This window comes from Tursiops truncatus, chromosome 10 (genome assembly GCF_011762595.2).
Source record: "Tursiops truncatus isolate mTurTru1 chromosome 10, mTurTru1.mat.Y, whole genome shotgun sequence".
In the NCBI taxonomy this organism is placed as follows: Eukaryota; Metazoa; Chordata; class Mammalia; order Artiodactyla; family Delphinidae; genus Tursiops; species Tursiops truncatus.
The window spans coordinates 99,614,515-99,757,625 of NC_047043.1; the positions used below are offsets into that span (position 1 = coordinate 99,614,515).

The window sequence follows — 143,111 nt, forward strand, 5'->3', positions numbered from 1 at the left end:
CTCCGCAGCACGTGGGATCCTCCCAGACCAGGGCTCGAACCTGTGTCCCCTGCGTTGGCAGGTGGATTCTTAAGCACTGCGCCACCAGGGAAGCCCTAGAGAGCCTAATTTCTGACAATATTCTTTGAGGCTCTTGATCCAGCCAGGCCTCCGTAAGCCCCTACTTACACACTGCCCTTGACACACAGCTCATCACCTTCCAAAGTAGCCCCTTTTGTTCCTGAGCTGAAACTTACCTTGCTGGAACTTACACTGATTGGTTTAGTTCTTCCAATCGGAAGGGCAGCAAAAAGCTCTAATGACAAAAGGATATGGTTTCATATCCCAACTCTGACATTTACTCTTCAAGTCTCAATTAAAATTGCAGTGATAATACCTATGTTAGAGGGATGTTGTGGGAATGTAAGAACTATTATTAAGTGCTTTACTTTTGTTATCTTGTCATATTGTCACTGTTATATTTGTTACCAGACGGTGAGGCTCCAGACATCAGGGACCTCAGATTCTCCAGCACCCAGCAGTGGTTGGCACAGAGCAGAAACTCAATAAATGTTTGTTCAAATAAATTTGACCTCCCACCTACAGACAGCTATTTGGGGACAGCTGATCTGTCACCCCGAATCTTCTCTTCTTGTCCCTGCCCTCATCTTCACCATTTCTTTAGGTAACACAAATGGTTTTTCTTCTTAAAAAGTGTACTAACTCACTTATTCTGTGAATATTTATCAGTTACAACCAAAGGAATGAAAATAAGATCCCGTGGTACAAAAAACCTAGACGTTTAGGTTTCTAACACAGTATTCAACTATTTTACTTAATGTTTTTCTCAAGAAACAAAACAAAACCAATCGCCCTAAAATTTGGAAATGAGATCCCTTTCTCACAGTATCTCTTGCTGTCTGTTGGGAGTGGTGTGGGCACACTTGGCAGTCACAACAGGCTGCTGAAATGGGACGAGCAGGTAATAGGAAACAGCTGCTTGGCCTGCACTGTCTCTAAGCCCCAAACTGGTGACAAGGTGCCGCAGACGAAAGACAGGCAGTTATGGTCTGGGTGGAGGGCCCACAAGCAGTGATGAACTCCTTGCCAAGTTCACCAGGCGAAGCAGCATCAGCTCGGCTGGCCACTGTGCACCAGGCAGCACGCCCCGCACACGCTCTCTGTCTTCAGAGCTGTGTGCACCCAGAGATGCTAAGGGAAAGGCTCACTGTCCTCTGTGTCCGGCAGTAGCTTCATAGCTCTAGTCCAGGATGCTACCCACACAGTAGCCAGAATAACCTCTGACAGCAGCAACTAGACCAGCAGTCAGCAAACTACCCTGTAAGTATCAAAATACCTAAAGGCTTTGTGGGCCAGGTGGCCTCTGCCACAACTATGCTGCTCTGCCACTGCAGCCTGCAAGCAGCCACAGACACTACGTAGACGAATGGGCAAGACTGGGTTCCAATAAAACTTTATTTATAAACAACAGGCATTGATCTGGACTTGGCCCTCAGGCTATAGTCTGTGGCTCACTGGTGCCTCTGTTCAAAACCCTGTAGTGGCTCTCACCCCCCGCAGAGGCAAACCCAACTCCTAACCTCGGTAGCAAGGAGTGGCCTGGGCAGGTCCCCCAGCACAACGTGAGCTCATTCCTGCCTCAAGGCCTTTGCACTTGGTGTTTCCTCCGCTTAGAACACCCCCGTGCCCACTTCTCATTGTCACATGACTCATCATTCCCGTTATTTAGGTCTCAGAAAGGCCATCCCTTCAACCCTCCAAAGTGACCCTCGCCTCCCTCCCTAGTAGCTCTTTATCAGAGCACCCTGTTTTATCTTCTGCATAGCACGCATCACAGTCTGAATGGATCTCTTCTCTTTTTGAAATTTTTTTACATTTATTTATTTATTTTTATTTTTTTGGCTGCACCACATGGCTTGCGAGATGTTCCCCAACCAGGGATTGAACATGGGCTGAGGCAGTGAAAGCCTGGAATCCTAACCCCTAGGTCGTCAAGGAACTCTGGAATGGATCTCTTCCCTTTGTCTGTTTACTTTTTCATAGTCCTTCTGCCATAAGCTCAAGAAGGGTAGGGAACCTGATGTCCAGTGCCTCTGTCCACAGGGCTGGATGGCAGCACATGCGTGGAGAGTGCGTGAACAAATGAGCGGACGGGCAATCCAGTAGCCTCCTAAGCGGTTCCCCTCATCCTCCCATTCCTTCGATTCCATAGCCCTCTGATGACAGAGGTATCTTTTAAAATGAATATCAGATCACGCCCTGCCACAGCTTTAAACACTCTAGTAACTTCCCACTGCTCAAAATCCAAACTCCTCACCACCGCTCCAGAGGCCCGGCACAAGCAACTGCTGCCTGTCTCTCCCAGCCCGACTCCCTGTTCTGAAGACAGGCTGCCCAGAGGGTCCACTGATGTGACCCCAAAGGATACCACTTGGCGGTAGAGGTGTTTTTGCATGATCAGAAAACATGTTACATTCCAGGAATTCACTTCGAATCAAAAGATGAGGCTATGAACACCTGACTCATGAGAGGCCGGGAAGTCATCCAGTTTCCTCAGATCACCCCGCCCAGGTCAGGCTCTCGCTGGGACGTGCTCTGGGCAGAAAGAGAGAACGTGATCTCTGCAGACTGCTGCCAAAGCCCAGAGGGGTTGAGATCGGGGTGTGTGGGGATGTGGAACATAGAGCTTTTAATGCTTTTCTGGCCTGACTGGAAAGATGAGTGTGGAGCTGTCAGGGGAATGAGGACGCAGAGTGGGCAGCCTGGTGCTGTGGGCTCCTGTGCACCACGTAGATCACACTGCACCCTCCGCTGCTGCACTCAACTCCATGAAATTGGATAGCAGAGACGAGACCATGTGGGCAGCCCACATGGGTCTGATATAGCCTATTGCTTGGCTGTATTGAGATGAGAGATTAGAAAGCCACTTTATGGCTTCTTCTCAAATCAGTCTAGACAGTAACATCTAAGTGGCTAAAAGTAGTACAGATTCTCTCATGGATGCTGCATAAAGTAGGTACTCGACATTAGAAGAAGATAACAAAGGTATTTTCATTTCAGGTGTGTGTCGGGGAATGAAGCATCTGTTTTTCTGAACTGACACTCAACATGCAGTGTTAGTAAGACACAAAGAGCACCCACTTTGGGGCATTTTTAAAAGCCGGGCCAGTGTACCAGGCATCACAACCTAACAGGCTTATAAAAGTGACTACTTCCTGTTTCTGACCTCCCATCCTATTTGATGTCTACTTATTTTCACTTTATCTCACTGCCCTACTGTGAATTCTTATCGCCTTGCCCTGAATTCCTCCCCTTTTCTCATGATCTCTAGCTTTGGCCCCGCCCTGACTCCCGGGTGCTGGCTCTCCTTCTAAGGGTTAGCCTAGCTTGCTCACCGTAACTGGTGCCTGAGAGATAAGCCCTGGCCCTGAGCCCCTGAGCAGGGAGGAGAGGGACCGCGCTAACAGAATAGACATGGTCTCCCCACCCAGGGCATCTGCACCTCTTCTACAACATCCCATCTGTCGGTTACCCTGCTCTACCAGGACACCTCCAGGGCCAGGAAACTGACTTCCTGGGACTGTCCTTGCTGCTTTCTGACAACTCTATCAGAAAGCACGAGCTGTTGAGCTGTCGACAGGCTTGAGAGCGGCCCTGAAGCCATCTGTTTCCTGCAGAGTGCTGACGCAGGGGTGTGAGCTCCGAGGCGGCTGTCAACATCCATTTTGCCTCCCACTTGCTGAGACCAACACTGGAGCCTGCGACATAAGTTAATCACTTCCACTTCTCTACAGCACAGGCTGCTGTGCTTTTTCTGCCTCTGGCCATTCATGCACAGCAGATAACCACAGCCACAGCACCGTGTGGAACACAGTCAGGATTCTGAGCGATCCAGATATAGCCCGTTATCACTGCGGTTACAGTGTGTGGGCTCATTGAGAAGTTATGGGACATTTTATCAATGAGGGACGCTGTCCCAGAAACTCTGGTGTTGTTCATGTGAACGAACGGAGGTGAAGATGAAGGCCGTGGAGATAGGGGGGCCAGCTTATCTGGCATGTTTTCCCAGTGAGGTCAGACACCAGTGCCACGCCATCTCCCCGGGTGGAAACAAACCATAGGATGCCAGAGCTGGACGCCCTGGGAAGCTTTACAGAGGGAGAAATGAGACCCAGCAAGAGGACAGGACTTGCCCAAGGTCCCTCAGGGAGACAGTGTCAGAGACTCAGGTCTATAAGCAGAAGAGCCCTGCTGCCCTCTGCAAGCAGCATCAGGCTTTCAAAGGAGGAGCAGGATCTTTGAAGGTGTGAATGTTTTGCTTTTCTGCCTTTAAAACATAAAGAGGTCGGTAGGGAGTCAGGAATGAGGTGTTTCTTTAGAATCCCAGTTGGAAGCATGACTTTTCATTTACGTCAAATGTCTGTATTTTTAAAAATAATTTCACTTGGGGCTTCCCTGGTGGCACAGTGGTTGGGAGTCCGCCTGCCAATGCAGGGGACGTGAGTTCGTGCCCCGGTCCGGGAGGATCCCACATGCCGCGGAGCGACTGAGCCCGTGAGCCATGCCAGCTGAGCCTGCACGTCCGGAGCCTGTGCTCCGCAGCGGGAGAGGCCGCAACAGTGAGAGGCCCGCGTACCGCAAAAAATATATATAAATAAATAATAATAATAATATCACCCATTTTCAGTTTCAGGTTTTTCTTGCGTACATGTGAAAAATAAAACGACAGTGATAAGTATTGGTTCCATTAGAAGAAGCATGCTGAGAACTATTAAATGAAGATAGTTTTATATCAATGGCATTACATGATTCAAATAGAAAATTTGTTAATTCCAGTGATGTTGGTTTTTTAAATCCAATTCATTGAAGTTCATTCAGCCAAAGGTGATATGACATTATTGTGAAGACTACTGTAAATTTAGTTTAAAGTGCAACTCTAGAGAAAAAATCATCGTTTTTGAGGTGATAACATAAAAATTTTATTGGCGTACAGCATCATGATAAAACAATATTCTACTTAAATAGAAATAAATAAGATAAAAAGCCTAAGGAACAGAAGCATACTTAGAGTTAACTGTGGTACACACATACTTCATAGTTTTCTCCAAAATAAGCTGCGATATTAAATATACGAATATTTGTATATCCCCATAATTAGAGTAACAGAAGTACACATATTCTCATGATAAATGATAAAAACAAAAAATTCCCAGTTCACAACTCTAATTACTGGAGAGTTCAACATATCCGTGCGATCCACAGGGAAGGAAGATACATTCCCATACTCACTGATCTGTCTATAACTATGTACTGAGCACAGCCCCATCCATTCCTTCAGCAGTCCTGTTCCAGGTGCAGGGGCTGCTGAGGTGAACCAGACATGCAGCTCCCACTTCCACAGAACTTACGTTCTAGTCAGGGGAGGTGGATAATAAACAAATAAGAACACAGAATATAGAGAATAGAGAGAAAACAGAATATTGAATAGAGAGAATTTTGGATGGTGGAGGTGCTTTGAAAAAAAATAAAGCAGATTAAGGGCACAGGAAGTTCTGGGGACATGGGCTGTTGTTGATACAGGGTGGCCAAGGGACATATTGCAGAGAAGCTAGTGTCTGAGCAGAAATCTGAAGAAATAAAGGAGCAAGCTTCAGGGGCATTTGTGGAGAGTCCTGCAGGCAGGAAAGAAACAGTGCAAAGGGCCTGAGGCAGGAGTGAGCTTGCAAGCAGGCAGCTGAATATAGAGTGTGGAGTCAGGGAGGAGACGCAAGCTGGTGATGCTGATTTGCGAGTTGTCAACCTATAGGAGGCATTTAAAACCTTCTACATGAGATAGGATGAAATCACCAAGGGAGTGAGTGTGGTCGGAGCAGAGGAGTCGGGGGAGAGACAGCTTCAAGGAGAGAGTCAAAGCAGTGTCCACTGCTGCTGAGTGGTCAAAAAAGAATGAGGAGTGACCATCAACCATGGGAGTTAGCAACTTGGAAGTCATCGCTGGCCTTGATAGACCATCTCAGTGAAGTAACAGGTACAGAAGCCTGATTTTGAGAGTAGGAGGAGAGTAACTGGAGAGAGGAGGTGAGGACAATTCTTTTGAAGACTTTTGCTGTCAAGAGGAACAGAGAAACGAAGCACTAGGGGTTATAGGGTCAAGACAGAAGACAGCTGTCAAAGTTCCTGGAAATGCAGCCACTCCCCAACCCCACACCCCCATCACCAGGAGAAAAGCCACACCCCAGAGCTCTGAGTGCTCCTGCAAGGCCCCCTCCCTACCTCTGAACACTAAGAGCCTTGCCACTGCCATCCATCTGCTTGGAGACCTTCAAGGCCCATCTCAACATTTCTATGTGGTTGTTGAAGAAAGATATTAATCATATATATAATATACAATAAATGTACCAAGACAACTGACTGTAAGCAGAAAAGGAACAAGCAAAGTGCCCTCTGAAAGAGAACAATGGAGGCAAATGATTTATATTAGAAGGCTCGGAGAAGGCCTTTCTGAGGAAGTGGCTTTAAAGGTAAAATCTGAAGGATAACTAATAATTCACCACACAACAAATGATGGGAAGAGCACTGTGAGTGGAAGAGCGTCTGCAAAGGCTCTGAGGCGGGACATGGCATCACATGCTACAAAACTGGAGGAAGAATGGGTCCAGTGAGAGAGGGGTATGGGGCCTGAAGGGAGGCTGGAGTCAGATTTTGCAGGGTCCTACAGAGGACCCCTGTGTGAAAGAGGCTTTTGGTTTTTATTTTTCTTTCCAAGTACAACGGGCAGCCACTAAATGAGCAAACCATTATGTCCATCTAAGTGCCCACTATTTTATGCTTGAGAAGAAAGGAAAACAGTCAGAAGCAAGAGAGGAAGCTTCCTTGAGGAAATGAGGACAGACAGGGCCTCTTCTACTTCCACTCCTTGGTTCCCATGTAGTCTACCTGGTGGGGTAGACCCATCACCAACCATATAATGGCTGCTATTTCAAAGTGCACATTGAACCTTAAAAGACAGTGCCCCAGAGTGAAAATGATTAATACATAGGAAAAAAAAGAAATGAATAGAAGTGTTCCTTAAGGAAGCCAAGACACTGAGCTCACTTTAAAAAAAGACTATAAGTCAACTACTTAAAATGTGCTTGGGACTTCCCTGGTGGTCCAGTGGCTAAGACTCTGCATTCCCAATGCAGGGAGCCAGGGTTCGATCCCTGGTAGGGAACTAGATCCCACATGCTGCAACTAAGTGTTCGCATGCCACAACTAAAGATCCCTAATGTCACAACAAAGATCCAGAATGCGGCAACGAAAATCCCGTGTGCCGCAGCTAAGACCTGACATAGCAAAAAAAAAAAAAAATATATATATATACTCAAAGAACTAAAGGAAACAATGAGAATGATGTGTTGACAAATAGAGGCTATCAATACAGAGATAGAGATAGAAATTAAAAGAGGAACTAGAGAGAAATTCTGAAGTTGAAAAGTACAATAACTAAAATGAAAATTTTATTAGAGAGGTAAACAGCATATTGGATCTGGTAGAAGAAAGATTCAGGAAACTTAAAGACAGGGCAATTGAGATTACCCAGTCTGAGGAGCAGAAAGAAAAAACAGTAAAGAAAAATGAACAGCGCCTAAGAGATCTGTGGAACAGCATTAAGCATACCAACAGATGTATAATGTAAATTCCAGAAGGAGAGCAGAGAGAGAAAGGAACAGAAAGAATATCAGAAGTAATAATGGCCAAAACTTTTGCAAACTTGATGAAAGATATAAATATATACATCTAAGAATCTGAGTGAACCTCAAGATCCTCACTGAGACACGTTGTACTCAAACTGTTGAAAGCCAAAGGCAGAGTCCTAAAAGCAGCAAGCAAGAGATGACTCATCACGTACAACATTCGCAATAAGATTAACAGCTAATTTCTCTTCAGGAATCATGAAGGCCAGAAGGCAGTGGGAAGATATATTCAAAGTGCTGAAAGAATAAAATGGTCAACCAAGAATTCTATAGCCAGGAAAACTATCCTTCAAAAATGAAAGAGAAATTAAGATTTTCTAGATAAACAAAAACAGAGAGTTTATTGCTTGTAGACCTACCCTACAAGAAATGCTAAAGGAGATCCTTCAGGCTAACTGAAAGAATACTAAATTGTAACTTGAGTCTACAGAAGAAATAAAAAACACCAGTAAAGGTAATTTCATAAGTAAATATAAAAGTCAGTATTAAGGCATTTGTGGTTTGTAACTCCTCTTTTTTTGCTGTATAATTTAAAGGACAACTACATAAAAAAATTTCTTAAAATATATTAATGGGCACACAATGTACAAAGATGTAATTTGTGACAATAAAAATGTCTATATGCTGTCTACAAGAGACCCACTTTGGATCCAAATACACAAATAGGCTGAAAGTGAAAGGATGGAAAAAGATACTTCATGTAAATGGTAACTCAAAGAGTTGGAGTGGCTATACTGATATCAGACAAAATAGACTTTAAGACATAAATTGTAACAAGAAAGAAAGACATTAAATAAAGATAAAAGAGTCAATCTACCAAGAAGTGTAACAATTATAAATATATAGAACCTAATAACAAAACCCCAAATTTACAAAGCAAAAACGGACAGAATTAAAGGGAGAAAAGACTGTTCTACAATAATCGTTGGCGATTTCAACACCTCACTTTCAATAAAGGATAGAACTACTAGGGAAAAGATAAACATAGAAAAAGAAGACTTGAACAACACTATAAACCTATGAGACCTAACACAAACAAAACACTCCACCAAACAGCAGAAAAATACACATCCTTCTCAAGTGCACATAGCACATCTTCCAGCAGAGAACATAGGTTAGGCCATAAAAAAAGTCTCAACACATTTCAAAAGAACAGAGTCATAAAATGTTTATTCCATGACCATAATGGAATGAAACTTGAAATTAAGAACAGAAGGAAAACTGGAAAATTCATGAATACATGGAGGTTAAACAACACGCGCTTAAACAACCAATGGCTCAAAGAAGAACCAAAACCTATCAGATGCAGTAAAAGCAGTGCTCAGAGGGAAATTTATAACTGGAAATGCCTACTTTATTTATTTTTTATGTTTATTATTTATTTATTTATTTTTTTCTTACTGGTCATCCATTTTATACACATCAGTGTATACATGTCAATCCCAATCTCCCAATTCATCACACCACAACCCCCACCCCCTGCCGCTTTCTCCCCTTGGTGTCCATACATTTTTTCTCTACTTCTGTGTCTCAATTTCTGCTCTGCAAAGTGGTTCATCTGTACTGTTTTCTAGGTTCCACATATATGTTTTAATATACAATATTTGTTTTTCTCTTTCTGACTTACTTCACTCTGTATGACAGTCTCTAGATGCATCCACATCTCTACAAATGACCCAATTTCATTCCTTTTTATGGCTGAGTAATATTCCACTGTATATATGTACCACATCTTCTTTATCCATTCATCTGTCGATGGGCATTTAGGTTGCTTCCATGACCTGGCTATTGTAAATAGTGCTGCAGTGAACATTGGGGTGCATGTGTCTTTTTGAATTATGGTTTTCTCTAGGTATACGCCCAGTAGGGGGATTGCTGGGTCATATGGTAATTCTACTTATAGTTCTTTAAGGAACCTCCACACTGTTCTCCAAAGTGGCTGTATCAATTTACATTCCCACCAACAGTGCAAGAGGGTTCCCTTTTCTCCACACCCTCTCCAGCATTTGTTGTTTGTACATTTTCTGATGATGCCCAGTCTAACTGGTGTGAAGTGATACCTCATTGTACTTTTGATTTGCATTTCTCTAATAATTAGTGATGTTGAGCAGCTTTTCATGTGCTTCTTGGCCATCTGAATGTCTTCTCTAGAGAAATGTCTATTTAGGTCTTCTGTCCATTTTTGGACTGGGATGTTTGTTTTTTTAATATTGAGCTGCATGAGCTGTTTATATATTTTGGAGATTAATCCTTTGATGATTCATTTGCAAATATCTTCTCCCATTCTGAGGGTTGTCTTTTCGTCTTGTTTATGGTTTCCTTTGCTGTGCAAAAGCTTTGAAGTTTCATTAGGTCCCATTTGTTTATTTTTGGTTTTATTTCCATTACTCTAGGAGGTGGATCAAAAAAGATCTTGCTGTGATTTATGTCAAAGAGTGCTCTTCCTATGTTTTCCTCTAAGAGTTTTATAGTGCCCGGTCTTACATTTAGGGCTCTAATCCATTTTGAGTTTATTTTTGTGTATGGTATTAGGAAGTGTTCTAATTTCATTCTTTTACATGTAGCTGTCCAGTTTTCCCAGCACCACTGATTGAAGAGACTGTCTTTTCTCCATTGTATATCCTTGCCTCCTTTGTCATAGATTAGTTGACCATAGGTGTGTGGGTTTATATCTGGGCTTTCTATCTCGTTCCATTGATCTATATTTCTGGTTTTGTGCCAGTATCATATTGTCTTGATTACTGTTGCTTTGTAGTATAGTCTGAAGTCAGGGAGTCTGATTCCTCCAGCTCCGTTTTTTTCCCTCAAGACTGCTTTGGCTATTAGGGGTCTTTTGTGTCTCCATACAAATTTTAAGGTTTTTGTTCTAGTTCTGTAAAAACTGCCATTGGTAATTTGATAGGGATTGCATTGAATCTGTAGATTGCTCTGGGTAGTATAGTCATTTTCACGATATTGATTCTTCCAATCCAAGAACATGGTATATCTCTCCATCTGTTTGTATCATCTTTAATTTCTTTCAATCAGTGTCTTATAGTTTTCTGCATACAGGTCTTTTGTCTCCCAAGGTAGGTTTACTCCTAGGTATTTTATTCCTTTTGTTGAAATGGTAAATAGGAGTGTTTCCTTAATTTCACTTTCAGATTTTTCATCATTAGTGTATAGGAATGCAAGAGATTTCTGTGCATTAATATTGTATCCTGCAAGTTTACCAAATTCATTGATTAGCTCTAGTAGTTTTCTGGTGGCATCTTTAGCATTCTCTATGTATAGTATCATGTCATCTGCAAACAGTGACAGTTTTACTTGTTCTTTCCAATTTGTATTCCTTTTATTTCCTTTTCTTCTCTGATTGCCATGGCTAGGACTTCCAACACTATGTTGAATAACAGTGGTGAGAGTGGACATCCTTGTCTTGTTCCTAATCTTAGAGGAAGTGCTTTCAGTTTTTCACCATTGAGAATGATGTTTGCTGTGGGTTTGTCATATATGGCCTTTATTATGTTGAAGTAGGTTCCCTCTATGCCCACTTTCTGGAGAGTTTTTATCATAAATGGGTGTTGAATTTTGGCAAAAGCTTTTCCTGCAACTATTGAGATGATCATATGGTTTGTATTCTTCAATTTGTTAATATGGTGTATCACATTGATTGATTTGTGTATATTGAAGAATCCTTCCATCTCTGGGATAAATCCCACTTGATCATGGTGTATGATCCTTTTAATGTGTTGTTGGATTCTGTTTGCTAGTATTCTGTTGAGGATTTTTGCATCTATATTCATCAGTGATATTGGTCTGTAATTTTCTTTTTTTGTAGTATCTTTGTCTGGTTTTGGTATCAGGTGATGGTGGCCTCTTAGAATGAGTTTGGGAATTTTCCTTCCTCTGCAAATTTTTGGGAGAGTTTGAGAAGGATGGGTGTTAACTCTTCCCTACGTGTTTGATAGAATTCACCTGTGAAGTCATCTGGTCCTGGACTTTAGTTTGTTGGAAGATTTTTAATCACAGTTTCAATTTCATTACTTGTGATTGGTCTGTTCACATTTTCTATTTCTTCCTGGTTCAGTCTTGGAAGGTTATAGCTTTCTAAGAATTTGTCCATTTCTTCCAGGTTGTCCATTTCATTGGCATAGAGTTGCCTGTAGTAGTCTCTAATACAATACAATCCTTTGTATTTCTGCCATGTCTGTTGTAACTTCTCCTTTTTCATTTCTAATTTTATTGATTTGAGTCCTCTCCCTCTTTTTCTTGATGAGTCTGGCTAATGGTTTATCAATTTTGTTTATCTTCTCAAAGAACCAGCTTTTAGTTTTATTGATCTTTGCTATTGTTTTCTTTGTTTGTATTTCATTTATTTCTGCTCTGATCTTTATGATTTCTTTCCTTCTGCTAACTTTGGATTTTGCTTGTTCTTCTTTCTCTAGTTCCTTTAGGTGTAATGTTAGATTGTTTATTTGAGATTTTTCTTGTTTCTTGAGGTAGGCTTGTACAGCTATAAACTTCCCTCTTAGAACTGCTTTTGCTGCATCCCATAGGTTTTGGATCATTGTGTTTTTATTGTCATTTTTCTCTAGGTATTTTTTTTTTCTTTTTTTTTTTTTGCGGTACGCAGGCCTCTCACTGTTGTGGCCTCTCCCATTGTGGAGCTCCGGAAGCGCAGGCTCAGCGGCCATGGCTCACGGGCCCAGCTGCTCCGCGGCATGTGGGATCTTCCCAGACCGGGGCACGAACTCGTGTCCCCTGCATTGGCAGGCGGACTCTCAACCACTGCGCCACCAGGGAAGCCCTCTAGGTATTTTTTGATTTCCTCTTTCATTTCTTCAGTGATCTCTTGGCTATTTAGTAACGTATTGTTTAGCCTCCATGTGTTTGTTACATTTTTTTCTCTGTAATTGACTTCTAATCTCATAGCGTTGTGGTCAGAAAAGATGCTTGATATGATTTCAATTTTCTTAAATTTACTGAGGCTTGATTTGTGACCCAAGATGTGATCTATCCTGGAGAATGTTCCGTGTGCACTTGAGAAGAAAGTGTAATCTGCTGTTTTTGGATGGAATGTCCTATAAATATTAGTTAAATCTATCTTGCCTATTGTGTTACTTAAAGCTTGTGTTTCCTTATTAATTTTCTGTCTGGATGATCTGTCCATTGGAGTAAGTGAGGTGTTAAAGTCCCCCACTATTATTATGTTACTGTCGATTTCCTCTTTTATAGCTGTTAGCAGTTGTCTTATGTATTCAGGTGCTCCTATGTTGGGTGCATATATATTTATAATTGTTTTATCTTCTTCTTGGATTGATCCCTTGATCCTTATGTAGTGTCCTTCCTTGTCTCTTGTAACATTCTTTATTTGAAAGTCTATTTTACCTGATATAAGTATTGCTACTCCAGCTTTCTTTTGATTTCCATTTGCAGGGAATATCTTTTTCCATCCCCTCACTTTCAGTCTGTATGTGTCCCTAGGTCTGAAGTGGGTCTCTTGTAGACAGCATATATATGGGTCTTGTTTTTGTATCCATTCAGCGAGCCTGTGTCTTTTGGTTGGAGCACTTAATCCGTTCAAGTTTAAGGTAATTATCGATATGCACGTTCCTATGACCATCTTCTTAGTTGTTTTGGGTTTGTTTTTGTAGGTCCCTTTCTTCTATTGTGTCTCCCACTTAGAGAAGTTCCTTTAGCATTTGTTGTAGAGCTGGTTTGGTGGTGCTGAATTCTCTTAGCTTTTGCTTATCTGTAAAGCTTTTGATTTCTCCATCGAATCTGAATGAGATCCTTGCTAGGTAGAGTAATCTTGGTTGTAGGTTCTTCCCTTTCATCACTTTAAGTATATCATGCCATGCCCTTCTGGCTTCTAGAGTTTCTGCTGAGAAATCAGCTGTTAACCTTATGGGAGTTCACTTGTATGTTATTTGTCATTTTTCCCTTGCTGCTTTCAATAATTTTCTTTGTTTTTAATTTTTGCCAATTTGATTACTATGTGTCTCAGTGTGTTTTCCTTGGGTTTATCCTGTATGGGACTCTCTGTGCTGCCTGGACTTGGGTGGCTAATTCCTTTCCCATGTTAGGGAAGTTTTCGACTATAATCTCTTCAAATATTTTCTCTGGTCCTTTCTCTCTCTCTTCTCCTTCTGGGACACCTATAATGCGAATGTTGTTGCGTTTAATGTTGTCCCAGAGGTCTCTTAGGCTGTCTTCATTTCTTTTCATTCTTTTTGGTTTATTCTGTTCCGCAGCAGTGAATTCCACTGTTCTGTCTTCCAGGTCACTTATCTGTTCTTCTGCCTCAGTTATTCTGCTATTGATTGCTTCTAGTGTAGTTTTCATTTCATTTATTGTATTGTTCATCTCTGTTTGTTTGTTCTTTAATTATTCTAGATCCTTGTTAAACATTTCTTGCATCTTCTCGATCTTTGCCTCCATTCTTTTTCCAAGGTCCTGGATCATCTTCAGTATCATTATTCGGAATTCTTTTTCTGGAAGATTGCCTATCTCCATTTCACTTCGTTGTTTTCCTGGGGTTTTATCTTGTTCCTTCATCTGGTACATGGTCCTCTGCCTTTTCATCTTGTCTATCTTTCTGTGAATGTGGTTTTTGTTCCACAGGCTGCAGGATTGTAGTTCTTCTTGCTTCTGCTGTCTGCCCTCTGGTGGATGAAGCTATCTAAGAGGCTTGTGGAAGTTTCCTGATGGGAGGGACTGGTGGTGGGTAGAGCTGGCTGTTGCTCTGGTGGGCAGAGCTCAGTAAAACTTTAATCCACTTGTCTGCTGATGGGTGGGGCTGGGTTCCCTCCCTGTTGGTTGTTTGGCCTGAGGTGACCCAACACTGGAGCCTACCCGGGCTCTTTGCTGGGGCTAATGGCAGACTCTGGGAGGGCTCACGCCAAGGAGTACTTCCCAGAACTTCTGCTGCCAGTGTCCTTGTCCCTTGGTGAGCCACAGCTGCCCCTCGCTTCTACAGGAGACCCTCCAACACTAGCAGGTAGGTCTGGTTAAGTCTCCTATGTGGGTCACTGCTCCTTCCCCTGGGTCCCAATGCACACACTACTTTATGTGGGCCCTCCAAGAGTGGAGTCTCTTTTTCCCCCAGTCCTGCTGAAGTCCTGAAATCAAATCCTGCTAGCCTTCAAAGTCTGATTCTCTAGGAATTCCTCCTCCTGTTGCCAGACCCCCAGGTTGGGAAGCCTGATGTGTGGCTCAGAACCTTCACTCCAGTGGGTAGACTTCTGTGGTATAAGTGTTCTCCAGTTTGTGAGTCACCCACCCAGCAGTTATGGGATTTGATTTTATTGTGATAGCGCCCCTCCTACTGTCTCATTGCGGCTTCTCCTTTGTCTTTGCATGTGGGGTATCTTTTTTGGTGAGTTCCAGTGTCTTCCCGTCGATGACTGTTCAGCAGTTAGTTGTGATTCCGGTGTTCATGAAAGAGGGAGTGAGAGCATGTCCTTTTACTCCGTCATCTTGAACCAATCCAAATGCCTGCTTTAAAGAAGAAGAAATATCTAAAATAATCCAACTTTCCACCTTAAGGAAATAGAAAAAGAAGAAAAACTAAACCAAAGCAAGCAAAAGGAAGAAAATAATGAAGGTAAGAGCAGCGATAAATGAAATAGAGAATCAAAACACAATACAGAGAATCAATGAAATCAAAAGTTGGTTCCTTGAAAAGATTAAAAAAAAGCAACCGACAAACCTTTAGCTAGAATGACTAAGAAAAAACAGAGAAGACTCAAATTACCAAAAGCAGGAATGGTGGAGACAACATAGCACAGTGGTTAAGAGTTTGGACTGTGAAGCTAGACTGCCAAAAGCAAAAATAAAAGTGTGGACATCCTAATGACATTACAGAAATAAACAGGATTATAAAAGATGCCTATGAACGACTGCATGCCAACAAATTAGATAACCTAGATGAAATGGACAAATTCCTGGAAACACAAACTACCAAAACTGGCTGAAGAAGAAACAAACTTTTACAGACCTACAACAAATAAAGATATTAAATCAGTAATTGAAATCTTCCAGCAAAGAAAATCTCAGAACCAGATGGCTTCGTTGGTGAATTCTACAGTGTTCAAAGAAGAATTAACAAGAACAACCCTTCTCAACTCTTCCAAAGAACAGAAGAGGAAACACTTCTTAACTCATTCTATGAAGCCAGTATTACTCTGACCAAAGCCAGAAATAGACATCAAAGAAAAGAAAACTAAAAACCAACATATCAATATGAGTATAGATGCAAAAATTCATCAACATAATACTAGCAAACAGATTCTAGAAGCATATTAAGAAGATTATATACATAACCAAGTTGAATTTATCCCAAGAATGCAAGGGTGGTTCAACATACAAAAAGTAATCAACCAAATACACAATATTAATAGAATGAAGGGGAAAAAAACCCAACTGTGATCATCTCAGTTTATGCAGAAAAAGGAGTTTACAAAACCCAACATCTTTTCATGATAAAAAATGCTCAACAGGGCTTCCCTGGTGGCGCAGTGGTTGAGAGTCTTCCTGTCGATGCAGGGGACACAGGTTCGTGCCCCGGTCTGGGAGGATCCCACATGCCATGGAGTGGCTGGGCCCATGAGCCATGGTCGCTGAGCCTGCGCGTCCGGAGCCTGTGCTCTGCAGCGGGAGAGGCCACCACGGTGAGAGGCCCAGGTACCGCAAAAAAAAAAAAAAAGCTCAACAAATTATGAATAAAAGGGAAATTCCTCAACATGGTAAAGGTCACCTATGAAAAACCCACAGCTAACATCATAGTTAATGGTGAAAGACTAAATGCTTTCTAAGATCATGAACAATACAAGGCTGTCTACTCTTACCATTTCTATCCAATATTGTATAGGAAGTCCTGCCTAGGGCAATTAGTAAAAACAAAAGACAGCTAAAAATGGCAAGACTTCCCAAAGTGATCAACGGATTCAGTGCAACCTTTATCAAAATTCCATCTGCCTATTTTGCAGAAATGGATGAACTGATCCTAAAATTCGTATATAATTGCAAGGGGCCTTGATTAGCCAAAACAATCTTGAAAAAAATACAAAGTTGGAGGACTCACACTTTCCAATTCCAGGACTTACTACAATGCTATGATAATCAAGGCAGTATGCTAATCACACACAAAGGAGGGAAGTTAGAACCTTACCTAATAAAATATTTAAAAATGAACTCAAAATAGATCAAAGACCTAAACATAAGAGCTAAAACTATAAAACTCTTAGAAGTAAACATAGGATTTAATCTTCATGACCTTAAATTTGGCAATAAATTCTTAGATATGGCACCAAGGCACAAGCAACAAAAGAAAAATATATAAATGGGACTTCATCAAAATTAAAACTTTTGTGTAAGAAAGGGTTCTATCAAGGAAGTGAAAAGGCAACCTATAGAATGGGAGAAAATATTTGCAGACCATATATCTGACAAAGAATTAATATCTAGAATATATAAAGAACTCCTACAACTCAACAACAACAAAACAACCCAGTTAAAAAAAGGGGCAAAGGACTTGAATAGACAGTTCTTCAAAGAAGATATAGAACTGGACAATAAGTACATGAAAAGATGCTCATCATCATTAATCACTAGAGAAATGCTAATTAAAACAACAATATGATATCACGTCACACCCACTAGGATGTCTATGATTTTAAAAAATGAAAAATAACAAATGTTACTGAAGATATCAAGAAATTGGAACTCATATTACACACTGCTGGTGGGAATGTAAAAGGTGCAACTGCTGGGAAAAAGAGTATGGCTGTTCCTCTAAAAGTTAAACACAGGGACTTCCCTGGTGGCACAGTGGATAAGAATCCTCCTGCCAATGCAGGGAACACGGGTTCGATCCCTGGTCTGGGAAGATCCCACATGCCGTGGAGCAGCTAAGCCTGTGCGCCACAACTACTGAACCTGCACTCTAGAGCCCGCGAGCCACAACTACTGAGCCCGCATGCCTAGAGCCTGTGCTCCGCAACGAGAGAAGCCACCGCAATGAGAAGCCTGCACACTGCAACGAAGAGTAGCCCCTGTTCGCCGCAACTAAAGAAAGCCCGCGCACGGCAATGAAGACCCAACGCAGTCAAAAATAAATGAATAAATTTAAAAATAAAAATTAAGAAAAAAAAGTTAAACACGGAATTACCATGTGAACCAGCAATCCACTTCTAGGTATATACACAAAAGAACTGAAAACAGGTGTTCAAGATAAAACTTCTACAAGAATTTCATAACAGTACTATTCACAATAGCCAAAAGGCAGAAACAACCCAATATTCACTGATGGATGAATGGATAAACAAAATGTTCTATATCCATACAATGGAATGCTATTTGGTCATAAAAAGGAATGAACACTGATCCATACTTCAACATGGATCAACCTTGAAAACACTGTGCCAAGTGAAAGAAGCCAGATACAAAAGGCCATATCTTGTATTATTCCTTTTATACAAAATATACAGAATAGGTGAATCCGTAGAGACAAAAAGCAAATTAGTTGTCAGGGGCTGGGGTAAGGAAGAAGTGGGGATTGACTGCTGAATGGGTATGAAAATGTTCTGGAATGAGATAGTGCTGATGGTCGCATAATATTAGGAATGTACTAAGGTCACTGAATTGTAACTTTAAAAAGGCTAAAATGGTGAATTTTATGTTATGTGACTTTTACCTCAATAAAAAACACAGCACCCCAATCCTGCAGAATATCACTCCTAGGCTGGCATCTTAACTTTGCTTCTAAGAGGCCCTTCCGACATTCTACTGGGCCAACAGTAGCTTCTGGTGACACATTCCCTGGGAAGATCAGTGGGTCCTGGGATCATGTGCCCATTGCTGTACATCCTTTGTCATTAAGTGAGTCCCTTGGTATAAGACAAGGTAATGTGGGATCTTATGAAGATAAGTCAGACTCTTTGTAAGTTCTCAGATGGTGGTGCTGGCTGTCACCCTGTTGGCAGGAGAGGCAATGAGAAGCAGATGCTGGCTGTCGGAATTTGGGTCTGGATACAATGCACTGTAAAGGCCTGATGGGATAAGGGTGAGAAACCAACAGTGCATCTTTCAAAAACAGAAGTTCAAAACAAATGACAATGAAAACACAATGACTCAAAACCTATGGGATGCAGCAAAAGCAGTTCTAAGAGGGAAGTTTATAGCAGTACAATCCTACCTCAAGAAACAAGAAAAATCTCAAATAAATTACCTAACCTTACACCTAAAGCAACTAGAGAAAGAAGAAAAAACAAAACCCGAAGTTAGTAGAAGGAAAGAAACCATGAAGATCAGAGCAGAAATAAATGAAATAGAAACAAAGAAAACAATAGCAAAGATCAATGAAAGTAAAAGTTGGTTCTTTGAGAAGATAAAATTGATCAACCTTTAGCTAGACTCATCAAGAGAAAAAGGGAGAGGACTCAAGTCAATAAAATTAGAAATGAAAAAGGAGAAGTTACAACTGACACTGCAGAAATACAAAGGATCATAAGAGACTACTATAAGCAACTCTATGCCAATAAAATGGACAACCTGGAAGAAATGGACAAATTCTCAGGAAGGTACAAGCTTCCAAGACTGAACCAGGAAGAAATAGAAAATATGAACAGACCAATCACAAGTAATGAAATTGAAACTGTGATTAAAAATCTTCCAATAAACAGAAGTCCAGGACCAGATGGCTTCACAGGCGAATTCTATCAAGCATTTAGATGAGAGCTAACACCTATCCTTCTCAAACTCTTCCGAAAAACAGAAGTTCAAACCCATGTAAATCTGCCTAACTGAGGTATCTTAGGCAATGCTAGCACTGTGGGCAGCGGACCCCTGGAAAAGTGAGATGTCTTTCTACTTCTAAAAAAACCAAAGCTCCATTTATGATGCAACATGGTTAGCACCTATCTATGTACACTGTCTCCACTGATTCTTTTAGAAGTTCTTCAGGATGAATGTCCTCACTGTGCAAATGTGGGAACTGTTGCCTATAAGTCGAAGTAACTGCAATGTGATCACAGGACTAAGTGGTGGAGGTGGAGGTGAACAGGGCTGTTACACTCCATGATCCATGCTGTTTCTTTAATGAGGTTTCGCAAATACATGGCACATCTGCTACCACCACCTAATCCAGTGCTCCTGGCACATATTATTAATCAATCATGGCTTCCTTTCCCTCTGAGTCTGGACTCAGCTTTACCATCCTCTGCAAGACAGCCACTTTAAAAAACTGGCACTTAGGATGAAAACTCCTCTACTGTCCTAGCATCACACACCACACTGCCTCCTTCTATCTGAATCTACTTTTGAGCCAACAGAAAGTCCTAGGTCTATCCAGAAGACCCCTCTAGGATGTGGCCACTTCTTACCTGGGGCCAGAATGATGTGTGGTTGTGAAGCCCGGGAAGCAGTGGGCCAACTGAAGACAGAGACAAGGGTCAGGAACTGAAAGAAACAGGAGGAAATAAAGGCAGGAGGTGAGGGTCCCAGCCCCACATCTGCTTCATTTCCAGGAGGAAGCAAGTGGCTCAGGCCTGGCCAATCAGTCCCAGGAACTGAAAGCAGCACATGACCTGGGGCCAGGCCCATCATAATGAATCCTGGAACTCTGTTTGAAATTTGGGGAAAGGGGTAATACGGCTAAGTTGTAGAATGTCCCCTTGGCGCTTCTGTGGCCATCTTGCCAGCATGAAGGGAGCGCCTGGCTGAGAACAGAGTCAGCACAACTAAAGCAGAGTCAAGGGATAGAGCGAGAGAGAGTCCTGCTGATACGACTCGAGCCCTGCATGCAGCCATGTCTAGTCAGCCCCTCCTGCGGCTCCTTTCTTTTTCCTAAGCCTGTTGGAGTTATTTGTCAATTGTCAATGAAAAAAATCCTGGTCAAGACAATCTATTTGTCTTCCATAGCTGTTCTTTGCCTCAATTATTGTTGAAAAACATGTGCCTCATCTTCTGTGTGGATTGAGCAACTCTTCACTCATCTTTGCCCAAATCACTACCCCTGCCCCACTCTTACCGCTGTGCGCCAACCTACAGGCCCCTCCTGGGCTATCTGCTCAAACTCCCCCAGGTTTATGAGATAGCTGCCTGGTGAGCCTCTGTGCGTCTTTTGGAAAACCTCCTTGTTCTAAGACAGGAACTATTGTGTTTGATACCCAATGTTCCCGATGAAGAAATCATGACATCAAATCCTCTCAGACTGCAGTGCCAGGAAAATATAGGTACTATTAATCACACAGTTATTCAGTGATGGGGCCAGGATTCAAACTCAGCGTGTGTGGCTCCCAAGCTCACTGCCACCAATGAAGTATCCTGTCCCTATTCAGTAAGTGGCTATGGCTGTTGTTACTAACAATGATAATCAGTCGCTCCAACATAATGGCCTGATCACCGGCCCTACCCCGTCTTCCAACTACTCCAATTCGCTTTATAAGAAATAATCTACAGCTGGATAAGAAGTAAAGTAGCCATGTTAGGACCTGTACTCCAGAATGGAGAAAGCCACCTGAGGCAGACACAAAGTTTCCTTGTTCCATAGCTATCTTTTTCAATATAATAAGCTTCAAAAAACCAGTTTTCCTGGGCATATATCTGGAGAAAATCAGAATTTGAAAAGATACGTGCACCCCAATGTTCAACTATTTACAATAGCCAAGACATGGAAAGAACCTAAATGTTCATCAACAGAGGAATGGACAAAGAAGATGTGGTATATATATACAATGGAATATTACTCAGCCATAAAAAGAAGGAAAAAATACTATTTGCAGCAACATGGACGGACCTAGAGATTATCATACTAAGTGAAATAAGTCAGACAAAGACAAATACCATATGATATCACTCATATGTGGAATCTAATTTTTTAAAAATTATACAAATGAACTTATTTACAAAACAGAAACGGACTTAAAGATACTGAAAACAAACTTATGGTTACCAAAGGGGAAATGTGGCAGGGGGAGGGATAAATCAGGAGCTTGGGGTTAACATAAACACACTACTATATATAAGATAGAGAACCAACAAGGACCTACTGTATGGAACAGGGAACTCTACTCAATATTCTGTGATAACCTATATGAGAAAAGAATCTGAAAAAGAGTGAATATATATATACGTATAGCTTAACTGAATCACTGTGCTGTATGCTTGAAACTAACACAACATTGTAAATCAACTATACTCCAATAAAATAAAATAAACAGTTTATTTGGTACAATAAAAGCTGGGTCAATCCATACTTTATTACCTGGCTATCTCTCATCTACCAATCTTACCTGGGCATTGTAGGTGATATGAATTATGAACCTAGGAGCTAAGAAATGTGTGGGTTCCAGGCCTAGCTCTGCCATTAGACATGTACAGCTTCAGGCCACTTTCTTCCCCTCTCTGAACATCACTTTCCACATCTGTAAAATTGGAAGGTGGGTATGTGTGCAAGTGTGTGTGAGGTCTGACTAGAGTGATATTTCCCAAAGTGTTTTCCAGTAGGCATTTTTCAGAAGTTAAAAAAAATCCCCCCCATCCCCCGGTCCAGTAATTTTGGGAACACTGGGTGGGACAAAGTTAAACACCACCATATTTACTGCAGGACTTCTCGGAAACTTGAGTCTGCTCTTATGCATTGTGACTCTGACAGGAAGGCAGAGCACACAGCAGTTCCCAAACTTACTTGAGAGAGGAAATTTTTCTAGGTACACTCTCTTACTGGGGAGTTGTTCTGTGAAACAGAATTTAGGAAAAGTTAGATTAGGGGATCTGTAGGATCCCTTTCAGCTCTGAGAAGTTTTAATTCAAAATTCACTATTTTGGCCTAGGGCTCTGTGAGGTGTTAAACTACATCCTGAATCATGAAAGAAAAAAATAATTATGGTCAGTAAAGTTTAGATGGAGTTCAGTTGTAATTTATAGAATTCCAGTTGCTGAAAATGAGAGAACCCATGAGTGGATGGATGGTTACGATCCAATAAACCAAACATTCAATGAACTTGGACCATGCCAGTCAACAGAAGGAGCTATATTGTAAGCTGACCTCGTTACAAGTTTCCCTTTTGGAAATTCGAGGATATACAGGTTACCCTTTCTGTACTCCCCGAGTCTGGGAATATATAGTCACAAATTCATGGCTTGAGGAAAGTGACTTAGAGACTCTGAGCCGTAAAATCAAAATGGCTTTGAACCACTTCAAAAAGGCACCATTTCAGAAAGGAAAAAGAACTACCTGTTAGCATGCATGTTGTCTGTAGGAAAGCAAAGAAGCACAATGAGCTAACGAGCATCTCATTGAACCTGCCTGGGGAAGAAATTAATTCTGTAGCAGCCCTGATTACTAATTGTAAACACGTGCACAATGCAATTTACATTCTATTCAGGGCGCTTTCTTCATTGTCTTATTTTGATAAGTATAAAAAGTACTCATAGAAAAGGACTTCATGGATTCATTCTTGACTGAAGTCCTCTAAATCTATTTTCACTCAAAACTGAATTCTCCCATCATGGGGGTTTTCAAGAGGCAGCTAGGTGTAGGGCAACGGGCGTGGCACTAGAGTCAGACATTTACTCGATGAATCTGTACTGGGTGGCCACTACGTGCCAAGCACTGGGAATACAGCAGTGACCAAAGAAGCCAGAAATCCCTATCCTGATAGAGTTGCCATCCTGGCTCTGTCACTTATCAGCTGTGTGAGCTTGGGCAAGTCATTTAATATCTCTGAGCCTTAGCTCATTATAGCATGGTCACAGGATTGTTGGGAAAGCTATATGTCAGATTTTGTACATGGAGTGTCAAGCCTAGGGCCAGGCACCTAAATGTCTTCTAGAAAGGGCAGTCAGGATAATGGCTCTTGCAGCCAGAGGGGGAGAAGGGAGTTCAGATAGATCCAGGGAGGCCTCACACTGCAGGCAGAGTCTTTGAAGAAGGTGCAGGATGAGCAGGGGCATCTGGGAATAATGTCTCAGCTCCCCAAAGAAGCCCCACTTGTGTTCCCTGCCTTTCAACCGATCCCCTCCCTTTTCCCAGGTCTGCCAGCATGAGCAGCTGCTGGGCTTGGTGACCTCTTAACCCCAGGGCCTGCCTGCTGGTCCACGTCCTCACACAGCGAACCAGATTCCCTGACAGAAGTTCAGCCCTCACTGCTCTAGCCCCTTGGATACTCTCCGAGGTCACAGGCCTCACTGCAGCCTCACTGCCAGCCCAAAGGCATCCAGGAGGTGGTCAGCACAGATCCAGTCCCACTCCACCCGAAGGCCGTTCACCCGCACATCCTGCCCAGCCTGCCGCCGTCTTGCCTCATGTCCTTGAGCTGCTAGCTTCCCCCTCTGAGTCAGGTTCTCCTCTGTAGACTGAAGGGATTTGTCCAGACTGCCCTACGGATGTCTCCCAGTTCTGGGGTTCTACAAGGTTCCTCTCACAGGATACCTGGCAGAGATTTGGAATTAGTCAAACTTCAGTTTTTCCATTATTACTTGCACTTTCGGAGCTCAGTTTTTTTATCTGTAAAAATGGGGTTAATAATCCCTACTTCTAAATCAAGACTGTTGACACGGTGGAGAGAACATGGATCTTGAATCGGACAGACTTGAGTTTGAATATTGGTGTCACTATTTGCAAGGCAGGTCACTTCTGCTCTCTGGAAGCCTCAGTTTCTTCATCTGCAAAATAGGCATATGGCACCTACCTTGAAGAATTGCAGAAGTGAGGCAAACTATGCATCATACTTGCACATAGTAGATGATCAATAATTGGCAGCTCTTATTATTATTGTGGTTGTTATTTGCTCTAAAATAAGTGCCTGATTAAAAGCTGATACCGTCCCCAATTTCCACCACCATGCTCACCCTCTCTGGGTCTCTGAGGCTGGGGTTCCTCCTGCCTCTAATCAGTGATGGGGCTTCTATGGCTGAAAGCTACATGCAGAGGGGTCTCAGTGGCTGCAACAAATTCCTTTTAGGCTGCAGAGTCCATGGTCCATGCAACACTTCCTGTTGAAAGGTGTGTTCTCAGATACATATGATGTGCCCTCAAATACACAATACCCTACTCGGCCTCTTCTTCTGGGATCCTAATTCTGGTTCATGCTTTGTAGTGGATATAAAGCCATCCTTTCTTTAAGAGATTTGAATCTCAAATTTTCCCATGACCTCACCCATCGCCGCCATTTGTCCCATGCTCTGCTGTATACCTGGGACTGTCCGTTCAGAAGAGCACGTGACACCAAAAGGGACTAGCATTCCTGAATCTCAGGGTTAGAGGGGGATGAATGGTACTTAGTTGAAACCCTCTTCTGGTGCTTGAACTTTCTCTACTCCACCCTCTGCTGAGGGGTCCTTCAGCCTATCCTTGGTTACCTCCAATGACGGGGAAGTCACTAAACACAAAGGTGGTCGTTTCATCACCTACTCGGTTGCCAGTTAGCTGCCTGGCTTGCTTGAAAAAGCATCGATCAGCAGTGAAAGAAAAGCTTCTCTCACAAGTAAGTCACCTGTGAAATGTAGTTCCGAAGAACAATATTGTTTTCTTGTCCACCCCCCTCCCTAACTCTGAACTTTGTGGCCACAAAAAATAGAGATATGACATTTTTCTCTAGAATAACAAAACTCTGTTAATGTGTCTCTTTTATTCACCCACCCGCTAGACATTCCCACAAGGAATCTACTTTAGATGCCCAGAGAGAATGCATTTCAACTCTAAACATAATTAGCTAGCTTCCAGAAGGAGGAGGAGAGGCATTTATGGGCATAGATAAATCATATCCTTGGCCAAATACCCTCTGCTATTTTCCAACAGGGAACCCAGAGCAATTTCAGAACACAACACTGTTTTCCTTGTGCAGCTTCAGAAACCGAGACGCAGAGAAGTGAAGGTCGCCCAACAAATCAAGGGCAAAGGTATGAACTAAATCCCAGGAATCCAAGACCTCCCGGCATAGTAATTGATTCGCTAAGATAAATGTTTGTCTTGCTAACTAGGGAAATTTATTGTGGTCTTTACAGAGGGATTCTTGAGGCTCAAAATTATAAACAGGGAAACAGGGCCTGGTAATAAGTTGAGTGATTAATTGGCAGAGAAAGCTTTCAAGGAGGGAAAGGATCAATGAGCTGAAAAAAAATCAAACATCTTTTAGGAAGTTTCCCTGCTCTCTTGCATTGTTTTAACTCTTCATGCTCGGTCTCATCATTAAACATTTTTGAAGTGGGTTTTTATTTTGTTTCTTGCTTTTTGCTTTTTCAGTTATTCTTCTGGTAAGGTTATTTGATTACATCTCCCACTTAGATTATTTCTTAGGTTAAACTGAACTTAACCTTTGCCCAGTGAAGCAGAACAGAGCCTTGCTTATCTGAAGTAAATGGGACCAAGAAGCCATGGAAACATAACCAGAAATGGCTGAGATACAGCACATTTTGTTTATTTGCTGAGGAAAGGGGAATAGTGAGGGTTAGTGTTGAGGTCATGGGACATAGGAGCTGTGACAGCTCTGAGGGAGCCCCCTGAAGAGTGGACCCACTCACAGCAGCAGCTCCTTAGAGGCAGCAGGTCCCCAGCAGTAGGACTGAGATGATGGTTACCTTCCCAGCTCTGCATTGCGCCTGCTGTGTGACTTCAGCAAGCTGGGCAACCTCTCTGAGTCTCAGTTTTCTCAGCCAGCTCTGGCTAACCTGGGAAGCTCCGTGGGGGTAAGGGCTGTGTCTGTTGTGTTAATCAGTGTTTTCTTAGTGCCTAGTGGATAACAGGCACTTGCTAAGTGTCTGCTAAATGAATGAATGGAAAAGGGTCATTGTGAAGATTAAATGAGAGATTGTAAGTAAAAGCCTAGGACATTTTAGATGCTCTTTAAACAGTAGTTCTTACATTGCCAGACTCCTTCCATCAGCGTCTAGGCTGGAAGGAGTCTGGTGGTGCATCGTAGAGCAGCCCCTTGTCCTGCGGATGAGGAAACTGAGGTCTGTCTGTTCATTCATTTAACACACACACGTGAGGTGCCTCCTAGCTGTCAGGCACCATACTGGGGGTATACCAAGACAGATAAAATCTCTTATGATGATGAAGCTCATGTCCGAGTGGGAAGAGACAGTAAATGAGCAGACAGGTGTATAAACAAGAATACTTTTACATGCCAACCAAGTGCTATGAGAATAAGAAAGCAGGTGACATGACAGAGAGGGTCTGACAGTGGTGGCTGGGGGCTGCATTAGATGGGGTGACCAGCTGGGGCCTCTCTGAGGAGGTGACAGAGGAGTACAGACCTGAATGACCAGGAGACAGTCAGACTTAACTCGGAACCCAGAGTGCTCTGGATCACTGCTGCTTGCTTGGTTTATTTTGGTGTTTGTTCTCATAGGTCTTTTTTCAAGGGGAGGGGATATGACTCTTATTCTGATATAATTTTAAATTATAGAAAAGTTCTGAAATAGAATAAGAAACTCTCATCTTCTAGATTCACCAACTGTTAATGTTTTGCCCTCTTTACTCTCTCTCTCTCTAAACATATTACATGTTATACACATATACATACACACTCACACACGCATACTTTTTTCAGACCATTTGAGAGTACATATTGCAAACATAATGCCCCATTACCCTATACTGCAGTGTGTATTTCCTAAAATAAGAACATTCTCGGGACTTCCCTGGAGGTCCAGTGGTTAGGACTTCACCTTCCAATGCAGGGGGTGTGGGTTCGATCCCTAGTTAGGGAGCTAAGATCCCACATGCCTCGCCGCCAAAAGACCAAAACATAAAACAGAAGCAATATTGTAACAAACTCAATAAAGACTTTAAAAATGGTCCACATCAAAAGAAAAAAATAAATCTTAAAAAAAAAGAACATCCTCTTACACAACCACAGTCCGTATTTAAATTTTGTCAATTGCTCCTACAATGACCTTTTAAAATGACATATATTTTTCTGGGTCCAGGATCTCATACAGCATTTAGTCCTTACATCTCTTTAGTCTCCTTTAATGCGGAACACTTCCCTAGCCATTCTTTGTCTTTCTCGACCTTGACATTTTTTAAGCATGCAGGTCAGTTACTTTGTGACCTGTTGCTCTATTTGGGTTTCCTGATGCTTCCTGAGGAGCAGATTCGGTTATGCCTTTTTGGCAGGAACGCCACTGAACGTACACTCTGCCCTCCTCAGCACTGCACAGCGGGAGGCACGTGGTGCTGGTCTGTCCCAGGGTGGGTGATGCTAACTTTGACTGCTGGGTGAAGGTGGTCTCTGCCAGGTTTCTCCACTATAAAGTTACTATTGTCCCCTTTGTAATTAATAAATCATTTGTGGGGAGGTACTTTTAGAATATAAATATTCTGTTCCTCAAACTTTCACCCATCAGTTTTAGCATTCGTGGCTGATTTTCTTACTCCATCTTTCCTTCTATGCTTATTAGTTGGCATTCTACTGCAAGGAAGAGTTTTTCCTTCTCTTTCATTTATTTACACAATAATTTATTTCCTTATAGCACTACAAACCCATTGGCTTTTACTTTATTCAACAGGTTATAATCCACTACTGCCAGATTTGTCTCCTATTTGGCCAACAAGAGCCCCTTTATCCCAGCCCCTGTGTTTTTCTGACGTGTCCCCATCATTCTTTAAGCATTTCCTTGCTTTCTGGCACAAGATGTTTAAGACTCATCTTGCATTTTCCCTGCACGAGCCATGGAATAAGCCTTTTCTCCAACAAGCCTTTTGGTATTAAAAGACACTTAGAGTCCAAGCTCCAGGTGCCAGGTAGGCTCCTGCTACCAGTGCATTATTGCTCTTAGGCTCTCGCAGGGGACAGAGCTAGAAAGCTTCTAAAATGTTAATCTGCAGGAGGCACTGGGATATTGTTAAAGTGCAGATTCTGATTCAGTTGGTTGCATTTACCAGCTGGTGTCAGGTTCTGCTTTTCTAACAAGCTTCCAAGTGATGCTGACGCTGCTGGCCCACAAGCCACCTCGTGAGCACCGAGGATATAGGACAATGGTTCTCAAACTTAGGCACGTGACAGAACCTGCAGGGTTTGTTCAAATACATACTCCCGGGCTCTACTTTTAACGTTTCTGATTCAGTAAGTTTAGAGTGGGGTTCCCAGGTGATGCTACTATTTCTGATCTGGGACCACACTTTGAGAACCACTGATCCAGGACATTGGCTCTCAAACGTGGCTGTATTGGAATTCCTGCTGAGTTTTGTTTTGTTTTGTGTTGTTCTTTTTTGGCTGCGTGGCATGCGGGATCTTAGTTCCCTGACAGGGATGAAACCTGTGCCCCCTACAGCGGAAGCGTAGAGTCCTAACCACTGGACAGCCAGGGAAGTCCCCTGGTGAGTTTGTTTTTTAAAAATACTGATCATTAAGGCCCCAGAGATGATGATTTAATTGGTATAGGATGCGGCCTGGGCACTGAGAATGCTATGACTTGCGTAAGTGTTTCTATTGCTCAGCACAAGTTGAGAAGATTGTTCTAGAAGGAGGTAGGAGTAAATACAAAGGCCTTTGAGAGGGAATGAGCTTGACATTTTCAAGGGTCAGCAAGGAGGCCAGTGTGAATGCCAGAGGAAGTGAGGTGAGAAAGGTGGGCAGGGGTAGGATCAGGGTGGGATGAGATGGGTCAGGTATGCAGAGGTCACTCTGGTGAGATGGGAAGCCACTGGAGACTTTAAGCACAGACGACATGACGTGAATGCCTTAACCATGACCCTCATCTGACAGTCCCGAGGCCAGCCCTCCTTATGCAGGTCCACAGGCTTTCTATCCAAATGAGTTAGAACTGTGACAAATAAAGGATGAATTATCTTCACAGCCTTCTCTTAGGGTTCCCTATGTTTTAAGTACTGCCCATGGATTTTGTTCAGAATTACTTTCCAGAGCTTTGAAATCCTGAAAAAGTAAGTGTAGGCGTAGTAATAAGGTATTACCTCATGGAAGAAACACTTGGCAGATAGGGGCCATCTCTAATTGTTGATAAACACACCCAGGAGCGCTTTGCTTTAAGAAAACACAATGTGTGTGGCACAATGTCAACATACTTAGTGTTACTGAACTGTACACTTAAAAGTGGTTAAGATGATAAATTTTATAGTTTTTTACAATTAAAAAAAGATAATATTCATCATATATGTGAAAGACAAATCTACAAAGCTCTGAATTCTCTAATTTAACTTTTTTTTTGTTCTTCAGGAAAGTTACCATAGGTATTTCACTACCATATGGAAAACTCTATCATACCATTAAGAATAATGAAGAATTTAAGCCAAGAAAAAAAAATGTATAAAACCATGAATTTGGGAAATGGATAAAGTTGAGAGCAACCACTCACTTTAACAAAAGGATTCTTCATGTGAGGGATTTTGCCTCAGGTTCACCTAAGCAACAGTGTCCCTCCAGGGCACTAAAAACAGGATTCACTTGACATGCAGCAGCTGCGGAAACATAACCAGCCTGGAGACAGAAGCTGATGAGAGGCCTTCTGTGATGTCAATTCCAACAAAGTGAAAATAACTTTGAGATTTCGCTTATCTGCTCTATCCCCTCAAGGTCATTGCACAATATGAGTGTGCTTGGATCGGACAGGATTCCTGGGACACAATTCACATTCTATTTTGATTCTGGCAGTTGGTAACCTTTCTTCTAGGAAATGGAACAACAACAACAAAAAAAACACCTGTTGGTGATATTCATGTCCTGAGCATGCGAGGGCAGGGAGGCTGCCCAGGGCAAATTGAGCAGAGGTGGGTGTGGCCCTGGGTAATTTTTAGCAACACTCCAGGGCCTGATAGTTGATGGCAGCCTGCAACCAGCTCTGTCAACCTGCCATGAAGATGACCTGTCCTTTCCCTCGGTTATTTGAGCCCTGGGTTTTTCCTGGGCAAGAGCTGACAGTGATGTCATCGTCTCGTGATGCTGCTGGGTGACCTTGTTCATAGACCTGGTTCCACTCATTTCTCTTGTACCCTAATATTGAACTGAGAAAAACACTGCTGAGAATCAAGGAGGGAGAGGGTCAAGACTCTGCACAAGGGAAGACCCCTTGACCTCTCATCTGATTTCCAAATCCTTTTCATGATTAGCTTTTATCCGACCCACTTTCTAGCAGTCCTCAGCCTGGAAAAGCCTTTAAGGAAAAACAATGCAAAAAGAGATCAATGAGATTATTATTTTTTTAATGCTGTAGGAGACTCAGCCAGGCAGAAACTATGAACTCATAAAGAACAGCTTTGATCCTTATTATAAGACAGAGAAATATTTACGACTGGTCTTTTGTACTATGGACCAACCACAGAGGCCTGAAATGCAGACAGGAGGAGACAAGAACGGTACTTGGAGCCGCTGGCTTAATTAAGGAAAACAAAGATATTCTGGGCTGCTACTGCATGCAGGCCCTGAGCCAGACCCTGGGTGGATGCCAGTGAATGCTTAGCCTCTTCATGAGGTGGGCACGGCTACCATCCTCGCTTTATGGAGGAAGAAACTGAAGAGCAGAGGCCAGACCTGTTGTTCACCTAGTAAGCAGTGTTATGGGGAAATGAATGCAAGGCTTCTTGACTCCAGATCTGTACCGTTCACCTAGCACACAATTGTTGGCTTTCGAATACTATAACCAAGAGTTTTTCAAGAACTCCAAACTGAGGCTCTTTTCATCAGTAACAGAATGATCGCAGCCTGCCCCCCAACACACAATGCTTAAGCTGAAGGGACACTGCACAGATGAAGGCACTGAGACTGTGAGCAGGTAAGAGGATCTGCTCAACAGCAGCAGCATCTGGACTCAAACCCTGATAAGAGCTCTCTCCGACCACCTGTCGACCACATGCACACACAGGACAGAGTGCTGACAAAAGGCATGTTGTTTGGGATGTGGTCTTGTCAACAATCTCATTTTAATTCAGTAAGATGTGGGCACGAGGGACATTTCACCCTACAACTTAGTCCCTGGGGCCTAACAGCACGCTGTTTTCTTTCCTTCTTTGATCCTGGCAGCAACAGATATTGTTGGGTTAGAGCTCCACTTATTTAAGGAAATAAGTGGCGCAGGCTTTGCTGGCCAGCACGAATCAGCGCTGACTGCAAACCAAGAAACGTGGAGGCAGAGAAGCAGAGAGCACAGCGCCACCTGCTGCTGACATCTGAGATGGCAGTGGAGGCACGCCCTGAGCTGGGCGCTGCATTAGGAGCACAAGCCCATGGCCGGGTGGTCAAATTCTCCCTGCATTTCCCTCATGTGAGGCCAGAAAGGGTGCGAGTCTTGCCAAAATTCACAAAACACGGATGAGAGAGCTATTTCCACCTTTGTTTTTCCCACCAGGCCACCTGAGGGGAGAGCAGTCATTTCCCCTCAAGGGAACAGACTCCCAGCCGTCCCCTGCCTCAAGGAGGAAGATCCCTCCCTTTGAGAAGGGAAGGCCCTTACTGGGGGTAACACCTCCCACGAGAGGGAACATGCCTCTGGCTCAGGCCCTCCATCTCTCTCCAGAAGAGAAGAGGAAACACAAGGAGAAGTGCCTGGTGCACAGCCCCAGGTCCTGCTTCATGGGTGTGAGATGCCCAGTGAGCCACGAAATCACCACTGGAGCCACGCACATGGCAGCTTTGCACGTTGGCTGCTCCACTGTCCTCACCAGGCCACAGGAGGAAAAGCAGAGCTTACAGACACAGACAGCACTAAAAGCACTCTGAACCAAGTTGAGTGGGAAACCATACCAATAATCAAGTTTTGAATTAAAAAAAGAGAGAGAGACAGACAGACAGACAGAAAGGGAGGGAGGGAGGGAGGAAGGAAAAGGAAGTGAAGTGTTAGTGTGTGATCAGGAGGGACCGTGCAGACTACACATCACACAACGCCAGGGGCTGTGTGTGGGCCCTCAGGTCTTCCCCCTCCTGCTGCTGGTCTCCCTGCAGACCCCTGACCAGGCAACACTGCTCTCGCCTCAGAGCTTCTGCACGGCTCCCAGGGGCCTGGACTAATGCTCCTTCCTGCTGCTCAGATGTCTGTTCCAACATTACCTACTTAGACCACCTTCCACTGAGTCGCGCTGTGTGCTCAACACCTGACCCTCCACGTGCCTCACAGCACTAGCACTGTGCACTGTTTGTGTTTTCAGTCCTCCATGGACAGAGCCTGGCACAGAGAAGACATTTGAGAATAAATTTTAATTGACTGAATTGAATTATTTCACATTCATGGTCCTCCTGGAATCTATCTGGGGAGAAAGTGTGGGGATAGTTGAAGTAAGATGAGTAAGTGACCAGAGCAAACTGAACAGGCCTCCCAGTACTGCCTCCTTCTCTGTGACTTCTGAACCGGGGGTCTGTGATGTGTCTGCAACGTTCCTGGCTCCGTCCTGGGCTTCTTACAGAAAAGCTTTCCAACCCTTACAGGCTGACCTTAGGGCATAAGTAATTTGCCCAGCTGGCCCGTGGCACAGCTGCGATTTGTAGCCAGGTTTATCTGACTTGACCACATCTCCAGACTCTGTGGTCAGTCTTCCAACCCACCAAGGGCAACTCCGGGAGTCCTGTCAACACCTAGAGCCCAGATCCCCATAGCACTGTAGGTGGGTAGGATGACTGCCAAGAAAAAATTCCTCTGTTGTAATCAATATCAGAACCTGCGCTGGGGCATGCTACTTCTACATCCAGGAAACTTCTAGAAGCAGGCAAGAAAATAAGAACCTACGTGCTCCAGGTATTAAAATTGAGCAATGGATCTAAAAGGAATTAAAACACTTGGCGGACTTCCCTCGTGGCTCAGTGGTTAAGAATCCGCCTGCCAAGGCAGGGGACACGGGTTTGAGCCCTGGTCCGGGAAAATCCCATATACCGCGGAGCAACTAAGCCCATGCAGCACAAATACTGAGCCCGCGCTCTAGAGCCCGAGTGCCACAACTACTGAGCCCGCGCGCCTAGAGCCAATGCTCCGCAAAGAGAAGCCACCACAATAAGAAGCCTGCACACTGCAATGAAGAGTAGCCCCTGCTCGCCACAACTAGAGAAAGCCCACATGCAGCAATGAAGATCCAACTCAGCCAAAAATAAATTAATTAATTAAAAAAAATAAAACGCTTGGCTTTCTTGTTTTCTGGTGTTAGTTTTCCATGTAAATTGATAAATAGTTAGGTATCTACTGTTGGCATATACTGCTATTCTCAGGTAAATGGTAATGGGGGCAAGATGGCTAGAAGGGCAAAAAGTGTCCAGTTGTGGGCAGGACATCACAAGTATCTGGAAAACAATGTGCAACGGTACTTTGAAAGTACCATTTGCCCTGAATGGATAAAGAAGTTGCAATATACATATATATATATATATATATATATATATACACACACACATATATATTTAAATGATGGAATATTATTCAGCCACGAGAAAAGAAGAAATACTGCCATTTACAACAATGTAGATAGACCTTGAGGGCATTATGCTAAGTGAAATAAGCCAAACAAAGACAAACACTGCATGTATCATATGTGGAATTTAAAAAAAAAAGGAAAAAGTCAAACTCATAGAAAAATTGTTTTCAAAGGCTGGAGGGTGGGAGAAACAGGGAGAGGTTGGTATAAACATACAGACTTTCAGGTATGAGTAATATCTGACAATTTAATGTAAACCATGGTGACTAAGTTGACAACACTGTATTACATAATCTAAATTTGCTGAGAGGAGAACTTAAAGTTCTCATCACACAGACATTCACACAAAAGATGAATATGAGGTGATGGATGTATTAACCAGATGGTGGGAATCCTTTGACAATGTATACTTATATCAAGTCACCACAATGTCCACTTTAAATATCTTACAATTTTGTCAATTATGCCTCAATAAAGCTGAAAAAAAGAGTACCATTTAGCCTTTCCACCCATAGTATTGTCACTGGCTTTCTTATGGTTTACTCAGCTATTCAGCATTTATTGGGGACACACTCTTGGCCAAGCCCTGGGCTGGGGTTGTGATAATGGTCCCTGCTCACAAAAAGCCACTTGTTGGGTGGGGCTCGCTGTTTCTCACTCATATCATGCAAGTATCCCACCCTCCTCAGAGCTCTGAGGACTCCAATACCTACTCTCAGCCAAATACCCTCTTGCGTTGCAGGTCCCCACCTTGGCCCCCCAAGAGGACTCGTTACTATCAGGCCCAGTCATGGAACACATCTAAGCTCCTTACACACTGACCGACCCCGCTCAGGGTGCTCGAGGGCCTCCTACTAGATTCCAGAGTGATGGCTTCAAATCATAATGTCTGCTATGAGGTGTGTTCCAAGAAATTTGTTACTAATAATCAAGTATCAAAATGGCTTATTTTTGTAGAAGTTAGAGGAGACTACAAGTTATTCTTACGTAGCAGGCATTCTTTGTCTCCAGCTCCCATCCACTCTTTTCCCTGGTTCCCTTTAGAGAAGTTACCCCTCTCCACCCTCAGACCACATGGCCCAGGCAGGGATAATCTGACTCTTAGTTCCAATCAGAACCCTGTATTCTCTTGGCCACGATGACTAGTCATGGACCAGCACGTGAGCCAATCGAGAATGAGATCACTGCAGCTGGCAAGCAGGTAGGCTGTAAGCCTGGATCTGCTACCAGGCAGGGCTTGCCCAAGAATGAAATCCACATAGCTCAGCAGAGCTGAGGGACAAAAACATCAATGAGCCTCTGGTTCCTGCCAGGATGACTCCTGGAATTTTCAGTGACTCTCCCTGTCCAGTGCAGGTGAGCATTGCTCACAGCTGGCAACTGCTCACACAATGGAACATTCCTCCCCTCTGACTACAGGCTAATATCAATGTAGGTATATATTACAGGCATTTCTTGTTTATTGCGCTTCACTTTATTGCGTTTTTTTTTAACAAATTGTTTGTGGCAACCCTGCATTAAGTTTATTGGCGCCATTTTTTCCAACAGCATTTGCTCAGTTCATGTCTCTGTGTCACATTTTAGTAATTCCTGCAATATTTCCAACTTTTTCATTGTTATATTTGCTATGGTGATCTGTGATCAGTGATCTTTGATGTTACTGTTGCAAAAAGATTTAGACTGGCTGAAGGCTCAGAGGATGGTTAGCATGTTTTAGCAATGAAGTATTTTTTAATTAAGGCATGTATATTGTTTAGACCTAATGCTATTCCACACTTAATAGACTACAGTATAGTGTAAACATAACTTTTACATGCCCTGGGAAAACAAAAAACCTGTGACTCGCTTTACTGCAGTGGTCTGGAACCAAACCTGCAACAGCCCCGCGGTCCGACTGTATATGTAATAAAAGGAAGTGTGAAAACAGCCTAGTTTGGGCAGATCTACAAAAACCACTATTTAAAATGTGTGAAAATTGCCCACTTGTAGCTAATGCTTTTAGTCTTACTTGCGATACTCAAGTTACTCAGATTTCAATTTGGGCACATTTCATCTCAAAGCTGAGTGTGTAGTTCCACGTTCTGTCTGTCCATCTTTCTTTGTGGGAAGCCGTGACAATTCACGACAATCTCTTTCAGGAATCCACCAACGCGGGGATCCAGGTATGGCATCTGCTTGAGAGGTTTCCAAAGGAAAAATGGGTAGAAGGCTCCCCTTGAGTTACGTTGACACCGCGTTGCAGAAACCACCAGTCACCGGCTCCAATGACAACGGGCCGTCCAGCTGGCCAGAGCTCGGTGTGCTATGTGGCACCAGAAGTCCAAGGTATGGCACCGGGGGCCCTATCAGAGGGCAGCGCCCCTGCAGACCTGGAGAGAAAGCCTTGATGGGGATCTGTGGCAGGACGCTGCTTGAGCGGCCCCTGCTGTGGACTGGGTCCCAGCTCCAACCCTCCAGGCAGGTAGCGTGAGCTCCAAAAGGGCTCACAAAACCCCCATCTGGTAACACGCAGATGGTTATCCTGCAGTTAAATCTTTTGTTGCCCCCTCCCTGTATCTTAGCAGACAGGAGTAAGTGGACATTTGTACGGGGCTGCTGAGTTTTATGTGCACGCGATGGCAACTGTGTCTGACTGTAAGGTTCATGGTTTTCAGAAACGTGTGCATGTACACAAGTCCTCACAGCCAAAAAAAGTTCTGCTGTAACCTATCAATTTTAGGAGAAAAAAGAGAAAGATGACCAAGAACGGAGTAGAAGAAGTATTCAGGAATTAGGCACAGATATCAGATGCCACTAAAAATAAATGCAACGTGGAGAGAACCGCAGAGTGGCCGTCATGGCTGTGGTGGACATTAGGAGCCAGAGCTGCACCACACGCCTGGCCCACTCACTCACACAGGTACTTCCTCAGACCCACAGACAAGCAACGAAAGCTCATGGAGCTTCAGTTTCTCGTAACATCCTGCAGGAGAGCTGCTGCAGGGATTAAATAGGAAGACGTACACAAAATGCCTTTGCCTGGTGTACTCTGTTCGACAAAAGGTGGCAATTATTACATGTATCACCATCATCAGCACTTAGGCAAGCATTCTACTCAGACAGGGTGATCTAAAGGATCAACCACTTGCTACCATCAGAACCACAGTCCCATTCCTTCAACAGTGAACAGGCTGCTATAAACAGGTTGCGTCCTGGGACTACTGAAGCCTGTGGTCAAAGTGCGGCTGGCAGAAGTGAGTGGTTCTCTCCTGTCTACTCACGTAAGGTAAGGCATCTGTCAGCTTGCCCACACTTGTTTTTTTCTTCTCCACTAACTTGCAGGAACAGGCACAAGAAATAAAATGAAACTTTATTACACAACGCCTTAAAGAAAGCATCTTTCTTGCACGTGGCTTAAAATATTGTGCATATGTTAAGCATATTGTGCTAGATAATGGATTAACAACCACTGAAGCCTGGCCTTAGAAATAACCCGGCCAGAGAAAAGAGAACCAGCCTCCCATGTTTCACTGCAGTGCCAGTGTTTACAACGAGAGCCCCACCACCACGACCGCCCACCCATGGTGCTCTTCTCTGTGCTCTCACGGCATCCCATACCTGCATGACGCCATCAGCCCTGACCTCACTGTCCTGCAGTTACTGGCTTCAACAACTGCCTTTCCAGAAGACTCCAGGAAGGGAAGCAAATGGACAAAACTGTCGTTCCCAGGACTCAACTTGGTGCCGCAAACACAGTAGATGCAACACAAAAGTGTACAAATAAAGTGAATGGAACACATGTGCTTATTTGAAAGAATTCACAAGACAGGAGACTGCATTAAAAATCAAAAAAGGAAACATCAAATTTAATTTAAAGAAAGAAACCCAGAAATTGTCCGAAAAAACAATGGAGCAAATCACCTCCTGAAAAAGTTCTGCATCTTGGTGATCACATTTATTGGAAGGGTTGGACAAAAATAAAAATGCCGTTTAGCTTAAGAATTTGTGAGTTATCTGCAAATCAACTTATTTCAGAAGTGGAAGAATTCTTGGTTATTTCTTAAAATCAAAACGTACGCCGGTTTCTCTTTTGAGTATCTTCTACATTTAAAGAGGCAATCATACAAAATCTCCTATTTTCCACACAGGATAAATTCTTTGTTTCAACCAACTCTCAATGGTGGGGCAACTAGCACAACACCGTCTCCCCGGACAAAGAGCATCGGAATATTCCGTTTTGTTGACTGGAAGAGGAAAAAAAACACAGAACACATTTATACAAATTTGTAGTAGTAGTATTTATTTTTCGAGAAAGAAATTTGAAAACAAAAAACCACAGATTCACCATAACACAAACAAATTGCTTAAAAAACCTGTTCACTTACCTTTGTGGCACAAAGAACCATCTACTAACTGTTTCTTTTCCTGGAACACAACTGGGGCAGAGGCGTCCGCTATCCACCCAGCCCTTTCTGCCCCTCTTCTTGGCACACAGCTAGACCACATTTCTCATGCTCCCTGCCAACCAGATGGTGCCACGGACTGGGTTTTAACCAATGGAAAGTGAACAGAAGTGATGAGCAACCTCCCACAAAGGCGCCTCTGTGTTCTCCTGCGACCATGGACTCAGATTATGGAGAACCCTGGGGACGGCAGAGCCAGGAAGCCTGGGTCCCTGACTGAGCACCTGGAAGAAAGCTACTGTACCGACCTAAAACCTCACTAAAGACCGTTGTGTGGGTACAAATAAAATCCTACTGTGCTAAGCCCTCCTGTGTTGCTTCTATGTGCTACTGCACTCATATACAGAATGGATACCTTTTGCATTAGCCTAGGGAACAAGCCTTAGGCTGTAAGGAAACAGATATGGAAGGTCTGAAATTTTCTCATGCCTCGGCAAAACATTAAGTAAACGTTGACTCCAAAGGTAGCCCAAAAGATGTCCCAAACCTACAGGTTCTGGGGAAGAGGCTGGAAAAAGCCCAAAAGATGTCCCAAACCTACAGGTTCTGGGGAAGAGGCTGGAAAAAGCCCAAAAGATGTCCCAAACCTACAGGTTCTGGGGAAGAGGTTGGAAAAGGCCAAACGTTAGTAGTGTTGCTGTTAACCTGATGCACTGGGCAGGGCAGTGTAAGGAAGAGATGAGCTTAGGTGAGAACTAGCTGGTTTTCAAGTAGAGATTACAAGAAACAGCATTCATGATGTCATAAAAGCCAACTGTTTTTAGACTCCCAACTGTGGACAATAAGCAGGAAAAATGCGTTAAGGAACAAAGCGGCCCTGTAAATTTTCTCAGGTAAACAAGCTCAGCCCTGAGGGGAAGATCAGATTAAGGGTGTCCCTTTCCCACCCAAATTTACTTTAGCAAATGACCCAAGGTAGTCAACGTTAATTTGTGGGAGAGGTAGTTACACAAATTAGAGGTGAGGAACTAAAGAAATAAAGGTGTCTACAAGTTCTGTACAGAAAAAGACTTTGAGGTGACTGGCCCAAAGAATTGATTGGAAATAAACAGATCAGAAATATATGAAGTCATAAGTTTTTAAAGAAATGGTATTGCCAAAGAACCCATACATAGCCTGGCTGAAAAAAGCCTTTGACAATTTGAGTCTTCCAGCATAAGTGAGACGTTTCTGTGAACGTTCTGCAGCCTCCAGATTTAGCAAATAAAAATACAGGTCACCCAATTAAATTTGAATTATAGATAAATGAAAAAGAATTTTTTTTAGGATGTCCCAAATATCACACAGGACATACATGACCTAACCAAGGGATTTCTTCTACTACTGCCTCCCCAGGGGATCCATCAGTGCGAAGGACCAGTAACTGCTCTACGTTCCTGTTCTTTCCTTTTCTGAAAGGTAGTTTTTATGGCAGCAGATATCCTTGTCCCTGCTGTGCTACAGTGGAGGTGGGTGGGGCAATGACAATTAATTTATCCTTTTTAGCTTACACGAATCTGTACCAGAACTGACCACATGTAGGTCCGACAAAGAACTCTCTCTCCACCAGGCAGAAAATATTCGTAATAGCTATGTCTTCAGAACTTTTTAAAAATGTAAGAACCATGTTTTATGAGCTTCTTGGGTACTGGAACTAACATAAAAGGAGAAGCCCCAACAGTAAATTCAAGTAGTACCTATAAATGTAGTATGCTAAATCAAGTACACTTATGTGTCATCCATGAATGTATCTAACTCTTTCCCAGATAATACACTCTCAGGGCAGTGGTTCTCAAGTTTCAATGTGCATAAGATCACCTTTAGGGCTGTTTCCTGGCTCCATGCCCAGAGATCCTCACTCAGTAGGCCAGGGTGTGGCCCATGAACCTGCATTTCTAACACACTCCAGGTGTGCACATACTCCTGGTTTGAGGAACACACTCTGAGAATCACTCTCAGAGAAACAAGGATCACGTCTGCTGTCTGCTACTAGGAAGCAGCACTGCCTTCTGGTTTCCTTCTAGTTGCAAAAGGCAACCTAGTCTTACCATAGCCAGTTCAGTGAAGGAGTCAGCGCTCATCAAAATAACTGATACATTTTACTCAAATCCCTCACTCAGTGGTCATACTTCTGAACTAAAAAGTTCCAACCTTACCTTCATATGGAAACCACTTCATCTGAAATGATTCTCTATTAATTCAGTTATAGTTTTCTGGAGACACAAGTAAGCAGCTTCTATGATCGCCCCCAAGGATCCCTGCCTCCTGGTGTTCACCCACTTGTGTAACCCACTCCTTCTGAGTGTGCGTAAAATTTGTGCCTTGCTTCTAACTAGTAGAATCTACAAAGTTAGTGGGTGTCACTATCATGATTAGGTTACATAAGATAGTCACTTCCACCTTGCTAGCCAGCTCTCTTGCTGGGTTTGATGAAGCAAGCTGCCAGTGGTAGAGGCCCTGCAGCAAGGAACTGAGGTGCTCTCAGTCCAAAACCCTCGAGCAAATGAATCCTCTCAACAACCACGAAAGTGAGCTTAGAAGCAGAACCTTCCCCACTTTAGCCTTCAGATGAGAACCCAGCCCTTGTGCAGCCTTGTGAGAAACCCTGAAGCAGAGGACCCAGCTGAGCCTGGACACCTGACCCACACAAACTGTGAGCTAATAAACGTGTGTACTTTTAAGCCACTAAGTTTTCGGCTGACTTGTTATATAAAATTCTGAGATATAACGTCCAAATAACTGAGAAAATCATGAACAGAAACAGGGAATTGAGAATGAGCTCATTTTGAAGGTGAAGAACACCAGAAGTTTAGTTTTATATGTACTGAGTTTGAGATAACATCCAACGTGGACATAGTTTCAATAAGAATATTGGAAATGAGAGAGTGAAGCTCAGAAAAGAAAAAAGCTGGAGACACAGATTTATCCATTATCATAATGGCCACCAATCACCACTTGCCACCAGCTTTACAAGCACCAAATTCACTGCAACCTGTAATCCTGGGAGGAAGGCACAATTATTGTATTGGCATTTTACAGAGGAGGTCCCTGAGGCTTAAAAAATTTCTAGAACTTGCCCAAGGTCACATAACTAATCACCAGCATCCAGGATTTGAACCGAGATCTGTTAAGCCAGAGCTCAAGCTTTCATGCTGTACTATTATTACAGATTGATGGCTTATAACAAACAGTAATTACTAATTGACATCTGAGGGGGGAAAAAAAGCAGATTAAAAAAAAACCCCACGTTCAGAAGGAGAAAGAAAACTAGCCACCGAGTCGGGAGTGGTTGAAAAGAGGAGGAAAGCCGGGATAAAGCAGAACCACAAAACCCAAAAAAGGCTGACATGTGAACACTTACTATGTGCCTGTCGCCACCTGAAGGCTTTTCACGGAATCTCTCAATGAATCCTCAATAGCTGTATGAAGTGAGTCGTATTACCATCCCCATTTTACAGATACAGAAACTTAGTCACAGACAAGTTGGGTAACTGGTACAATTATATAGCTGGTAAGCAAGGGAGTCAAGGTGTGAATCCAGGCGGTCCTGAGGGCCAGAGTGGCTTCTCAATACTTAAAAGACTGAACAACAAAATGTGCCAATATCTGGAAGATCTGCATAATGCAGTGAACCAATATTTTCCAAACGACCAGAGCTTGATGTTACAAAATAACACATGTATAAAAAATCCATTCCAAGCGCAAGGTAGACCAATGAATTTGCATATAACAAGAAAATGAAAAGTTCACTGATATAGTTTCAGATTCTACACTACAACTAGCCTTTAAGAAACTACCGCTTGCTGAGTTTGGGTATAGTATCAAAGGCAAGTATCCACAAGAAATACTCCTCCCTTTCCAACTACCTATCTGTGTGACATTCACAATATAGTGCAACAGATTAAATGCAGAAACAAAGATGTGAGTAACTAGCTGTTGTCTATTAAGCCAAGCATTTGCAAAACATAAAACAAAGACACTTCTCACTGAATATTTTGTTTTAGAAAATATAGCTATTATTCATAAAAATGTTACTTATGTCAAAATGTAATCGATTTATTATTTTTAATTAGTTAAATATCTTAAAAATTTCTCAGTTTTAGTTTCTAGTAAGTATTGATACGTAAGTCCACATCAAACAAAACACTGTCCAGTATTACTGTTATACACCAGCACACAGAGGCATCTTACACAGCCATATCTCAACGAATCTTGGCAACCCTACGACAGAAGTGACTGTATTCCTGCTTACCAGTGAGGAAGTTACATCTGCAAAGGTACTTCCCTTGTCCAACGTACCCCAGATAGGAAGTGGCCAAGCCAGCACTGGAAACCAGGTCTGTCCAACCCCAATGCCTTTGGTTTTTTTAATTGCTACACTCTACTGAGTCCATGAATAGGTATCAAAACACAACAGGCTTTCCATAAATAACTGTTGGATTCTGAGAAGAACTGACATTTTAAAAGCGATGAATGGAACTGCAAGACTTACTTTATATATCTCTTCATATGTTTCTTCATCAATTTCTATCGTCGTCACAGTTTCTTCCACATCTCCCAATATCATATTTAAATGCTGATCATAGGCCTGAAGTGGGAAGGTGAGGGACCAAGAAATGTAATAAGCAAATTAGGAAATAATAAACAGGGCTTATAATATGCAAATCACTCAATTACAAGTAACACATAATACTTACACCACAAAGTTTTACATGCAAATAAAAAATAATCCTGCTGTGCTAATATACTGTTTCTCTGCCAATCATCTCCATGTTAACTTAATTGACCTGATACAAATATAAAACTGTTATGGTCAAAACTGAATTACTCAAAATAATTTGAAATTATTTTTAAAGTGCCCACCCTATTTGTTATCTAAGGCAGTCACATAAGTATTTATAATATTTAATTATGAAAAAAAGCCAGTTCATATACCTCTCAGTATACTTCTTTCAATTCCATCTGTAATAGCGTGACAAGAAAGATACAGTAAAGGAAATAAAATTCTTTAACTGCTAAGATGACAGCAATGCAGTCTCCTAACAGCACAAGACCCTGTCACTCAACACACCCTGTCCTAAAATAAACACCACAAAGTAAAGTAAGTAGAGGAACACCCTGCACATTATAGCCTCACCAAAACTCACCAGAACACCAGCTTTTCGGCACCTGTGGGCTCGATGGACAAATATTGCAACTCAGATATTCAGGGATGTCCTCAATCCAAGCTCTAAGGCTCATGCATTGTACTAAAATGTGAAGCTCCAGGGGGTGGGAGGGAGGGAGTGGCTTGTTTAGAACCCACTTATGCTTACTTCTAGCCAAGTGTTAAATGGTTCACCAGCTCACATCAAAATAAAAATAGCCAATTAGCAACACGGGGAACTGCTAGGCAAAGCAACAAACGGGGGCAAAGATCTACAGATAAGGGCCAGAAAACAAAAGGTTGAGGGTCATTCAGTACAGAGACAATTGAGTGTAGGCAGGGAACTGAAGAAACCTCCAAGAGTTAAGGCAACACGTCTGTCCTGGGGTGTTTGTCTACTTGCCACTGGCCCAAGAGATTAAGTTCAATTCTATTTTTCTCTGCGAAGTTGCCACTATTCCATTACCCGGGATTCTTCTTCCTTTCTGTAATTTAAGACTACTAGGTCCCCACTTCCTTTCCAAGCACAGGAGGTTCTCTACCTTTAGGTTTCATGTTAGGTAGAGTCATAGTACTTAAGAGGGGGTTGAAGTCAGACTGCCTAGGTTCCTAGCCTGGCCCTCTTTTTACTGGCTGTGTCACCTTAAGCAAAGTAACTTCATCTTTCTGAGCCTGAGCTTCTTCAAACGTCAAACGGGATAATGAGTATCTACCCTCATAGAATTGTTACAGAGATTAAATAAGATATTACATGCAAAACACTTAGAGTAACAGTACCTGGCATATAAATAATGCTCAATAAAAAGTAGCTATTTTTAATCACTTTAGGGTAGAATGGTAGTTATAAAAACAACTTACTCAGGAAAGTAACGAGTTATCAAGAGGAGGCAAAACCTTTAGTATACTTTCTTCATGAATAAATGGGACCACCTCAAGGGACCAATCCCATAGAAATATTTGCAGATATACACAAAGGTCGATGTATAAACATGCTTATAGTAGTAAGAAATGGAAAACAATCCTAATATCACTGCTACCATATACAGAATTCTACAGTCATTTAAAAAAATAAAGGAGATTTATATGCACTCATGATCAATAATTTCCAAGAACAATTAAGTGACAAAGAAAGGTATCCCCAAAATGTATAGCAAGATCCCATTTATTTTTTTTAGAGGTGGTGTATATAGTGCAAATATATACATACGGACACACATTCTTGTATATATGTGTAGATATATAGAAAAGACCTGAAAGACTATAGACTCAAAAGAAATGGCACTTTCCCTTTTACTCTATGTATGTCTGTGCTGTCTAAAATTTTTCACAACAAAACACAAATTTATATATATGTCAGTAATTTAAAGAACACTTAAATGAGAATGGAGGACAAATAAATGTTATTTACAAATAAACAGGATAAAATGAAAGAAATGAAAATATTCTTTAATAAACACACCATTTCCGTTAAGAGAAATAAATGTTAACAATATGAATAAAACACAGTTGCATTTGGCTTTTGGAAATATGGCTGACTTTCCACCTCCTCCTTGTCTACATTCAAACACTCTTCCACAGTGGACAGTTTTTACATTTCAAAGGGGTGGGACAAGGGAGCAACGGTAAGGAAATAATCTGATTTCAAGGTGATTTAGTAAATTTACTCACATGTAACCTGCCTCGAAGCTCTCTGTCATTTCTCATTTTCACATAGATTCGTTCATCAAGACTGAGCCTGATGAGATCCAGAGGCTCTTCTACAGTGTTGGTAGTTTGTTGCTGATAAAAGAAACAGGTTTAGTAATACAGTACTAGAGAGTAAAGTGTATGAACCATCAGTGCCCTGCATGACTGTGGGCAAATTACTTAACCCCTCTATGCGTCAGTCTCCTAATCTGCAAAATGTGTATAACGACAGTGCCTACCTAACACTGTTGTTGTGAGGCTTAAATGACATATTTGAAGGCATCGAACAGTGCCTGACACAGAGTAAGTGCTAGATCAATGAGGGTTGAAACATACGTACACAGAAAGGAGTTACATGACAAAATAATCATGACGGCACTCTGTTCCCTCAAAATCCAAACTGTCTGACCCCATTTCAGTGTGTAGGGAGTCACTCTCTCAGAGACTTCAGGTTTATCTCAAATATCATTTAGTAATTTGAAGAACTTACATTTAATGACTACCACATACTAGTCAGAATGCTAAGCAGAGATGAATGTTTGAGGGAGGATTATGAGTTCAGTACAGGGCAAGTTGAGTTTAGGGTGCCATTTGGTCAGTAAGATGAATATATTTAGCAGGCAGTATAGAATACTGGTTGAAAGCATTGGCTTTGGAGTCAGGCAGTGTGGGTTCAATTCCTGACTCTGACACTTACGAATTGGGATTAAAAAATCATGCCATCTCTAATTCTCAGTTTCCTTGTTTACAAAATGAGGAATCCACAATCTTCCCTTCATAATTCTTGTGAGGATTAGAGCTAATGTATTTAACTGAAGTATCTGATATATTTTAAATAGTATCTGGCAAACAGAAAAGTACTTATAAACGGTTCTTTTTATTACTATTAAAGAACTGTTGGAAACAAGTCTCAAAGAGACCAAGGCTAGGATGACCGGGGTGCATATGGAAGGGATGCTTGAAGCCAGGAAAGCTGATAAGATTATTCAAGGAGAGCTGCTTCAGTAAGTACATAAGGCCAGTGGAGGAAGGTGACTGAATGTTACAGGCTCTACAGCCCTAACATAGAGTAAAAGGGGGAAAAAAAAAAGAAGAAAAAATACTGACTCACGTAGTCCCCATCCCCAGTTCAAGAGGTGTTTGTTAAGGACCAGCTAACCAAATACTAGATTACAATGATACAGAAGTCAGTCCCTGCCCTCAAGTTCATTCTAGTTGGGAGAGGCATATAAATAAGTAATCATAACACTGTAAGGATATATACGTGACTGTGCCCTACTACCCACTGTCCACCCTTTTCATCCCGTAGTTTTAAACACTGCCTTTTCAAAGCGGACTCCCTGATCATTCGATTTATTCACTCAATAAGTATCTGTTGAGTGTTTCCAGCACCGTTCTAAACCCCGAGGACAGAACAGTGAACAAAACTCTTGCTCTTAAGGCACTCACATTCCAGTTGGGGGATACAGGCATTAAATAAAGAAGCATATACTTAATATGAACCAATAACATGCTAGGAAGAAAAATAAAGCAGACTGGAGAGTGCCGTTTGATGCCAGGTGGCCAGAGAAGTCCTCTTTGAAGAGATGAGATTTCAGTAGAAAGCTGAACAAGCTGTAACCTGATCCACAAAGATATCTGAGGAAGAGCATTTTGGAAAGAAAGGAGAGCGGGTGAGAAAGCCTGCAGGACCATCAGTTATTCTGAATACCAGTTCCTTGCTTGTTACCTTCATACCACATCACAGCCCCGCATATCGCGCACACTTATGTTTACTTTTTACCCGTCCTTCCCCGAATATAAACTTCAAGTGGGGCCAGGGACCACGTACGTCAATGCCAGTGTCCCTGGTGCTCAGAACGGTGTCCAACCGCACAAAGACGATGCTCACTAGGTGTTTGTTGACTGCAACAACTGCTGCGCTCAGTAACGATAACAACTCCTTAACTGTACTATCAGGCTTTCTATCAGAATCCCGACAGGTCCGTGAGGCAGGCAAGGATAATTATTCCCCACCCTACGGAAAAAGGTGAGACTCAAGAGAAAGGAAGCGACGAGAGCGAGGAATAACTAGTTTCCAGCGGACTTCGAACAGAAAAAAAATCTCAGGGCCTCAGGCAAAATTGGGAGGAGGCGCGGTTAACCAAGAGGCAGATTAAGGCCGTGAAGACCCAGAAAGAGGCGGCGTAATTGGCCACCTTGCCGTCAGCTTGGAGAAAGCAACCCTGACAGGCAAAGTGGGGCAGAGCCAGGCCTGGGCGTGGGAAAGCCGCGCCGAAGCGAGTTCTTCAGAAGACACTCACCTGATCCACGTCATCCGCCATCTTTCAAACCCTGCGCTCTTTCCCGCCTCTCGCGAGAGCACGAGAACCCCCTCCGGTCTCTGGAAAGGCGAGGACGCAATGCACCGGAAGTAGAAATAATCGGTTTTGCTGCTTCTTGCTTCCTACAGTTGGCATTGGTCCTTTGGGGCTGGGGCGGAGCTTTATCAGGGGCGCCGACGTTGAGGCGGGGGGAATTGGGTACCTGGCGTCTCAGTGAGGGGGCGTGGCCGCGCCTCGCCCCGCCTGGGGGCGGAGCCAGCGCGCGGGCTGCGTCCCTTGGCGGCGAGGTACGTCCAGCGTCCGCCAGTCCTGCCCAGGCAAAGATGGCTCGGAAGCGCACGGCGGGCAGGGAGCCGCGGGGAAGCGAGTTGCGCGGCCACGTGGCCGCGGGCAGGGGGCCGCGGGGACGTGAGTCACGCAGCCAGACGGCCAAGGGCGAGAGCAAAGCCAGGCGCGAGGAGAAGGAGGCGGGTGAGAGCGAGGCCGAGCCGGGCTTAGGGGGAGAGGCTGGAGGAGGGCGGGAGGTAGGCCGGGTGGGGGAGGGCGAGGCCGGCCTCCTGCAGGTGCGGGCGACGCAGCCCCGCGCCCACCTGGGCCAGCGAGACGGCGTTCCGGTGACCGCGGGAGGCAGGCGTCATGCGGCTGCCCCGGGCCTCCCCGACGTCGCTGCGCCTTTGCCCTCCGTGCCGGGAGCGATGCGCCCTGAGCGGTTCCGCGGAGCCCGGCCGGACCGCGAGCTCCCCTGCTCAGCCTCTTCCTGCTCCGCGTCACCCGCAGGATCAAGTCCGGCCTCCTGGTAGATGCAGAGGGTGCATAGGCAAGAGGCACTGCGATTGTTTTGTGTCCCCACCAGACGAACGGACCAGGACTTGGAGTGCTGGAGTGTGCTGATCTCCTGAATAGTACCTTCAGCCAAATCTCACCTCAGAGCCCCAGCTTCGGATCCCACCTGACTTCTTCACGTGCATATCGAATAGGCTTCTTATATTTGCCCTGGGCAAAGTAAAACTCTTGATTTTCCCCAGTTAAACCTGCCCCTTCCCCACTTTTCCCCTTCTCAGGAATTGATCCCTTCACTTCTTTAAGCAGACCCCTCCTCTTCCTTACACGCACACCTCCAGTCCTTCAGCAAGTCCTGTTAGTTCAACCTCAGAACCATATCTCCAATCTCTCCACTTCTCTTTATTCCCGTGGCCGCACCCCCTGCCCAAGCCACCCTCACTTTTCAGTTGAGCGACTAGCGATTGCCTCTTCACTGGCCTCCTTACTTCTTTTCATCCCTCACCACGGCAAGAGTTCTCTATGCAGCGGCGCAAGTGATCTTAAAAAAAAAATCAGATCTTGCCATGCTCCTGCTTCAGATCCTCTGTGGCTTCCCATTGCTCTTGGCATAAAATCCAGATTCCTCACCATGGCCTACAAGATCCTACGTGATATGGCTCCTGCTTCTTCTGTTGTCTGCTACCACTGTCTTCTTTGCCAGATACCCTCCTTGTTGGCCTCCGTTTGGTTCCTCAGATACGCTGTTATTTTTCACTTGAGCCTTTGCCTTTGATGTTCCTTCTCCCTAGAACGTTCTTCCGTGGCTTTTGCCATGGCTCACTTCTGTTCCTCCAGGTCTCAACCCAGGCACTCCTCAAGTATCCTGCCTAAGGTGGTCTCTCCCAGGTACCCCTCGTGACAGAGGCTCTGACAGCCTGTGCCACATCTGTAATGATCTTGTTCATTTATTTGCTTCCTTTTTGACCTGTCTTACCAGAATTTAAGCTTATGTAAACATGTCTTATTTTTTTGCTGTATCCTATCTTGTCCTCCCCCCTTCTCTGCGTATACTAAGTACTCAATAAATATTATAAATAATTGCATAATGCATGCTGTAGAACGGATTTCTGGGGTACCTGATATAACTGGGTAGACGATTAGCCTAGGTCACCATCAAGGGCTCCTGTGACATAGATTCAGTAATTCTGTGATTCTGTACATATTTTAAGGCCATCATTCATTAGGAAATAGTCAAATGGTAACCATTTCTAAACTTAAAAGGTGATTTACCTCACAGTTAATACTACAAGTTCCATTTTATTCGTTGACTCATTCCTATAACATTTTATGAGTACCTAATGTCTGCTGCACACGAGCTAGGTGACATGGGAGATAGAGGTTTCTTGGAGATCAGAGTGGAGTAGTGTTCACATTTACCAAAAAAATATCCAAGACAGCGTGTGGTTTCATGGGATAAGGTATAAGGCTTTCTGACTTCTGAAGGAATAATGGGGAGAAATTGGGAAATGCTCTCTGAAGAAGTTATGTTTGGTCTGCAACTTGAAGAATAGGTAATATTTCAGCAAACGGCTGTGAAAAGGGGTTGTCATTCTAGTCAGAGGGAATGTATTCTGAATACGTGGCAATTAAAAAATTTTTTTGAAATCAAAAGGTATTGGAAATGCCACCAGCCTGGGTAGCATTCCTCCCAGCTAAACACTTCACCTTGGCACCAGGTTGGTATAGCTCCAACATTTAGTAGTTATATGTGTTTGGGTTATATATGAGAGGCAAATAATTTAGCCTCACTGGACCTCGTCTGTGAAACTTAATTCTAACCTGCTGGGTGGCTGTGAATTTTCATCCGGTAAGGCTCCTGGTATGGTCCAGGTGAAGTAATCAGATGGGGTAGCTCATATCAATTCAGCCTACACGTAGGCAAGGATGCACTTAAGCTTCGCTCACGCTCTGCGAGCCAGTGGAGCTGCAGTAAGTTTCCAATGTAGCTTCCGGGAAGAGTTATCAGCTTTGATGTGGTTGGGTAGAGGAGCAATTTGGTTGTGGTTTTGGCCGCAGGTGACACTGATTTGGCGACTCTCCAGTGTACTGTCTAACAGCACCATAGTGTGGGTTTTACCAGAACCTCAGTGCATGCACATGAACGTGACACTTGGCTGCTTCCAACAGCTGGGGACAAAGAAAATAGTCTTCCACGTTATATCTTTGTTTCCATTAGGGCACTTCTGGTTTCTCCATATTTAATCTCAATGTTAAATCCTTCATCCATGTAGTTCATTAACTCCTTCAACAGCTACTTACTGAGCACTTGCTATTTTCAGGCCCTGTGCTAGGCACTGGAATTATAGCGGTGAACAGGATAGGCAAGGTTCCTGCTCTCATGATGCCTGTAATCTTTGGGGAAGGGTAGGTAGGACAAGTAAGTTAAAAAATAAATTCACATGGTGATAAGAGCTATGAAGAAGGTAGGACAGGTTGCTGTAATAAAGCTGACATGGGGACAGGGAAGAAGCGGCTGTCAGAATTAGTGGTCAAGGAACTCCTGTGTGAAGACTTGACACTTTGAGCCAATTACTGACTGTAATGAAGGAGCCTTTTGTAGGACATTGTGGGGGAAGAGAGCTCTGGACAGAGGAATCAGTAAGTTTAAAGACCCATAGGAGGGAATGTTTTGGAATTGAGGTGAGAGACGTGAGTAGGACCCTTAGGTTGGAGACCAAACTAAGGAGTTTGCATTTTATTCTTAGTGCTATGAGGTGCTGCTGGCAGTTCTAAGCAGGTGTTTTTTTTTTTTTAGTAAATCAGTGGCTGGCCAATCAAGCCCCAGTGGTTAATTCATGCCCTGCTGAAATTACTTGGTTAAGGTCAAGGAGGCTGGTTAGACAGTTGTCCCTCGGTATCTGCAGAGAATTGGTTTCAGAACCTCCATGTATACTAAGATGTGCGGATGCTCAAATCCTTTACGTAACAGTGTAGTACAGTCAGCCCTCCGTATCCTCGGGTTCCACATCTGCAGATTCAACCAAAGTTCAGTCCGAGGTTGGTTGAATCTGTGGATTCAGAACCAGGGGCATATGGAGGGCTGACTGTAGTAGACAGCTCTAGATCTTGGAGAGTCCTGGAAAATGGCCTCTTTTTTTTTTTTTAATTATAGTTGACTTACAATATTAGTTCAGATGTACAATAGTGATCTGATATTGGACTGTACTCCATATAAAGTTATTATAAAACATTGGCTATATTCCCTGTGCTATACATTGCATCCTTGTAACTTACTGCTTTTATACCTAGTCCTTTGTACCTCTTAATCCTCTTCCCCTATCTTGCCTCTCCCCCCACCCCTTTCCCCACTGGTAGCCACTAATTTGTTCTCTGTATCTGAGTCTGTTTCTGTTTTGTTATATTTGTTCATTTGTTTTATTTTTTAGATTCCACATATAAGCGAAAACACAGTATTTGTCTTTCTCTCTCTTATTTCACCGAGCATAATACCCTCCATGTTGTTGCAAATGGCAAAATTGCATTCTTTCTATGGCTGAGTAATATTTCTAATTCCTTTAGATGGTAGGTTAGGTGGTTTGAGATTTTTTCCTGTTTCTTGAGGTGGGCCTGTATTGCTGTAAGCTTGCCTCTTAGAAGGAAGCTTTTGCTGCATCCTGTGGATTTTGTAAAATTGTGTTTTTATTTTCACTGTCTTAAGGTATTTTCTGATTTCCTCTTTGATTTCATGATTCATCCATTGGTTTTTTTTGTTCTTTAGTAGCATCTTGTTTAGTCTCCATGTGTTTGTATTTTTTTCTTTTTTCTTCCCGTCACTGATTTCTAGTTTCATACTGTTGTCATTGGAAAAGATGCTTGATACATTTTCAGTCTTCTTGAATTTGTTGGGACTTGTTTTGGGGCTAGCATGTGATCTATCCTGGAGAATGTTCCACGTGCACTTGAAAAGAATGTGTATTGTACTGTTTTGGGACAGAATGTCCTGCAGATATCTATTAAGTCCATCTGGTCTAATGCGTCATTTAAGGTCAGTGTTTCCTTTTTTCCCCCATTTATTTATTTATTTATGGCTGTGTTGAGTCTTCGTTGCTGTGCACGGGCTTTCTCTAGTTGTGGCGAGTGGGGGGCTACTCTTCATTGCAGTGTGTGGGCTTCTCATCGCAGTGGCTTCTCTTGTTGCGGAGCACGGGCTCTAGGCGTGCGGGCTTCAGTAGTTGTGGCACACGGGCTCTAGAGCACAGGCTCAGTAGTTGTAGTACACAGGCTTAGTTGCTCCGTGGCATGTGGGATCTTCCCAGAACAGGGCTCAAACCTGTGTCCCCTGCATTGGCAGGCAGATTCTTAACCACTGTGCCACCAGGGAAGTCGCAGGGTCACTGTTTCCTTATTGATTTTCTGTCTGAACCATCTGTCCATTGATGTAAGTGGGGGTGTTAAGGTCCCCCACTATTGTACTGCTGTCAATTTCTCCCTTTATTTCTGTTAATATTTGCTGTATATATTGAGGTGCTCCTATGTTAGGTTCATATATATTTATGAATGATATCTTCTTGTATTGACCTCTTTATCATTGTATAACGTCCTTTGTCTTTTAGTATAGACTTTGTTTTATAGTCTGTCTTGTCTGATACAAGTCTTGCTACCCCAGCTATCTTTTTGTTTCCATTTGCATGGAATATCTGGATAATAGCCTCTTGATACTGTGGCACCAAAAACAAAAAAAAAAAACAGTAAAGAATAAAGAAAAAAATGTCATCCGTATGTCTGCCATCCAGAAACAGCCACCACTAAATAATAGTGTATTTCCTTCTAGTCTGTGTATTTTTTTGTGTGAAGTAGAAAGTATACTATTAAAATAATTTTGCATTTTTAGCATTTTATCATATATCATTTTCCTTTGTCTTAAAAGATGGCTGAATTACATATCATTGTGTGACTGTACCATAATTGATGCTTATCTAATGGATAGACATTCAGATTTTAAAAATTTTGGATATTATGAATAATGATACTATGAACAGTTTTTTGATTCACAGTTTATTTCCCTTGTTCTCACTTTTAACTCCTCAACCTCTCTCTTCAAAACACAAAAATACACAGCTGTGCCTTTTAACCAACCAAGTGATTTTGGTGAGGAAGAAATAGTGCTTCTGGAGCAACCTCCCACCTGCATCTTTAGATTAGTAAAGTGGAGTATTTAACATCTTTGCTTATTAACAAAGGGCTAAAAACCACTGTAAGATCTAGAAATCCTGTTTTTAAGGGTGCCCTATGAAACTGTCAAGTCATAAATAAACTTTTAAGCAAATTCTGGCCTTGAAATAAGAAATCTGTTTCCAGATTATAAATAACTAATTTTGAAATATTTTGTTTCCATTAAAATGTTTAAAACCTGGGAATGCATAAATTTCTCCTTTTAGAGAACATTTTAAAGAAACAGAACTGAATCAGTGATTTTAACCAGCATTAAAACAAATGCTGTTATAAGGTGAAATTTATTAAAATTAAGTTATGATTTTGTTTAGATCAAAAGGGAGAGTCTTTTTTCCCCATGCAAAATTGTATTCTTGGGGAATATAAATACCTATCCAGAGAGTCAGCAGGACAAACCATAGATGAAAGGAATGAATTAATTTGATATTTTAGGTTAATATTGCAGCTCCTTTTGGAACCTCAGTGAAGGCTAGGGTATTTTTATTTTCCATAGTTAATTGAAGCAGAGTTCTGCAGCAGCAAAAGAAGATGATTTAAGATAATTTGCATGAATATATTTATAATAAAATAGAAAATATTTCCCTGTCATATTAATACATATTATAAATATATATAACGGTAATATATGTTAATAAGCAGACCATGCTTTTAGATACCCTAGTTGAACTAAAACCAACTGTTTATGCATTTTTTATATTTCCCTTTAACAAAAAAAGGAAACAATAATTATTTTGAGAAAATAAAGTTATTTTTGAGTTACTGCTAACTCATTCCAACCCTAAGTTTACTGAGAGTGGCACTGAGGTGAGACTGGAAAGATTTCATAATGTATGTGTTTTGAGTAGTGTTTGGGTTTGAAAGATGACAGGAACTTAGATTAGGAGAAATCAGTTGTGCTAAAACTGGACACTCGGACATGTTTATGAACTTGAATCATTTCACTTAATAGGAGTGGATTATCCCTAAAATAAATAATTAGTCTTGGCAGGTAGTAAATAAGCAAGGTGTTAATTAATGGATTGTGAATTTTCCTTGCTGGATATTAGCTGAAATTTAAGGTTTGCAGTTTAGGTTGTATGAGTCATGTGGTGGTGTGTCTGTAGTCTTAGGAGGAGTAGAATACAGTGCTGATAAAGGAGGAGTGTAGAGTGTAGACCGGCTGGAGGTGGGAAGAGGCTGAAAGCTGGTTGCTGACCCAACATGGGATGGTGACGGAGGTTTAGAGGGAGGTTACCAGAGAGGACTTCTCATGACCCTGCCCATGAAGCTACAGTGTCTCCACCTTTCCTTTTGTCCCTTATCTCATGTTCTGTGTGGTCATCTAGATGTCTTCGAAGATGAGAAACCTCCAAAGAAGAGTGTTCGCTCAAAAGTTTCACGAGGAAAGAGGAAGAGAGGCTTCGGTGATTCTGGGGGCCCAGCAGATGGTCCAGCAAGAAAGAAAGCGGCCAAAGTGACTGTTAAATCCGAAAACCCTCCGGTTATTAAGGATGAAGCCCTCAGTGATGGGGAAGATTCCAGGTGAGATGGCTGAAAACCTCTTGAGCAGGTCTTGATTGTTCCCATCAGGGAAGTGTGACTAAGAAAACCTACTCCTTTTGCTTGTCACTGGGATCTGTGGAAAAGGTGGGATCTTTAAACTCTTCTAGGTAGAGCTCAGACCACTAGTAAGAGCTGGGAAGAGTCTTGGCAATTATATAGTTTACCTCCCAAACTTTTCAGATGAGGATGACAGCTTTCAGAAAGTGATTTGTTCGTGGTTACACAGCTAGATGGTGGCCAAAACCAGGATGAGACCTCAGTCTTCTGACTCCTGGTCCAGTACTCTTTACACCACACGAAGACGTTTCATACACGAGGCATTTCCCTGACGTCTGGCCATGTCCTGTCCTGCTCTCCTCAGGTGCACTCCGCCCCTGCCCAGCTGGACTTCCCTCCTTCACTTGACACGTGCTCACGCTCTTCCTTCTGCCTGGAACGGTTTCTTCCACCTTCAAGATGCAGAGCAGAAGTCATCCCCTCCACAGTCTTAATTGATTCCTCCCCCTTTTCCTCCTCGGACTTCTTGCTGCATCTCGTAAGAGTGTAACTGATCCGCCTTGTGTTACACTTACTTGTTTCCGTGCCATATACCACTGTGAGCTCAGACGGCTGGACCCACACTGGTTCATTTGTTTATGCCCCGTGGTGTCTAGGGCAGGGCCTTTGACAGTGAATGAACATATTAATATGTGGTGAACAATCAACACTTGATCATCTGCCTCCTGGGGAAATTGGGGAGGGGGGAGGAAGAGGACAAACAGAGAGGCAGTCGTTTCTTCTTTGTTTCAGAAATAAACCCTCACTCTTAGTGTCAGCTTTTCCAGCAACCTCCAGTCCTGGCTCAGAAAGTAGGCCAGGACAGGGCAGCTGTGGGAAGGAGCGCAAGGAAGCGTGTGGATTTTCCACCATCGTTCATCTCTTAGACTTTTCCTGCGAATGCCTCTGAGCTTACTGCTTCCCAGTTGCCGCTCCGCACTTGTTGAATTCTTTCTGCATAGAAATTCACAAACAGATAGACCAGGATGTTGCCAGGGAAAGCTCTGGTCCCCCTTTCCCTCTCAGTTAAGAGTTGCCATTTCTGCCACTTTTACTCTAAGGGGACATTTTTGTTGCTGTGGTGTTGAGAGGAAGTGGCAGGGTAAAAAGGGAGTGTTTGTCTTTTTAGAGCTGAAGCCTGAGGCTTGTTATTTTAAACGTCTGTGCTAAAATCTTGGGTCATATTCTCACTGGATACCATGTGTCCAGTCTTACAAAAGCTGTAAGTAACTCAATTCCCTGAACATATTTGATGTGTGAATTTGCACAATTTTATTGCATATTAGCAACCGTTGACTCTTGAGCCAGTATTTAGCCAGCTCCGTATCTACGTAGTTCTCTCCTTACCCTTCCAGTTGTCCGTGTTCCTTATGACACACCTGTGTTCAGTTACATCCCCACTTACTTAGAAGTTAAAATTGTACCAACCTCGGTCTCCTTTCGTCTTATTTCCCAGAGGTGGGGAAACAATCTTCTGAGTTGGCTCATGGTAGGATCCGCAAATGTGACTTCTCTCCTCTTCTTTCTGGCGTCTGGCTGCACGTGTGTGCACACAGACATCGCAGCTTTTACTTCTGAGACTCACATTATTTTTGTGGTTTTTTTCTAACTTGCCCTGTATCATTTACAGACACAGCTGTTTCCCTTCACACAGCTCTAGATTGTAGGTTCATCATGTTCCTCCTGTTTTGACAGCACATCTAGTGTGCGACCTGTGATCAGAGCACATCTTGATGGGAACTTGAGACCCGGGCTAATGGAGGAAGTGAGGCTCAGAGCTCACAAATCATCAACTAATTGCAACAGTTTCTCAGTAAATAGAAGGAGTCCTTACAGTTGAGTTTAGTTTAAACATAGCCCTAGGATGTCTGAGCTTTTCTTCATCTTCCCTCCTGTGATCTCTACACAGGGACTTCCCGAGTGCCCTCAAGAAGGTGCACCGTCCAGAGAAAGAGGCTGCTGCGGACAAAGGTGGGGGTGAAGGGGGCGACGAGGAAGAGAGTGAGGAGGACTGGGAAGAGGTAGAAGGTAAAGTGTCTTCCTCTGTTCTCAGAACTGTTTGATGCTGTTTTTCTGTTTGATTCTGTTTGGAGTCATGTCACTGCAATCCTGTCCTTTTCTTTTGAAACTAATAAAAACAAAGTTGCAGTAGGGGACTTGCTTTTGATGTAAGGAAAAAGTCATGACCAGGTTAGCAAAGAACGTTGTATATTCTCTTCCTCTGGTGGTGCTCCATGGAGGGGATCGTGAGATAGAGAAGCCGCATCATCTCATAGAGCCCGGGCTTTGCGGGTGCTCATACCTGGCTCAGAGGCCAGCTTTGCCACTTGTGCAGCTGGGTGAGTGAGTAACTCCAGCTGTCCGAGCTGAGTTTTTCCACTGGTGACAGTTGGTAAACACCGAACGCTTACCGTGAGCTGGGCACAGTCTAGGCTCCAGGTTGTTGTGGGAAAATGTGCTGGGCCTGGTGCATCACATACTCACAATACATAGCCCCTAATGTCACCATCCCTAGCGTGACTTTTCTTTCCCAGATTTTTATTTTGAAAGTGTTCAAACCTACAAAAAAATTGAACATGTAGTCCATACACTGTTCACCTAGACTCATTAACTTTACCATTGTGCCGTTTGAATGTACCAGCATCTTTCCTTCTGTAAATCTGCATTGTGGAACCACGTGAAAGTAAGTCACAGACATCCTGACTCTTCACTTGTAAATGCTTCAGCATGCATTTCCTAAGAGTAAGACATTCTCCTGCATGGTGAAATACCATTATCATACCTAAATTAAGTCCCTAATTGTTATAAAACTATCCTTTATAACTGTTTTTCCTCTCTCTTTTTTTTTTTTTGCTTTTCATAGCACTGGGTTTTTGTTTTGTTTTGTTTTGTGTTGGGGGAGTCCTGGCCTCCTGTTTTGTAGAATGTCTCATATTGTGGTTTGTGATGGTGGGAACCTTGTTTGAATGCCCCCTGGATTCCTTACAAACTGTAAGGAGACCAAAGACTTAGTTATATTTAGATTAAACATTTTTTGGCAGGAACACTTCAGAGCTTTGTACTTCACAGTGCATCCATTCAGAGGCATCTAATGTCAGGTTGTACCGCTGCCGATGCTAAGTTTGATCATGTCTGTGGTACTGCCTGATTGTGCCAATGTAAAGGTACATTTTCCTTTTGTAATTTACCATCTCTAGTGGGACTCTGATTCTGTGTGAATATCCTGTTCCCCAGTCACTTTCTACTTAATGGTTTTAGCAAGCGTCAATGATCTTGACTGAATCAAAGATTATTATATTGAGCACTGCAAATATTTTGATTCTGTCATCTCATGTATATTTATTAGCTGACTTTGATCTGTAAAGAAGAGCTCTGCCTTTTAAGAATTGTATTTATTTATTTTGGGTATCACTATGGACTTAAAAATTCAATGTTATCAGTTATCATCATTACATTTTCTGATCTTTGGATTGTCCCACATTTGGCGAGCAGGAGCCCCTTTGAGCTAGCTACCTTACAGAGTCCTTTTGACATGACTTCATTAGTTTCTGAGAATGTTTTTGTTCTTTGGCACAATAAGATGTTCCAGGATCTCTCTATACTCCCTTGCTGCACACCTGGAATTGGCCTTTTTTTTCTCTAAGAAGCACTGGTTCATTTTAGTAGGAACAGGTACATAGAAACCAAGGTCTTGGCACTGGGTATTGTCATTGCCAGTGGGGTGTCATTGCTTCTAGGCCCAGAGCTGCTTTGAAAGGAACTTTGCTAATGAAGTTCACAGTTCAGCAAATTTAATTTATTTCAGCTGGTGTTTATAAGCAGTGTAGCGGAGAAAGATGAAGATGCATGCCTTGCTGTGTATTCAGTACAAGTTTACAGTTGAATGGGGAAGTCATGCCTCTCTACAAAGCAAATTTTTGTGAGCGTTACCATAGTGATACAGAGAATAGGAAATTGCTCCCTAAGTCTCTTCTAAATCACACACAGATGAGCATTAGCTCCATGATACCAGGGGTCTGTATCTAATTCACCTCGCTATCTCTGTGCCTAAGGTTCTTCTTCTGAGGGTTGTTTCTCTGGGTTCTTGTGCAGGTTAATGAGACAGTTAGATTGTAAGAGCACAGGGCCTGGCATTTCCTAGGAACTCAGAACATGGTCTCTACGGTTTCCTACCTCACACCCATTCCTCACTTGCTCCGTCCCAGCAGAACCTCGATTTTGTTTGGTACAGTATCTATTATAACGATAATTATTATCATTGATTTTAAAAATTACTGTTTATAGAAGTTAGTGAGCCCGTGCCGGGTGACGTGGGGGAAAGCGCAGCCTTCTCTACATCCGCTCTGCCCCTGAAGCCCGTGGAGATAGAAATTGAAACACCGGAGCAGGTGAAGGCAAGAGAAAGAAGGTACGATTAAGCACTTGCTTCTAGTTTCTGTCACGTATCATCACTGGCAGCTGCTCCTCAATGAAAAACACATAGGAGACCCGGGCTGAGTGTCAGAGCTGTCAGGAGCGTTAGGGGAGAGAGCCCTGGGCTCACCTTTAGGACTGAAGGAGACACCTTTGTGTCCTGGCTAGGGCAGGAGGTGTGCCAGGGGCTCTGCAGGTTGCCCGTCATCTTACTCCGTCTTTAGGACAGTGTGCGAATGAGGAGCCGGAGACTCAGAGAGGTTAAGTAACATTTCTGCTGTGAGTGGATGCGCCACGATCTGCGTCCCTCAGGCTGACCCGGCATTGCTGTTCGTCTCCCCATGTCACTGCAGGGCCTGCGGCAGTGCCTGCTGCAGCTAGGGGCCCCCACTCCTCTCCAGGGTCCCCAGGCCCTCGGCAGCCCCTGGCAGCCCGGCCATATGGAGTGCGTCTCCTGGTAGTTAATTGGTTCCTGAGGCCCCCGTGTGATGGGCACGTTATTAGGCCTGAAGGAGGGAGACAATAGCAGTCAGGAAGCCTCAGGTTTTCCTCAGGATGCTTGGGACACAGACATGAGAGAGATTTTACAGCAGAACAGCATCGCACAAACAAGCGTGCGCTAACTTGACGTAAGGCAGTGTGTGCTGAGGAGCCGGTCAGTCTTGGGGGCGGAATAGTCAGAGGGGACGTCCTGGAGGGCGGGCTCTGAAGCATGCTTGGATGGCGGGTGGGCGCAGGTCGAGCAAGGGGAGGGAACGTCCTGGGCCAGGGCTCGCGGGTAAGGAGGAGTGGGAACAGCCAGCCTGCAGGTCTGCTGAGTAGCACAGCCTCAGTCATTGCAGCTGAAAGGCGTTGACCCTTCATCCTCCGAGTTTTCAATGTGCATTGCAGTGAAAAGATAAAAACGGAGTTTGAGACGTATCTTCGGAGGATGATGAAACGTTTCAATAAGGAAGTCCGTGAGGACACACACAAGGTACGGCAGGGAAGGAGGAGGGCGGTACGCAGGGGAACTGGGCTTTCCGTCAGCCCTGCCTCTGGGCTTCCACTCACTGTGTGACCTGGTGAGTTTCTGACTCGGTCCTGAAGTGGGGGTGATAACAGTGTCTGCCTGGGGGGATGGGCGTGAGGAGTAAGCAGATAGCACATGTAAAGCACGTAGCTCAGTGCCGGGCGGGCAGCAGGGGCTAATACCAGGCACTGTCCTCCCATCCCTTCTCTCAGCTGTTTAATAACGTTGGTTCTGATCTCAGCTAAAGTTGCTGTGGCTTCTGGCTTCAGCTGGTACTTCCTGAACATACACCGGGGCCTTAGCAAGGTGCTTGGTATTGTGGGGAGAGAGACTTGCATGAAGCTTGTTTCCTACCATTCAGGAGTTTCTGATCTCACACAGGGAACAGGAAAGACATCAAAACAGGGAGACTCGAGACATAGCACAAGGAAAGAGATCAGTGTGGGCCTCAGTAGCCGAGGAAGGCCTCATTTAGGAGAGAGGATGGGGCGGGTCAGGAGGAAGGATGGCACAGGGAGACGCAGAAAGGCCGAGTGGTGGCCGGGCTGGTGGGACAGCCGGGGGCCTGTGTCTAGGAGGCAGCATGCGCTGGAGGCCCATGGAGAGTGAGGCAAGGGCAGACTTTGGTTTTCCTCTGACCGGCAGCAGGCAGCTAGGGAGAGTGTAGTGATGCGGAGGGTGGAAGGGGCACTGCCTGCAGCAGCTGCAGAAGCCGAGGGGTGCAAAGAGCACAGAGTCAGGGTGGAGAGACGAGGGGAGAGCTGGCCTGGCGCCCTCACAGGCCTGGGCGCCGAGCCGGGTGGCTGGGTTTCTTTTACCCCTTGGTGTTGGAGGTGAAAGAAAGGCGAGGATGACTATGACTCCAAGATGTGAAGCTTAAGTGAGGGGAGAAGGGCGGAGCATGGGCTGCAGCAGGCCGGCTGTAGGCAGGAAGAAGGGGGACTGCCTTGAGGGGAAATGATGCAAAGCTGAGTGGGAGGAGGAGCAGACAGCCTCGTGGTTGTTTCCGGAGGCTGGGGAAGGCTGGGGTAGGCTGGGGTGGCGCGCAGGCGTGGGGACATGTGTGGGTCTGCGGCGGAGGCATTACACACACCGGGGTGGGGTTGAGGTGCACACGGCCTATCCCATCCGAGCTGCGACAGCGGCTCTCCCCCATTCCGTTTCCTCCTTTTTGGAGCAAACACCAGACTTTGTAACATTTCATCCACAAATCCTTCAGGCTGTATCAGTACCTCTAAAAGATAAGACCTCTTGAGAAAAAGGAAGTTTGTATTTTGCAGCTTTGAGATGTGATTGTTTCTTTGAGGGAAGGAGTACCTAGAGAGAAGAGGGGATGAAAGACAGAGTCTTGGGAGATGGCAGCGTTAGTATTTTTACTTTCTTGTATGTAGAAATGACAACAAATATTTCCTGTCCGCAAAACGTCTTTGAATTTGGCAGCAAAAATCCCACTGGTTTTCAGCCTTCCCTTTTCCCTCTCCCCAGGTTCACCTTCTGTGTCTGCTTGCAAATGGCTTCTATCGAAATAGCATCTGCAACCAGCCAGATCTGCGTGCCATCGGCCTCTCCATCGTCCCAACTCGCTTTACCAAAGTGCCACCTCAAGACGTGGACGTCAGCTACCTGTCAAACCTGGCGAAATGGTAGGGCCTTCAGGCCTGTGCTGCAGAGCGTAGTGTAGGATTTGTGTCTCAGAGGCTGGGTGCAGGTCAGTTCCACAGACCCTCCTTGAGGGGCTGGGAAGGCTCCCCAGGGGGAGGGTGTGAGTTGGGTCTTCAGGAGTTGGCCAGACAGGCTGGGAAGAGGGGCACTGGCAGGCGGGGCTCCCAAGACACCCCGCTCTGTGTTTTGGCTGTAGAAGAACAGAGTTCCTCTTTGCCCTGACATCTGACGCAGAGGAATGCCTGATTTCTCTCCAGGTTCATTGGAACATTTACAGTTAATGCAGACCTTTCAACCAATGAGCAGGATGGCCTGCAGACGACGCTGGAGAGAAGGTTTGCTATTTACTCTGCGAGAGACAGTGAAGAGTTGGTCCACGTGAGTGACTCCTGGCAGCACTGTTTTCATTAGGTCTGTTAGCTGGGGAATATGGCAGTCATGTGCCACATACCATTCCAGCTGTTTTACATATATTTCCTTGCTCAGTTCTCATAAAATAAAAACAGGTACTGAAGCTCAGAGAGGCTAAATCACTTTCTTAGGGTCATTCGGTTGGTGAGCATTGGAGACAGGATTGGGCCCACGTGTGAGTTGAAAGCTGCCCTCTCTCCTGTCTCTTACTTGGTGTCCTGGTGTATTAAAGCACTTAATTTTTGGTCAGCTGCCCTCGAATTGTTTACAGTAGTCAAAAATCGTGTTTAAAAGTCCCAAGGAAATGTTTTTTCAAATTGGCTGCTGAAATCCTTAAGAAAGTGTTTCCTTACCTTCCAAGCTGGGTGAAGATGCTGGCAGGTGGCCGTGCAGTGAGTAGGGTTCTGTCCAAAAGGAGTCTTGGCGAAGAGTTTGTGTGTAGACAGGCTTTGTCGCATGCTTAAAATACCCTTAGGTAAGGCTCTGTCTCAATAAAACAAAAATAGGTAGAAATGTGGTTTTATCCCTGGAAGATTTCTGTTGATGCATATACTTGTGTCTGAACTTCAGATTCCGTTTAGGGAAAGAGACTTTTTGTATCTTTAGAGACCAAATGACTGGCATCTTACGTCTCTTCCAATTTGGCTTGAAAAAGTGTGGGTATCTGGACAGTAATTGTGTGGTGATATCACCACCCAGAGAAAAACACTCGTATTTCAGTGTCATCCTCCCAGACTTTGTTCCCACGTATATCTGTGCATATACTGTTTTGTTTGTGTAGTTTTATTAAGCAAAGAAATAGTTTTTTTTAAAGAAGTAAACAATTCAGTGATACTCGGTGCATTTTCAGTGTTGTGCATCCACCACCTCTATCTATTTCCAAAACACTCTTACTATCCCAGGAGGAGACCCTGTACCTATTACACAGTCACTCCCATTCTTGCTCCTTTTCCCACCTCCCCAAGTATCTGGCAGCCACCCATTTGCATTCTCTCTCTATGGATTTACATATTTTGGATATTCCATATAAAAGAAATCACAGTACAGTCAGCATTCCTTATCTGCAGGTTCCACATTGACGGATTCAGCCGACTGCCAACCAGATTTATATCTGCAGTTGGTTGAATCCGCAGATGCAGAACCCAAGGATAGAGGGAGCGCCAGCTGTACTCTGCCATTTTGTATAAGGGACTTAAGCATCTGCGGATTTTGGTGTCCGGCGGGGTCCTGGAACCAATCCCCAAAGATAACCGAGGGACGACTACATATGACCTTTTGTGTCTGGCTTCTTTGACTTAGCATGCTTTCAAGGTTCATTCACGTTTGTAACATGTATCAACTTCATTCCTTTTTATGGTGAATAATATTCCATTGTATGGACAGACCACATTTCACTTATCCATTCATCAATTGATGGGCGTTTAGGTTGTTTTCCATCTTTTGGCTGTTGTGAAGAGTACTGCTATAAACATTGTGTGTACATATATTTATTTGGGTACTTGTTTTCAGTTCTTTCGGGTATATACCTAGAAGTAGAGTTGCTGGGTCATATGGTAATTGTATGCCAAACTGTTTTACATAGCAGCTGCACCATCTTACCTTCTCACCAGCAAAGTACAAGGATTCCAGTTTCTCCAGATCATCACGAACACTTGTTATTTTCCATTTTTTGGATTATAGTCATCCTTACAGGTGTGAAGTGGTACTCACTGTGGCTTTGGTCTGCATTTTCCCAATGATTAATGATGGGTTAATGTCTTTTCATATGCGTATCGGCCATTTGTTTATCTTCTTCGGAGAAATGTCTGTTCAGGTCCTTTGCCCATTTAAAATTGGGTTCTTGGGCTTCCCTGGTGGCGCAGTAGTTGAGAGTCCGCCTGCCGATGCAGGAGACATGGGTTCGTGCCCCGGTCTGGGAAGATCCCACATGCCCCGCGGCTGGGCCCGTGAGCCATGGCCGCTGAGGCTGCGTGTCCGGAGCCTGTGCTCCGCAACGGGAGAGGCCACAACAGTGAGAGGCCCGCGTACCGCAAAAAAAAAAAAAAAAAAAAAAAATTGGGTTCTTTGTCTTTGTTATTGAGTTGTAAGAGTTCTTTATATATTTCGGTTACCAGACGCCTATCAGATATATGCTTTGCAAATATTTTCTCCCATTCTGTAGGTTGTCTTTTTACTTTCTTCATGAAGTCCTTTGATGCACAAAAGTTTTAATTCTGACAAAGTCCAATTTTCTATTTTTCTTTTTTTTTTAAATTATTTTATTTTTGGCTGCATTGGGTCTTGGTTGCTGTGCGTGAGCTTTCTCTAGTTGCGGCGAGTGGGGGCTACTCTTCGTTGCGGTGCGCGGGTTTCTTAATGCGGTGGCTTCTCTTGCTGCGGAGCACGGGCTGTAGGTGTGCGGGCTTCAGTAGTTGTGGCACACATACTTAGTTGCTCCACGGCATGTGGGATCTTCCCAGACCTGGGCTCGAACCCGTGTCCCCTGCACTGGCAGGCAGATTCTTAACCACTGTGCCACCAGGGAAGTCCTCTTTTGTTTCTTGTACTTTTGGTGTCATATCAAGAATTCATTGCCAAATCCCAGATCATGAAGATTTCCTCCTGTATTTCCTTCTAAGAGTTTTACAGTTTTAGCTCTTACATTTAGGTCTTTCATCCATTTTGAGTTAATGTTTTTATATGATGTAAGGTAGGTGTTCAACTTCATTATTTTTGCACATGGATATCCAGTGGTCCCAGCACCGTTTCTTGAAGAGACTAGTCTTTCAACTATTCATTGTATTTGTTGTATTATTTTCACTATTTATTGGAAGTTTTTCAATGGGGATGAATGGTCTTGGCACACTTATCAGAAATCAATTGGCCATAGACACTTGGGTTAATTTCTGGGCTGTCTGTTCTATTCCATTGGTCTACATGTCTGTCCTTATGCCAGTGCCACACTGTTTTGATTACTGTGAATCTGTAGTAAGTTTTGAAATCAGAAGTATGAGTACAACCTCATAATGCCATTTTGGCTATGTGGGGCCCTGTGCAGTTTCATGTGAAATTGATGGTCTGCTTTTCCATTTCTGCAAAAAAGGCCATTGGAGGGGCTTCCCTGGTGGCACAAGTGGTTGAGAGTCCGCCTGCCAATGCAGGGGACATGGGTTCATGCCCCGGTCCAGGAAGATCCCACATGCCGTGGAGCGGCTGGGCCGCTGAGCCTGCGCGTCCGGAGCCTGTGCTCTGCAATGGGAGAGGCCACAACAGTGAGAGGCCCGCGTACCGCGAAAAAAAAAAAAAAAAAAAAAGGCCATTGGAGTATTGATAGGGTTTGCATTGATTCTGTACATTGATTAGGGCAGCATTGCTATCTAGTCAATATTAAGTCTGTAAACATGGCTTTTTCCTTTTATTTGCTTTTTAAATTTCTTTTAGTTGTATTTTGTAGTTTTCAGTGTACCTGTCTTTCATATCCTTGGTTTTTTCTAGGTATGTTATTCTTTTCGATGCTGTTGTAAATGGTATTGTTTTCTTAATTTCCTTCTCAGATTGTTCAGTGACGGTGTATTAAAAAAACGGCTGATTGTGTTGATCTTATACCTTGCAGCTTTGCTGAGTTCATTTAACGGTTTCTTGTGCATTCTTTGGGATTTTCTATATATAAGATCTTGACCTCTGTGAATAGAGTTAGTTTTACTTCTTCTTTTCCAGTTTGGATGCCTTTTGTTTCTTGTTCTTGTCCAGTTGCTCTGGCTAGAACTTCCAGCACAGTGTACAATAGCAGTGACAAAAGCAGGCATCCTGTCTGGTTCTTGATATTGGGAGGGAAAGCTTTTCACTCTTTCATGACTGAGTATCTTGGTAGTTGTGGATTTTCATATACATTCTTTATCATGTTGAAGAAGTTCCGTATTTCTAGTTTTCTGAATGTGTTTTAATCATGAAAGTGCTTTGGATTCTGTCAGATGCTTTTTCTGTGTCAAATGAGATGATTTTGTGATTTTTCTCCCCTTCATTCTACTAACGTAGTGCATTGCATTCATGGATTTTCTGTTGATTGATTGATTGAAGTATAGTTGATTTACAATATTGTGTTAGTTTCAGATTACAGCATAGTGATTTAGTGTTTTTTGCAGATTATATTCCATTATAGCTTATTACAAGGTAATGGGTATAATTCCCTGTGCTATACAGCAAATCCTTGTTGCTTATCTATTTTATGTATAGTAGTTTGTATCTGTTAATTCCATACCCTAATTTGTCCCTTTCCTCTTCTCACTCCCCCTTGGTAACCACAAGTTTGTTTTCTATATCTGTGACTCTGTTTCTGCTTTGCATATACTGTCATTTGTATTTTTTTTTTTTTGGTTCTACGTATAAGTAATATCATTACCATATTTGTCTTTCTCTGTCTGACTTATTTCACGAAGCATAATATTCTCTAGGTTCATCCATGTTGCTGCAAAGCATTTTATTGTTTTTTGTGGTTGAGTAATATTCCATTGTATGTATATACCACATCTTTTTAATCCAGTCATCTGTTGATGGGTACTGGGGTTCCTTCCATGTCTTGAGTATTGTAAATAGTGCTGCTATGTTCACTGGGGTGCATGTTATCTTTTTGGATTAGAGGTTTTTTTTCCAGATATACCCGGGAGTGGAATTGCTGGGTCATATGATAGTTCTATTTTTAGTTTTTTAAGGAACTTTCATACTGTTTTCCATAATGGCTGCACCAATTTAAATTCTTACCACCAGTGTTTGGGGATTCCCTTTTCTCCACATCCTCTCCAACATTTGTTATTTGTAGGCTTTTTGATGATAGCCATTCTGACAGGTGTGAGGTGATAGCTGATTGTGGTTTTGATTTGCATTTCTCTAATAATTAGCAATGTAGAGTATCTTTTCATGTGCCTGTTAGCCATCCGTATGTCTTCTGCCCATTGTTTGATTGGGTTGTTTGTTTGTTTTTGTTTTGCGGTACGCGGGCCTCTCACTGTTGTGGCCTCTCCCGTTGCGGAGCACAGGCTCTGGACGCGCAGGCTCAGTGACCATGGCTCACGGGCCCAGCCGTTCCGCGGCATATGGGATCTTCCTGGACCGGGGCACGAAACTGTGTCCCCTGCATCGGCAGGCGGACTCTCAACCACTGCGCCACCAGGGAAGCCCAGGTTGTTTGGTTTTTTTTGTTATTGAGCTGTGTGAGCTGTTTGTATATTTTGGATATTAACCCTTGTCAGTCTCATCATTTGCAAACATTTTCTCCCATTCAGTAGGTTGTCTTTTCATTTTGTTAATGGTTTCCTTTGTTGTGTAAAGCCTTTTAAGTTTAATTAGGTCCCATTTGTTTATTTTTGCTTTTATTTATTTTGCCTTAGAAGACTGATTCAAGAAAATATTGCTACAATTTATGTCAGAGTGTTCCGCCTGTGTTCTCTTCTAGGAGTTGTGGGGTTTTTTAAAATTTTTATTTATTTATTTATTTATTTATGTCTGTGTTGGGTCTTCGTTTCTGTGCGTGGGCTTTCTCTAGTTGCGGCGAGTGGGGGCCGCTCTTCATCGCGGTGCGCGGGCCTCTCACTGTCGCGGCCTCTCTTGTTGCGGAGCACAAGCTCCAGACGCGCAGGCTCAGTAGTTGTGGCTCACGGGCCTAGTTGCTCCGCGGCATGTGGGATCTTCCCAGACCAGGGCTCGAACCTGTGTCCCCTGCATTGGCAGGCAGATTCTCAACCACTGCACCACCAGGGAAGCCCTCTTCTAGGAGTTTTATGGTTTCAGATCTTACATTTAGGTCTTTAAGCCATTTTGAATTTATTCTTGTATGTGGTGTGAGGGAATGTTCTAATCTCATTGTTTTACATGTAGCTGTCCAATTTTCCCAGCAACACTTGTTGAAGAAACTATCTTTTCTCCATTGTATATTCTTGCCTCCTATGTCATAGATTAGTTGACCATACGTGTGTGGGTTTATTTCTGGGCTCTTTATTCTGTTCCTTTGATTTATATGTCTGTTTCTATGCCAACACCACACTGTTTTGTTTACTATAGCTTTGTAGTATAGTAGTATAGTATAAAGTCTGGAAAGGTTATGCCTCCAGCTTTGTTCTTTTTCCTCAGGATTGCTTTGGCAGTTCTGGGTCTTTTGTGGTTCCATATAAGTTTTAGGATTATTTATTCTAGTTCTGTGAAAAATGTCATGGGTATTTTGATAGGGATTGCATTAAATCTGTAGGTTGCTTTGGGTAGTATGTTCATGTTAACAATATTAATTCTTCCAATCCAAGAGCATGGGATATCTTTCCATTTCTTTGAATCATCTTCAGTTCCCTTAATCAGTGTTTTATGGTTTTAGCAAATAGATCTTTTTACTTCCTTGGTTAAGTTTATTCCTAGGTTTTGTGTTTTGTGTTTTTTTGGGTTTTTTTTGGGGGGGGGATGCAATTTTAATAAACAGGATTGCTTTTTTTACTTTCTCTGTCTGATTATTTCATTGTTAGTGTATAGAAACACAGTACATTTCCGTATATTAATCTTACATCCTGCTGCCTTGCTGAATTCATTTATTAGTTCTAATAGTTTTTATGTGGAAACTTTAGAGTTCTCTATATAGAATATAATGTCATCTGCAAATAGTGATAGTTTTACCTTTTCCCTTCCAATTTGGATGCCTTTTATTTCTTTTTCTTGTAGCTAGGACTTACAATATTATGTTAAATAGAAGCAGCAAGGGTGGACATCCCTGTCTAGTTCCTGAATTTATTGGGAAAGCCTTCAGTTTTTCACTGTTGCGTATTATGTTGGCTGTGGATTTGACATGGTCGGCTTTTATCATGTTGAGTTATGTCCCCTCTGTACCCACTTTGGTGAGAATTTTTATCATGAATCGTTGTTGAATTTTGTCAAATGCTTTTTCTGCATTTATTGAGATGATCATGTGATTTTTATCTATTTTTTTGTTAATGTGGTGTATCACATTGATTGATTTACATATTTTGAACCATCCTTGCAACCCTGGAGTGAATCCAACTTGAGTGTGGTATCCTTAGTATGTATTGTTGGATTCAGTTTGCTAATACTTTGTTGAGAATTTTTGCATCTATATTCATCAAAGATTTGGGGTTGTAAGTGTCTTTGTCTGGTTTTGGTATCAGGGTAATGGTGGTTTCATAGTATGAATTTCGGAGTGTTCCCTCCTCTTCATTTTTTTGGAATAGTTTGAGAAGGATAGATTTAAGTTTTTGTTTTTGTCTTTTTGTATGTTTGGTAGAATTCCCTAGTGAAGCTCTCTGGTACTGGACTTTTGTTTGCAGGGAGTTTTTTAAATTATAGGTTGTATTTCACTTCCAGTGAATGGTCTGTTCAAATTGTTTCTTCTTGACTCAGTTTTGACAGGCTGTATGTTTCTAGAAACTTGTTCACTTGTTCTAGGTTGTCCAATTTGTTGGCATACAACTGTTTGTATTCTTTCATGATTTTTTGTTTTTCTGTGGTTTCAGTTGTTTCTCTTTTATTTCTTATTTTGTTTATTTGGGTCCTCTCTCCTTGTTGGTGAGCCTCGCTAGAGGTTTATCAATTTGGTTTATCTTAAAAACAAAAACAGCTCTTGGTTTTATTGATCTTTTCTATTGCTTTTTTGATGTCTTTTATTTCCTCTCTGATCTTTATTATTTCTTCCTTCTGCTGACTTTGGGTTTTGTTTGTCCTTCTTTTTCTCATTCTTTTAGGTGGTAGGTTATCTTGTTTGAGATTTTTCTTGTTTTTGTGGAAGGCCTGTATTGCTATGCGCTTCCCTCTTAGAACTGCTTTTGCTGCATCCCATAGATTTTGTAAGATTGTGTTTCTATTTTCATTTGTCTCAAGATATTTCTGATCTCCTCTTTGATTTCATCATCAACCCACTTGCTTTTTAGTAACATGTTGTTTAGTCTCCATGTGTTTGTTCTTTTCCTGTTTTCCTTTCTATGGTTGATTTCTAGTTTCTTACCGTTGTGGTGAGAAAAGATGCTTGAAAATATTTCCGTCCTCTTAAACTTGTTGAGGCTTGTTTTGTGACCAAGTATGTGTCTATCGGTGAGAATGTTCCTTGCTGGCTTGAAAAGAATGTATATTTGGTGTTTTTCTTATTTAGTGTCCTGTAGATATCTATTAAGTACAGTTGGTCCATTGTGTCATTTAGGACCTCTGTTGCCATACTGATTTTCTGTCTGGATGATCTGTTCATTGATGTAGGTGGGATGTTATAGTCCTCTATTGTTATTGTATTCCTGTGAATTTCTCCTTTTACGTCTGTTAATATTTGTTTTATATAATTAGGTGCTCCTGTATTGGAAACGTATATGTTAACAAGTGTAATACGCTGTTGTATTGATGCCTTTATTGTTATGTAATGTCCTTCTTTGTCTTTCTGTATGGTCTTTGTTTTGAAGTCTGCTTTGTCTTTTGTTAAGTATTGCTGTGCCCGCTTGCTTGTTGTTTCCATTTGCATGAAATATTTTTCATACTTCGCTTTCAGTCTGTGTGCGTCTTTTGCCATGAAGCGAGTTTCTCGTGGCAGCATCTTGTAGGTTCTACGTGAAATTCACTGCTTAGCTGCTGCACCTTGTTGAGGTGCCACGTGTGGCATGCGCTGACACTGTCTTCCCAGCGTGCCCCATCGCCCCTGTGTGTGCACTGACGGGAGTCTTCACAGTCCCACCTGGATCAGATCCTAGGCACCCCGTCTGCCTCTGCGCGGCTAGACCCAGTCTCTGCACTGATCTCACGCCAGGCCGCGGTGTGGAGTGAGCAGGGCCAGGGCATTCGCCCCTTTGAATTGGGAAGTGCGGGGAGGTGGCCACCACCAGGGCAGGTCTCTCTGTCCTGGTTGTTAGCAAGCCAGCCCGCATGCTCCTCTTGAGTAGAGTCTAGGCTTCTCCAGCCCTCCTGTCTGTCTCAGTGGGCTTCCCAGCAGGAAGGGGACTCCCCAGGGCAAGCGGACACCTTCTCTTCCTGACAGATCCCTCCCAGGAGTGCCGGTCCCAACCTGGTACCTTTCTTTTTTGCATCCTACCCGATTACATGGAGATCTTTCTTGCAGCTTTGGTTATGGGAGATCTTCTGTGAGTTTCCAGTTAGTTTTCTGTGGGAGTTATTGCTCGTGTAGATGTGTTTTTGGTGTGTTTGTGGGGGGAGGTGAGCTCCACGTCCTCATACTCTGCTGTCTTGATCCCCCTCTGTTGGGAGGGCTTGATTTTTGACTCAGTCTCTCAGAGTCTCTGTTTTCTCTTGAGTTAGTTTTGGTAATTTGTATGTTTCTAGGATTCGTCCTTTTCACTTGGCTCACCTTGTATTTAGTGTAGGGGTCATACAGTTTTGTAACTTAAATTTTTTCTTCAGTGACGTACTTGTGAAAGGTGGTGACCACGCGTCTCTGTGAGGCACAAGATCGCTTCCAGAGTGCTGTCGTGTACCTGACCTTATTCAGTCTTCCCTGTGGTCTTGTGAGGAGGACGAGGTGGGGATGTTCCGGATGGAGGTTCTAGGTTTAAACCATCATTCAGCCGCCTGCTGGTGCTCGGTTTCCCTGCCTTTTACACCCGTGCCCCTGCACCACCCACACACAGAGAAAGTGAGGAGCCAACCAACACTCGTATGGTGTGCACTGTGCCAGTTAAGAGCGTGTGGTCAGCCACACTGTAGGGGTGAGTTCTGTTTTCCACGTTTTCCCACTGATGCCCTTTTCCTGTCCCAGGATGCAGTCCAGGCATTAGTGATCTTGTCACCCCAGCGCCCCTGAGGAGTGCTTTTTAGGAATTTTGTAGAGTTCCTCAATTTGGGTTTCTTTGATGTTTTCTCATCCGCCATTTTTAACTCCAGAAGAAACAAGGCAAAAGTAGTTATATTTTTCAATATAACTGGCTTTTCACAGAAAACCTGCCTTCCTGTTTCTGACTTTTGCTCTTGCTTTCCGAGGAGGGAAGATGACTGTAGTGATTCATGAGGACGCCAGGACCCTGAGGTCTGTGTGGGAAGATCTTGCTCACGTGCTGTCCCACTGTTGTTGTTTTGGAGGTTAATTCCCATGAGGAGGCTCCCATCCTTCCAAGTTCACAGAATTTTTAGAGCTGCAGCCTCTGGTTGAAATATTCGCTCTGGGGAGGTTGAGTGCACGGGAGGGGTTCTCGGGCCTGATGATGATGATGCCTTTTCTCTCGAAGTGGTATTTTGCTTTACTGTTTTATCAGAAACACAACACATGTTGAAAACAGAACAATCAGAAGATAGGTAAGCTGGAAAAAAACCAAACACCTATAAACACCCATAACCCAATATGGGTGCTTTTCCAAATACACATACATGTTTATGTCTGGACACGATTTTTTCTTACAAAAATTAACATAACTCATTAAAAAGCAAACATTTATTTTCCTTTAATATATGGTTACCTTTCCCCATTTTTCTACAAAGATAAATCTCTACAGCATCATTTTAATAGTGTTGAGGGTTCCAGGCTTCTACTGTTAGACAAGTTGGTTGTTTCCCTTTTATAAATAGGCACCACAACAAACAGCTTGGAATTATGCAAATGCTTCATTCTTCCCTGAGGATAAGCATGTTGTTCTTTTTCATCATAGATATTTTTACTGATTCTCCGGGCCCTACATCTCCCTACCCGACTTGTACTGTCTCTACAGCCAATTCCTCTGAAGTTATCAGCAGCGAAGGTGAGGTTCCCGGGGCTTTCAGAGAAAAGAGTAGTTGGTCAGGGAGGAGTGAGAAATTATGAGACTTAGAGCAAACAGATCTGCTCATTAGACGATTTTTAAAAATCAGTCTTCGTGGACCAGGGTTCCTCTGAGCCTGCCTGGCACAGGCCCTGTGCTGGGAAGACTGGGCGCCTGGGTGGGTATCTAGCAGCCGGGCTTTGCGTGCGTAGAGGGGCCTGCGAGAGCCTGGGCTCCTTCGTGCTCTGGTTTCTGTTCTGTAAATGGTAGAATAAAAAGGTACTGGTCATCCTCAGCAGTGCGGAGAGAGGACGGTGAGGACTCAGAGCTCTGCCGTCATCCAAGGAGGCTGAACACTGTGCTCCTTGGGGTGCTGGCATTGTCCGAAATTCGGTCCAGGAGTCAAGTTTAATAATTTCTGAATTCTTAATGCTGTGACTTTGTTTGCAAAATGCCTTATGTGCAAGGTGAGTACTATTGCTGAGGAAACTGAGACTCAGAGGTTACATAATTTATCTGAATCACATAAAAAATGAGAAAGCAGAAGTGGAGTTTGAACCCGGGTTTGTTTCCACATCCTGTGCTCTTTTCCCTGTGCTACACTTTGTATTGAAAAGAATTAGAGTGTGGCCTTATTTAAGGAGCTGCAGAATTTAGTGACTGCTTTCTTACAATCCTGGAGGGTAGCCAGCCTGTCACTGTCTGAGCCGGGAATGTCTTGTGTATGCTGGTGTTCCAGTGTGACTTAGCCCCATTAGATGCCAGAGTCTTTATTGCATCACTAGCAAAAAAAGAAAACACAAAAATTTCCTATTCTGTTTAAGGGAAAGAAACCTTCCAAGGAGAGATCCACAGAGGGTCCTGGAGGCTCCTCAGAAACTTCTAGCCAAGTTCCTGGAAAGCCAAGCAAACCAGAGACCAGCAGAGGAAGCAGACGAGAGGACATGTCTTCTGAGGGCACTGGCAGTGCACCTGACAAAGCGAAGGGGAGCAAGGCGGCTGCCACCAGGAAGAAACGGAGAGAGCCCTCCTCCAGCAGGAAAGAAGAGGGCAAGGCCGGGGGGCAGACGGAGGGGACCCAGAGGCGTTCGCGGGGCCGGGAGCGGCAGGCGGCCGCCAGGGTGTCTTACAAAGAGGAGAGCGGGAGTGACAAGGCCAGCAGCAGCTCTGACTTTGAGCTCTCCAGCTCGGACAGCCATCGCCCATCCGACGAGGATTCTGAGCCAGGCCTTCCAAGGCAGAGGAGGGCCGCCGCCCCTCAGAGGATGAAGGTGGGGTCCAAGAGGGAGTCCAGGTCCCAGCGTGGAAGCGACGGTCAGCCCCCTGGCTTTCCAGAAGCGTCTGTAAGCGCTTCCAGCAGTAAGCGTAAGAGAGGCAAGCGTAAGATGCCCGTGGATGGTGAGGAAGCAGACGGCCGGAGAGCAGCTGGTGTGGACCAGTGGCTGGAGGTGTTCTCTGAGCAGGAGGAGAAGTGGGTGTGCGTGGACTGTGTGCACGGTGTAGTGGGCCAGCCCCTGACCTGCTACCAGTATGCCACCAAGCCTGTGACCTACATCGTGGGCATCGACAGCGACGGCTGCTTGCGCGATGTCACACAGAGGTACGACCCTGCCTGGATGACGGTGACCCGAAAGTGCCGGGTTGATGCCGCGTGGTGGGCCGAGACCCTGCGACCCTACCAGAGCCCGCTGGTGGAGAGGGAGCAGAAGGAGGACCAGGAGGTGAGGCCTTGCGCACGTGCACCTGCTGGATGCCCAGCCCCGTGTTGTGTTTTTACCTCAATTAATTGTCACAGCAACAGTACAAAGCTGGGGTTATCGTAGCCTTAATTTTACCAGCTAAACGTTTAGAGTCTGAGAGATGAGCCAACCTGTATTTGAACCCAGGTTGCTCTGGCTTCAAAGCCTGTGTACTTTCAGTTATTGCCCAGTTATAAATTTGGAGCTTTACGTCAGGTAAGTAGTCCTGAGTGAAAGAGGAAAACACGCAGTAACATAATTGGTCCCCCTTCTCAGCGTGCACACACGCAGAGGTGTGCACGCCAGCACCCCTGCCCCGACCCGGCACACTCAGCTCCCAGGAGGAGGGCTGAGGAGATGGCTTGTCTGTTGAGGGGCACCCTGGGGGGCGGCTTCTGGAGCAGTAGCGCGTCCCTGAGTCGTGGGACAGCCGTGGGCCCGGAAGAGGGCCGGGGGCTTGTGCAGGGCTGCCCACAGCGCAGGGTGGGCAGACTTGCTAGAGAATTATTCCCACTTCCCCGGGGCAGGGAGTCGTCCCTCTGCACTGCATCGCTCAGGGTGTGGCTCAGAGGTGACAGGGTCGTGGGAGTCGTGCAGAGCGTGTTGTGACTGACCTGGTTCAAGGGCTTGTCATGCAAGCTGGCCAAGCGGGGTCCCTCCTGCTCCCCACTTGCCGCTCCTCCCTTGTCTGTCGGGGTTTGAAGAGATGCTGCGGGGAAATGCAGGAGACCTGGTGAGTGGGATGCAGGTGAGAGCAGTGGGCTTGCCTGCGAGGAGCTAGGCTCCTTGAGGCGGCGGGGAGAACATGTGTTGATCGTAGTGGACGGAGAAGGTGTGAGTGCTCATTCTGGTTTCCGGGGGAGCCGAGCCGCTGAACCCGTGTCACAGAATTGTGGTGTCACTTGAGGTGAGGCCTCCTCCCGAGGAAGGCTCTGCTCGGGCCGGCCGAGGTGTCAGAGGGTAGGGCTGACTTTTCTGTTGCTGCGAGCTGCAGGATTACCGGCCCCTGCGGAGCTTCCGAGGCACCTAAACCCGTGGGACAGAACGCCAGGTCACAGCGTGGTGCGGCGGCCCTGGGGCCCCGAAAGCCCCACGGCACCGTCAGTTACCTGGGCAAGTTCGGGGGTCACCGCCAACCTCCCTCCCTCTCCGAGCACCACGCCCAACGTCGTCTCTCGGCCTCTGCAGTTTCAGGCGAGGCACCTGGACCAGCCTCTGCCCACCGTCATAGGCATGTACAAGAACCACCCTCTGTACGCCCTCAAGAGGCACCTCCTCAAGTACGAGGCCATCTACCCCGAGACGGCCGCCATCCTCGGGTACTGCCGCGGAGAGGCTGTCTACTCCAGGTGAGGAGTCGCCCGGCGGCCTGGGATTAGCAGCCTTCGCCGGGCTGGGGTTCGAGCTTCACGGTGTGTGCATGCCGTTTGTGGGCGGGGGGCATGGCAGAGAGGTTGCGGCCTGGAAATGAAAACCACGGGGATTACAAGATCAGCAGGGGGCTTCCCTGGTGGCGCAGAGGTTGAGAGTCCGCCTGCCGATGCAGGGGACACGGGTTCGTGCCCTGGTCCGGGAAGATCCCACATGCCGCGGAGCGGCTGGGCCCGTGAGCCATGGCCACTGAGCCTGCGCGTCCGGAGCCTGTGCTCCACAACGGGAGAGGCCACAACAGTGAGAGGCCCGCGTACCGCAAAAAATAAATAAATAAATAGAAAAAAAAAAAAAAAGATCAGCAGGGGGAGAAAAGCTATGGGGGGAAAGATACGTAGGACAGATAAGGATTATATGGGGTAATAAGAAAACACCCCCCAAAACAGAAGTCAAAAAACATGCAAAAGGAAGGAATAAAGGATTTGATAATGAAACTTAAAATGAGCAGATATTTTAATGGGGACAGAGTTTCAGTTTGGGAAGAGGAGAAAGTTCTGGAGATGATGGTGGTGACGGTTACATAACAGTATGAATGTACTTGATGCCACTGAGCTGTAGACTCGGAAGATGGTTCAGAGGGTAAATTTTATCTTATGTGTGTTTTTTCCCCACAGTAAAAACATTGCCAAAGAAGGGGGGGAAGGGAACAGCATAGAAAACAAAATATATACAAAGTTAAAACTGAGAAAAAATGTAATAAACTTAAGGTGAGTCAGCATTAACAATGGAAGAAATGGAAGAAATGTTAATAGAAAGAAAATAAGTGATTTTTAGAAACTCTAAAAAGACCAAGACCAAGATGCAAGACCACAAAATAGAGGATGTTCTTAATAAATGAGAAAAGGAAGACAGAAAAGGAAACTTAGGGAAACTCACAGGAGTAGGTGGCTCAAGTCCTCTGCCTGAGAGCTACTTCCTGCAGCTCAGCCCCGAAGGGAGTCATCCCTGACCCTCCGGTTAGGGTCACTGTGGGAGCTTTCTGTCCCCTGGCTGGTCAGGGGCCCAGCTGCCGACAGTCAGCGTCCAGGGCCTGGCGACCTCAATGGAGGATACAGCACAGGTGTCCTCACGTGCAGGGGACATCTGGTGGGAAGGGGGTCCCTGCCTGGAGAAAGCTTTCGAGGCAGACTTTTCCTGTTTTTAATGTAATAAAATATACAGAACGAAATTTACCATGTAACCGCTTTAAGAGTCCAGTAGTAGTAAGTACATTCACATTGTTGTGCAGCCATCACCACCATGTGCAGAACTTTTCTGTCTTCCCAAACTGTCCCCATCAACACTAACCCCCCTCCCCCCACCCAGGCCCTGGTAACCACCCTCTACTTTGTCTCTATGAATCTGACTCCTCCAGGCACCTCATGGAAGTGGATCCTACAGCATTTGTCCTTTTGTGACTGGCATCCATGGCATGCGTTGATGGACACTTGTGTTGCTTCCCCTTCTGGCTGTTGCTTTTAGTGCTGCTATGAACATGGGTGCACAGACATCTCTTGAGACCCTGCTTTCAGTCCTTTTGGATGTATATGCCCAGAAGTAGGATTTCTGCATCACATGATGATTGTTTAACTTTGTAAAGAACCTCCGCACTGTTCTCTGCAGTGGCTGCATCATTTTATGTCCCCCAGCAGAGCATGAAGGTCGCACTGTCTCTACATTCTCGCCAGTTCTTGTTTTGTTTCTTGAGTAGTGTCCTAATAGATGTAAAGTGGTTAGAAGCTGAGATTTATTCTGAACGGGCTGTCTGTGCCCACTTCCCTCTGCTATCCTTATGAATGTCCAGACGATGCCCACCTGCTTGCCCCTTCTCCGCTCCTCCCGGAAGACCACGACTGTGACAGTCACTCTTTCAGGCAGAGATGTGCCCCTGCGGTGGGTACGCGTGTGGAGCCCTTGGCTCTGGTCCCGCCAGCAGCTTGTGAGGCAGGGAGGCAGCACTCACCGTTCCTGATGGATCGGGGGTCACCCCGCTAGGAAGGGGCACAGAGGAGGTGTGACCCTGTCCGGTGCACTGTGCTGGACGTCAGCCTCAGCCCGGGGGTAGGCAAAGGGCCGGATGTCCGCACCACAGGGAGCTTAGTGCCCCTGCTCCTTGGAGCCCTACTGAAGGGCGGGCCTTGCTGAAGGCTCAGCAGGAAGCAGCTGGAATGTGAGGCAGGGTGTGGCTCTAAGCTCTGGAAGGAGAGCGAAGCCAGAGCCAGGTGGAACCGATTGCTCTGTGTGCATTCATCCTAACCTGTGTACTTTGTCAGCTTACTGTAGTCTCCGTGTTGTTGTCTTCTGGCTTCCCCACCCCTTCTCTGGACACTCGCCCCTCCCTCCCCGTCTCTGGTATTCAGGAGCAGACCAGACCCTGGGGGGCTTGCACCTGTGCTGCTTGGCTTTCCCCCCCCCCCCCGCCCCCGGCTGCTGGGCCCTTCGGCGGGAGGAGGGGGAAGGCACCACGGGAAGCCATTTAGTTTGGGATTTGTGAGTGGATGCAACCCCCAGCGAGACAGCAGGTGCCTGTTAACCGTGGGCCTGACGCAGGCCCCTGGTGCCCCGGGAGACGCTCCAGGGCCGAGCTCCCCCTTCTCCTGGGGGGCCAGAGGAGGCAGCTGGGCCCTGCGGGCTACTGGGCACGGGGTGCTTCAGTGGGCGTGAACCCTGTCTTGTCTCCCGTTGGCTCCTTAGGGACTGCGTGCACACCCTGCACTCCAAGGACACGTGGCTGAAACAGGCCCGAGTGGTGAGGCTTGGAGAAGTGCCCTACAAGGTAACAGCCGCGGGACTGTGGGCTGCCGCGCACGCGTGGGGACAGACTGTTCTGGCTTGAGAGGATCAGAGGAGAAGAGCATCTTTACTGAGGACCTTGTAAGAGATGGGCCTTCCCGAGCACACAGGAAATCTAGGCCAGCAAGCAGCCCTCCAAGCCCCGGTGTTGTGGGTCAGAACCTTGACCTTGTGGGTCAGAACCATGTCACCCATTTGTTCTGGGAGGCCGGAGCCCTGCCTGGCGTGGACAGGCCCACCCGCCCTCACTGTCCCTTCATTTTGCATGTATGTGATCTTTGCTGAGTCTCACAGGAGTTAGCATCAGGATGCCCGTTGTACAGATGAAAAAACAGGAGCTCAGAAAGGGAAACCTGTCCAAGGCCAGAGCTAGTGAGATGGCAGCGTGCAGCCCCAATGCCTCATTCCCTCTCTAGCCGGTCAGCTGCCCACAGACGCATGAATTCAGTGCAGACCACACAGGCTGTCACGGGACATAGGGCCCGCTTCAGCCGGCGGAGGACGGTGGCCAGTCATGAGACACAGTCGCTTTTCTTTGTCAGATCCCTCGGAGGAGCCCTTCGCATTGTGAGACCCAGGGAGCTGGGCCAGGGTGCAGGGGCCTCTGGTTGGTGGGAAGGGGCTGAGGCACGGGGAGCCGGTCACTGCCAAAAGCAGGCCCCATCACTCACCGGCCACAGGAACATCTCTGAGTCCCAATTTCCCCTTCAGTGATGGACACCAAGCACAGCATAGCTGTTCAAGACACACGCTCTACAAGCTGTGTGACTGTAGGTGAACTGTTTACACCTCCTAGGCTGCTGTAAGATGGAGGCGATAATGGACTCTACTTCCTGGGTTTGTTGAAAAGATTAATCAATACACAGAAGCACTGAGAACAGTGCCCGGTGTACAGTGAATGCTCAGGAAGTGGTTGCCTTTGTTATTAACTGTGGCTGTCCCCTCGGGTGTAGGTTGTAAAAGGCTATTCCAACCGGGCCCGGAGAGCCCGCCTGGCTGAGCCGCAACTGCAGGACTACAATGACCTGGGCCTGTTTGGCAAGTGGCAGACCGAGGAGTACCAGCCGCCAGTGGCTGTGGACGGGAAGGTAAGGGCCGTGCTCAGTGGTACCAGGCCACCTGGTAGGTAAGGGCCACGCTCAGTCGGTACCAGGCCACCTCCCTCTGTGGCCGCCGGACCCAGTGTGCCACCCTCCGCAGGTCCCCCGGAACGAATTTGGCAACGTGTACCTCTTCCTGCCCGGCATGATGCCTGTCGGCTGCGTCCAGCTGAACCTGCCCAACTTGCACCGCGTGGCCCGAAAGCTGAACATTGACTGTGCCCAGGCTGTTACGGGCTTCGATTTCCACAAAGGCTACTCCCATCCCATGTGCGTGAGGGGCCTCCCGTGGAGGCCAGAAGGGGTGGGGGGAAGTTATGGAGAAGGGGCGGGAGGTTGGTGTGGGGCTGGCAGGGGTTGAGGCCCAGTGGCTCTTATTTTTTTTTTTTTTTTTTTTTTTGCGGTACGCGGGCCTCTCACTGTTGTGGTCTCTCCTGTTGCGGAGCACAGGCTCCGGACGCACAGGCTCAGCGGCCATGGCTCACGGGCCCAGCCGCTCCGCAGCACGTGGGATCTTCCCAGACCGGGGCACGAACCCGTGTCCCCTGCATCAGCAGGCGGACTCTCAACCACTGCGCCACCAGGGAAGCCCTAAGGTTTTACTCTGGATTTGCAAAATCAGCCTTAACCCTCGATGTTTTATACTTTTACTCTGGCTTCCAACCAGAGGCTGCAAAACCAGTGAAAGCTGCGAAACCAGCATCCTAACGATGTGGATTAACAGTGTTCTGGGGGTGGTCAGGGTGACTGAATAGGGTCAGCATCCTTCCTGGTTGGTGACCTCTGTCCTGCCCTGCAGTGGGGGTGGGGAGGGGCTGGGGAAGAGGACATAGCCTGGGGTCCACGGGCCTGCCTTCTGCATGGGTGGTGTCAGCCAGCAGCTGTGGCCGGGATTGTGGACTGCTGACCCTGGAAGTACTTCAGGGCCCCAAGTGCTTAGGAGCAGCCCACTGTCCCCCACGGAGGGGAGTGGAGAGGCCAGAGCAGACCCAGACTCGAGAGACCATCTGTGTTGATCCCCACAGAACCGATGGCTACATAATCTGTGAAGAATATAAAGATGTGCTCCTGGCCGCCTGGGAGAACGAGCAGGCGCTCATTGAGAAGAAGGAGAAGGAGGTGAGCAGGCAGGGCCTGGGAGGGGCCAGGAGGGGGAAGCAGAAAGGTGGGGAAGCACACACAGCGGAGCTGGTGTTCCCTCCAGCCTCCCTCACTCCACGTGTAAGAGAAGGGGAGAGCCCGGGTTCAGCCCTCTTTCTGGCTCTTTCTTCCTGGGAGGCAGCATTGAGCAACGACCTGCCTGCCCCTCAGAACCCTGTCTCTGTCCACTGTCTGCCTGGATCCGGGCTCTGGGGCCCGCTACCCCTGCTGCCGACACCCACCTCTGTTAAAGGGAGCTGCCCGTGGTCCAGGTCCCGGACCCCCTCCTCCACTAAACACTTTAGAGTTGGTAACAATTAAGAGGTTTTTGGTTTTGGTGCCTTTCATGTGTAGCACTTTATGAATCACACCTGGTATGGTTGAGAAACTATTTTAACCTGAAGCATTACCTGTATCTTTATGTTCCTGAAACGGCAGTGCACAGTGTTTTCCATTCTGTTTGCTTTTGCAGAAAAGGGAGAAGCGGGCTCTGGGGAACTGGAAGCTGCTGGTCAAAGGGCTGCTCATCCGGGAGCGGCTGAGGCTTCGCTACGGGGCTCAGGTCAGGGTGGTCCTTGGAGGACACGCCAGGTTTGGAGGGGGGCGGAGTTAGGGAACCAGGGGCCGATTCTGCTCAGAGATCAAGTCAGCTCTGTTCCGGTGCCACAGACCTGTGTCTCCCAGGCCCTGCGTCCTGTCCACGTTGAGGAGGTGTCCAAGGTGTCCTGGAGTCAGGCTTCGGCTGCTCTGCCAGCCCCGCCCTGTCTGCACAAGAGGGTGCCTGCTATGGGCTGGATCTGGTGCTGAGCCCACTCGGGGCGGGGGACAGGTGTCTGCATCTCCTGGCCTTGTGCTGCCCCTGGGGCTGTGACCACCCTTCAGGCCCACAGGTGCTCATTCAGGCCCCTCTCACAGCCCCTGCGGGCTCCCATGGGGGCACAGAGGCCCCCCGGACACAGTCACGTGGAGTGGTCAGAGACGCACAGACACGCTCTGGGGGCAGCTGCGACCCCACGCACGGCTCCCCCTTCCCTCCCCAGCCCGTCCTCGCAGCAGCGGGCACTGAGCGCTGATGCTGTGCATTCGTGCACTTGTTCTGTTTAGAAACGAGGAAGAAAACGCAGTTACCTCCTGGATTGCTCATAGCTCCCCAAGGGCAGTTTTGTGGCCCTAGCCCTGTGTGCACAGCAAGCGCTCTGGGACCTGCTGGGCTGAGCCCTGTCCTCCGGGTCACGGCTCAGCGCTGCTGGGGTGTCACTGCCTCTTGACGGGGCTTCCTCCACTGTCCCCCCCAGAGTGAGGAAGCCGCTCCCCACGCAGACGCAGGAGGAGGACTCTCTTCAGACGAGGAGGAGGGGACCAGCTCTCCAGCGGAAGTGGCCAGGATCCTGGCAGCCTCCTGGCCCCAAAACCGAGAGGTAGAGGAGAAGCGGAAGTGCCCCCGGAAGAGCAGGAGGGAGGAGAAGGAGGCAGCTTCCCACCTGTTCCCATTTGAGAAGCTGTGATGTGAGTGGTCACCTCCTCGGTGGCTCAGCCGTGCCCCAGACCTTGCTCCTGGATAGATCCCTCCTGCGTCTGACACGCGTGCTGTTGCAGACTCGGGCCCCTTCTCTGCAGGCCCCTCGTTGCCCTCAGTCAGGTCCCTGAAGCCGCCTGACGCTGTGGGGGGAGAGCAGGTCAGCGCAGGCCGTCTCAGGGTGACATGGCTGGACCTACATTCCCAGGTAACACTTCGTGGTGGCAGAAGACTAGAACAAAGAGCTAAAGTCAGGAAAGGAAAGGACAAACGATGAGAATTAGAGAAATGTCAGGAAGAGTGGATCAGTGTTAAACGAGATTTTATTCATTACTGGATACATTTATAAAGCCTTATGCACTGTAGATATTTAGGAGAAATAACTTTTATAACATTTTGAGGAAAAAAATAAAGCATTTCGGGCTTCCCTGGTGGCGCAGTGGTTGAGAGTCCGCCTGCCGATGCAGGGGACACGGGTTCGTGCCCCGGTCCAGGAAGATCCCACGTGCCGCGGAGCGGCTGGGCCCGTGAGCCATGGCTGCTGAGCCTGCGCGTCTGGAGCCTGTGCTCCGCAACGGAAGAGGCCACAACAGTGAGAGGCCCGCGTATTGAAAAAAAAAAAAAAAAAAAAAAAAAAAAACATTTCTCTAGAAAGACGTGACTACGTTTTCTTTCAGATTTTACATCAGATAAGAACACTTGGATGACAGTGACTGTATACAGGTCGCGACTACATTAAAGATCAGATCTTGTTTTCCCACAGGCTGGGAACTTACCATTACACACATGGAATTTTTTTATTTCTATGTTTAATCCAGGAGATATGATTTAATCTTTGACAGGAGCCATTAAAATTTTGAGTCAGTTTTATCCAAGGGAAACAAGCAAAATACTTGGGGTGTGACTCATGCAGCAAGAACTGGCAGGCAGGCTCCTGTTGTGAAACACATGGGGGTTGCCATGGAAACCGCCTGGTCTGGCACTGTGCACCAGAGCTGGCTCTCGCCCTCCTGGAAGTGAGCACCGTGTTTTCTGGGAGTTGAGTCAAGAGCACTGCCCTGTCTCTGCAGGAATAACTAGTTCTTCAGGCAGATGGCAGCTCCTAGGATGCATCTTGGAAATGGAGTGAAACCTCAGGTTTTGGAAAGTTACCACTCACCTGCTTCAAATCCTGTAACAAGGGGAAAGAAGTTCAAATTGCAGGGCGGACACTTCGCGGCCGCCCACTTCTTCAGGCGCTCGTGGGCTTTATCTCACTCCATAGAGAGGCACTGTCCCCGTGTCACAGATGAGGAAGCTGAGGCTCAGGTCACTGCCATGCCTAGCGTCACACAGCTCGTCAGCGGCAGATGCGGGATGCCTTTTGTGCCGGGTCCCGCCGGCTCCCTCCCACCTCTGAGAACAATCTGAAGGCCGGCAAAGGTGGGAGCCGCGTAAGTCCACACAAACCAGAGCAGGTTTCTAAGTGCTAGCGATACTGAGGTGCCTTCTCAAAAACTGAAACCAATTTTAACCACTGAAAGCAATTTAGAACCTAAGTTCCAAAAATTCATAGGGTTCTTAATAAATTCTATGGCTGAATTCTTTCAGACAGAAATTTCAGACAGAAAGCAAAAAAAAAAGGGATAATGGCGAGTTCCTGTATCAAAAGATATTTCGAAATTTATTTTGAACTTTTATCAAAAATACAAAGATAATACAAGTTTCGTCATGATTTCCCAAAGGCCTGATATATTTCTTAACATGATTTTGGTCTTTAAGAACACTTGAAATTGGCAGTAATTTAAAATCTGTGCCAGAAAAATATTACACAAACCAAATATCAAGGATTTTGTATTTAGCCATCATCTCGTCACTGTGCTTTCCAAAAGCATCTTTAAGAGTTGAGAGATCGAAGAAACTGTTCATTTAACAAGCAACAGTGAACAACACTATTTCAGTCCTTAAACCCAGATAACTCATCGCTGGGGCTGGTGTTTTGAACATGAAAAATCTCAGTTTATACCACAAATGCCCCAGGACAACGAGAGAGGTTATTAGCTCTTGAGTTTCCGAAGTTCTAAGCCCTATTCAGCTGCCAAATACTTACTCCACTAAAGCAGCCACTCCCAGCAAAACACAACAGTTTCCAAATAGTTAAAAGGTAAAGGACACACAAGTCTTTTAAGACATCAGTGTTACAACATACTTGATCTTTCAAAGGGTGTTGAGAGTAGTTGGGAAACTTAAACTCTGTGAATTAAATAAGCATGGGTAGATATGATTTAGGAATAAAGCTGTGGATACATAAATCACCCAGAAGCAGCCACTTGAGACCCAGATGCTAATGTCAAAAGCACACCTGTGATGAACAGAGCCAGGCCAGAGAGCTTTCCAATCTGCAGCCTCTGACGCCTGATTTTGGTTGGTGGGTGGGGTGTCACCACGAAGGAGCCCACTTAGGATAACTGACTAAAAACTCAAAATCATCTTCAAGAAAATCTGGGTTTTGATGCCAGAGGATGGAAGGAAATGCCTTTCTCTCCCGGATAGAGACGCCCATCTCCTCCCAGAGGAAAAACGAGCCTTTTGCTAACACTGGTTTCAAAGCACCTGAAGCTTTGAAAAGCTGCTCAGGGACCCAGAACACCGACAGGTAACTTTCTCAACCAGGTAAGTAACAGCCCCACTGAACTTTCTGTGCTCTGAACTACCTTCAACTGACAGATGAAAGGGTTTTTTTCTGTAACAGTCTGAGACGTAAATCATTCCAGAGGTGTTTGTTTTCTAGATCTGACTTGAAACTGCCCCCTCTTAGGGCAGGTCGGGGAGCTATGTGCAGAAAAATGAAGTGGCAAGAAACAACCAGGCCTGTGGGGGTCCTACACGCCACAAAGATTCTGCCAAATGGTAATGTGCGTGCAAAGCCCAACAAACGTCCACCTTCCTCATCACCACACCCCCCGGTTCTCTTAAGTACCGAATCAAGCTCCATGCGCAGAGTGGGTTTGTGGCGCCCCTGCTGCCTTGTCCTGGGAGGCGGGCACGGCGGTGGCTGTGGTGGAGCCTGACACCATCCCCAGGTCTGAGTGTCACCACCGCGGCAGACATCAGCTAAGTGAAACACGCAAGTGGCCGCACGGCCCCAAGAGAAGGAAAGGAAACAAGCAGGAGGGTGCGTGTCACGCTGCCAGACAGGAGCCGCCTCCTGCCACCAAAGCTGCCCGCTGGCAAGAAGGGGTGCGAAGTGCTAAGTGATGGACGCCAACCCGACACCCATGCACACTGCCAAGGCTGCCACCTGAGTGGGGTGCGTGCGGAATCCAAGACCGACGTGGGTTTGGGGGAGGGGATGACCTGGGTCCCGAGGCACAGGCAGTGTCCAGTGGGTGCCGGAGCCCCGGCTCACTCCAGCTTTTTGGCCGGTACCCGTGTCCGAGCAATGATGATGGGCACCAGGGCCAGGCAGCTGATGACAAGCGCCCACAGGGGCCGGTGGAAAAGCCAGCCAGCGGCCACGGTCAGCAAGGTCAGCGAGGTGGCCACGCATAAGGCAAAGGCCTTCAGGCCAATGTTGACCAGGTCTCGGAAGATGGGGAACCAGTCCACTGTGGGGAAGAGAGAGGTAGTGAGGCTTCCCAGGCCCCCGTGCTCTGCTGTTCTCCCCGCCCCGCCAGCCACTGTCTCTGGACCAGGTGGGGAGGAAGAGGAAGTGGTGGCGGGGCATGTGGCCTGAGGGAGCTGGGAGGTCACACGAGGAGGAGCCCTGCTCCTGACTGCAGCCCGTCCCAGCCCCAGGGAGGGCGCGTGGTCGTGCTCTGAGACCTTGTGCGCTGAGGGCAGAACGGAGACTCTCCGGGGATGGTGGCAAGCACCTGGCTGCTGCCCCTCACAAAGCAGGCTGGGCCAAACCCCCTGGGGGGCTTATTTGGGCCCCTCAGCCCTTCCTGGAGGGACCTATTCGGTCACCCAAGCCGTTACCAGTTACCTGTGCACCCAGCTCCATGGAGGGGCTGAGGGGACTCAACAGGCCCCAGCCGCCCACCTCGAGGACCCTGCAGTCTACCGCCCAACGTGATACAGTCTCGGATCCGTCACCCCTTGTGGAATTAGCCGTCCTTGGCCTCCTGGCCTCTGCAGGCAGGCGTTCCATAGCCATCATCCACTGGGGGGACCTGCACTCAGTTCCCATGGGCCAGGGGCCTGGTGCCGCTGGGTCTGCACGGCCGGCCTGGGTGTCTGCCACGACAGCAGGGCCCCCACAAGCACACGTCACATTTGAGCACTGACCATGGGACCATGTGTTGCACCACACCATGCCCACCCTGTAAGGCCGGTACTGATCTTTTTTTTTTTTTATTATTAATTTTTAGCTGCGTTGGGCCTTCGTTGCTGCGCACAGGCTTTCTCTAGTTGCGGCAGGTGGGGGCTACTCTTCGTTGCAGTGCGCGGGCTTCGCGGGCTTCTCACTGTGGTGGCTGCTCTTGTTGCAGAGCACAGGCTCTAGGCACACAGGCTTCAACAGCTGTGGCACGCGGGCTCAGCAGCTGTGGCACATGGGCTCTAGAGCGCAGGCTCAGTAGCTGTGGCGCACGGGCTTAGTTGCTCCGCAGCATAGGCCGGTACTGCTCTCAACCTCAGTTCACCCACAAGATCACTGAGGCCTGGGAGTTAAACTTACAGCTAGAAGGTGGCATAACCAGGATTTAAACTTAAGACTGTCTGAGTGGGACTTCCCTGGTGGCGCAGCGGTTAAGAATCCGCCTGCCAATGCAGGGGACAAGGGTTCGAGCCCTGGTCCGGGAAGATCCCACATGCTGTGGAGCAACTAAGCCCATGCGCCACAACTACTGAGCCTGCGCTCTAGAGTCCGTGAGCCACAACTACTGAGCTCGCGTGCCACAACTACTGAAGCCTGTGCACCTAGAGCCTGTGCTCTGCAACAAGAGAAAACACCGCAATGAGAAGCCCATGCATTGCACTGAAGAGTAGCCCCCGCTTGCAGCAACTAGAGAAAGCCTGTGCACAGCAACGAAGACCCAATGCAGCCAAAAATAAATAAAAAAAAAGACTGTCTGAGTGCAGAGCCTCAGGTCTTAGTCTCTGTGCTAAGCCCAGAGAGGACAGCGAGTCAGTACTGTTGGCTGCGTGGCCTCCGGGGCCCGGAGCAGCGTCCTCCGCACAGCAGGCACTCGGAAAGTGCTCATCACAGGAGTGGAGGTGTGAACGGGCGCCCTGCGCTGCAGATTCCTGAGTCCCTCCCCTGCACTGTCCCTCTGTGCTCTCATGTCTGTTCTGACTCTGGAAGATCAGCCTTCCAGTGTGGAGAGAACCAGTCGGAGAGTCAAAGGAGGGCCCTATGAGACAAACTTGATGGTGGAACTGGGCTCTGAGAGGAAAACAGCCTGTCCAAGGTCACAGCCACGATGGACTTAGCGATTGTGCCCAAGACGCGGTTGCCTTTCTGAGTACAGTTCAGCTGTCCAAGGGAAGCAGCCTTCCTTTCCCTTCACCTCAGTTTTCCCAGCTATAAAATGATCTGACAGTCTGCGTGTACTGCAGCCAGACTCTCCCCAGCTGGAGAGGGTAAGCGGGGGACGGGTTTCCGGGCCCAGAGACGGTGGACAGAACCATCTCACTGGACAGGGCGTCCCCCGAGAAGCCCCATCCTCCCGGAGAGCGGCCAAGGCCCAGCACTCAGTCACCCCAGGCACTTGGTCCTCCTGAGCCAGACTGGGCTGCTTGGGCAGCTCTGGGGCTCAAGCGGGCCAACCCCGGGCCCTGGGCAGCCCGGCACGCTCTCCCTTGCGCTCCAGACTTGCCAGCGGCCGTGCCAAGTCTAGCCCAGGATTTGGGGTCGGGGTGAAGCATAACAGTTCCCGAGTGTTTCCTATTTGCCAAACATTTCACAGAACTCTGCAAATTAGGTGTGAGGAAACCGAAGCCAGGCCAGGAAAGGAATCCAGAGCTCTGTTCAGGCCTGGCACGGGCCGGCCAGCCTCCTCACCACGGCTATTTGGTTGTGCGATGAAGGGGTGAAGGGCTGAGGGGATGGGCGGGTGGACGGAGCGGGGAAACCCACAGCCTCGGGGGTCAGCATCCGCCCGGTCTTACGCTGGAAGCATCCTGACCCACATCCTGCTTCCCTTGCTCTCTCGTCCCAAAGCCTTGGGGGCACAGGATGGGCTGAGTGCCCCCCACCAGGCTGGAAGGGAGAGCGGCGGCGGGAGAAGCCAAGGAGGCCCCGTCTCTCCCCACCTACCCAGAGTGTAGAGGATCCGCGTCATGAGGTTGAGGCCCACAAACATGGCTACCCAGCCGGCCGCCCGCAGGCCCCACGTCTTCATGGAGTTGCTCTTCTGTTCCCGACGAAACACCTCCTGGAGGACAAGCGGGGAGGGGCCGTCACGTCTCAGCTCCGGGGGTCACCAGCCTACCCAGTCGGCAGGGCCAGAGCCGAGGGGCCCGGGCTGACCCAGGAGCCACTGCGTTTCTGGACAGACCAGAGGGAGGAAAGGGCACTACCCAGGCCTACGTGCCTCACCCACCTGGCAGCACAGAGCAGGCAGGCTTGGGCCCTCAGATCACAGCCCGCCTCCTCCAAGAGCCACCAGCCCACCGTCTCACCGAATAAACCTGACCCTCCTGCCGCAGCAGCACCTTCCAGGGGTCATCTGTCCTCATGCGGCATCAAGCCACGAGCCCCAGCACTCCTCTCTGGGGGGCAGCTCTGAGACCGGGGCCCCACCTGCGGGAGGCTGGAGCCCCAGGACAGAGGTCTGGGCTGGGCCTCCTAATTCTAGAAACTCCCTGGGGCCCTGAAAGCTGCCTGAGAAAGGGTGATTCACAGTCACCAGGCTGGGAGGGGCCAGCCCTGCCTTGAGGTTGGTAACTGGCTACTGGGCCGCAGCCTGACCACACCCTCGTCCCAAGCTCAAGAAGAAGGCACAGCCCAGCGCCTCCTGGACTGGGGGCCGAAGGGAGGGGACGACAGCTGAAGGCCCAATAAGCGGGTCAAAAGGTCACAGCTAAGCCCTGCCGCCTGCCCACTACCTTAACCTTCCAAACCCTTATGGGTTGAGAGGGCAGGTTTAGGACAGCTCTCCACGGACACGCTGTGCTCATCAACAACATACAAGCGCATTTTCTGCTACAGAGAAGGATCTCCTGCCTGGACAGGAGAAGCTAACTTCTAAGGCAGGCACTGAACTAATGGCACGTCTTTGCACCCCTTCTCCTCGGGGCTTGGGTGAGGCGTGACCCCGTTTTACGGATGGGGTGGGTGCCCTGGTCTCTCTGGAGGCACCCGCCCTCACTCGCCTGGTCCTGGGGCCACGTAGCTCAACCCCTTCACCCCAGCTCACACAGCCTTCACGGGCCTCTGCCCGCCCCTCCCTGGGTAGGGCCACCCGGTGTCCTGGTCCCGACAAGGAGGGCCCTGGCCTGCTAGCGCGACTGGCTGGCCCCTTCTCTTCACTTGGGACTCAGCAAAAACATCCCCTGCTGCCCACTGCCACAGGAGGTTGCTGTCTCCATGTCTGTGAGCTCAGCGTCTGCCCCTCACACCAGGCTGCAGGGGCCCTGCCCACTGCTCCCCACTTTGGGGACGTGGGCTGCACACACAGGGAGACCTAACCCCTTCTACAGCTTTCTCTGGCTTCGGGGCCTGGGTCTGCCTCCGTGGTGGCAGTCTGTGACATGCCACTGGAGGGCAGAGCACAGGTGCACAGTGGCCACTCACCTCTGCTGAGATGTCCCCGTGGTGCAGAAGCAGCAAGGTGTCCCCGGACTTGGTGGAGTACGGGACCAGCTGGTCGCCCCGCTGCCGGGCAATCACGGTGACCTGGTCAGGGAATTCAGGCTTAGAGCTGCGGGGCAACCACCCGCGGGCCCAGCTCCCCTCCTCACCATGTGCCAATGAGGCAGCGAGCGGGAACACCCACGCCACCCCGAGCCTCCGCCTCCACGTCGGCCCAGGGGACGGTGGCTCCCGTTTTGCTGCTCCGTCCGAAGCTCCAGGGAGGACCCCGGGCAGAAGCGCGTTTCAGGGCTGAGCAGGGGCTGGGGCCGGGGTGACGGGGTCAGGAACGTGGGACCGAGTCTCTACAGAGCAGAAGCCGGGGTTGGGGGCAGAGGGACTGCACGTGATTGAAAGAACCTCATCGGGCCCAGCTGCGAGACCCCCAGCACCGCGCCCTCAGCCTGGGGCCCGTGTGCACACGGTGCGGGGGTGGGGGGGGGCGCCCATAGCCTTTGCTTGGGCCCCAGCATCTGCGCCCAGGAAGGCCCCCCTGAGTCGGCCCGGGGAGCTGATTACCACGTGAGCTGGGCCCAGGTTGGGGTCATCGCCGCTCAGCCCTGCGTAGGAAAATGAGACGCGCAGGTCTCCGACCTGGGGTGGAAGAGAAGCAAGTGAGGGAGGTGGGAGCTGTCAGCTGGGCCCACGGCGTGCCCCACTCCCATGACCTCTGCCCTTTCCCAGGTGGCCCCATCACCCGGAAAGTCTCTCCCCTCCAATTTCCCTGGCCGAGTGTAGCTGTGATTCACCGGAACCGGACCAGAGTCTGAAGCTGCGCTCTGAGTCCCACGCGCTGTCGAGGGTGGGACTCTGGGGCCCTGACCTCTGCCATCTGAGCGCCCAAGCCCGCTGGGTACCTCGGGGTACTTGGGGTTTTCACTGTGGTAGAAATAGTCCCCCCGGCGAATGATGTCCACGTGTGGGTCCTCCAGCTTGGACAGACTCAGTGGCTTAAAGTTGTCCACTTTGTCGATGAGGCCTGAGAGAGGCGGGCAGTTAGAAACAGTGCTGAGTCCACTGCAGCTCCTGGCTGCAGACCCTCAGCCTGACGGCCTTTCCAAACACCCTCACAAGCCCAGCCGTGCAGCCACCTCCTGGCTCGCCCCCTGGGGACCCCACACACCCGGGGCGTCCACACACGCCGTCTCCCACCCGGAGTCCCCCTCCGACTCCGTTCTTCCGCAGTGCCAGCCCCCTTCAGTCTTCAGCTCCTCCAGGAAGCCTTCCCTGTCCCCTCTTCCCCATCAGCTCCGCAAGGGCCTTAGCCTGGCAGCCACTCCACCTTGGGTCTGGTCATCTGTGTCCAGGCCTGGCTTCCCTGCTGCAGCAACAGCACGAGGCTGGGGCTGGCTGGCATGGCTGGCACCAGCTGAGCGCCAGAGCAGACAGCAGACAAGCCAGGCCCCGGCTCACACAGTCTCTCCCCCGTCCCCCTGGCTATCTGCCACCTAAGTGTCTTCTCTCCCTGCTTCCTGGGTCAGGCCCAGGGACTGAGACCCAGGGACAGAGCCCCAGGAGTTTCTGCGGCCAGTGGTGCCACCCTGTCCCTTGCAAGCCTCTCTTTAGAGTCCCTTCGGGGCCTGTGATGAACCGGACGACCCCGGGCACAGGGCTGGGTGCCAGTGGGGCTCAGAAGTGGAGTCCTGGGGCCTTCTCTGCGCTGCCGGCTCCAGGGCTGCCAAGCAAGGGCTCTCAGCTCTGCCTCGTCAGCCCGATAAGGACGCAGCACCTAGCAGCTGCTCCCTGGTATGGGTTTCAGGAGGGCTTCTACATGGTTCCCCACCTCCTGGGGACACACCTGCCCTCTGGCCTCGGCCCAGAGTACGATGCTGGAAAAGCTCCGGCTGACCCCATGCCCAGGACAGCAGGGGACCCCTTTAAGCATCTGAGGGCTGAGTGCTAGGGCCCCGGCTCCTGGGAGGCGGCCAGGTGAAAGTGCAGGGCCCCGGGTCGATGCTGGCTCACCTAAAGGGGCCTGAGACTCACCCGCCGAGAGGAAAAACCTGCCGATTTGGACGAAGGGGGCTGTTGCGGTGAATGACTCCACGGCCATCGCACTGTGGGAGAGGGGGAGCTTCTGGTGAAGGAGGGCGCTGGGCAGGCGCTGCTTGGGTCCCTGTGAGTTGTGCTGGGCAGGGTCCCAACCCAGAGGGCTCCTGCACGTCCAGCCCAGCCCCACAGTCTGGTCTTTCCCCCCCTGCCTCAGCCTCTGCCCGGGAGGAGCAGGCTCCTCCGGCCTCCTGTCCCCCAGAGCTTCCTACCCTCTTGCCTGGACCCCTACCAGCATGTCCCATCCTGTCCCCCAGCCTTCAGACGGCCCTTCCACGGACTTCACACCCTCCTGACCCTTCCCAGCCGGGTTAACACCCAAACCCTACTGTGCACATTCAAGGCCCTCCCTGGCCCAGCCCAGTGTCATGCCTGTCTCGCCACCCCCATCCTGCCCCTGAGCTAACCTTCCTCTGCCGGAACCCCCGCAGGGCCGGGTCAAACGCTGCTGCCTCCTGAAAGCCCCTGCTGACTGTCCTCCCACCCACGCCAACCGCTGGTGACCCCTCCAGGCACTCAGTCCAGCCTTACACCCGTGACCTGTTTGAGGGGAGGTCACCTGGGGCCAGGTGTGTCAGGTCTCACCTCTGTTCCTGGTGCCCAGCACAGGACCTGGCCTCGGAAACCTGTCCCACATTTTCATCAGCTCACGAGACAGAAGCAACTCAATTCCATTACTCAGATGAGGAGGCTGAGGCTGGGCACCTGCTAGTGGCTGACAAGACTACGCTCAGGCCTGGGGACCTCTCACCTGGGGTTTTTGTGGCCAATCTCTCGGTCAAAGTTTCTGCTGTTGACGATTTCTGATCTCCATTCAGTGTCTGTTTCAGAGGGAAAAATGCAGAAACCACGGTAAACCTCAGGTTTGAGGCCCACTGGCTGCACGTCCTCTTATCCAAGCCTGCGACCACTCGGGAGCCAAAGGGGCGGCTACTGGAGCCTCGCTGGATGGATGGGAGAGCAGGGCTCTGAGGACCAGCACCCAAGGAGCCTGATGCTTGGTGAGGACAGAGCCCACAGGTGTGCAGGGAGGTGCTCTGTCCGCCCGCAGCCCCGGGGCCCGGTACTCACTGTAGGAGTACCTCCTCTCTGTCTTCACCTGCCCGTCCTCGGTGTATTCCCTGCAGGGAAAGCACAGGCAGCACCACAGTCAGGCCATCACTCCCGAGGCATCCCCATCTCTAAGCATCTCCGGCTGGAAGCAACCTTGGGGCTCCCAGGTCAGACTCCCCAGATGGAGCAGGCTTGGTCCACACCAGCCCAGAAACAGGGTGCTCCCTGGCAAACAGGCAGCTCCAGGCCTCAAAGGCGCTCACTAGAGAAAAGAGCTTTCTCATCCTGAGCTGAAACCGGCCTCCCCTAGCTTGTGTCCCAGCCCTGCCCTGTGGGCTCAGCGATCTGCCTGTACCCTCTGCTCTGCGACAGCCCTGTGGAGGCCCCTGAGGCTGCCCTGCCCCAAACTGAGCCACCTGGGCTCCCCGAGTCCCCTCTCCACCCTCACTCTTAGTATGTGTGGTCGATGAGAGCCTGCCTGGGGCTCCTGTTAGACCCGATAGCACATGACCCAGGACACCCCCGCCCCCCATGGAAGAGAAGATGGGACACAACTTGGCACAGGTCCGTCTGAGCCTAAGCTGGGGCAGCCCTAGACAACTTCCCCGGAAGGGAGTTAACCAACCCCGCTTTCTCCTCCTAGCCCCTCTGCAGGAGATTCCTGCCCCCTCCAAACAAGACCATCAGCCAGTAATTGGGGGATAACTCGACATTTCTCTGATGGGAAGATTTTATATTTTAAATTTCCGAAGTGTCAAAGTGAGCGCCACCTGCACGTCACCCTAATCCCCACGCCTCCTTCAGCCCCAGCCAACTCTTCACCCGCCGGCCCCTCACCTGGACTCCTCGGTTTCCACCCATTGGTACATCTCCACGTGCCGCCGCAGCTTCACAGCCGGGAGGTAGACCCCGTAGTTTGGATCAGACAAGAGCTTCAGATAGAATCAAACAAGAAAAATAAAGGACAAGAATGCCCAGCTCGGGGGAAGCCGGGCTGGAAGAGGAACAGGTCCAGAGGGCAGAACAGCACAGAGAACTCCGCGGCTGCTCGCATGGGGAGACGAGGGAAGCTGCCCGTCCCGAGTGCTGAACCTGCAAGACTGTGACACGAGCCGCGTGCACAGCTCAGGCTGCTCGGCCCAAGTGCGCGGTACCCACGCAGCGTGTCGGGTGTTCAGACAGAAGACCTGGCACCAGACACGCAAATCCATCATCACTGTTAAAGCGCCTCTTTGTGAGGCTCTTGCTTCGGGCAAGAGACTGTGCCGGGAGGGTAGCTACTGAATCCCACCCAATCTTCAGAACTGGGCGCTGGTCTGTTACAATTATCTCCCCATTTGACAGAGGAAGACACTGAGACTCAGGAAAGATGGGTCCACACGGCTGCTGAGAGATACAGCGGGAGTCACACCAAGTGTCCCCGTCTCCAAGGCCCACGCTTTCAAATCCTCCATCAGACAATATCCTGCGATGTGTCCCGGCCTCCGCGGGTCAGCAACCACCGCCAAGCCTACCTTAGACGTCCGCAGGGCCCCAGGGATGTGCACCAGCCTCCCCTCATTCTCTGGAGCCACACTGTGGATGCTGTCGGGGGTCACCACCAGCGAGAGTCCCTCAGCCAGCAAGGTCGCCGTCTTCACTGTGCGGCCCTGTGCACAGCGGGGAGTGAGGATTTCAACCACTGGACACAGCTGTGCCCTCTGCCTTGGGCAAGAGGAACCCAGGACGTGTGCTCTCCCAGGAAGGCCACCCGGCACCCATCTCAGCACCGCCCGTGCCAGGAAGAGCTGCTGCTTCTTCTGCCCTGCACCCCTCCCCCATTTTCCTCTGCCTTCTCCGCCCCTTCCCTCCTGCTTCACTTGGGGCGATCGCACACCTGTTCAAATCATGTGACCCAGGCCTCGGCAATCACATCCTGTGTCCACTGGCCACAGGCAGCGGTTCAGAGAGAGGACTGAGGCCACTGAGGGATCTCCCTGCGACTTTTGCTAAACTGATTTAGAAAGAGATGGTTCCTCTTTTCCCGGGGGTTGCTAAGCTGCTTGGATGTGACCCTGGAGTTACGGGGCCACCTTTGCCACCACAAAGGAAGAGCCTGCCAAAGAAACATCCACAACAGAGAAAAATGGGCAAGAGATGGAGAAATGGAGATTCCTAGTGACCCAGCATGAACGCCTGGATGCAACCGTGCCTGAAACTGATGCTACCCAGGATTGCAGGTGTGCGAACAGATCCATTCCCCCTCCTGCTTACATCAGCCGTGAGGTGGGTCACAAAAGAAAGAACTCTGATTAATTCAGCTCCTGCCCCCATAAAATCTAGACCCTTATTACCATATCCAGCCTCCAAATTCACAGCCTTTGCTCCCTGATACTGCAGGGACCCTCAATCTGCACAGAGGGACTCCGAACATCGTACCTCATTGGTAAAAATTAAGTAGAAGGAGAGCAGGAAGGTCATGAGCCCCACAAACATTCCACCCGAGGTCTCACTCAGCCGCTCCAGGAAGCCTGGCTGGGACTTGGTTGTAATTCTGACATGTTCTTTCCTGTTACTCGTACTGGAATACTGAAAAAAGACATAAAAAAAAAAAAAGAAAGAAAATTGGTTTCCAAAAAATAAATTGAATTTTGCTATTTATTTATACTTTTTTTTTTTTTTGGCTGCGTTGGGTCTTCGTTACTGTGTGCGGGCTTTCTCTAGTTGTGGCAAGTGGGGGCTACTCTTTGTTGTGGTGCGCAGGCTTCTCATTGCAGTGGCTTCTCTTGTTGCGGAGCATGGGCTCTAGGCGCGCGGGCTTCAGTAGTTGTGGCTCGTGGTCTCAGTAGTTGTGGCTTGCGGGCTGTAGAGCACAGGCTCACTAGTTGTGGCGCACTGGCTTAGTTGCTCCACGGCATGTGGGATCTTCCTGGACTGGGGCTCGAACCCGTGTCCCCTACATTGGCAGCTAGATTCTTAACCACTGGGCCACCAGGAAGTCCTATTTATACTGTTTTTATTGAGTTTTAATTCTGTATGTTAAAAATGCACAGACCAGGCTTCCCTGGTGGCACAGAGGTTGAGAGTCCGCCTGCCGATGCAGGGGACACGGGTTCGTGCCCCAGTCCGGGAAGATCCCACATGCCGCGGAGCAGCTGGGCCCTTGAGCCATGGCAGCGGAGCCTGTGCGTCCGGAGCTTGCGCTCCGCAACGGGAGAGGCCAAGGCAGTGAGAGGCCCGCGTACCGCAAAAAAAAAAAAAAAAAAAAAAAAAAAGCACATTCCAAGTGTTTGGTTTTGACAAGTGCATACCCCATGTGTCAAGACACAGAACATGTCTATCACCCAGAAGGCTCCTTGTGCCCCTTTCCTGACACTACTCCCTCTCCCCACCGCCCAGAGGTAACAACGATTTGAATCCATATCACTACGGATTAGTTTTGCATCTTCTAGAACCTGGTATGAATGGAATCACCACACAGCATCAACTCCTTCTGTCCAGATTCTTTAACTCAGCGTAACGCTTTTGAGGGTCATCTATGTCACGGTATCAGTAATTTGTTTCTTTTTATGGCCAAGTAGAATTCTACCCACGAGCATATCACTTCTGTTGATTCACTCACCAGTAGATGGATACCCTGGTTGTTTCCAGTTCCTAGCTATTATGAACAATGCTTCTGTGAACACTCATGTACAAGTTGGTGAAATAACATTTATATTTTAAGGCAGGACACGAAAATTTAAACATAAAATTCTGTGTCCACTTGGGCCTCTTCTCTCCCTCCCTAACATGCAGTCTGCATCTGCATTACACTCACCAGACTTCTCAAAGACAGGAGCGCCTGCTCGACCATAAAGCCCATTTTTTTTTCCCTTTCTTCTGATGCTAGCAATGTAACTTCTTAAAACAACAGCGTTCTTTCCCAGCCCTGCAGGGGGTCATGATGACTTGCTGCTCGCTTTGTACACGTACCACTTGGACAATGTATCCTTGGTGAACTTTATGTAGATCAGTATGTCATTTTCATTTACGATCCTTTGTCCCAAAAATGTACATGACTATGCCTTCGACCTCTAGCAGGCGAAACAGTTCTCAGAGCTTCTGAGAGTCTGGGTCTCAGAACTCCTGGGGCATAATCCTGTTTGGCTCAAATAAAATGCCCTTTTTTCTTTGTCACTTGATTGTTAGTTGAATTTTCGTGGACATTTGCTTGGCGTAGGTGGCGGGATATCAGAGACAGACAGCAGAGGACACCTGGAGTCCACCCCAAACGGGTGCTTGGTACCAGCATAGGCCCTTGGAGCCCCACTCCTCCGTATTCCTCAGGCACTTTGGTGGGTTCTCCTGGTACCTGGACAGCACTGCTTTAAATGACATCCTGAGTTTTACTTGAGCTGTTTTTCTTGGGACTTGGAGTCCTAAGGGGGTACTGGAACATATCCTAGGCAGGGACCTCGGAGGAGCTTTGGAGTGAACGGGGTTCACTGGTCTCTTTTAAAAACTGACTTAAATTGGAAAGATTATGTATATACGGTCTGAACAAACTGCTAGTGAAATGAGAGACTGAGCATGTTCAGCTCCGAAGTAAAGGGACACTTGCTCCTTCTAGCCACCAGCCGTTCTCAGGCGACTGAGAACCTGGGGCAAGTGTCTGAGGATCAAGTCTCTTAACACGCATCGGTCGCCCAGGGAGTCCCACCACAACCACTGAGTTAAGTTCTGCTCGCCAGGTTCGCATCATAAAGGCTGATCACCCTGCGCTCTGAGCATCCATGGTGGTTTCAGACTGTCGGAGGGAGAAGCCAAGACGCGTGAGAGTCAAGCTGACCCAAGGGGAAGCCCTTAGGGAGACAGACACACATTCGATCCATCACACCGCCCTCAGAAAGTTGTTCGGATCCTATCTGAATTGGGCTGCCAAATTAATAATGGGAAACCATGCTCAAAGGCCAAACAGCCCCCTGATGGGCAGCCACTCTGGCTGGCTTCATGAAGAAACCGATGCTTTTGCAAACACTTATCTTAGCTCTTAAATGGCCAGGATGGAGCTCTTCTAACATTCCAACACTGTAGAGAAAGCTGGCTTGATAAAACATCTTTTCAAAACTCTGACCCTGAGAGAACAAAAGTATTCCTAGGAGAAAGCCTGAAGTTACAACTCTTCTCATGTCCCTGAAATGTAAACACAGCCCACATCGCCTGAGTCTACAACCTTGGCTTAATAGACTCTAAAACTGGGGAAAAAAACGGGGGGCGCGGGGGTGGGGGGCGCACAGTGTGTGCAAAGAGGAGGCCGTTGTGAAACTCAAGCAGGAAAACCAGGAGACTTCTGTCCGTGTCTGGCTGGATATGTGCATGTCTGCATGTATGTACGATCCGTCTCTAACTCCAAATGGTATTATCAACATTAATTGGTAAAAGAGGTTTACTTAATTGACTTAAAAGTAAATGCATACAAATCAAATATTTCTAAATGTAATTACACTAGCCCGAATTTTTAAAGGGTCACATAATCTAGGCTTAATCTTTAATGAATGAAAATGAGTCAGAATTGATGGTTTAATTAATAGACATGTCTTTAGAGTCAAACGTTAAGTGTAATACTTTAACTGTACCTAGGTTTACTGAAAGTTAATAAGCTCATGTTATCTCTGTTATAAAATTTGTCAACAAGAAAATTAACTTGGTATGATAATATTTTCATAAGTAATAAATAAGTTTTCGGGTGAACTCCTTAAGAATAATTTTGTTTTATGGTATGTCTGCCTAAAAACAGTTTCTCCAGATTTTTGGTGACTTGAAACTTCAGCGTTCTGCTAAATTAAGTCAAATGATGGAATTCACTGAATGTCTAGATCATTTTCTTAATAAGAAATACTGAAACATTAATTGCTAAAGAAGTCTATGTTTACCTACTTTGATCTCTTATTACAGAGAGATTAAACATGTTTGAGACTATTAGTAAATATATTCTGTGCTTTGTTGGAAGACAACTATAAAGTGGCATACATTTCTAAAAACTAATTTTAAAAAGGGAACCCTGAGAAAAGAGTTTTATGCATGGCCAGGACTTACTAAGATCAGACTGAATTTAATTAAACGAATGAAATTTAATATTAAAGGTGAAATGGTGAAAACTAGAGTTTGTTTTTTTCTGTTAAGAAGACAAAGTTCTCTTGAAATATTGATCTGCTTTTGATAACAGACTGTAAAGTTTCTTTAACTCTTAAGTAATCTTCTGTAACTTTCTGTATTTGCTTTCGAAATCTTTTACTAGCACTTTGGTTAAGTGAATAAATATTGTTTCACAGTGACTTATGATTCTACTTAGCCAAACATTTAAAACCTCTTGATATCGTTCACAAACTTCCTCAAATCAAATTCTAAATGTTCTTTTGGCCTCCAGCTACCTTTGGGAAGTTTCAGAAGGCCCCTAAACAGCTCAAAGAGAAATATTTAAACTAATTAGGCTCATTTGGTATGTTAAATTACATGGGAAACATTGTCAAATGAGTAATGATAAATCTTGTTAGGTTATATTATATGGCTAAATATATTACTATAAACATTCTAGAAATTATATGAAGTTCCTAAAATTTGAAATGTCCTGGTATGTTGTCAGTCATGATTTACAGTATCTTAAAATGTTGTATGCCACAGAAACAGCCAAATTTCCTTGATAACTACACTGTAATCAGGTCTTTAACCATGCTTTTAAGTCTTTTGTCATTTATACACAGTTATGCCTATACAATAACTGATGCTTTTACAAAAATGTTTGTAGATGACTTGCTGTTATGCTCCCAAATTAAATTAGACTCGGTAGCAAAAGGACCTCCTCCTTGTACGAGGGCTGTTTCAGCCACGGCTCTCACATAAAGCCACTGAAGAAATAGTAATGGGGTCTCCTTTAACTGTTTATGTCCCACACTCGGGTGAGTTTCTTCTAAACTCTCACCACGCTCAGCACTATTCTATAAGCCAGCTAGCTTCGTATGAAGTATCGTTGCTTTATGCTACCTTGGTTCCATGTAATAACCTTAACCCTGCAACTCTGCTTCCAGCACCACAGGAAGAAAACAACCATGACTGCATTTTGTTAACCAATTATCTTCTTGCTTCCAGGAAGCCCATATCGGTAATGCTGATCTAATTTAATTTATAGATGGTCCTACTTAAGGGATGAGCACGGCATTAGGACATTACCGAGCTGGATATGCAGTAACGCCCACAGTAGACATAATGAAAACTTTTACTTACCAGGAACAAAGTCAGCACAAGCTGAATTAACTGCCTTAACTCTAGCTAAAGACCAGTTAATACATATTTATACTGACAGTCACCATGCCTCTGGAGTGACACATGACTTTGGAATGTTATGGAAACAATGAGGTTTTTAAGCTCTTCAGGACAACCTAATAAAGAAATGGAAAACAGGTTGCAGAGTTGTTGTGATACGACTGCCAATACGGTTAGCAATTATTGAAACCGTAATTTTCAATAATTTTCAGTTTTCACCTACGCCAGGCATTCCAAATCTGACAGTATGTAAACTAGAGGAAATCAGCTCGGTGACGCTCCCGCCCATGAGGCAGCTTTAAACACTCATCCTATCCAGCCTCCAGAACGGCCACTGCTCTCAGTTAACCCTGCTAACCCAGTAAAAGATTTCCTTCTACAGGCTCAAGAAATTGCCACTAAAGAAGAGAAACAAATATGGCCACAAAAAAGGGAATTCTGATCCCACCACAGATATATGGTTTAGACCTGATTGAAAAAAAACCACCTAGTGTCTGGAGCACAACTGCCATCGCTCCAGCACGCACCCCCTTTAACTCACTGTGCGCCTGAGAAAACGGTTTCTGGGGAAAACAGTATTCTTGGAAACTTGCCTCCACGGTGGTTCGAGGGAAACATTACATTATTGTCAGGGTCTCACTGAGGCACTTAGAAAACAATCAGTAACTAACTCTTTTTACAGCGAGCTCCCAGAAAACCCTACAGATCATGGATTATAACCTAGTGATTTTGTTTATTGGAAAGGACATCAAATAAATGATTCTTTGCAGCCACAAGGGTAAGAACCTTATCTGTTATTGTTAACTAATCCATGCTCAGCCAAACCGAAAGACATTAACTCATGGATTCACGTCTCTCATTTTAAAAAGGCCCCTCCACCTAAATGGACTTCGACCCGTTTCTAACACCCTGTTTCAACTAAGACAAGTACCACCAAGCTAGGATGAGGGGACAACAGCAGCAGACAACTGCCCCAAGAGTCCAGACCAGGCCTGCAAGACCCATCCTACCCGTTCAATTGTACTATTTACCAAATGTCTGTCAAAACTGACAGCTACTGTTTTACTTCTAGCTATGCTTTTGCCCCAGGGTTTAAGATGGAAGGAAAATTCCTTAGTACAGCTGTTGCAAAGTATAGCTACCGGAGGCAAATTTAACCGATCGCTGGATCTGTCATCCAACTCTTCAGACAATACAAGGCCGACACAGGCCCTCATAACTCCTGTCATTGACTTTTCAGATGTTCCCAATGTTACCACTTACTTAGATCAACCTCCCTCTGGCCTAACCTTTCAGGTTCAAATTTTCTAAAGTGCTAATGTGTCCATGCCTTGTCTGACACTACACTACCCTCAGTCCTTAGGGACCAGACACAACTTACGCTAGTACCCACACCCCAGCCCCGCCCCGCCCCGAGCTCCATCTCTTACTTAACTTACAAATGTCTTGAAGAGAAAAACACAAGGAACTTGTGCCCACAACTCCCCCATATCAAATACCATACAGACAGCTTTTGGAAAGCCTGCAAGAACGACCATGGTTTAATACCGTGTTAGCAAAACTTCCAATCGATGCGGCTATCCATGAGAGCTCTCTGGGAGGGAACACTTGCATCCCTAGGTTTTATCTTCTTATATGGTATTGGAACTGACACACCTACCCAAGGATGGGCACATAAATGTCTTAACAGCTGGCAGGTAAAAAGCTTTTTGTTTGTTGGGCATTATGTTACCCCACTGTCTATACAATGAGGCAGATGAACCTCCTTTCTCTCTCCATGACAGTCAAGAGATCCATGTTAGCAGGATATCAAGATATCTGGTGGCAAAGTCTTTTGGGAATCTTGAGTCCTAGGGCAGGAATATTTGTAAACAGAGATATGCTCAGAAATCTATCAGGCACCATTGGTCAAACAGCCAAAGAGTCTGCAAGCAGCACTGCAGCCCAACAGACATCCCTAAGTTCCTTAGCTCATGTAGTATTAGCTAACAGTGCTGCCTTAGAAAACGTATAATCTATAAACTGTTTCCCCATCAGCATACACCTCTATGTTTGTTTACTCTATAGGATTAATTTACTCAATTCTGAAGTTTCTACGATGGGAAAGTGATGTTGCAAAATCGAATAGCTCTTGATTTTTAACACCACCTTGCAAGGAGAAGCTTGTGCTATAACCCAGACTAAATGCTGCGTTTCCATATAGGATGAGTCCTCTAATACAACTCATTTAACAGCTCACATACCAAGTACAATTTCCGTACTGAAGGATCCCCTTCCTAGTCCAGGTGAAATCTCAGGGAAATGGCTCAACTCTGTGGATTCATGGCTTAAAGCTCTGCTTGTGACTTTGTTATTGTCGTTGGCTTTATTGATTTCATTTACAGAGTAATAATCTCTTGTGCCTCTTGTATATTCAAAACTCCAGGGACTTCCCTGGTGGCGCAGTGGTTGAGAATCCGCCTGCCAATGCAGGGGACACAGGTTCAATCCCTGGTCTGGGAAGATCCCACATGCCAAGGAGCAACTAAGCCCATGCGCCACAACTGCTGAGCCTGCGTGCTGCAACTACTGAAGCCCGTACGCCTAGAGCCCGTGCTCCCCAATGAGAAGCCACCAAAATGTGAAGCCCACCCACCGCAACCAAGAGGAGCCCCCACTCGCCGCAACTAGAGAAAGCCCGCGCGCAGCAACGAAGACCCAACACAGCCAAAAAAAAAAAAAAAACTCCAACTAAAATAACGATGTCTAACGATTTGACACTATTGATCATACCTGTAGTTCTATATAAGATAATAGGTATGCACAACGCATATGCAGGGTAAAACTGGCATAAGTTCTATTGGACAATTGACCATCAGTCCTTGCCAAGCAGTTTACTAGCCTAACCCCCTAAAAGGAAAGAAAGAACCAGGCTATTAAGATCTGTCATCAAGGGAGAGGATGCAGGGCAGGTAAGCAACCACCAACCCCATCGAGGGATCAAATATTTGATCACCTAATGTATTCTACCAAAAGAGGGAAAAAGATGAAATGAAATTTATATTTTAAGGCAGGACATGAAAATTTAAGCCTAAAATTCTCTCTGTGTGCATTTGGGCCTCTTCTCTCCCTCCCTAACGTTCAGTCTGCATCTGCATTACACTGACCAGACCTTCTCAAAGACAGAAGCACCTGCTCGACAGTAAAGATTATTTTTTTCCCTTTCTTCTGATGCAAGCAATGCAACTTCTCAAAAGAATAGCGTTCTTTCCCAGCTCTGCAGGCAGTCATGGTGATTTACTGCTCCTTTGTACGTGCCTACTGGACAATGTGTCTTTGATGAACTTCATAGAAAATATCAGTATGTCATTTTGATGTTTGATCCTTTGATTTGAAAATGTACACGACTGTGCCTTTGACTTCTTTTTTTTTTAAATATGTAAGATACATTTATATAATGATAAGTGCAACGAAGAACATACTACAGGATAATGGGATAAAATGGCGGGGGTGGAAAGTGGAGTGGACTGGGGATGGCTCTTGAGACTTCAGTCAGTATACACAGCCTTGGGAGGAGGTTGACTTTTTTTTTTTTTTTTTTTGGCTGCGATGGGTCTTCATTGCGACGTGCGGGCTTTCTCTAGTTGCGGCGAGCGGGGGCTACTCTTCGTTGCAGTGCATGGGCTTCTCATTGCGGTGTGTGCCTTTGACTTCTAACATGTGGAACAGTTCTCAAGAGCTTCTGAGAGTCTATCTCCCGGGTTATAATCCTGTTTGGCTCCAACAGAATTAACTTTTTTTCCTCTTAACTTGACTGTTAATTGAATTTTTGTCAGAGTCTTCAGGAAAACATGTGTTTTCATTTCCCCTGGGCATTAGGTACATACCTAGGAGTGGAACTGATGGATCATAGGGAAGATGCATGTTTTTTAAGAAATTAGCAAATTGTTTTACAAACAGGTTATTAGAGATATATTTCTAATTCAGTTCAACGAATAGTGGCTGAGTTTCCTTCGGGCAGTGCCAGGCCTCACAGGGGTAAGAATGTAGGGGTGAGAGGCTTTAGGGCCATTGAGTCAGGGTGACAAACAGTGCCAGGCCTTGCTCAGTGCCTGGTGAGAGGCACAGAGCCAGTGTTAAAGGAGTGGCCCCTTCCAGCTGGGAGGGTCAATGCAGGCCCCCTGAAGGAGGGGGCATTTTGAGTGGGCTCTCGGAGGCGGACCCTGGGGTGAGGGCATCCCTAGCAGGGGGAACAGCGGCCTCTCTGCTCTGGCTGGGTTGTGGAGGGCATGGGGAGGAGAGGAGGGTAGCTAGGCGGCTCTAGGTGGGTCATGGTAGGCTGCAAACTCCAGAGTCAGTGGGTCAGGATTGTCCAGCCAGTAACAAAGCACAGTTCAGCGTGTCCGCTGCTGACCCAGAGCGTCATCATCCGAAGCAGGACTCTGGAGCCAGAAGGCTGGGTTTGAATGCAGGCTCTGCTACACAGCTGCTATGAGACCTTGGGCAAGCGATTGAACCCCGCTGTGCCCGGCACTTCCTCATGGGTAAAATGGGGCTAATAATCCAGTACATAGGGTTGTGGTAAGAACCAGAGGACATAATTATTGGATGCTCAGTGCCCAGGGCACAGGGAGCCCCATGCCGGTGCTGGCTGGTGGGAATGCAGTCAGCTTTCTCTATCACTGATACCAAGGCTGGGCCGGGCTGAGCTGACAAAAGCCACAAAGATGTAAGCGGTTCCCGGATGAGCATGCAGGGTAAGCTAGCCCATCCTGGCACTGGGGAGTCAGAGGAGAATCAAGGCAGTCTCTGCTTAAACGAAGCTGGTGCCATGTTCTCTGACTGTCGCTGAATGCCACCAGCCCAGGCCTGCCAGGGCCCAGATGTCCATTGCGTTCAGAAATGGTCTTGACTTTCCAGGCCATTTGGAAACATTAGTGGAGCAATTTGCTGCAGGCAGGTAGGTGACCATCAACCATCATCATGATGACAATGGCAAACACTCCAGTCTATCACAGGCCAGACACGGACAAGCCCAAGGAAGGGGGTGCTATCACGACCCCATTTCGCAGGCAGGAACACAGAGGCTCAGCACTTATACCACCAGTCCAGATCACACAGCCTCCAAGAGATGAACTTAGCATTCAAATATGGGCAGACTGGAGGCCACTCTCCTACCACTCTGCTCTGGACTGCGTTCCTCACTCCTTGGGAGCTCGCTGCAGGCAGGCAGGCAAGACAGGAAAAGAAGCCAGTCCCGCTACAGCCAGTGCAGTCCCCAAGTCGATGGCTGGAAGGCCTGGCTTCCTCCTGGGCCTCCCCTCAGCACACAGCTAGGAGCCAACATCAACATAAGGGGCTCAAAGATGGCCTTAGGAGAAGAAGGTGCCCCTCAGGCTGGCGAGCGTGCAGAGTGGCTTGACACACCCAGCCCACATTCTGGACCAAATGCCCAGTAAACATGGATGTTCGTGGAGATTTCCTCCCTGCCCACTCCCCTACTCCAAGCTTCGAATCAATGAGCAGTGAGTGGTAGGACATACAGGCCCTGAAAATCACTTGCTGTGTAACACTGAGTAAGCTGCTCTACCTCTCTGATCCTGTTTACTCATTTATAAAGTGGAGATGGTAACAGTAACTCCATCACTGGACAGATTTTACAGTGATTAATAATCCTGTGGCCTCCTTGCTCCGCCCCATCATCTTCAGATCTTTCTTCCTCACGGGGCCTCGTGGCCCCTGTAAATGTGCACCCCACTGCTGGGTGAATCAACAAAGGTTTGGCAGCAGAGGGAACCCTAATTCATCTACATTCTTTGGCAAAGGTCAGGACCCAATGTATCCAAGGTCTCTGCCCACCAAAACTGAAGACAAACCGTTTTCTTTTTTACGTATTAAGTACCTACTATGCCCCAGACACTATGCTAAACACAGTCTCCCTTAAACTTCACAGTAACTGCTCCCATGAGGAAACAAAAGTCCCAAGAGATTAAGGCCACACAGCTACTGAGGAAAAATCTGCATTTTCCCCCAGGTCAGCCTGACTCCAAAACCTGCCCCACACCTTCCCACGACCTGCCAAACTGGCTGTGAGACCCTGGGCAAGTGCCTTCCCCTGCCGGGGAAGTTCCTCATCTGTAAGATATGGTGGTGGCGGTATGGGGGCAGGCCCGTGTCCTGCCAGCTTGGGTCTCTCCCGGCAGCGGACCCTGCGTCTCACGGACCACCTCTAGGTGCGCCATTTAAGGTTTCTCGGACTCCCAGACAACTCTAATCCAGGCTGTGGGAGACACAGCCCTGGCTTCTCAGGGGGTGTGGGAGGCAGAGAGGGCGCTTGGGGACAGAGGAGGGGCCTGAAAAGAGCAGGTAACAGACCAGGGGAGAGTGGCTGGACACTCCACCACAGCAGGAGGGAGGGAGTGCCTGGGCTGGCAGGGCTGTGAGCTGGCTCCACACACACTTTCAGAGAGAAGGCGAGTGTGAATCACCAGCTCCTCCCATGCCCTGCACCCTGGCGGGAGGTGCCCCTCTGTTTGTTGAATGAATGTTGGGCTTAAATAGAAAGATTCCTGAAATACGGCTGGCTGCAGGAAAAAGCAGCCAGCAGCCGTTCCAGGGGCGCCACCTTCGGCCAGGGCGTCTGCAACCAAATCCATGCTAGGAGGCAGACGGCCCGGCCGTAGGGAAATGCCCCCTTCTCCCCGTCGTCCTAACTCCTCCGCTCCCAAACCAGCCCACGCCCCTTTGCAGCAGCATCAGCCGGGGTTTACATACCCCCCTGGGGCGGGGAGCTCACCGCCCGCCCGGACAGTGCGTCGCGGATTGGCTTCGCCACCGCCCCAGTGGACTGGCCTTCTCTGCGGCCCAGTCCAGCCCTCAAGGTCCTTACATGGGAGAAATCCGAGAACCCAGGCGAGAACTGGGAACGAAAGGAGAAGCTGCGGGGAGCCGAAGCCACACGTCCCGAGGCCCGGTCCTCGCCACCGCGCGCCCCAAGGAGTCCGGCCGAGCTAGGAGAAACGGACAGACGGCTCGGCTGCCAGAAGGCCCGGATACGGGAGAGGAAGGGGTTCACCGGGCAGGGGGCCGCGGCCCGCCCGCGGGGAGAGGGGACCGGGACACGGGGAGGCCTGGGTGTGGCCGGCGAACCAGAAGACACTCACGTTCGCGGCCATGCCGCGGCTGGGTCGCCGCCCGCCTCGCTCGGCTTAGCTCCGAGAGGTGCTTACGGCCGCAGCGCGGAGTCCCGCGGCCTCTCGCCTACCGGAGAGCGGCAACCAACCAACCGAATCCCAGAGCCCGGGACGCCACAGTTACCGCCCCGCGGGCACGAGCTTTTCGGCTCTCGCTCGCCGCGCCGCGCCGCGCCGCCTCCTGGGAAATGTAGTCCAGGGTCGGGTGCACGCTCCAAAGGTTGCAACCTACCGGTACCTCACTGATGCGCCTGCGCACTGCAAGCGATTCTGGGAGATGTAGTTCCTATTGCCTGGAGGAGCAGCCGGGCTGCGTGCGGCCTGCCGGGAAATGTAGTTCCCGGCTGAAAGGGCCTGGCTAGACGCGCCGAGGCAGGCGCGCGGCGGGCAGGCCTGGAGGGGGCGGGTCCGCGCGGGCCTCCAAGCCGCCAGCCCTGCAGCGGAGAGGTCACGGCGTGAGGCCGCCGGCACAGTCGCTGCGAGGTCGGAGCGCCGGGCTGCACCATGGCCTACTGCCGGCAGGAAGGTAGGAGATGGGACTGCGTGGAGACGGCCTACGAGGGCCTGCAGGGGACACGCGGTCTGTGCAGCGCGCCGGACCCCCGCGCCCCCACTGCAGACGCGGAGGACAGTCCTCGGGACCCTCGGGTTGGGCCCGGCGGCGGAGTCGCCATCCCCGGTTTTCAGATGAGAAAACCGAGGCCCGGGTAGGAGCGAGGCCGGCCGAGGTCACTGTGAGGCTCGAACCCGGACCTCGGAGGGAACAGCACATGGGGGCGCTCGTAACCTAGGCCCGGGGGTCAGGGCTGTGCGAGCGCCCTGTGGCTGGTAACTGGGAATTTATTGATTCTAATTATAATGTTACTATGGCGCTCACCACACACCACGTGTTCCCGTTTGCACTGCTTTCAACTGTCCCGGAAAGTTGCCCCTCGGTGGGCGCTGCGCTGCGGGTGGGAGTGCCGCCCGCTGCGACGGGTCAGACCCTGGTCCAGGAATTTTGTGTGGCCTATCTCGCGACGACCTTCCTAAGTCAGGCCCTGCTTTTATCCGGAGAGTAAACCAAGACCCAGAAGTGACTTGGGTAAGCCACACGGCCGGCAAGTCGCAAAGCTGGGGTTGGAGGCCCGCGGTCTGATTCCAGAACTGCCCAGTCTGGTGCCCAGTGGACTCCAGGGAGCCTTCCGCTCAGAAGACACCCTGTGCAGAAAACAAAACAAAATAAAACAAAGTTGGTCCCCGCCTACTGTCTGTCTGCTTGTTACCTCTACCCGGGACCTCAGAAGTCTCCAAGCCGGGTCCAAGGGTCTTCCTGCACAACCACTAACCGGCTCTGTCCCTGAGCGGCCACCCAACTCCTCCAGGGCCTAGTGTCCAGTCTTGTAAAATGAGAAGTTGATCTTCATTTATTCCACGCATATTCATGAAGCACCTTCTCGGTGCCAGGTGAGGGGATTGGTGGACACCTGAGACTATAAAGTTCCAGAGAGAGCTGGAACTCACCCAGAAATCCTTTAGCGAATAGTCCAGCTCCCTCAGTTAATTAAGGGAATCTTAAGCCCAGAGATGGAAGTGACCCACCCAAGGTCATGCTTCAGTTAGGAGAACAGCTCAGTCTAAAATGCTAAGCCTTTTCCCAGTACCCCATTCTGCTTCTGGAATCCTCCTTCCCTGGGTCATAAAGCCGTAAAACTCACTGATGTCTCTAATGAGTAGTTTCCATTGATTGATATTTAACTTTGCCATGAGCAAAAGTCCTCTGCCCTCACCACTTTGTTAGACAGCAAGTCTTCTGTTTTTAATTTCCTTCTAAGTCAAATTTACTTCTTCATTTAGCAAATTTTTTTTAACCTTTTGGGTATAATGAAGGTATAATCCTCATTCTTGAGGGTTTCTAGGGGTTGCAGTTTCTCTGGGAAGCAGAGGCAGGTGTTTAGATCCCTATCTTTTCCTGGATCAAAGCTCTCTTAGTTTGGGGATGAGAATTAAAAGCACTCACTTTAGGCCTTCCCTAGTTTTTATCTTATCCATGCCACTGTCCCCTAAGTCCCCAACTTCTTGTTTTTCTACCCACCGATTCTTTATGCTTCCCATGGGACTTAAAGAAACGATCCCACACTCCTTCCAGATTAAGGCTGATGTGAGCGAGCCCCTTGCCTGATCCGGCTCCTGCCATCACTGACCAGCCACACTGGCCTCTGGCCCTTCCCTTTGCCTGGTGCACCCTTCTTCCAGCTCTTCCCATGGCTACCTCCTCATCCTCTAGGATTCAGCTCATATGTCGCCTCAGTGAGGTCTTCTCTGGGTCTTTGTGTCTTTCACATCCTAAACTCTTTGAAATTACCTGGTTTATTTTTGTCATCTTCCTTCTTATGTTCTTGCAGCAAGCCGAGAGCATTAGATGGGCCATATCCCCGGCACCTTTACCCAGTGAACCCATACACACGGCTGCCCTCTGTTCTGAGTCAGTCACTTGCCTGTGCACATTTACTTCAGGGGTCCACCCCCAAGCCTTGGGGTTAAAGGCCTTAGCAGGGCGTTCAAGGTGTTGGGCAGCGTGGACTCAGCCTCGCTCCCTGGCCCAGGGCCACACTGTTCCTGTCATTGTTCTTCCTTTTCTAATGCTGACCGTGTTCTCTCCTGTTGTGTCAACAAACGTTTATTGAGTACCTGTGATGTGCCAGCCACTGATCACATGGCAGTGGGCACAGGTGGGCGGTCTGCCTTCGTGGCACGGTGGAGGTGGCGGGCGCCCCTTCTGGGTTGGATGTACCAAGAGATTCTGCTGTGTAAAGACCCACGCATGTTCTAGGGGGAATGAGACCACCCATCCAAGGTTTTTTTTTTCTCTAACCTACTTCATAGTGATAGCCGTTCTGTCTTCTGCCCTCTGCTGGGTCTGGGGGTCTTCATGTCTGAATTCAGAGTTCATTCCTCCATTCACTTTTTCAACAAATACTGATTACCCACTATGTCTTGGGCACTGTTCTAGGCTCCGAGGATACTGCAGTGAATGGAATAGACAAATCCTTGCCCCTGAGGAGCTGACATTTCAGTGGGGGAGACAGGTGGTAAACAAATACGTAATTGGGGCTTCCCTGGTGGCGCAGTGGTTGAGAGTCCGCCTGCCGATGCAGGGGACACGGGTTCGTGCCCCGGTCCGGGAAGATCCCACATGCCACGGAGCGGCTGGGCCCGTGAGCCATGGCTGCTGAGCCTGCGCGTCCGGAGCCTGTGGTCCGCAACGGGAGAGGCCACAACAGTGAGAGGCCCGTGTACCGCAAAAAAAAACAAAAACAAATACATAATTGTTAGGTGAGAAAAAGCAGGTTAAGGGTGATGGGGAGTGATGAAGGAAGATGGCATCTGAGCAGGAGCTATGAAGTCAGGGAGAGGGAGGCTGTGAGGGTATCTGAATGTGCTCCTTATTTTCCCATTGCTACGATATGAATGTGTCCCCCCAAAATTCATATGCTGAAATCCAAACCCCAAGGGTGAATGGTATTAGTAGGTGGGGCCTTTGAGAGGAGCTTAAGTCATGAGGGTGAAGTCCTTATTAGGTTGTTTAAAAAGGTTGATTCTCCTATAGTGAGTACAGCATCAGGGAATCCCTGCTTCCTGAATTTGAGAAATATATTTTTGTGTTGATTTTTAAATTTTTCTTTTATTATTGTCATGTAAACGTCTAAGGAACCTGCTCTAATAAACATGTGCCCGTGGGCTTCAGTGACTCTAAAACTGGACAGATGAGTGGATTGAATTCTCACAGCATTCAGTTTACAACATTAATTCAGTCTCGTAGATGATATTTCACTGAATTGCCCCTTGCGTGGAGAATGTGCTTCTGTGCCAGTGGTGGGTCCTTGAGGTTACTGTCCCTGTGCCACCGTCTGATGACCAAGGTCATCCAAGGCCAATCTCTGACCGAGGAGCCTTTGCTGTGGAGACCAGGAAGTCGCTGGCCCTCCTTGGCTGGGAGTTAAGTCCACCCCAGGCCTTTTCTCCCATCGGCCGTGATCATGAAAATCTTGACTTGGAACTCTAAGAGGGCATAAGGTGGTTATCCACGTCCTTCTGAATATGCTTGTATCAACTTTTTAAGGTTATCTTGGAAGTGAAAACAAGCATTTTTATATTTTCTCCAGAGAAATGTAATGAGACTTCCAGTCTAGCTGGTTACCCCACTAGTTGGCAGTCATGATGAGTTCTCTTTTCACAGTTGGGACTCGGGGATCGGTGAGCACTGTCCTTTTGTCAGTCCTGTGTGCACTCTCAGACATTCCTGCTGGGACAGGCGTGCAGTGGACAGGGTGACACACTCGCAATCTTTCAGACCACAGTTTGTGTTCCTGCTCTGCCTTCTCATACTATGTGCCTTCGGGCTGGTTTCCTACCTTCTCTGGGCCTCCGTTTCCTCTCTCTGTAAAAAGGAGATTAGTAATACCCACCTCACAGTGTTGGTGTAAGGATTAAATGAGCCGACGGGTGGGGAAACTCATTGAGTAGGGCCCAAGTGTGTAAAAGATGCAGTTATGTTCTGCCGTTAACGATTCTGATTCCAATTCCAGTGTGTGGGTATTTTCCCCACATCAAGCAATTCTCTGACACCAGCAGTATGTCCTCCAATTCAGCTCAATCTGTCACTGTTTACCTGGAGATGGTGTCAGATCCCACAGTTTAAGGGCTCAGGCCTGCAACACCCCTCTCCCCCGCCCCAACTGCAGGTGCCAGTCACAAGTCCAGGTTGTCATCTGTTCTTCTTAACCACTGGCTGTAGATCAGAGGTTCCCACGACCTCCTCCTAGCGTTGGATTAATTTGCTAGAGCAGCTCACAGAACTCAGAGAAACAGTTTACTTACTAGATCGCTGGATTATTATAAAAGGATAGAATATTATATTAACAGATATAACTCAGGAACAGCTGGATGGAAGAGACGCCCAAGGCAAGGTGTGGGGAAGGGGCGGAGCCTCCATGCCCTCTCTTCCCGAACCTCCACGTGTTCACCTGTCCGCTTGGGCTTTTGCGGAGGCTTCATTACATAGGCATGATTGATTAAATCATCGGCCGCTGGCAGCTGATTCAGCCTCCAGCTCCTCTCCCTTCCCCAGGGTGGGATGCGGGGGTGGGGGGGGCGCGTTGGGACTGAAAGCTCCAACCCTCTAATCCCAGGGCCGTTTCTCCTGGCAACCAGCCCCCATCCTCAGGCTCCCCCAAGTCATCCTATTAACATAACAAAAAGATCTTTATGCTCTCATCACTTGGGAAACCAAAATTTTAGGAGCTCTGTGCTAAGAATGGGGTCAAAGGTGAAATATATATTTCTTATTCTAAATGACAGTATCACATCCTTCGATCCAGTATAACCGATCTCTTTGGGGGATGTCCAGAAAGGTGCCTGGGAGGACTCGGCCTGTGGGAGGGACCTGGAACATTCTGGGTGGGGTTGTGCATCAGTCACTTGGGAGCCCATCAGTGGTGTGGACGTGCAGAGAGCTTGATTCAGCTTCTGTTCTGTGAGGCTGGGCCTCATAAGCCCCACAGGTGCCTCCCGTACCGAGCAGGCTTGGACGCCTTGCCTTGGCCTGAGACCAGCCTCCCCATTCGGCTGGGCCCGGCTGAGACCTTGGTAAACAAAACTGTCAGAGCTGAGCTGAGCAATTGTGTCAGCTTATTTATTTTGCTTAGCACGCAGCACTTTTGCAGGCTGCTTTTAAGTGTTCTGAACACTGGCCAGAATTACCAAGGTCTTCAGGTTCTTCAACATGCCCTGGCTGCCCGGCCCCAATCCTTTCCCAGGCCACTTGGGACAAGCCACCTTCTCTGAGATAGAATGGGAGGTGTTGGAGAGAACCCTCAGGTGTTCTGAGCAGGCCGTGGTCCTGAGCGTGCCGAGGGTCAGCTGCCATTACTGTCACCCCTCCTGGGAGACGCTGTACAGGTGTGGGGAGGGTGTAAACACCAAGTACCTTCCCTCTGTCCCCTCTGCTGTCCTCACTGGCACGTCTCTCTGGTGTTTACTGTCAACCTCGTGCTTTCCCCAAGCCTCTTCCGGAGGAGCCCGATTGGTAAAATGTTATCTGAGGGCACCTGCTGGCAGGTCCTGAGGGGCCTGGAGCAAGTGGACCAGGTGCTCACAGGGACGGGAAGTGACAGAGCCGTCAGAGCTCATGGGAGTTCTGAGCAGAGGAAGAAGACCCGTTTGTTAGATGTCAGCAAACTTGGGGACTGAAAACAGCTGCATTTGATGGCTTGGGGCGTCTCGTCTCCCACTCGAGGATGCACATGGCGCCAGCAGGAGCCATCTTCCTCCTCCCCAGTCTGGTCACAGGCACGTGATGCAGGAGCGGCTGCTAGACCTTCCCCCAGAGTCAGCAGTAAGCGAGTCCCCAGCCTGGGGAGCACCACTGAACTCACTTCGGGGTTTCAAATGGGACAGTCTTCAAACAAGGTTTTCCTGGCTGCTTGGGTTTAGGGCTGATTCACAGCTCCTGGGTGAAACATTTCTCCCTCTGTTCTCCAAACACTAGGAAAGGATCGAATCATATTTGTGACCAAAGAAGACCATGAAACTCCAAGCAACGCGGAGCTGGTGGCCGACGACCCCAACGATCCTTACGAGGAGCACGGTGAGTGCTGGGCGGGGGTGGGAGTCCAACATCCCTGGCCGCGGCTGGGTTTCCAGGTGTCTACCTTGGCCACCACTGCTCCTGGGACGCTGAGTGCGTCTCCATCAGGTGTGAGGGGCTGTGTGCTTTCCAGCCCTCGTTCCCACGTGCTTCCCTGGCCATCAGGCTGAACCTAGGAGTTTCTTCTTTCTTCCGCCTCTCTTTCTTCTGATTTTTTGAATGGTTTTCCATTTTTATAAGAATGGAGCGCAGTGCTCTGGCACGTCACTCACTTTTTCCTGCCCATCATGCCTTGGACATCTTCCAGCCTCGCTTTTACCAGTCCTGACACTGTGCTGAGCTGAGAGCAGCTGAGGAGCGGGAGGGGCTTGAGGAGAAGGTCCGGGGCGCAGGGGTTCCTGACCATCTGTGTGAAAGGAGGAGACCAGCACCTTGACTCCTTCCAGTGTTTGGGCTTTCAAAGCTTCTCAGTAACCATCCGAGCGGTTACTTCCGCTTTGGATTAAACGGTTTCCCTGTGTAGTTCTTGGAGCACAGGCACGGCCACAGCACTGGGAGGCGGCTTAGGACACAGAGCAGTGCTGCACACGGAGAGAGTCGCTGATGGTGACCTTTCCGACAGAGCCGGGAATGCTGGGTTTGTGCCGGGCATTTGAACCCCATCCCGAGGGAGCAGCAGGTCCACCGGTGAGTGCCGGCCAGGCAGTGGTTCATGTTACCGTTATGCCTATGAGGGCTGGTCTTGGTTTTGCTTTTTCTGAAACCTCAGGCAGCACCTCTCACACTTCCTTGCTCATCTTCCTGTCCCAGGACTGATCCTGCCCAACGGAGACATCAACTGGAACTGCCCGTGCCTGGGGGGCATGGCCAGCGGCCCGTGTGGGGAACAGTTCAAGGCGGCCTTTTCCTGCTTCCACTACAGCACAGAGGATGTCAAGGGGTCGGACTGTATAGACCAGTTCCGGGCCATGCAGGAGTGCATGCAGAAGTACCCGGACCTCTATCCCCAGGAGGAGGAGGATCGATTAGAGGAAACGGCTGTCTCTGAGGCTGCCACAACCAAAGAAGAGGAGGGGTCTAGCTAATGAGGGTCCTGGTCTCCAGCCTCCTTCAGAGAGGATGAACCTCTCCAAGAAAGTGTCTCTCCCTCTGTTGTTCTGTGCACTGTAATGTACAAAATAACTTATTGAGTGATCAGGGGTCTTGGCCCCTTGACATGTACACTGAAACATGGGTTGTATGTATGTGTGTCTCACATAACCTGTCAGCGAAATGTAACCGCCACTTTTGAATTCTCAGATTGTCCTGAATTTTGCCATTTTGAAATAATGTGCTGAATAATCTCAGCAACCAAAAATCTTTATCTGGGAGTGTCTTGTGAGTGAGCTGATCTATTCTGATTCATTGTATCCCTTTTAGTAGATTTTATACCCAGTTGGAAAGTGAAATAGAAACAAACATCTTCCTTTAAAAATGCTGGAGGGGGGCATTCCTTATAGAAGAGGCGGGATGATCAGGCCTGGAGGATGTGACGAAGCACTATGCTTCATTTCTGATATATTTTGGGTTCTAGTTTGCATTGAGCTCCATGTTTTCTACGTTTGGAAAACAGAGCTTTGGACCCTCTGAGTGACTGCCTTTGTAAATGAAGAGACAGGCTGTTTTTTTCTCTTTTTGTTATCCCAAAAGCCCTGCTTTGGGGTCTGTGTTCACACTGGCTCTGTCTCAGCCTGTTCAGATGCAATGTTCTTGAGAGGTGGGGACCTAATCATTACCAAAGTAGCACCTGAGAGAGGAAACAGTGTCAATTAAAAGGAAAACGTGATTTTTGAGTGGGTTTTAATTTGCTTTTCCTAATTAAAAATGTTGTGATATAAGGAAATATAAATTATGAAAAATTCAATTGAAATTCTCCTTTGAAGATACTGGTAGATCACTTTGAATCTGTTAAACTTTTCTGTGTTGCGTCCATACGGAGCTCACTGATTCTGTGAGCAGATGCCTTCACACAGGCGTCGCTGTCAACATTAACGTGTTGTATTTGTTAGAAATGAGTCCCAGCCCACACTGCCCAGGGGACATGAAGCATGAGCACAGGAGGCTGCCTTCCACCCCAGAGAGTGAGCTGTTGGCTCTCTGAAGCCTGGAGGCCCGGCTCAGGGTGAGGAGTGTGGTTCTGAGTCTGGCGTCAGGAAGCCGGAGCCACCAGCTTTGGAAGCCGTGCAGTCTGGAGGAGCTTTGGGACTTCTTTGAGCTGCAGGCAGAGCCTTGCATGTTTAACAAACATACTTTTTCAGGAAACGTTTTGATCAAGATGTCACTGACCTGTGACTAGTCCTGGATCCCATTCATTTGATACATTCAGGGAACCTCTACCATCCATGCCCTAGGGACACAGGGAGGTGACTTATCTGGCCTCTGCTTGTATGAAGCTACAGTCCAGCCAGGGGTCAGCATTTACTAGAAAGCAAGAAGAATCAGAAAAGCAGATCCCAGGTGCAAGGACAGGATGGCAGAGTAGAAGGACCTGAGCTCACCTCCTCTCATGAAAATGCCAAAATCACAACTAACTGCTGAACAATCATAGACAAAAAAGGACTAGAACCTACTAAAAAAGATATTCTACTTTCAAAGAAGAAGCCACAACGAGAGGGTAGGAGGGGCGCATTCGTGATAAAATCAAACCCCATACCCGCCAGGTAGGCAACCCACAAGTTGGAAAATAATTATTTTGCAGAGGTTCTCCCACAGGAGTGAGAGTTCTGAGCCCCAAGTCGGGCTCCCCAGTCTGGGGGTCTGGCATCAGGAGGAGGAGACCCCAGAGCATTTGGCTTTGAAGGCCAGCGGGGCTTGATCGCAGGAACTCCACAGGACTGGGGGTAACAGAAATGCCACTCTTAGAGGATACAAGGTCTTGTGTGCACCAGGACCCAGGGGAAAAAGCAGTGACTTCATAGGATCCTGGACCAGACCTACCTGCTGGTCTTGGAGGGTCTCTTGGGGAGGTGGGAGGCAGCTGTAGCTCACTGTAACTCACTTGGGGACAAGGACACTGGTGGCGGAGGTTCTGGGGTGTACTCATTGTCGTGAGCTGTCCTGGAGGTCACCATTTTGGCACTGAGACCTGGCCCCAACCATCAGCCCTTTGGCTCCAGTGCTGGGATGCCTCAGGCCAAACAACCAACAGGGCGGGAGCATAGCCCCACCCATCAGCAGCCAGGCTGCTTAAAGCCGTCCTGAGCCTGTAGCCACCTCTAAACACACCCCTTGATATGGCCCTGCCGACCAGAGGCAAAAGACCCAGCTCCACCCACCAGTGGGCAGGCACCAGTCCCTCCCACCAGGGATCCTGCACAAGCCTCAAAGACCAGCATCACCCACCAGGGGATAGACACCAGAAGCAAGAGGAACTACAATCCTGAAGCCTGTGGGACCGCAAACACAGAAAGTGAGACAAAAAGAGGCAGCAGAGGAATATTGTTCCAGAGGAAATAACAAGATAACCCCCCAGAAGAACAACTAAGTGAAGTGGAGATAGGCAACCTACCCAAGAAAGAATTCAGAGTAATGATAGTAAAGATGATCCAAAATCATGGAAAAAGAATGGAGGCACAGACTGAGAAGATAGAAGAAACGTTTAACAAAGAGCTAGAAGATATAAAAAACAAACAGTTGAACAATAAAATAACTGAAATGAAAAAATACACTAGAAGGAATCGATAGCAGAATAAATGAAGCAGAAGAATGGAAGTGAGCTGGAAGACAGAATGGTGGAAATCACTGCCACGAAAGAGAATAAAGAAAGAATGAAAAGAAATGGGGACTGTTTAAGAGACCTCTGGGACAACATTAAATACACCAACATTCACATTATAAGGGTCCCAGAAGGAGAATAGAGAGAGAAAGGGCCTGAGAAAATATTTGAAGAGATAATAGCTGTAAACTTACCTAACCTGGAAAGGAAACAGTCACCCAAATCCAGGAAGCACAGAGACCCATACAAGATAAACCCACAGAAGAACATGCTGAGGCACATATTAATCAAACGGACAAAATTTAAAGACAAACAAAATATTATAAGCAAGAAGGGAAATGCAACAAATAACATACAAGGGAATCCCCATACTGTTATCAGCTGATTTTTCAGCAGAAACTCTGCAGGCCAGAAGGGAGTGGCACAATATATTTAAAGTGATGAAAGGGAAAAACCTACAACCAAGAATACTTTACCCAGCAAGGCTCTCATTCAAATTTGATGAATAAATCAAAAGCTTTACAGACAAGGAAAAGCTAAGAGAACTCAGCATCACCAAATCAGCTTTACAACAAATGCTAAAGGAACTTCTATAGGCAGAAAAGAAAAGCCTACAACTAGAAACAAGAAAATTACGAATGGGAAAGCTCACTGGTAAAGGCAAACATACAGTAAAGGTAGGAAATCATCCACACACAAATATGATATCAAAACCAGCAGGAGAGTACAAATGTTAAGATATTGGAAATGCATTTGAAATGAAGAGACCAGCAACTTAATCTTGAATATATAGAGACTGCTATATCAAAACCTCATGATAACTGCAAACCAAAAGTCTACAATAGATAGACAAAAAAGAAAAAGGAATCCAAACACAACACTAAAGATAGTCATCAAATCACAGAGAAGAGAACAAAAGAGGAAGGGAAGAAAAAAGATCTACAAAAACAAATCCAAAACAGTTAACAAAATGGCAGTAAGAATACACATATTGGTAATTAGCTCAAATGTAAATGGATGAAATGCTCCAACCAAAAGACATAGAATGGCTGAATGGATACAAAAACAAGACCCATATATATGTTGTTCACAAGAGACCCACTTCAGATCTAGGGACACATACAGACTGGAAGTGAGGGCGTGGAGAAATGTATTCCAGGGCTTCCCTGGTGGTGCAGTGGTTGGGAGTCCACCTGCTGATGCAGGGGACACGGGTTCATGCCCTGGTCCAGGAAGATTCCACGTGCTGAGCCATGGCCACTGAGCGTGTGCGTCCGGGGACTGTGCTCCACAACAGGGGAAGCCGCAGCAGTGGGAAGCCCGTGTACCGCAAAAAAAAAAAAAAAATGTATTCCATGCGAATGAAAATCAAGAGAAAGCAGGAGTAGCAATACTCATATCAGACAAATAGACTTTAAAATAAAGACTGTTACAAGACACAAAGAAGGACACTACATAATGAGGAATCCAATTATAACAATTGTAAATATTTATGCACCCAACATAGGAGCACCTCAATACATAAGGCAAATACTAACAGCCGTAAAAGGGGAAATCGACAGTAACACATTCATAGTAGGGGACTTTAACACCCCACTTTCACCAATGGACAGATCATCCAAAATGAAAATAAATAAGGAAACACAAGCTTTAAATGATACATTAAACAAGAAGGACTTAATTGATATTTATAGGACATTCCATCCAAAAACAACAGAATACACATTTTTCTCAAGTGCTCATGGAACATTCTCCAGGATAGATCATATCTTGGGTCACAAATCAAGCCTTGGTAAATTTAAGAAAATTGAAATTGTATCAAGTATCTTTTCCGACCACAACACTATAAGACTAGATATCAATTACAGGAAAAGATCTGTAAAAAATATAAACACATGGAGGCTAAACAATACACTACTTAATAACGAAGTGATCCCTGAAGAAATCAAAGAGGAAATCAAAAAATACCTAGAAACAAATGACAATGGAGACATGATGACCCAAAACCTATGGGATGCAGCAAAAGCAGTTCTAAGAGGGAAGTTTATAGCAATACAAGCCCACCTTAAGAAACAGGAAACATTTCGAATAAACAACCTAACCTTGCACCTAAAGCAATTAGAGAAAGAAGAACAAAAACCCCCAAAGTTAGCAGAAGGAAAGAAATCATAAAGATCAGATCAGAAATAAATGAAAAAGAAATGAAGGAAATGATAGCAAAGATCAATAAAACTAAAAGCTGGTTTTTTGAGAAGATAAACAAAATTGATAAACCATTAGCCAGACTCATCAAGAAAAAAAGGGAGAAGACTCAAATCAATAGAATTAGAAATGAAAAAGGAGAAGTAACAACTGACACTGGAGAAATACAAAAGATCATGAGAGATTACTATAAGCAACTCTATGCCAATAAAATGGACAACCTGGAAGAAATGGACAAATTCTTAGAAATGCACAACCTGCCAAGATTGAATCAGGAAGAAAGAGAAAATATGAACAGACCAATCACAAGTAATGAAATTGAAACTGTGATTAAAAATCTTCCAACAAACAAAAGCTCAGTACCAGATGGCTTCACAGGCGAATTCTATCAAACATTTAGAGAAGAGCTATCACCTATCCTTCTCAAACTCTTCCAAAATATACCAGAGGGAGGAACACTCCCAAACTCATTCTACGAGTCCACCATCACCTTGATACCAAAACCAGACAAGGATGTCACAAAGAAAGAAAACTGCAGGCCAATATCACTGATGAACACAGATGCAAAAATCCTCAACAAAATACTAGCAAACAGAATCCAACAGCACATTAAAAGGATCATACACCATGATCAAGTGGGATTTATTCCAGGAATGCAAGGATTCTTCAGTATATGCAAATCAATCAACGTGATACACCATATTAACAAATTGAAGGAGAAAAACCATATGATCATCTCAATAGATGCAGAGAAAGCTTTCAACAAAATTCAACACCCATTTATGATAAAAACCCTGCAGAAAGTAGGCACAGAGGGAACTTTCCTCAACATAATAAAGGCCATATATGACAAACCCACAGCCAACATCGTCCTCAATGGTGAAAAACTGAAAGCATTTCCACTAAGATCAGGAACAAGACAAGGTTGCCCACTCTCACCACTCCTATTCAACATAGTTTTGGAAGTTTTAGCCACAGCAGTCAAAGAAGAAAAGGAAATAGAAGAAAAAGAAATCCAAATTGGAAAAGAAGAAGTAAAGCTGTCACTGTTTGCAGATGACATGATACTCTACATAGAGAATCCTAAAGATGCTACCAGAAAACTACTAGAGCTAATCAATGAATTTGGTAAAGTAGCAGGATACAAAATTAATGCACAGAAATCTCTGGCATTCCTATACACTAATGATGAAAAATCTGAAAGTGAAATCAAGAAAACATTCCCATTTACCACTGCAACAAAAAGAATAAAATATCTAGGAATAAACCTACCGAAGGAGACAAAAGACCTGTATGCAGAAAATTATGAGACACTGATGAAAGAAATTAAAGATGATACAAATAGATGGAGAGATATACCATGTTCTTGGATTGGAAGAATCAACATTGTGAAAATGACTCTACTACCCAAAGCAATCTACAGATTCAATGCAATCCCTATCAAACTACCACTGGCATTTTTCACAGAACTAGAACAAAAAATTTCACAATTTGTATGGAAACACAAAAGACCCCGAATAGCCAAAGCAATCTTGAGAACGAAAAACGGAGCTGGAGGAATCAGGCTCCCTGACTTCAGACTATACTACAAAGCTACAGTAATCAAGACAGTATGGTACTGGCACAAAAACAGAAAGATAGATCATTGCAACAGGATAGAAAGCCCAGAGATAAACCCACACACATATGGTCACCTTATCTTTGAAAAAGGAGGCAGGAATGTACAGTGGAGAAAGGACAGCCTCTTCAGTAAGTGGTGCTGGGAAAACTGGACAGCTACATGTAAAAGTATGAGATTAGATCACTCCCTGACACCATACATAAAAATACGCTCAAAATGGATTAAAGACCTAAATGTAAGGCCAGAAACTATCAAACTCTTAGAAGAAAACATAGGCAGAACCCTCTATGACATAAATCACAGCAAGATCCTTTTTGACCCACCTCCTAGAGAAATGGAAATAAAAACAAACAAATGGGACCTAATGAAACTTCAAAGCTTTTGCACAGCAAAGGAAACCATAAACAAGACCAAAAGACAACCCTCAGAATGGGAGAAAGTATTTGCAAATGAAGCAACTGACAAAGGATTAATCTCCAAAATTTACAAGCAGCTCATGCAGCTCAATAACAAAAAAACAAACAACCCAACCCAAAAATGGGCAGAAGACCTAAACAGACATTTCTCCAAAGAAGATATACAGACTGCCAACAAACACATGAAAGAATGCTCAACATCATTAATCATTAGAGAAAGGCAAATCAAAACTACAATGAGATATCATCTCACACCAGTCAGAATGGCCATCATCAAAAAATCTAGGAACAATAAATGCTGGAGAGGGTGTGGGGAAAAGGGAACACTCTTGCACTGCTGGTGGGAATGTGAATTGGTACAGCCACTATGGAGAACAGTATGGAGATTCCTTAAAAAACTACAAATAGAACTACGATATGACCCAGCAATCCCACTACTGGGCATATACCCTGAGAAAACCATAATTCAAAAAGAGTCATGTACCAAAATGTTCATTGCAGCTCTATTTACAATAGCCAGGAGATGGAAACAACCTAAGTGTCCATCATCAGATGAATGGATAAAGAAGATGTGGCACATATATATAATGGAATATTACTCAGCCATAAAAAGAAACGAAATTGAGCTATTTGTAATGAGGTGAATAGACCTAGAGTCTGTCATACAGAGTGAAGTAAGTCAGAAAGAGAAAGACAAATACCGTATGCTAACACATATATATGGAATTTAAGAAATAATATGTCATGAAGAACCTAGGGGTAAGACAGGAATAAAGACACAGACCTACTAGAGAACGGACTTGAGGATATGGGGAGGGGGAAGGGTAAGCTGTGAGAAAGCGAGAGAGAGGCATGGACATATATACACTACCAAACGTAAGGTAGATAGCTAGTGGGAAGCAGCCGCATAGCACAGGGAGATCAGCTCAGTGCTTTGTGACCGCCTGGAGGGGTGGGATAGGGAGGGTGGGAGGGAGGGAGACGCAAGAGGGAAGAGGTATGGGAACATATGTATATGTATAACTGATTCACTTTGTTATAAAGCAGAAACTAACACACCATTGTAAAGCAATTATACCCCAATAAAGATATTAAAAAAAAAAACCACCATGGGATATCATCTCACACTTACTAGAATGGCTATTATCAAAAGGACAAGAAATAACTAACCTTGGCAAGGATGTGGAGTAAAGGGAACCTTTGTGCACTGTTGGTGGGAAGGTAAATTGGTACAGCCACTATGGAAACAGTATAGAGGTTCCTCAAAAAATTAAAAGTAGAACTACTGGATGATCTAGCAATTACTCTTCTGGGTATTTATCTGAAGGAAATGAAAACACTAACTTTAAAAAGATATTTGCATCTCCATGTTCATTGCAGCATTGTTTACAATAGCCAAGACATGGAAACAACCTAAGTGTCCAGTCACGGATGAATGGATAAATAAATGTCATATATATCTATAATCTATATATATTATATGTATTATATATATATATATATAATTCATCCATAAAAAGAAGGAAATGCTGCCATTTTTGACTACATGGATGGACTTTGAGGGCATTATGCTAAGTGAAATAAGTCAGACAGAGAAAGACAAACACTGTATGATGTCACTTATATGTGGAATCTAAAACAAAAACAAAAACAAACATAAGCACATAGATAAGGCAAACAGATTGGTGGTTGCCAGAGGCAGGGGGTGGAGTGGGGGCAAAATGCTTCAAGGGGTCAAGAGGGACAGACTTTCAGTTTTAAGGTAAACAGGTCCTGGGGATGTGAGGTACAGCATGGTGACTCTAGCTAATAATACTGTGCTGCATATTTGAAAGCTGCTAAGACAGTAGGTCTTAGAAGTTCTCATCACAAGAAAAAACTTTTATAACTATGTGTGGTGATGGATGTTAGCTGGACTTATTGTGGTAATCATTTAACAATAGATACAAATATCAAATCATTTAGTTGTATACCTGAAACTAATATAATGTTATATGGCACTTATACCTCAATAAAAAAAGGTAGACTTGGATTAGTTGTAAATGTATATTGCAAACTCTAGGGCAACCACTAAAAAAGTAAAGAAGTGTAACTGATATGCTAAAAAAGGAGAGAAAACAGAATCATATAAAATGCTCAATGAAAACCAAAAACAGGCAGAAGAAGTGTGGAAGACAAAAATAGAAACAAAGAACAAGGGCAACAAATATAAAACAGTAACAAATACAGGAGATATTAATCCAACAGTATCAATAATCACTTTGAATGTTAATAGTCTGAATACACCAGTTAAACGATAGTGATTGGATCAAAAAACAAAACCCAATTAATTACATGTTGTTGACAAGAAACCTACTATAATTACAGAGACACATATAGATTAAAAGTAAATGGGGGCTTCCCTGGTGGCGCAGTGGTTGAGAGTCCGCCTGCCGATGCAGGGGACACAGGTTCGTGCCCCGCCCGGTCCAGGAAGATCCCACATGCCGCGGAGCGGCTGGGCTCATGAGCCATGGCCGCTGGGCCTGCGCGTCTGGAGGCTGTGCTCCACAACAGGAGAGGCCACAACAGTGAGAGGCCCGCGTAACGCAAAAAAACAAAAACAAAAAAAAAGTAAATGGATGGGGACTTCCCTGGTGGCGCAGTGGTTGAGAATCCTCCTGCCAATGCAGGGGACATGGGTTCGAGCCCTGGTCCGGGAAAATCCCACATGCCGCCGAGCAACTAAGCCCGTGCGCCTAGAGCCCGTGCTCCACAAGAGAAGCCACCATGAGACGCCTGCACACCGCAATGAAGAGTAGCCCCTGCTCACCGCAACTAGAGAAGGCCCACGCACAGCAACGAAGACCCAACACAGCCGAAAATAAATAAATAAATAAACTTATTAAAAAAAAAAAAGTAAATGGATGGAGAAAAACATACCATGCTAACACTAATCAAAAGAAAGCAGGAGTAGCTATATTAATTTCAGATAGAGCAGACTTCAAAGCAAGGAAAGTTATCAGGGATAAAGAAGGCATTACATGATGATAAAGGGATCATTTCTCCAAGAAGTCTCAACAATTCTTAATGCCATATACCTAAAAATGGAGCATCAAGTTACATGCAGCAAAAACTGGTAGGGCTGCAAGGAGAAACAGATGAATCCTGCATAATAGTTGGAGACTTCAACACCCCCTTATCAGAAGTAGACAGATCCAGAAGGCAGAAAATCAGTTAGGACACAGTTAAACCCATCAATATTCAATCAACAGGATATAATTGACATCTATTGCTTCCATTGCCCATCTGTTCTTACATATTGTCTATTTTATCCACTAGAGCCCTTAGCATATTAGTCGTAGTTGTTTTAAATTCCCAATCTAATTCCAACATCTCTGCCATGTATGCTTCTGATGCTTGATTTGTCCCTTCAAATTATGTTTTGATATGCCATGTAATTTTTCTCTGATAGCTGAACTAGATGCACCTGGTAAAAGGAACTGCTGTGGAGGAAAAACAGCATCTTTGGCAGTGTGAGTTTTTCCTTTTTTTCTCTCCCCCCCGATTTACAACTAACTGGATGTCCATAACCAAACCAAAGTGCCTCTGCACATTACGCCAGAACATCCAGGAGTTTCTACCACCTGTGCATCCAGCACGGCAGACAGGCCTTCAGTGGGGCTGTGGGTCCACGGGAGTTGGTGAGCCTGCCCCACACCCACTTTTCACACCAGGAAAAGGGAAACGTGGAGAGTGTAACACAGGGCGCCATTCATGGGAGACAGAGAATCTGTGGAGGTCCATCCAACCCGATGGGAGAAAGTGGTGTGCCATCAGAGTAGGATAGAGATGAGTCTGGAGGAAGAGAAGACAGAGGAACTCACCAAGCAGGTCCCCCTCCCCAGGGTGCCACTGTGAGGTACTGCGCTTTTTGCTGGTAACGGGGACAGCCGTGACCTCCCTGGCAGAGGAGTGGGATGCAAAAGCGGTGAGTGACTCACTGCCCGACTGAACACACTGCAGCTGAAGGGACCCGTTTCTCTACAGCAGCACCTGGATTGCTGAGGAGAGACTTCTGTGACGGGGATAGGGGTTGGGGAGTGAGAGGAGAGGGAAGGAGGCAGACAAGAATATCAAAGCGCATTGAAGGAATGCATTTCCTGCTGCCTGCTCCAGGATTTCAGCAGGAGGTCTGCCTATGAACCTCTAGAGTCTCCCATTCGATCCCCCAACAGAGCCAGGGCACCCACAGCCCCAGGTGCTAAGGCCACACCTCCTTTCACTCTGCTGCCACCTCTTCTTGCATGGTCAGTAGGACTGCTCTGAAAGCCAGAGCCAGTAAGAGAAACCAAAAACTTGAGCTATAGTGCCACCTTCTGAAATACAAAAGAAAGGTTTCTAATTGCCAGCCTGTTGAACTGTAACAGCTAAAAAAGCCCAAATCCTTGCCTAAGGAGAGTGTTTGCTACTTCGAATGTGAAAGCAGAGGTGCCTATCCTCAAACACTATGAAGAATCAGGGTAATATGTCATCGAAAAGAAAATGATAATTCTCCAACCATTGAATTCAAAGGCAAGGAGTACTGCAATGAAACTGATAAAGAATTCAAAATAGCTATTATGAAGAAATTCACTGAGCTACAAGCAAACTCAGAAAGGAATTCAATAAACTCAGGAATAAAATCAATGAGCAGAGGAGTTCTCTACTAAAGAGATTGAAATTTTAAAAAAGGAACCAAGCAGAAATTCTGGAGCTGAAGAATTCAGTGATCGAGACGATGCATACATTAGAGACCATAGGTAATGCAGAACAGATGGAAGAAAAAATAAGTGACTTATAGGAATTTAGAAATGATTTGGTTGGAAGAGGAGAGAGAACTAAGATTTTTTAAAAGTGAAGAAATTTTATGAGCACTATCAGTTTTTATCAGAAAAGAAAACATAAGAATAATTGGTGTACCAAAGGAGAAGACAGGGAGAAGGAGGCAGAGAGTTTACCTAAAGAAAATTTTAAAAATAAATAAATATATATATTTATATTTATATAAGAAATGATAGCTGAGAACTTCCCAACCTGGTACATACAAGTCCACAAAACCAACAGAACACCCTATTACTTCAATGTAGAAAGATCTTCTCCAAGACATAATATAACATAGCATAACTGTCAAAAATCAATGGTAACTAAAGAATCTTAAAGGCAGCCAGGGGAAAAAAGAAAGTAACCTACAAGGGAACCCTCATGAGGCTATCAGCAAATTTCTCAGCAGAAGCTCTGCAGTTCACGAGAGAATGCAATGACAAATTCAAAATGTCGAAAGATAAAAATTGCCATCAGTAATTCTTCATCTCACAAAGTTATCCTTCAGATATGAAGGATAAGTAAAGGGTTTGCAGACAAACAAAAGCTGTGGGAGTTCACCACCTCTACACCTGCCTTGCAAGAAATGCTAAAAGGAGCTCTTCAAAACAATGTGAAAAGACGTTAACTAGTGACACAAAACATATGAACGTAAACAACATGCTGGTTACGGTGAAAAATAGACACTTAGTATTAGAAAAAGTAACTCTATTAGAATACTGTGTTAACCACTTAATTATAGTATAAAGTTTAAAGAGAAAGAACACTGAAAATAATTACAGTTATGATAATTTTAAAAATTCACAGCATAAAAAGCGGTAAATTGTGACATCGAAAATAAAAGGAGAGGAGTAAAAAGGTGGAGTCTTTATAGGTGAATGAAGATAAGCTGCTATCAGTAAAAAAGGGACTGTTTTATCAATGGAAAGTTTAATGTAAGCCTCATGGTAACCACAAAGCAAAAATCTAGAGTGGATTCACAAAACATAGAAAAAGGGGAGACTGAGCCTATCACCACAAAACACCACCAATTACAAAGGTAGGCAGAAACAGAGGAGAAAAGAAATGGTGGAGACACAAAACAACCAGAAGTCAAATGATAAGATGGCAAAAGTCAGTCCTTACATACCAATAATCACTTTAAGTGTAAATGGATTGAATTTACCAATCAAAAGCCATGGAGTGGCTGAATGAATAAGAAAAATAAGAACCCACCATATGATGTCTACGGGAGACTCATTACAGCTGTCAAGACGTACATAGGCTCAAAGTGAGAGAATGAAAGAAGACATCCTAGCCAGTGGGAACCAAAAGAAAGTGGGGACAGCCATAGTAATATCAGACAAAATAGACTTCAAACTGATAGTAGTAACAAGAGACAAAGAAGGTCATTACATAATGATAAAAGGGTCAAGAACATATATCAACCATAAATATATATGCACCCAACATTAGAGTACCAAGATATATTAAGCAAATACTAACAGATTTGATGGAGAAATAAACAACAATACAATAACAGTAGAGGACTTCAATATCCTACTGTCAGCAATGGATGAATCATCCATACAAAAAATCAACAAGGAAACCTTGGAATTGAACCATGTTTTAGACCAACTGGACTTCACAGATATATATATAGAGTATTCCATTCAACAGCAGCAGCATACACATTCCTTTCAAGTACACATGAAACATTCTCCAGGATAGAGCGTATGATAGGACACAAAATAAATCTTAGCAAACTTAAGACTGTAATCATACCAACTATCTTTTCTGACCACAATGGGTATGAAACTAGAAATCAACAATAAGAGAAAAGCTGGAAAATCTACAAATATGTGGAAATGAATAACACGCTTCTGAACAAATAATGGGTCAATAAAGAAATCAAAAGAAAAATAAAATATCTTGAAACAAATGAAAATGGAAACACAACATATCAAAACTTACAAGATGCAGCAAAAGCAGTTTAGAGATGAAAGTTTATAGAGATAAATGCATATACTGATATATTCGAAAGACCTCAAATAAACAACTTAACGTCACATCTTATAACAATAGAAAAAGAAGAACAAATTAAGCCCAAAGTTAGCAGAAGGAAGGAAATAATAAAGATCATAAAGGAAATAAATGAAATAGAGACCAGGAAAAAAAGACAAGACCAATGAAACTAAGAGTGGGTTTTTTGAAAAGATAAACAAAATTGGAAAACCTTTAGTTAGACTCACCAAGTAAAAAAGAAGACTCAAATAAATAAAATCAAAAATGAAAGAGGAGACATTACAACTGATACTGTAGAAATACATAGGGTCATAAGAGACTACTATGAACAATTATATGCCAATAAATTAGATAACCTAGAGGAAATGGATAAATTTCTAGAAACACACAACCTACCAAGTCTGAATCAGGAAGAAATAGAAAATCTGAACAGATCTATAATGAGTAAAGACATTGACTCAGTAATCAAAAACCTCCCCACAAAGAACCCCAGGACCAGATGGCTTCACTGGCTAATTCTACAAAACATTTAAAGAGGAATTAACACCAATTCTTTTCAAAAACTTCTGAAAAATTGAGGGGGAGGGAACAATTTCAAACTCATTCTACAAGACCAGCAATATCCTGATATCAAAGCCAGATAATAACACAAAAGATAAAAAACTATAAACCAATATCCCTGATGAATATAGATGCGAAAATTCTCAGAAAATATTAGCAAACTGAATTGAAGACTACATTGAAAGTGTTACACACCATGACCAAATGGAATTTAGCCCTGGGATGCAAGAATGTTTCAACATATGAAAATTAATAAATGTAGTATATCACATTAATAACATGAAAGATAAAAATCACATAATCATCTTGATAGATGCAGATAAGGCACCTGACAAAATACAACTTCTTTCATGATTAAAAACCCTCAAAGAGGGCTTCCCTGGTGGCACAGTGGTTAAGAATCTGCCTGCCAATGCAGGGGACATGGGTTCGAGCCCTGGTCTGGGAAGATCCCACATGCTGCGGAGCAACTAAGCCTGTGTGCCACAACTACTGAGCCTGCGCTCTAGAGCCCAAGAGCCACTACTACTGAAGCCTGCACACCTAGAGCCCATGCTCTGCAACAAGAGAAGCCACCACAATGAGAAGCCCGCACACTGCAATGAAGAGTAGCCCCCGCTCGCCGCAACTAGAGAAAGCCTGCGCACAGCAACAAAGACCCAACTCAGCCTTAAATAAATAAATAAATTTTAAAAAACCCTCAAAGATTGGATACAGAAGGAACATACCTCAACATAATAAAGACCATTTATGACAAACTCACAACTAACTATACTCAAAGGAGAAAAATTGAAAGCTTTCCCTCTAAAATTAGGAACAAGACAAGGATACCCACTCTCACCACTCTTATTCAATGTCCTACTAGAAGTCCTAGCTAGAGCAATTAGGCAAGACAAAGAAATAAAAGGCATCAAAAGCTGAAGGGAAGAAGTAAAATTGTTGCTATTTGCAGATAATATAATTTTGTATATGGAAAATCCCAAGACTCCACCAAAAACTGTTGGAACTAATCAATGATTTCAATAAAGTTGCAGGATATAAAATTAACATATAGAAATGAGCTGCATTTCTGTACACTAATTATGAAATATCTGAAAAAGAAGTAAAGAAAATTATCCCATTCACAATAGCATGAAAAACAATAAAATACTTATGAATGAATTTAACCAAGGGAGTGAAATGTCTGTACATTGAAAACTACATTTTTTTTCACTACTTTGTTGAAAGAAATAGAAGATACAAACAAATGGAAAGACATCCTGTGTTCATGGGTCAGAAGAATTAATATTGTTGAAATGACCATAACATTGAAAAGCATCCGTAGATTCAATGCAATTTCCATCAAAATTTTAATGGCATTCTTCACAGAAAAAACAATCCTAAAATTTGTACTGAACTACAAAAGACCTCAAATATCCAAAGCAATCCTGAGGGGAAAAAAAACAAAGCCAGAGGTATCACACACACTCCTGATTTCAAGCTATACTTCAAAGCTATAGTAATTAAAATTGTTCGGTACTGGGGAAAAAAGACACAGATCAATTGCCTAGAATAGAGAGCCCAGAACTAAATTAAATTCCTGCTAATACAGTCAACTAATATTCAACAAGGGAACCAAGAACATTCAATGGGGAAAGGATAGTCTCTCCAAAAAATGATTTTGGGAAAACTGGATAAACACATGCAGAACAATGAAATTGGACCCTTATTTTACAGCACTCACAAAAATTATCTTGAAATGGACAGAGACTGAAATATAAGACTGATACTGTAAAACGTCTAGAAGAAAACATAGGGAAGAAACTCCTCGATATTGGTCTTGGCAATTTTTTGGAAATGACACCAAAAGCACAAACAATAGAAGCAAAATTTTAAAAATGGGATTATGTTCAACTTAAAAGCTTCCTCACAGGGAAAGAAAAAAAATTAATGAAATTAATAAAATGAAAAGGCAGCCTACAGAATGGGAGAAAATGTTTGCACACCATACACAGTCCTCCATATCTGTGTGTTCTGCATCTTCAGATTCAACCAACCTCAGATCAAAAATCTTTGGAAAAAATTCCAGAGAGTTCCAAAAAACAAAACTTGAATTTGTCACATGCTGGCAACTACTTACATGGCATTTACATTGTATGATGTATTATAAGTAATCTAGAGATGATTTAAAGTATATGGGAATATGTGTGTAGGTTATACACAAATACTACACCTTTTTTTTTTTTTTTTTTTTTTTTTTTTCAGTACGTGGGCCTCTCACTGTTGCGGCCTCTCCCATTGCGGAGCACAGGCTCTGGACACGCAGGCTCAGCGGCCATGGCTCAAGGGCCCAGCTGCTCCACGGCATGTGGGATCTTCCTGGACCGGGGCACGAACCCGTGTCCCCTGCATTGGCAGGCGGACTCTCAACCACTGCGCCACCAGGGAAGCCCAATACTACACCATTTTATATAAGGGACTTGAACATCTGTGGATTTTGGTATCCATGGGGGGGTCCTGGAACCAATCTTTCATTGATACTGAGGGAAGAATATATCAGATAAGGAGTGAATATTTAAAATATATAAAGAATGCATAACAACAACAACGACAAATCCAATTGAAAAATGCACAGAACTAAATAAATAGACTTTTTTTCTAAAGACATCCAAACAGCCAACAAGTACTTGAAAAGACGCTCAACATCACTAATCAGGGAAATGAAAATTAAAATCACAATGAGATATCACCTTACAGCTGTTAGAATGGCTATCATCAAGGAGAAAAGAGATAACAAGTGCTGACAAGGACGTGGAAGATTGTACAAAGTTGGTAGGAATGCAAATTGGTTCAACCACTATGGAAAACAATATAGAGTTTCCTCAGAAAGTTCAAAATAGAGCTACTACATGATCTAGCAATTCCACTTCTAAATACCCAAAGGAAATGAAAACAGGATTTCAAAGAGCTATAGGCACCCCCATGTTCTTGCAGCATTTTTTATTCAGACATGAGAAAGGAGGACATCCTGCCATTTGTGACAACGTATTTGTTTAATTTTTTCATTTCCTTCATGTTTATTACTTGCTTTACTTTATTGTTTCCTCGTTTTCATTTCACCTGCTTTTTTGTTCAAGGTGTTCATTTCACTTTCTTTTCCTTCCTAATAAAGAATTTCTATTGTCAGTTTCCATCTATTGTTAACATTTCCTTTCCCTGATCTTGTAATCAAGCACTCTGTACCAAATATTTCTCAGAGTAAGATTTCCAAATTCCCTTCTATTTCCTTGAACACAAATAAGATAGATCTTTCCAATATTCTTTAAAAATTTATTTTATTTTTATTTATATAAATTTGTTTATAATTTGTTTCTGTCTGACTTATCTCGCTTAGCATAATGTGTTAAGCACATTATGCTAAGCGAGATAAGTCAGAAAGTAGAGTACTGAATGATATCACTTATATATGAAATCTAAGAAAGCCAGACTCATAAAAACAGTAAAATGATGGTTAACAGGATATGGGGGTGGGTGGACAGGACAGATGTTTAAGGGTACAAAGTTAGAATGAGTAGTAAATAAACTCTAGTGATCTAATGCGCAGTACAGTGAATATAGACAACAATATTGTATTATAGTCATCAAATGTGTGACTCCACTAGAAATGTGGTTGCGAGGTATGAGAGGAGGGGAAGCATTCTCTATTTCTATGATTAGGTCGCAATCTTTCAGCGAGCCCATGCCTCTGGGCTGTGAACTTCACAACTGTTTCTCAGTTTTTTTCTGCCCGTTAAGGTGGGACAGAATGGCTAGAGAGAGCTGCAGTTGGGTATTCCCCTTACCTGGGTCAGTTAGGCTCTGATAATACCCCAGTTTAGCCACCGGTTAACCAGGTTCCTCTGAGGGCAGGGTTTGTAAAGAAGAACAGAGGGCTCTAGTTTATTTTTAAATGGTTCCTTTCCCTCTCCCCCTCCAGGAAGCCAGAGGGGATTTTTCTTTGATATTAACTGTGGGAATACAGTGGAGCTCCTGAAGGTAAATCTCCCAATATAGTGTCTCTCCACCACCACCACCAAGGACTGAGTCCCCCTGGAGTTTTTAACTCTCTGAGTTGTCCACACTGAATCTCCAGCAATCCTTTAATTACAGTTCAGGTCTTCCTACCCTGGCACTGGTTCTTGCAGCAATTTCCACTTGTGAGCCTCTGTTTTATTAATCCACGTCTTCCTGTATTTGCCTGTCTCTCCAACCTTGGGGGCTGTGGTTTACCCTGTGTCTTCCCTTCTCAATTGGATCCAAGATGAGTTAATGGTTTTTCAATCTGTTGAGCCATTTATTTGTTAGAATGGAGCGGCGACTTCCAAGCTCCTTACATGCAGAACCAGAAACTGGAAGTCGCGTTAACCCATTTGTTTTAAAAGAAGTATAGTTGATGTACAATATTATATGTTTCAGGTGTATAATATAGTGATTCACAATTTTTAAAGGTTATACACCATTTATAGTTACTGTAACATATTGGCTATATTACCTGTGTTGTACAATATATCCTTGTAGCTTATTTTATACATAAGTTTGTACCTCTAAGTCCCCTACCCCTATATGGCTTCTACCCCCTTCCCTCTCCCCACTGGTAACCACTAGTTTGTTCTCAATATCTGTTAGTCTGCTTCTTTTTTGTTACATTCACTAGTTTGTCGTATGTTTTTAGGTTCCACATATAAGTGATATCATACAGTATTTCTCTTTCTCTGATTTATTTCAATTATCATAATACTCTCCAAGTCCATCCATGTTGTTGCAAATGGCAAAATTTTCAGTGTTTTTTTAATGGCTGAGTGGTATTCCATTCTGTATATATACCACATCTTGTTTATCCATTCATTTTGTTAAACCTTTTTAAAATCCTAATACCGGTGATTTGTTTTTTCTTTTTTGTTGGATCAACGTAGCTAAGAATTTGTAATTTCTGATCTTGGAAAACAGCTTTTAGGTTCATTAATTTTTTCTATAATTGTCAGATTATTTTTCTTTCCTTCCTAGGTATATTGTTTTTATGGATTTCTAGTCAAGTTGCTTGTGGTAAGAGAAAACAACTCTGTATAGTTTTGTTTCTCTTAAATTTACTGAGGCTTGTTTTATGTCCCAGCATATGACTTATCTTGGTGTACCATGAGCATGAAAAAAATATTCTATAGTTTTGGGATGTAGGTCTCCGTATTCGATAATTAGAGCAAGGTCATTGATAGTGTTGTTCAAACTACTATGTCTTTTCTGAATTTTTCTACTATTAATTTCTGACAGAGGGGTGTTAAAATCTCCCACCATGACTATATTTCTCTCTCTTGATTTCTATCAATTTTTGCATCATGCATCTGAGGTCATATGCATAGGTGAAGACATGTTTACATTTGTTATGCCTTCCTGATAAAGTTTTGCCTTTATCACTGGGAAATATCTCTCTTGTTATCGTAAATGCTTCATCTTTATGTTTACTTTATCTAGTATTAAAATAGCAACTTGAGGGCTTCCCTGGTGGTGCAGTGGTTGGGAGTCCGCCTGCTCATGCAGGGGACACGGGTTTGTGCCCCGGTCCTGGAGGGTCCCACATGCTGCGGAGCGGCTGGGCTCGTGAGCTATGGCCACTGAGCCTGTGCGTCCGGGGCCTGTGCTCCGCAACGGGAGAGGCCACAACAGCGAGAGGCCTGCGTACCGCAAAAAAAAAAAAAAAAAAAAAAAAAAAAAACAACTTGAGATTTCTTATGCTTACTCTTTAAATGGTGCATCTCTTTTACTCCATATTTAATATTCCTATTTTAGAAAACATATAATAGGGACTTGTTTTTTATCCACCGTGTCCATCTTTGCCTTTTAATCTGACAGTTTAGATTATCAACATTTTATGTAATTATTAGCATGGGTGGACTGAGATCTATCATTTTTCTTCGTTTCTGTTTGTCCCCTATGCGTGTTTTTGCTGCTTCTGCCGCAGTTCTTCTTCTCCTCCTCTTCCTGCTTGCTTTTGAATTATTTGAATAATATCAGTATTCTAATTTATCAATTGGAATTTTTGTGGTATATCTTTGAATTATTTACTTCATTATTACCCTAGGAAAATTAATGTATATATCTAACTTTTCATGATCTACCTAGAATTAATAATAGTACCAATGCATATAAACCACCAAATTTTTAGTATCATATAGGTTCATTTACACCACCATCATTGTTTATAGGTAGTACATTTGCACACAGAAAATCCCCAGTCCAAGTGTTAGAAATTTTGCTTTAAACAGTTATGTGTATTTTAAAGAAAATCTAAGAAGGAATAAAAGTAGTGTTTTCTTGTTACCCATACATTTACCATTTCTGTGCTATCCTTTAAGTCCTAAAGATCCAAGTTTCCCTCGTCCTTCAGAATGAAGTACTTTATTTAGCATATCTTGTAGAGCAGATATGCTTGTAAATACTTCTTTAAGTTCTACTTCAGTTGAGGATACTTTTGCTGCATATAATGTTCTGGGTTAACAGGTTTTTTTGTTTTGTTTTGTTTCCTTATAGCACTTTAAAGATATTTTCACTGCATTCTGACATCCATTGTTACTGATGAAAAACCCATGGTCATTCCAATCATTGTTTTCCCACTTTTAATGTATCCTCTACCTCTGGCTGCTTCCAAGATATTTACATCTTTGGGTGTTAGCAGTTTTATAACGATCGATCTAGGCTTGGTTTTCTTTGAATTTACCCTGTTTGGGGTTTGCTGAGCTTCCAGGTTGATAAATCTATGTCACGTGTCACATTTGGGTAGTTTTCTGGCTATTCTTTTTTTTCAAATATTTTTCCCTTTTCCTTCTCTATTATCATAACACCAATTACATACACCTTAGACCTTTAGATATTGTCTGCTAGGACCTCGAAGCTCTGTCCACTTCTTTCAGTCCATTTTCTCTTATTCTCTATTGGTCTTTCATCAAGTTTGTTGATGATTTTCTCTGTCATCTCCATTCACTATTGAGACTATCAAGGAAGATCTCAATTTGGTTGTAAAATATTTCAGTTCTAAATTTTCCATTGCGTTTTTTTCTATAATTTCTATTTCTCTACTGAGATATCCTATCTTTTCATTCATTTCTAGAGTATTTTTCTTGACTTATGGATCACATTTATATTCTATATTAGAAATATATAAATATTTACAAATAAATATATAACATATGTTATATTTATAACTTATAACAGCTTCTTTGAGTCTAGGTTTGGCTTCTATGTATTTATTATACCTTAGTATTGGTCACATTTTCCTGGTTCTGTCTTTCCTGAGTAATTTTTTTTTCTTACATCTTTATTGGAGTATAATTGCTTTTCAATGGTGTGTTAGTTTCTGCTTTATAACAAAGTGAATCGGTTATACATATACATATGTTCCTATCTCTCTTCCCTCTTGCATCTCCCTCCCTCCCACCCTCCCTATCTCACCCCTCTAGGTGGTCACAAAGCACCGAGCTGATCTCCCTGTGCTATGCGGCTGCTTCCCACTAGCTATCTATTTTCCATTTGGTAGTGTACATATGTCCATGCCACTCCCTCGCTTTGTCACAGCTTACCCTTCCCCCTCCCCATATCCTCAAGTCCATTCTCTACTAGGTCTGTGTCTTTATTCCTGTCTTACCCCTAGGTTCTTCATGACACTTTTTTTCTTAGATTCCATATATATGTGTTAGCATACGGTATTTGTCTTTCTCTTTCTGACTTACTTCACTCTGTATGACAGACTCTAGGTCCATCCACCTCATTACAAATAGCTCAATTTCGTTTCTTTTTATGGCTGAGTAATATTCCATTGTATATATGTGCCACATCTTCTTTATCCATTCATCCGATGATGGACACTTAGGTTGTTTCCATCTCCTGGCTATTGTAAATAGAGCTGCAATGAACATTTTGGTACATGACTCTTTTTGAATTATGGTTTTCTCAGGGTATATGCCCAGTAGTGGGATTGCTGGGTCATATCGTAGTTCTATTTGTAGTTTTTTAAGGAACCTCCATACTGTTCTCCACAGTGGCTGTATAAACTTACATTCCCACCAACAGTGTAAGAGGGTTCCCTTTTCTCCACACCCTCTCCAGCATTTATTGTTTCTAGATTTCTTGATGATGGCCATTCTGACTGGTGTGAGATGATATCTCATTGTAGTTTTGATTTGCATTTCTCTAATGATTAATGATGTTGAGCATTCTTTCATGTGTTTGTTGGCACTCTGTATATCTTCTTTGGAGAAATGTCTATTTAGGTCTTCTGCCCATTTTTGGATTGGGTTGTTTGTTTTTTTTTATTGAGCTGCATGAGCTGCTTGTAAATTTTGGAGATTAATCCTCTGTCAGTTGCTTCATTTGCAAATATTTTCTCCCATTCTGAGGGTTGTCTTTTTTTTTTTTTTTTTTTTTTTGCGGTATGCGGGCCTCTCACTGTTGTGGCCTCTCCCGTTGCAGAGCACAGGCTCCGGATGCGCAGGCTCAGTGGCCATGGCTCACGGACCTAGCCGCTCCGCGGCATGTGGGATCTGCCCGGACCGGGGCACAAACCTGTGTCCCCTGCATCAGCAGGCGGACTCTCAACCACTGTGCCACCAGGGAATCCCCTGAGGGTTGTCTTTTGGTCTTGTTTACGGTTTCCTTTGCTGTGCAAAAGCTTTTAAGTTTCATTAGGTCCCATTTGTTTGTTTTTATTTCCATTTCTCTAGGAGGTGGGTCAAAAAGGATCTTGCTGTGATTTATGTCATAGAGGGTTCTGCCTATGTTTTCTTCTAAGAGTTTGATAGTTTCTGGCCTTACATTTAGGTCTTTAATCCATTTTGAGCGTATTTTTGTGTATGGTGTTAGGGAGTGATCTAATCTCATACTTTTACATGTAGCTGTCCAGTTTTCCCAGCACCACTTATTGAAGAGGCTGTCCTTTCTCCACTGTACATTCCTGCCTCCTTTATCAAAGATAAGGTGACCATATGTGTGTGGGTTTATCTCTGGGCTTTCTATACTGTTCCATTGATCTATATTTCTGTTTTTGTGCCAGTACCATACTGTCTTGATTACTGTAGCTTTGTAGTATAGTCTGAAGTCAGGGAGCCTGATTCCTCCAGCTCCGTTTTTCGTTCTCAAGATTGCTTTGGCTATTCGGGGTCTTTTGTGTTTCCATACAAATTGTGAAATTTTTTGTTCTAGTTCTGTGAAAAATGCCAGTGGTAGTTTGATAGGGATTGCATTGAATCTGTAGATTGCTTTGGGTAGTAGAGTCATTTTCACAATGTTGATTCTTCCAATCCAAGAACATGGTATATCTCTCCATCTATTTGTATCATCTTTAATTTCTTTCATCAGTGTCTTATAATTTTCTGCATACAGGTCTTTTGTCTCCTTCGGTAGGTTTATTCCTAGATATTTTATTCTTTTTGTTGCAATGGTAAATGGAAATGCTTTCTTGATTTCACTTTCAGATTTTTCATCATTAGTGTATAGGAATGCCAGAGATTTCTGTGCATTAATTTTGTATCCTGCTACTTTACCAAATTCATTGATTAGCTCTAGTAGTTTTCTGGTAGCCTCTTTAGGATTCTCTATGTAGAGTATCATGTCATCTGCAAACAGTGACAGCTTTACTACTTCTTTCCCAATTTGGATTCCTTTTATTTCCTTTTCTTCTCTGACTGCTGTGGCTAAAACTTCCAAAACTATGTTGAATAGGAGTGGTGAGAGTGGGCAACCTTGTCTTGTTCCTGATCTTAGTGGAAATGCTTTCAGTTTTTCACCATTGAGGACGATGTTGGCTGTGGGTTTGTCATATATGGCCTTTATTATGTTGAGGAAAGTTCCCTCTATGCCTACTTTCTGCAGGGTTTTTATCATAAATGGGTGTTGAATTTTGTCAAAAGCTTTTTCTGCATCTATTGAGATATGATCGTATGGTTTTTCTTTTTCAGTTTGTTAATATGGTGTATCACATTGATTGATTTGCGTATACTGAAGAATTCTTGCATTCCTGGAATAAATCCCACTTGATCATGGTGTATGATCCTTTTAATGTGCTGTTGGATTCTGTTTGCCAGTATTTTGTTGAGTATTTTTGCATCTATGTTCATCAGTGATATTGACCTGTAGTTTTCTTTCTTTGTGATATCCTTGTGTGGTTTTGGTATCAGGGTGATGGTGGCCTCGTAGAATGAGTTTGGGAGTGTTCCTCCCTCTGGTATATTTTGGAAGAGTTTGAGAAGGATAGGTGATAGCTCTTCTCTAAATGTTTGATAGAATTCGCCTGTGAAGCCATCTGGTACTGAGCTTTTGTTTGTTGGAAGGTTTTTAATCACAGTTTCAATTTCATTACTTGTGATTGGTCTGTTCATATTTTCTCTTTCTTCCTGATTCAGTCTTGGCAGGTTGTACATTTCTAAGAATTTGTCCGTTTCTTCCAGGTTGTCCATTTTATTGGTATAGAGTTGCTTATAGTAATCTCTCATGATCTTTTGTATTTCTCCAGTGTCAGTTGTTACTTCTCCTTTTTCATTTCTAATTCTATTGATTTGAGTCTTCTCCCTTTTTTTCTTGATGAGTCTGGCTAATGGTTTATCAATTTTGTTTACCTTCTCAAAGAACCAGCTTTTAGTTTTATTGATCTTTGCTGTCGTTTCCTTCATTTCTTTTTCATTTATTTCTGATCTGATCTTTATGATTTCTTTCCTTCTGCTAACTTTAGGGTTTTTTTGTTCTTCTTTCTCTAATTGCTTTAGGTGCAAGGTTAGGTTGTTTATTGGAGATGTTTCCTGTTCTTAAGGTAGGATTGTATTGCTATAAACTTCCCTCTTAGAACTGCTTTTGCTGCATCCCATAGGTTTTGGGTCATCGTGTCTCCACTGTCATTTGTTTCTAGGTATTTTTTGTTTTCCTCTTTGATTTCTTCAGTGATCACTTCGTTATTAAGTAGTGTATTGTTTAGCCTCCATGTATTTGTATTTTTTACAAATCTTTTCCTGTAACTGATATCTCGTCTCATAGCGCTGTGCTTGGAAAAGATACTTGATATAATTTCAATTTTCTGAAATTTACCAAGGCTTGATTTGTGACCCAAGATATGATCTATCCTGGAGAATGTTCCATAAGCACTTGAGAAAAATGTGTATTCTGTTGTTTTTGGATGGAATGGCCTATAAATATCAATTAAGTCCTTCTTGTTTAATGTATCATTTAAAGCTTGTGTTTCCTTATTTATTTTCATTTTGGATGATCTGTCCATTGGTGAAAGTGGGGTGTTAAAGTCCCCTACTATGAATGTGTTACTGTCGATTTCCCCTTTTATGGCTGTTAGTATTTGCCTTATGTATTGAGGTGCTCCTATGTTGGGTGCAGAAATATTTACAATTGTTATATCTTCTTCTTGGATCGATCCCTTGATCATTATGTAGTGTCCTTCTTTGTCTCTTCTAATAGTCTTTATTTTAATGCTTCACATTTTTAAAATGCTCTTTAATGTCTGACTTAAGAGAAAAGAGCTGGATTCCTATATATATTACTCTATGCAATATTTGTGAAATAGTATCATGGCTAAAGCATATGGAGAAAATCTGATCTCACATGGATATGTAATTGGGAAATGGAAGAGTATTTTCACAGCCTTTTCATTATAGTGTACATTGCTTTTGAAACTGCATCAAAATGCAATGAGTGGTAGTCCTTTAAAAATTAGTTGCAAGATAGAAAAGAAACACTTTACAAATAGTAAGCATAATACATCTGGGATGTCTATTCTGATAACAGATAAAATGGGGGTATTTCATAATAACAAAAGGGTTAAAATTATTCAAGAGGACATAGTAATACTAACTGTGTGTACAACTACTTACAGAACTTTAGAACACATATAGAAAAAATGACAATTCAAAGGGAAGAAAATGACAATATAAAGGGAAGAAATTGACAAATCCACAATCATAGATTTTAAAAGTCCCCAAATGATAGAATGAGCAAACAAACAAGCAAAAAACAGTAAAGAGAGCAAAGTTTTGAAAGACACATTAATCACCTTGACTTGACTGAGAGTTATAAAACATTCCAAGAAGACATAAAGATCTTTAATATATATGTGCCTAGTAACGGAGCATCAACATACATGATCCAAAACTGACAGAACTGCAAGGAGAAACTGATCCATCCACCATTATAATTGGAGACTTCAATCCCCCTCAATCACTAATGTGCAAATCCAGCAGGTAGAAAATGAGTCAGAACATAGCTGAACTCACCAGCCATTCATCTAGATCTAATTGATATCTATAGACTACTTTATCCAACAAGGGCAGAATTATATTCTTCTCAAGTTCACATGGAACATTTACCAAAATAGACCACATCCTGGGCCAAGTAACACATCTCAACGAATTTTCAACAAGAGAAATCATACAATATATGCTCCAGAGCGCCAATGGAATTAAACTTTTTCCAACAGCAAAAAGTTAGAAAATTCCCAAATACTTGGAGATTAACAATATACCCCTAAATAACACATGGGTCAAACATAAATCTCAGGAAAATTATAACTATTTAGAACTAACTAAAAATGAAAATACAACTTGTCAAAAATTGTGGTATGTACTGAAATCAGGGCCTACAGGGAAATTTAC

At 45.4% G+C, this 143,111-nt stretch overlaps 4 protein-coding genes across 6 annotated transcripts; 2 read left to right on the forward strand and 2 right to left on the reverse strand.

Moving 5' to 3' along the window:
- Positions 1–37,888: 37,888 nt before the first annotated feature.
- LSM3 (LSM3 homolog, U6 small nuclear RNA and mRNA degradation associated) lies at positions 37,889–47,782 on the reverse strand. Its single transcript, XM_004322409.4, has 4 exons — positions 47,628–47,782; positions 45,307–45,417; positions 42,985–43,080; positions 37,889–38,294 (listed from the first exon to the last, which is right to left on the reverse strand). The coding sequence occupies exons 1-4, from the start codon at positions 47,646–47,648 to the stop codon at positions 38,214–38,216; spliced, it is 309 nt and encodes a 102-aa protein (XP_004322457.1). The 5' UTR covers positions 47,649–47,782; the 3' UTR covers positions 37,889–38,213.
- Positions 47,783–47,944: 162 nt separating this feature from the next.
- XPC (XPC complex subunit, DNA damage recognition and repair factor) lies at positions 47,945–83,536 on the forward strand. The gene is made up of 16 exons (XM_033865495.1): positions 47,945–48,119; positions 54,968–55,163; positions 57,130–57,248; positions 59,505–59,628; positions 60,525–60,609; positions 62,131–62,288; positions 62,565–62,685; positions 73,317–73,406; positions 74,231–75,127; positions 76,334–76,494; positions 79,250–79,331; positions 80,302–80,436; positions 80,549–80,718; positions 81,474–81,567; positions 82,061–82,150; positions 82,884–83,536. The coding sequence occupies exons 1-16, from the start codon at positions 47,972–47,974 to the stop codon at positions 83,091–83,093; spliced, it is 2,880 nt and encodes a 959-aa protein (XP_033721386.1). The 5' UTR covers positions 47,945–47,971; the 3' UTR covers positions 83,094–83,536.
- On the reverse strand, positions 67,051–108,560 carry TMEM43 (transmembrane protein 43). 3 transcript variants are annotated; one of them, XR_012323932.1, is made up of 15 exons: positions 108,404–108,560; positions 96,402–96,551; positions 95,498–95,632; positions 94,821–94,915; positions 94,002–94,051; positions 93,682–93,751; positions 92,868–92,938; positions 91,739–91,860; positions 91,401–91,475; positions 90,825–90,926; positions 89,346–89,463; positions 84,264–84,275; positions 83,070–83,349; positions 78,371–82,353; positions 67,051–78,270 (listed from the first exon to the last, which is right to left on the reverse strand). XR_012323932.1 is itself a non-coding variant. In XM_033865496.2 (14 exons), exons 1-14 carry the CDS (start codon positions 108,413–108,415, stop codon positions 78,192–78,194), a joined length of 1,371 nt encoding a protein of 456 aa, XP_033721387.1. In that variant the 5' UTR covers positions 108,416–108,560; the 3' UTR covers positions 67,051–78,191. The 3 variants fall into 3 exon arrangements, 2 of the variants coding, with proteins under 2 accessions (XP_033721387.1, XP_033721389.1); XM_033865496.2 differs by lacking the exon at positions 78,371–82,353; XM_033865498.2 differs by lacking the exons at positions 67,051–78,270; positions 78,371–82,353; positions 83,070–83,349; positions 84,264–84,275 and adding an exon at positions 84,741–86,691 and having other exon boundaries at positions 108,404–108,558.
- A 63-nt stretch (positions 108,561–108,623) lies between these two features.
- Positions 108,624–116,886, forward strand: CHCHD4 (coiled-coil-helix-coiled-coil-helix domain containing 4). Its single transcript, XM_004322413.4, has 3 exons — positions 108,624–108,959; positions 114,963–115,061; positions 115,872–116,886. The coding sequence occupies exons 1-3, from the start codon at positions 108,938–108,940 to the stop codon at positions 116,144–116,146; spliced, it is 396 nt and encodes a 131-aa protein (XP_004322461.1). The 5' UTR covers positions 108,624–108,937; the 3' UTR covers positions 116,147–116,886.
- The last annotated feature ends 26,225 nt before the right edge of the window (positions 116,887–143,111 follow it).

Coding starts and splice junctions, on each gene's coding strand:
- LSM3 (XM_004322409.4), bottom strand. CDS start 47,648: ATGGCGGATGACGTGGATCAG. Junction 45,418..47,627: donor TGGCGGATGACGTGGATCAG/GTGAGTGTCTTC, acceptor TTCTTTTATCAG/CAACAAACTACCAACACTGT. Junction 38,295..42,984: donor CATATGAAGAGATATATAAA/GTAAGTCTTGCA, acceptor TTCCTCTTCCAG/TCAACAAAACGGAATATTCC.
- XPC (XM_033865495.1), top strand. CDS start 47,972: ATGGCTCGGAAGCGCACGGCGGGCAGGGAGCCGCGGGGAAGCGAGTTG. Junction 59,629..60,524: donor GTGAAGGCAAGAGAAAGAAG/GTACGATTAAGC, acceptor TGTGCATTGCAG/TGAAAAGATAAAAACGGAGT. Junction 82,151..82,883: donor GGCTTCGCTACGGGGCTCAG/GTCAGGGTGGTC, acceptor TGTCCCCCCCAG/AGTGAGGAAGCCGCTCCCCA.
- TMEM43 (XM_033865496.2), bottom strand. Junction 93,752..94,001: donor AGAGAGGAGGTACTCCTACA/GTGAGTACCGGG, acceptor CCTCTGAAACAG/ACACTGAATGGAGATCAGAA. Junction 92,939..93,681: donor ATTGGCCACAAAAACCCCAG/GTGAGAGGTCCC, acceptor CCTCTCCCACAG/TGCGATGGCCGTGGAGTCAT.
- CHCHD4 (XM_004322413.4), top strand. CDS start 108,938: ATGGCCTACTGCCGGCAGGAAG. Junction 108,960..114,962: donor GGCCTACTGCCGGCAGGAAG/GTAGGAGATGGG, acceptor TCCAAACACTAG/GAAAGGATCGAATCATATTT. Junction 115,062..115,871: donor CGATCCTTACGAGGAGCACG/GTGAGTGCTGGG, acceptor TTCCTGTCCCAG/GACTGATCCTGCCCAACGGA.